The following is a 144,179-nucleotide window of genomic DNA, read 5'->3' as shown; positions in this document are numbered from 1 at the left end:
ATCACGTCTTGTCACTTGTACACAGGTTATGGAGGATCTCGGCAGGAGGTTAATCCAAACATCTTGGAGAACTGAGCCCAGATCTTCTGTGTATGAGGTTTGTGCGGATCCTTCTGTCTCTCGATCCCAGACATATGGGATGATGTGAGATCAGTGTTCCATGGGCCAGATCATCACCTCCAGGACTCCTCACTCTTACTGACCTTGTCTGGATTTTGGGGTCGTTGTCCGGCTGCAGAATAAATTTAGAGTCAATAAAACGCCTCACTGATTGTGTCTTATGATGGGTAAGTATCTGCCTGTATTTCTCAGCATTGAGAACACCAAGAAATGGACAGGACTGAAGACTGATGAAGTAGTAGTTGGCCAAGGAAACATTTGGCAGATGATGAAGGACACGTCATGATACTTTTCTTCTAAATCGGAAGATGTCCAATAGTGCCATCAGCCCAGGAGTGGCAGCAACCACTGGGACCAGCTAGACCATCTACGAGAGGTATGGCTAGAAGTCGTCTTCATCTGGAACTGTGGCCAAAACCAAACCTTCCACATGGAAACAAGGCCAAGAGACTGAACACAAAAGCATAGGAGCTAAGGAGGCCTGATCTCAACAATATGGAGACAATGTGGGATTACAGAAGGATCCGCACAACACTAGAATACCAATGAGTGCTTCAGATGGAAAGTTATAGGAGAAAACCGATATGAGGAGATTGCTGGTAGTGCCACTGTGTCGCCCAGGGGCAGGGGTACTCAGATCCGGGCCAAGGGTCACTTCAGTAAGTATCACGGTGGCGTGACCCGGTCTGTGATCCCAGGCTCCACAGTAAGAAGGGGATTAGGTAAGGGAGATTGTCTGTGACGCCACCCGTGGTGTGCGGTGAAGTAACGGAGCACCGCCGCTGCCGGTTAATGGATCCCGGGGATGGTGGTGGGCAGCAAGGTGGTGATTTCCCTCCACGGGTAGGGTGTTGGTGTCCCGGGACCCCGGTGAGGTGGTGCAGGGAGGAGATGGAGACCGTCTGAGAGCTGTGCGCCCGGTTGGACCGGGGGATGTTGTTACTCACAGTTCGCTTTGCAAGAAAATTCACACAGAGTCAGGAATTAACCAGAAATTGCCGGTGTCCATAGCCTTTGGTACAGAGGGTGTTCGGATCCCACACCCGGTACAGCAGGGCCCTCTCTCTCCCTCCACTACTTTAGGAAGCCTCCTCAACTCCTCGGCTTGACACGGGGAGTCCACTCCCCAGCGATAATCCAGAGCCGACTCCAATGCCGGTGGGCCACTACCCTGCCCCGGCCACCTCGGCTCCTTCCCACCGCTCTACTCCTTCCAGGAATCCTGGAGCTCGCTTCCACCCTTCCAGAGCAGGCGGGAGCTCATACACCCGGTCTGCTCTGTTCACTCTCCTCTCACACACTGCTCCAGCCCCTCACCTGCTGCTCTGTTTAGCTTCTACACTGGGGGGAGGGGCGTGTCTGCAGAACTGTACCAGTAGTGGGATCAGATTACCAAGGAGGATTAACTGTTTCTGTGACTACCTGGCTAGTCCAGGGTGTCACACCTCCATAATGGAGAAGCATGAGGGAGAACATATCAGATTGCCTCACTAGGACACGTCTCAGAGTCATCTCTCCTCCACTCAGCGAGCTTCGGTATGACTCAGAGAGCATCTCCCACCCTGACAACTGCCAGAGGGAATATTGTTCTGTCCCCACTTAAAGGCGATGGAAGGTGCGTAGTTGTGAGAGGTTGTGAGAGAGAGTCTTACCTTCGTTTTTCCTATAGGTGGGGCAGACAGGACCAGAGCACTCCAGAGTGAAAACATGCACAAGCTGAGATGAAACAATGGTGGTTTATTTTCTCCAAAGGTTAGGACATGCAGAGTGCAGTAATCCAAGTACCTGGCATTGAAATCTTCCAGTGATGCTTGCCTCTGTAGCTACTACGTGGTCAGAAGACTTTGCTTCTAGTAGCTCCTATAAGGGATCTTGCTCTCACAAAAGCTCTGGCTGGAATGAACATCCCAGGAAGTGATGCAAGAGGGTCATCAGACACTCCCATGGGCTGGGCAAAAGAAACAGAGGAGCTGAAAAGTCTGACCAGTAGATGGCAGCAGAGACAGGCATGAAAAACATTAAATAACAGTTTTAACTAAGACAAATAGAAACAGCACACTCCCCGTCTGAAATTCACTTTGGGGATTTCACTATTGAGTCCATAATACAACCTGAAAGGAAAGGCATGTTAAATGCAAAAACAAGCTCAATTGAGTCCAAAACAAGAAGGATGGCTCAAAGTTCAGGTCCGGTAGCGTTCATCCTGTAGGGTCGCTCTCTATGGGCAAAAGCAGAACAAGTTCGTGGATTGGCCTTGCAAAGGTCTTCGTCTCACCTTTCCTGATGACCTTTAGCTCCACCTTCCGAACATTGCCGTCCTGACTAGGCAGTATCCTAGTAATTAGTCCCATAGGCCAGTCAGTCCTTTCTGTGGTCTGATCTCTCATGAGGACTAGGTCTCCTTCCTTGAGGTTCGGCTTGGGATGTCGCCACTTCTTTCTCCCTTGAAGAATGGTGAGGTATTCCTTCCTCCATCGGTTCCAAAAGTAGTCAGCCAAGTATTGAACCCGTTTCCAGTGTTTTTGATAAGTGTTCGCGTGGGTGAACTCTCCGCTGGGCATTACCGCGTTGTCAGTTTTTTGGGTAATGAGAATAGTAGGAGTCAATATGGTTGGTGTTTCTGGATCCATGGTCACCGGCACAAGGGGTCTTGAATTGATAATGGCTGAGACTTCAGCTAAAAGAGTGACTAGAGTCTCATGTGTGAGTCTTGAGGAATTGACGTCCATTAGCATGGAGTTCAAAATGTTGCGTGAAATCCCGATCATCCTCTCCCTGGAGCCTCCCATGTGAGAACTGTGAGGGGGATTGAAGATCCAGGTGCAACCTTTCTCTGCCAGCTGATCTTGGATAGGTTTGGTGTCGATGTTCAGTTCTCTACATGCATCGACGAAGTTGCTTCCACGGTCAGACCTCAGCTGTTTCACTGGTCCTCTGATGGCAAGGAACCTTCTCAAGGCGTTGATTAGGCTGGAGGTATCCATGGACTCTAACACCTCAATGTGAACGGCTCGAACACTCATGCAGGTGAATAACACAGCCCACTGCTTACTGTTTGCTTGGCCTCCGCGAGTTCTGCGTGTGGACACCATCCATGGTCCGAAAACGTCTAGGCCCACGTAGGTGAAAGGTGGCTCTGTGGAAAGTCTGTCTGTAGGCAAGTCAGCAATTTGCTGGTACAGTTGTTTTCCTCTCGCTTTACGACAGTGCACACAATCGTGTAGTATTTGTGCTACACGTCTCTTCATTCCAATAATCCAGAGGCCTGCAGACCGTAAAGCACCTTCTGTAATTTGCCTGCCTTGGTGTTCAGTCTTTTCATGGTGGTGTCGGATCAGCAAGACTGTAACATGGTGTTTGTTGGGAATGATGAGAGGATTTTGTTCTGCAACTCCAAGATGAGCCTGATTTAAACGACCACCAACTCTCAGTAAGCCGAAACTGTCGATGACTGGGTTTAAATTGGCGAGAGGACTTCTTAATGGAATCTGCTGTTTGTTGTATAAACACTTCCATTCTATGGCGAATTCACTCTGTTGGAGGTGGCGTATTATGAGGGACTCGCTATGGGAGATGTCCTCAGCAGAAAGGGCTTTGTGGCAGACATGCCAGCGATGACAGTCTTTGGTTTTAAGGTCAGTACGACAGCATCTGGCGATATGCACTAACCTAGCGACAGTCCTGACGAGCCTCATCCAGCTGGAGAAACGTTCAAAACGTTGGCAACCGAGGTTGGAAGTTTTTTCTGCACTGGTGGCCAGGGTATTGACTTCAGCTCGGACATCTGGATCGTTGTCTGGATCTAGGATGCTGAAGGCTTCCTGGACACCTTCTTCTGACTGTCTCAGCAGGAACTCTGGACCCGTAAGCCAAGAAGAGTTAGGCCTTGTGCGCACTGGGAAATGGAATTTTCTTGAGAAAATTCCGCATGCTCTCAAAGATTACCACACCCGCGGTAAAAAACCGCGGGAAACCGCACCCGAAAACCGCATGCGGTTTGCCGCGGTTTGCTGCGGTTTTACGGCGGTATTATTCGCGGTATTGCCGCGGTTTTGCCGCGTGCGGGTTGGGATGTGCTTTATTGCATTCAATGCAATAAAGCACATTGAAAAAAAAAAAAAAAAGTCATTTAATTCTGATAGTAGATAGACAGAAGAATAGATAGAGGGATAGATAGACAGACAGACAGAGGGATAGATAGATAGATGACAGATCGCTGCATTTCCCACAGTCGGCAGTGAGTTCACATTACCGGCCGTGGGAAATGACCGGTAATTACCTCTGCTGTCTGCTGCATTCAGCCTGTGTCTGTGACAGTCGCGGCTGGATGTCAGCAGTGCAGGACGCCGGAGCCGGACCTGTGGATTACGTCGGAGCGGTGGATTACGCCGGAGCTTTGGTGCGGGAGGGGTTAATAAAATGGTGAACGAGGCTTGTTTGTTTTATTTAAAATAAAGGATTTTTGGTGTCTGTGTTTTTTCACTTTACTTACGGGTTGATCATGTCAGCTGTCACATAGACGCTGCCATGATCAAGCCTGGGGTTAATGGCGGTGGTCCCCCATCACCATTAACCCCTTGTATTACCTTGCTGCCACTGCTACACGGTGGCAAGAAGAGCCGAGGACACGCCGGTGCTGCCGCATAATGTATGCGACAGTGCCGGGGCAGCTGCGGCTGATATTCTCGGCTGCCGGAGGGGGAGTGAGGCGGGGGACATTACCCCTGCCCCTCTCCCTCCCCAGCCTGAGAATACCGGGCCGCCGCTGTGTGCTTACCTCGGCTGGACGGTAAATATGCAGCGGAGCCCACGTTCTTTGTTTTCTATATTTCCGTTTTCTTTCTATGTGTGTTCTATGTGTCTGTGTCTATGTGTTCTATGTCTGTGATGTGTCTGTGTCTATGTGTTCTATGTCTGTGATGTGTCTGTGTCTATGTGATCTATGTCTGTGATGTGTTCTATGTCTGTGATGTGTTTGTGTTTACTCTCTGCTCCGCTTCCTCTTCCTGTAATGACATCACTTCCCTGCAAACCGCAGGCAAGTGATGTACATTACCGGAGGTAAACCGCGAAATACCGCAGGGAATAACGCAGGAAAACGCAGTGAACCGCACAGAATTTGCTGCCTGCGTTATTCCCTGCGGGATTTCATGATTAACATTGGAGTCAATGGAGTGAAATCCCGCAGCGACGTGCGGAAAAGAAGTGACATGCACTTGTTTTTGCTGCGGGATTCCCGCAGCAAAACATGCAGCTGTCAAATTCCGCCCAGTGCGCACAGGATTTTTTTTCTCCATAGGATTTGCTGGTGATTCACTGCAGAGATGTTATGAACATTTTCTGCAGCGAAACATGCAGCAAATCCGCGGAAAATCCGCGGCAAAATCCGGTGAGTGCGCAAATCCGCGGATTTGCTGCATGTTTCGCTGCAGAAAATGTTCATAACATCTCTGCAGTGCATCACCAGCAAATCCTATGGAGAAAAAAAATCCTGTGCGCACTGGGCGGAATTTGACAGCTGCATGTTTTGCTGCGGGAATCCCGCAGCAAAAACAAGTGCATGTCACTTCTTTTCCGCACATCGCTGCGGGATTTCACTCCATTGACTCAATGTTAATCATGAAATCCCGCAGGGAATAACGCAGGCAGCAAATTCTGTGCGGTTCACTGCGTTTTCCTGCGTTATTCCCTGCGGTATTTTGCGGTTTACCTCCGGTAATGTGCATCGCTTGTCTGCGGTTTTGCAGGGAAGTGATGTCATTACAGGAAGAGGAAGCGGAGCAGAGAGTAAACACACACATCACACACACACACAGACACATCACAGACATAGAACACATAGACACAGACACATAGAACACACATAGAAAGAAAACGGAAATATAGAAAACAAAGAACGTGGGCTCCGCTGCATATTTACCGTCCAGCCGAGGTAAGCACACAGCGGCGGCCCGGTATTCTCAGGCTGGGGAGGGAGAGGGGCAGGGGTAATGTCCCCCGCCTCACTCCCCCTCCGGCAGCCGAGAATATCAGCCGCAGCTGCCCCGGCACTGTCGCATACATTATGCGGCAGCACCGGCGTGTCCTCGGCTCTTCTTGCCACCGTGTAGCAGTGGCAGCAAGGTAATACAAGGGGTTAATGGTGATGGGGGACCACCGCCATTAACCCCAGGCTTGATCATGGCAGCGTCTATGTGACAGCTGACATGATCAACCCGTAAGTAAAGTGAAAAAACACAGACACCAAAAATCCTTTATTTTAAATAAAACAAACAAGCCTCGTTCACCATTTTATTAACCCCTCCCGCACCAAAGCTCCGGCGTAATCCACCGCTCCGACGTAATCCACAGGTCCGGCTCCGGCGTCCTGCACTGCTGACATCCAGCCGCGACTGTCACAGACACAGGCTGAATGCAGCAGACAGCAGAGGTAATTACCGGTCATTTCCCACGGCCGGTAATGTGAACTCACTGCCGACTGTGGGAAATGCAGCGATCTGTCATCTATCTATCTATCCCTCTGTCTGTCTATCTATCTATCCCTCTATCTATTCTTCTGTCTATCTACTATCAGAATTAAATGACTTTTTTTTTTTTTTTTCAATGTGCTTTATTGCATTGAATGCAATAAAGCACATCCCAACCCGCACGCGGCAAAACCGCGGCAATACCGCGAATAATACCGCGGTAAAACCGCAGCAAACCGCATGCGGTTTTCGGGTGCGGTTTCCCGCGGTTTTTTACCGCGGGTGCGGTAATCTTTGAGAGCATGCGGAATTTTCTCAAGAAAATTCCATTTCCCAGTGCGCACAAGGCCTTAGCAAAAGAACTTATAGACATAGGTCTAGTTGCGTGATCTGCTGGATTCAGTTCAGCTGGTACGGGTTCTGCTAGGTTGTTGCAGACTTCCTTGTCCATAAAGGCGACGCTGTGTTCTCTCATTTCAGGTTTGCTGCTCATAGAACGCTGAAGAGAGTTAAATCTGGTCTGAGCTTGATCTCGGTTGTTTGGGAGTCTTCCCCTGGTAGATCGGAAGGGTAATGGAGAGACCCAATGGTTGGTTTTGTCTTTAGAAAACTCACAGTCCATTATTCTGATGAATTCTCTGTCCTCTACTGACAAGGCTACTTTATCGTCGTCCTTGGTTGTGAGAAAGACTGATCTTCCCAAGTTGTCGATATGCAGAGAAGAAGCGATGTCAGGTAGCTGTATTGTGTCTGGAGACTTCTCTTTCACTCCATAGTGATGAGGACATGGCTTTAAGCAGGTTGTGCGCCCATCTCCATGCACATAAGTCTTGAAGGAATCAATTTCTGATCGATCAACGCACACATTTCCTATGACTACCCATCCCAAGTCCAGTCTCTGGGCGTATGGTGCATAGTCAGGCCCATTACACTGCTGTCGCACCTTGTGTACCCTTAGATTGTCTCTGCCGAGCAGGAGTAGAATCTCTGCGTTATTGTCCAGAGGTGGGATAACACTAGCGAGGTGTCTTAGGTGTGGTTGATGAAATGCAGCTTCTGGGGTAGGAATTTCATTCCTGTGGCTGGGTATTTGGTCACATTCAACGAGTGTTGGTAGAGGTATTTCAGTCTTCCCATTGATAGGAGAAGCAATGAATCCCTGGGCTCTTCTGCCGCTAGTCTCAATGCGACCTGAGCAGGTGTTCAAGGTGTAGGGTTCTGATGGTCCATTAATTCCGAAGGCTTCAAAGAATTTGGTTCCTGCTAGGGACCGGTTGCTTTGGTCGTCTATGATGGCATACACCTTCATTGCCTTTTCTGGATGTCCCTCGGGATAAACCTTGATGAGGCATATTCGGGCACAACATTTCTGTGTTTGGCCCTCTCCACATACCTCTGAGCATGAGCAGGAGACGGCTGTGGTGGTGTCAGTCTGATTCTTGGACTCCCCGCCATGACTTGGAGTGGGAGTGGTGATGACTGCAGCCGGTGTGTCTCTAGCTACCTGGGTTGGGTGCATGGCTGAAACGTGTTTTTCACTATGACACTCCTCACACTTGACAATGGATTTACAGTCCTTGGCCATGTGTTCAAGTGATGCGCAGCATTTGAAACAGATCCCAAGCTCGGTGAGGACTTTCTTGCGCTCCTGTAGGGTTTTGGATCTAAACCCTCTGCACTTGTTCAGTGAGTGCGTTTTTTTATGGATGGGACATTCTTGATTGAAAGACTTATCTCGTGATGAGATGGTGTTCTGTTTATCTGTGCGTGCTGCAGGTGATGGTAGCTCAGTCTTCCTTACAGTGTTCTTACAGTGTTCTTAATGTCTCTGCGTTTGTGTATGGCACCTTCATACCTTGATGATGTTGCAGCTGCCGAAGTGTTGAACTCTAGGAAGTCGAGGCTGGGGTCGTTCCTCATCTGGGCCTGCTCGTCAATGAACTTGCAGAACTGAATAAATAGGGGAAAGGTGACGTCATTCATTCTTTTGTACCTTGAGACTGACGTTGCCCATTTCTCCTGCAGACTGTATGGCAGCTTCACCACGATTGGGTTCACTCCATGGGCTGTATCCAGGTAGCACAGCCCAGACAGACGAGGGTCTCTTTTGGCGAGCTCCAGCTCCATGAGCAGATCACTTAGGTCTTGAAGCTTGTGGACTTCTTTAAGGTTGATCTTTGGGATGTCCTGCAGTCTCTTGAATAGGGCTTTCTCTATTGCTTCTGCGCTGCCAAAGGTGCGTTCCATTCTCTGCCATGCAGCAGCGAGACCTGCTTCTGCTTGTCCCACGTAGACGGTTCTGAGGTTCTTGATACGGTTTGTAGAGCCTGGGCCCAACCACTTGATCAGGAGGTCGAGCTCCTGTTCCGCAGTGAAGTTGAGATTTGCGATGGCTGCCTTGAAAGTTGCTTTCCAGGCCCTGTAGCTCTCTGCACGATCATCGAATTTCGTGAGACTAGTGTTGATTAGCTCTCTGCTCACCATGAACCTGAGAGAGAGGGGAGCCAGCACGATCTGAAATTGGCATGCATCATATAAAAAGTGAAAATTCACAGATTTATTCCAACTGTACTACAATAAAAAAAAAATGAGATTTTTAGCAAATAATTGATCAATTTTTTGAGCCACCCCTGCCAACGTCACGGCAAATCTCAATAGGGGGGTCCTACTCTACATTCTGTATTTCATGTGCCATGCGGCCTCCTAGATAAAGTTAAAAGCAGAACCATACTAGAGCACACATACCTGTAACCTGTATATAACCGCTTCTATGTTGCAAAAAAGGCACTTGTGGATAGAGACCAGCCCAGGTCCCAGCATGTGGAGCAAGCTCTACACATACCAGGACTATATCAGAACTGATCCTCCCAGTGCCAAACAGCAACCATTGATAAAGGCGGACAAGATCCAAGATGGTGCTTAATTAGCATTGCCTGTGGAAAGGGGTGAGGTAACTGAATCTGAACAGCTACCAACAGGAGGAATACATAGCAAACCAAAATCAGGCGTGCATGGCATGGTGGTGACCGGCCACCAGAATTTGTAGCATAACTACGACCAAACAGAGAGAGAGGGGAGCCAGCACGATCTGAAATTGGCATGCATCATATAAAAAGTGAAAATTCACAGATTTATTCCAACTGTACTACAATAAAAAAAAAATGAGATTTTTAGCAAATAATTGATCAGTTCTGATATAGTCCTGGTGTGTGTAGAGCTTGCTCCACATGCTGGGACCTGGGCTGGTCTCTATCCACAAGTGCCTTTTTTGCAACATGGAAGCGGCTATATACAGGTTACAGGTATGTGTGCTCCATTATGGTTCTGCTTTTAACTCTATCTAGGAGGCCGCATGGCACATGAAATACAGAATGTAGAGTAGGACCCCCCTATTGAGATTTGCCGTGACGTTGGCAGGGGTGGCTCAAAAAATTGATCAATTATTTGCTAAAAATCTCATTTTTTTATTATAGTACAGTTGGAATAAATTTGTGAATTTTCACTTTTTATATGATGCATGCCAATTTCAGATCGTGCTGGTTCCCTTTTTTTCACCATGAACCTGACAAACTCAGACATATCTGATTTCTCACCACTTGTTGCCACGACGACTCGTGATGCCCCTGGGGCGTATGGGCTGCCTGGCATGAATGGATGAGATGTTCCCGGGTAAAATGACGTTGCTGCAGGGTTGAGCTGTGGTTTAGCCTCTGTAGATTCTGATGACCGCTGCTTGAGCTGTGGAAGTGGGTCAGGAAACACTTGGTTGCCATCTTGCTGTGGTGGCTGTGTTTGAGAGGGCACCTCTTGGTGACTGTTATTAATTTGCTCGGGTGCTTTAGGTGGCACTGGCACTGGTAGAGGTAAGTTGGAGGTTTCGGTGTTGTCGGCTTGGATGGTACTGCAAACCGGGGTTGCTACAGGTAACTGATTCAGTACATAGTCTCTTGTGCGATCAACTGGATTGTCTGCTTCCAGTGGTGGCGAGTGAGCTGGATCAGGACCTTGGATCAATGCTTGCTCAAGTAGTCTCACTTTAGCTAGCGCAACTTCCTCTTCCATCTGTGACCGAAGAATCTTTATCCGAGCCTCCGCTTCTGCCCTTTTGGCTTCCGCTTTAGCAGCTTCTGCTTTTGCATGGGCTTCTGCTTTAGCGGCTTCTGCTTTTGCAAGGGCTTCTGCTTTAGCAGCTTCTGCTTTTGCAAGGGCTTCTGCTTCTGCCCTTTTGGCTTCTGCTTTAGCAGCTTCTGCTTTTGCAAGGCCTTCTGCTTCTGCCCTTTTGGCTTCTGCTTTAGCGGCTTCTGCTTCTGTCCTTTTGGCTTCTTCCTTTACTTCTCTTTCTGTGAAGGAACGTCTCACCTTGGATTCCTCTGCTCTTATGCGGGCCTCTAGTATCCTGTCGCTCAGGGCTGAGCTTCTTGAGGATGATGACCCGGATGACCGAGAGGAACGTCTAGATGAGGTTGATCGGTGTGATCTGGTTTCTTGCTGGTGAGAGATACGGTGTTCGGCCTTGTCTATGGCATCTTGCACCTTGGCATCTCTTTCATTGTTTACCTCTTCTGCCTTGCTCAGGTCTGAAAGAGCTTCATCAATTTTAGAGTCTTTTAGAAAGGTAATGTACCTTGTTGACAGTCTCTTGTATCTTTCATGAGCTGTGTTCAGCCGTTCCAGAGCGGCTTGTAAGCATGCGGCATCACCTGATGAGGATTCAAGTCTTGACATGTAATAGGTGACTCGTTCCCACTGTTCTTCCAGGTATTCACATAGCTCATCTTTCATAGTGTGATAGTTTTCAGCGGCCTTTATCGTGGGTTTGGAAGAGCGCTTCGGTCGGACAACTTGGTCTGCTGAAAGCATGGGCTCTGCCTCCTGGGCTTCATAATGGACAGTATCAGATTGTATTTGCTCTGTTTCAGCAGTGGGGAACTGTCCAAGGTCTTTTTCAGCCATTTTGATTTAAGGTGTACTGTCTCTTTAAGAAACTTGACTTTTGAATAGGGGTCCAAAAATCGTTGTGCAGCTCCGTAAGGACTCCCTGATGAGATTCCCAAGGTGTCTTCAGTAAAACTTGGGGTTCGCAGTGCAGCGATGTGCAGTAATGAGGTATAATGTACTGCAAGTCTATAGAAGGAGTATAGCAAGAGAGAAACAGCAGGTGCATAAACTGTCCCTTTACAATGCAAGCAGAGGTGACACAGGACGTGGCAGATGGGAGAGCTTCCCCTTAGGCTTGTCCAGGCATGCACTGTGCAGGCAGACTAGTGCACAAGGCTTGTTGCTAGGCAGATTACAGGGGAAGTTACAGGGCTCTTAGGGATCTGTAGCCGGGATATTGAGCTCTTAAGCAGCCTTCTGACTGTTCTGTCCCCACTTAAAGGCGATGGAAGGTGCGTAGTTGTGAGAGGTTGTGAGAGTCTTACCTTCGTTTTTCCTATAGGTGGGGCAGACAAGACCAGAGCGCTCCAGAGTGAAACATGCACATGCTGAGATGAAACAATGGTGGTTTATTTTCTCCAAAGGTTAGGACATGCAGAGTGCAGTAATCCAAGTACTTGGCATTGTAATTCTCCAGTGATGCTTGCCTCTGTAGCTACTACGTGGTCAGAAGACTTTGCTCCTAGTAGCTCCTATAAGGGATCTTGCTCTCACAAAAGCTCTGGCTGCAATGAACATCCCAGGAAGTGATGCAAGAGGGTCATCAGACACTCCCATGGGCTGGGCAAAAGAAACAGAGGAGCTGAAAAGTCTGACCAGTAGATGGCAGCAGAGACAGGCATGAAAAACATTAAATAACAGTTTTAACTAAGACAAATAGAAACAGCACAAATATATATGACTGGCTGACTAGGGATGAGCGAACCCGAGCACCCACGACATCTGTAGCGCCCCTGAGACCCTCAGGGCACTACAGGGAAGTGCATCCTCTTGGGAATGCAGGACCTACCCCTGGGACCTGGAGTATCAGTGCCTTTTCCATCAAAACACAATCTAAATCCTAGTTCTCCTCTCCACACTGGGTATGGAGGGCTAACCATGTAAGGGGATGGTCGCCATGGGAACAAGTCCCTGGGTATAGCCAGCCTGGTGGGAGGGGTCAGTCAGAGTGGAGTCTTGAGTCGAGTAGCACGTAGGAGAGGTGTGCGGACGTGCCTGAGCTGGGTCCGTGTAACGGTGACCCCGGGAGCACAGGAGAGAGGTCGCCAGGTCGGGTACCGGAGATACCGCTGGGACTGGAACACGCACGGGGCACAGGGCCCTAGGTCAAGCACAAGTTTTACACTGTTTGGCAAATACCTGCCCGGTGAGGACACCTCCATGGACTTCACCGAACCAAATAATCCGGGGGCATCAGCAGTAAACTAGGATTGAGGTTTGGACACTTACCTCACCGCAGGGTCCGCACTGCCCGCCGTACGGAGAAGGAGACTGTACTCCACAAGGGACACTCGGGGTCCCCAAACGCTCCACGCTACGGGGACCCAACCAACAGGGAGTGCCGGGGACAGAGCAACCTGGGTCACTACATTGGCACTGGTCCTCCGGGGACCTGAACCAGCAACCCCTGGGTCCACACTGAGTAGAGACTGTTAAAGACAACCTGGTGTGGTCTCCGTTATTGCCCCTCTAAATCTCCCAGGCACTGCCCTGCCTGTGGAGGGCCTACCATCACAGCTGCCACTACCACCAGCCCTGGGAGTACCCACATTGAGCAGCGGTGGTTCTCCATCCCTAACCGCGACGCGCAGGTGGCGTCACGTGACAAAAACTCTTATCTCCCCTGTAACTACCTACCATTAACAAAAGGGTCCCAGAGCACGGGACCGGACAAAGGCCACCAGAGTGACATTCCCATTTGTTACTGCCCGGGACTGAGTATCCCCTTCTCTGGGCGCTACACATCCATTTCACAGCTCACCTCCTCCTCCTGTACAATGACTGATAACATGTCTATATACAGTAGATAACACAGGATCCACCATTTACAATAGGTGATGTCACAGCTCACCTCCATATTTCTAAACATTGATCTCTGCAGAGGTCACAGAGCATGCCCACAACACTCTGTTTTTTTGCAATCCATAGGTGATGGTCACAGCTCACCTTCTCCCTCTCCCTGGTCACAGAGCAATGATCACTCTCTTAAAGCAGTTAATGAATATCTCCATGTGGCTGCTGTAAAGTAGATCTGTAAATGCTGTTAGGGCAAGATGGCCGCCCCCATAATGATGTACAGCACATGGCATACAAAGTTTATTGCACAGTTTATAATTTCCCAGTATTGTGGATCTATAAGGATTGTTGCTGCTTTGGGGTTCAGTCATCATTACATTGACACAACACAAATATTGGGGTCACTCACCGAGGGATCTCTTGATGAGGTTTATCGCGATCTCTAAATCTTCCTCCCAGTAATCAGCTCCTGTCTGTGTGACACAAAGGAGACATGATGGTTATTGTGGGGGTCACAGGGTCCGGAGGGGACACAACAGGGCAACGACTGGTTCAACAAACTGTAAACAGGCCGAAAAACGGCCAATACCGCAGAGGTTACATGTCTAAAGGGGAGCCACGTAATGCAGGAGCCCCAGTGTACTGACCCCAATGCCCTGAGCCCAAACACCCCGAATCACAGTGCCCTGAGCCCCATATCCTGAAGCCTAGTATTCTGAGCCCCAAAGTTCTGAATTGCAGTGCCCTGAGCCCCAATGTCATGTCCCAACTCACAGTGCCCTGAGACCCAATATCCTGAACCCCAGTATCCTGAACCTAAACATCATGAACCCCAGTGGTCTGAGCCCCAAAGCCCTGAGCCGAAGTGCCCTGAGCCCCAACACCCCGAATCACAGGGCCCTGAGCCCGATATCCTGAACCCCAGTATTCTGAGCTCAAAAGTCCTGAGTCACAATGCCCCAAGCCCCAATATCCTGTACCCCAGTGTCCTGAGCCCAAAATATCCTGAGCCTCAATGTCATGTCCCGAATCACAGTGCTCTGAGACCCAATATACTGAACTACAATATCCTGAGCTCCAATATCCTGAACCCCAGTGTTCTGAACCCCAATGTCCCACACCCGAGTGTGCTGAGCCCCATCATCCCAATTCACAGTACCCTGAGCCCCAATATCCTAAACCCCAGTGTGCTGAGCCCCAATGTCCTGACCTCAGTGCCCTAAGCGCCAACGTCCCAAATCCCAATGCCCTGAGCTCAAATGTCCCAAACTCCAGTGCCCTGAGCCCCAACATCCAGAACCCCAGTACCCTGAGCCCCAATGTCCTGTTGTCAGATATTTTGTAACACAGAGCATTGTCTACACTGATACATTGTAATAACCCAGCAGGGGGCGGTGTGTGCAGGGGGCGGTGTGTGCAGGGGGCTGTGTGTGCAGGGGGCTGTGTGTGCAGGGGGCAGTGTGTGCAGGGGCCAGTATCTGCAGAAGGTTGTGCCTGTGTGGCGCACCTGAGGCTTCCGTCGCCACAGAGATATTGCACCTCAGCCAGAGGTGTGATGTCCCATCCTGGGTAAGAATGAGGTCATATGCTGGTCCATAGACTAAAACTTGCACATACCAATTGATAGGCATACACTGGGTCAGGGATAGTGGCAGTTACCCCCATAGATGTATTCATGGGGCCATAAGTCCCATTTCTGGTCCCAATAGTGTGGGTGGGGCCTAGTCAGTGGGTGTGTGGGAGGAGTCAGAAAGTGTGAGTAAATAAGGGAACCAGGAAGTTCAAGTCTAGTCAGTCTGTCAGTAGAAGCAGAGGAGTGAAGTCTAGAGGAGGAGAGGGAGGTAGTTACCTCAGGAGAGTGAAGGAGTAAAAGTCTGAGGAGAAAGTGACAGAAGGAAGTTCCTGGTGGAGATCCTGGGGTCTAGTTAGGCCCAGGTGACACCGAGCAAGAAAGGATCCCAGGGCCACGGAAGGGCATATTGGCTCGTGACCTGTTCCACAGGAAGATCTGGTGGAGGGATCTGGCTGCATTCGGGGACGGTCCCTAGACTGAGGGAAGAAAGACAATTCCTCATAAAGTAACACCGAAGGCCGAGGGTGGTTGCAAGCGCCCGGGGCCACAACCCACCACAGATCCCCGGTGAAGGGAGCAAGATACAACTACGGTTAGCCCCCTTTGTACAGGGCCTGTCGTGGAGGCCGAGACCAGTTCAACTAATAGAGTCAAGGCTAAGAAGTCAGTCAGGAAAGAGACACAGGAAGGGTGCACCGGTATTGACCTCTGAACTTCCCGGGATCGGCAGAGGCACCTGACAGTGGATCCCAGCATACTGTGGGCAACCGGTTTTGCTAGCACCTGGACTCAGAAACAGTGAGTAAAGACCCTAACTGCAAACCCTGTGTCGTCTGCTTTATCCTGCACTGCACCTACAACACCATAGACGTTATCAAGCACCAAAGGTTGCCCCGGGGTACCCGCTCTACCTGTGGAGAGCAAGAAACACCTCAGCTGCCATAACACCAGCCCCAGAGGTCCCTTCCAACAGCTGCGGCTCCATAGCTGCAAATTACCACGGGTGGCGTCACGAATCTTATATAAACTTTAACACTATCATCACCCCCAATACCGCCACATTAACTGACCCCACCAGGGACACGGAAACGGGCCCCGCCATCGCTGACTACACCGGACTAGTCCGGCCCGACACCGAGTCACCTAAGGCCATGGGGTGGGCGAGTCACCTACAGGGGGCTGTGTGAGGAATTGGGTGTCATGTATGTGGCGCCCCTGACCTGGTCAGGCACCACAGAGTATTGCACCCATGCGGGGACAATGCTTCCAGGTAATCTCCAAAGGCCAGGATGAGGTGCACACACAAACATATAGTGACCAGGCCTCCCACATTACCAGAGGGGACCCTTGGGTAGCCATAAGGAGTTAACTTTCAATTCCCAGCTAGGGGTGTGTTCAGGGGCTGGTTGCTAGGAAGCAGGGCAGAGAGAGAGAGGAAGAGGGGAGTCTGGAGGAAGAAGTTGAAGTGTGAGGAAGCAGGGCAGAGGAGCTCTAGAGTGTGAGACAGGTCCTGAGGAGTGCAGTAGCTGAAAGCGGGGGAGAAAGGAGTACCGTGGGTCGGCCTGAAAATCATCCAGAGAGAAGGGTGGCTGAGTACGGAGATCCCGGTATCCGAGCACACAAGGGGAACTAGGTCCCCAGTACAGGCAGCAGATCATCCAGAGCTGCTTAACCTACAGGTGGGGGGGGGTACTTCATGCCCTCACCACGACTACACAGAGCTTGAGCCAAGCAGCAATCACCAGGCCCATAAGGGGACAGGGCCAGAAGCCATCCCACCAAGGCCACGCTGCCGGCAGACGAGCCAGAGAGAGGGGAGCAGGGTGGTAACAGCTTCCCTGGAGGGGTCCTACCACGCTTCAAGCAAAGGATCCTCCTAAAACAGAAAGAGTGCAAGGAAGGCGAGTGGACAGCTACCCTCAGAACGGCCTCCTGGAATTCCTGGTTCAACCTGGTTATCACAGTGTCGCCCGGGCATCTCACCGTGACCTCCAAACAGTGAGTAAACACGTTGAAAGACTTCTTGGACTGTGTTTGAGTCATTCTGCGACCTGTGGTCCCACACACATACACCGGGGCCTGGGGCTTGCCTCACTCTCAGGGGGCTAATATACTGACTGCACCCACCATCAGCCCCAGGCATCCCTTAATCTGCAGTGGCGGTCCCCGCTGACCGCAATACTGAGAGTGGCGTCACGACAATCCTAAAAGAAGGTTCCCTACCTGTGACCAGACTGTTCCATCCACGTGGAGTCCCTGAAGGTACTGCACCGACCCACACTTGCGGGGCTTCACATCTTCTGGCATATTATATATAAGAATAAGGCTGCACATCAAACTTAGATAATGGTATAATGCCTCAAGCATATGGAAAAATATTGGAATATACAATGAAAAATGCTACTTGCTAATTTGAACATGTGAATAATGAATTGCATACCTGCTATGAATATTAGGAAAAAGGAGATATTTAGCAATCGCATTGATCAATGTAACTGAGCCCCAAAACCTCGTCAAGGTATATCTCTATATTGGGGTCCCTAGCTCTGTGACCCTAACTGTGTGTCATCTCATTGCAATTAAAAACTGCTATGGGTGGAGAGGGGTAACTAAGGACTTTCTTATATAGGAGATGGAAAAAACATGGCCGAAAGGGGCGGAGCTGTGTTCACATTCAGAAAAAAAACTACATATAACTGAATAGGATAACTGAAGTGAGCACTAATATATATATATATGAGTGCAAGCCAAAAATACATACTATATATAAGAATAAGGCTGCACATCAAACTTAGATAATGGTATAATGCCTCAAGCATATGGAAAAATATTGGAATATACAATGAAAAATGCTACTTGCTAATTTGAACATGTGAATAATGAATTGCATACCTGCTATGAATATTAGGAAAAAGGAGATATTTAGCAATCGCATTGATCAATGTAACTGAGCCCCAAAACCTCGTCAAGGTATATCTCTATATTGGGGTCCCTAGCTCTGTGACCCTAACTGTGTGTCATCTCATTGCAATTAAAAACTGCTATGGGTGGAGAGGGGTAACTAAGGACTTTCTTATATAGGAGATGGAAAAAACATGGCCGAAAGGGGCGGAGCTGTGTTCACATTCAGAAAAAAAACTACATATAACTGAATAGGATAACTGAAGTGAGCACTAATATATATATATGAGTGCAAGCCAAAAATACATACTATATATAAGAATAAGGCTGCACATCAAACTTAGATAATGGTATAATGCCTCAAGCATATGGAAAAATATTGGAATATACAATGAAAAATGCTACTTGCTAATTTGAACATGTGAATAATGAATTGCATACCTGCTATGAATATTAGGAAAAAGGAGATATTTAGCAATCGCATTGATCAATGTAACTGAGCCCCAAAACCTCGTCAAGGTATATCTCTATATTGGGGTCCCTAGCTCTGTGACCCTAACTGTGTGTCATCTCATTGCAATTAAAAACTGCTATGGGTGGAGAGGGGTAACTAAGGACTTTCTTATATAGGAGATGGAAAAAACATGGCCGAAAGGGGCGGAGCTGTGTTCACATTCAGAAAAAAAACTACATATAACTGAATAGGATAACTGAAGTGAGCACTAATATATATATATGAGTGCAAGCCAAAAATACATACTATATATAAGAATAAGGCTGCACATCAAACTTAGATAATGGTATAATGCCTCAAGCATATGGAAAAATATTGGAATATACAATGAAAAATGCTACTTGCTAATTTGAACATGTGAATAATGAATTGCATACCTGCTATGAATATTAGGAAAAAGGAGATATTTAGCAATCGCATTGATCAATGTAACTGAGCCCCAAAACCTCGTCAAGGTATATCTCTATATTGGGGTCCCTAGCTCTGTGACCCTAACTGTGTGTCATCTCATTGCAATTAAAAACTGCTATGGGTGGAGAGGGGTAACTAAGGACTTTCTTATATAGGAGATGGAAAAAACATGGCCGAAAGGGGCGGAGCTGTGTTCACATTCAGAAAAAAAACTACATATAACTGAATAGGATAACTGAAGTGAGCACTAATATATATATATGAGTGCAAGCCAAAAATACATACTATATATAAGAATAAGGCTGCACATCAAACTTAGATAATGGTATAATGCCTCAAGCATATGGAAAAATATTGGAATATACAATGAAAAATGCTACTTGCTAATTTGAACATGTGAATAATGAATTGCATACCTGCTATGAATATTAGGAAAAAGGAGATATTTAGCAATCGCATTGATCAATGTAACTGAGCCCCAAAACCTCGTCAAGGTATATCTCTATATTGGGGTCCCTAGCTCTGTGACCCTAACTGTGTGTCATCTCATTGCAATTAAAAACTGCTATGGGTGGAGAGGGGTAACTAAGGACTTTCTTATATAGGAGATGGAAAAAACATGGCCGAAAGGGGCGGAGCTGTGTTCACATTCAGAAAAAAAACTACATATAACTGAATAGGATAACTGAAGTGAGCACTAATATATATATATGAGTGCAAGCCAAAAATACATACTATATATAAGAATAAGGCTGCACATCAAACTTAGATAATGGTATAATGCCTCAAGCATATGGAAAAATATTGGAATATACAATGAAAAATGCTACTTGCTAATTTGAACATGTGAATAATGAATTGCATACCTGCTATGAATATTAGGAAAAAGGAGATATTTAGCAATCGCATTGATCAATGTAACTGAGCCCCAAAACCTCGTCAAGGTATATCTCTATATTGGGGTCCCTAGCTCTGTGACCCTAACTGTGTGTCATCTCATTGCAATTAAAAACTGCTATGGGTGGAGAGGGGTAACTAAGGACTTTCTTATATAGGAGATGGAAAAAACATGGCCGAAAGGGGCGGAGCTGTGTTCACATTCAGAAAAAAAACTACATATAACTGAATAGGATAACTGAAGTGAGCACTAATATATATATATGAGTGCAAGCCAAAAATACATACTATATATAAGAATAAGGCTGCACATCAAACTTAGATAATGGTATAATGCCTCAAGCATATGGAAAAATATTGGAATATACAATGAAAAATGCTACTTGCTAATTTGAACATGTGAATAATGAATTGCATACCTGCTATGAATATTAGGAAAAAGGAGATATTTAGCAATCGCATTGATCAATGTAACTGAGCCCCAAAACCTCGTCAAGGTATATCTCTATATTGGGGTCCCTAGCTCTGTGACCCTAACTGTGTGTCATCTCATTGCAATTAAAAACTGCTATGGGTGGAGAGGGGTAACTAAGGACTTTCTTATATAGGAGATGGAAAAAACATGGCCGAAAGGGGCGGAGCTGTGTTCACATTCAGAAAAAAAACTACATATAACTGAATAGGATAACTGAAGTGAGCACTAATATATATATATGAGTGCAAGCCAAAAATACATACTATATATAAGAATAAGGCTGCACATCAAACTTAGATAATGGTATAATGCCTCAAGCATATGGAAAAATATTGGAATATACAATGAAAAATGCTACTTGCTAATTTGAACATGTGAATAATGAATTGCATACCTGCTATGAATATTAGGAAAAAGGAGATATTTAGCAATCGCATTGATCAATGTAACTGAGCCCCAAAACCTCGTCAAGGTATATCTCTATATTGGGGTCCCTAGCTCTGTGACCCTAACTGTGTGTCATCTCATTGCAATTAAAAACTGCTATGGGTGGAGAGGGGTAACTAAGGACTTTCTTATATAGGAGATGGAAAAAACATGGCCGAAAGGGGCGGAGCTGTGTTCACATTCAGAAAAAAAACTACATATAACTGAATAGGATAACTGAAGTGAGCACTAATATATATATATGAGTGCAAGCCAAAAATACATACTATATATAAGAATAAGGCTGCACATCAAACTTAGATAATGGTATAATGCCTCAAGCATATGGAAAAATATTGGAATATACAATGAAAAATGCTACTTGCTAATTTGAACATGTGAATAATGAATTGCATACCTGCTATGAATATTAGGAAAAAGGAGATATTTAGCAATCGCATTGATCAATGTAACTGAGCCCCAAAACCTCGTCAAGGTATATCTCTATATTGGGGTCCCTAGCTCTGTGACCCTAACTGTGTGTCATCTCATTGCAATTAAAAACTGCTATGGGTGGAGAGGGGTAACTAAGGACTTTCTTATATAGGAGATGGAAAAAACATGGCCGAAAGGGGCGGAGCTGTGTTCACATTCAGAAAAAAAACTACATATAACTGAATAGGATAACTGAAGTGAGCACTAATATATATATATGAGTGCAAGCCAAAAATACATACTATATATAAGAATAAGGCTGCACATCAAACTTAGATAATGGTATAATGCCTCAAGCATATGGAAAAATATTGGAATATACAATGAAAAATGCTACTTGCTAATTTGAACATGTGAATAATGAATTGCATACCTGCTATGAATATTAGGAAAAAGGAGATATTTAGCAATCGCATTGATCAATGTAACTGAGCCCCAAAACCTCGTCAAGGTATATCTCTATATTGGGGTCCCTAGCTCTGTGACCCTAACTGTGTGTCATCTCATTGCAATTAAAAACTGCTATGGGTGGAGAGGGGTAACTAAGGACTTTCTTATATAGGAGATGGAAAAAACATGGCCGAAAGGGGCGGAGCTGTGTTCACATTCAGAAAAAAAACTACATATAACTGAATAGGATAACTGAAGTGAGCACTAATATATATATATGAGTGCAAGCCAAAAATACATACTATATATAAGAATAAGGCTGCACATCAAACTTAGATAATGGTATAATGCCTCAAGCATATGGAAAAATATTGGAATATACAATGAAAAATGCTACTTGCTAATTTGAACATGTGAATAATGAATTGCATACCTGCTATGAATATTAGGAAAAAGGAGATATTTAGCAATCGCATTGATCAATGTAACTGAGCCCCAAAACCTCGTCAAGGTATATCTCTATATTGGGGTCCCTAGCTCTGTGACCCTAACTGTGTGTCATCTCATTGCAATTAAAAACTGCTATGGGTGGAGAGGGGTAACTAAGGACTTTCTTATATAGGAGATGGAAAAAACATGGCCGAAAGGGGCGGAGCTGTGTTCACATTCAGAAAAAAAACTACATATAACTGAATAGGATAACTGAAGTGAGCACTAATATATATATATGAGTGCAAGCCAAAAATACATACTATATATAAGAATAAGGCTGCACATCAAACTTAGATAATGGTATAATGCCTCAAGCATATGGAAAAATATTGGAATATACAATGAAAAATGCTACTTGCTAATTTGAACATGTGAATAATGAATTGCATACCTGCTATGAATATTAGGAAAAAGGAGATATTTAGCAATCGCATTGATCAATGTAACTGAGCCCCAAAACCTCGTCAAGGTATATCTCTATATTGGGGTCCCTAGCTCTGTGACCCTAACTGTGTGTCATCTCATTGCAATTAAAAACTGCTATGGGTGGAGAGGGGTAACTAAGGACTGTATAATAAGTATGTATTTTTGGCTTGCACTCATATATATATATTAGTGCTCACTTCAGTTATCCTATTCAGTTATATGTAGTTTTTTTTCTGAATGTGAACACAGCTCCGCCCCTTTCGGCCATGTTTTTTCCATCTCCTATATAAGAAAGTCCTTAGTTACCCCTCTCCACCCATAGCAGTTTTTAATTGCAATGAGATGACACACAGTTAGGGTCACAGAGCTAGGGACCCCAATATAGAGATATACCTTGACGAGGTTTTGGGGCTCAGTTACATTGATCAATGCGATTGCTAAATATCTCCTTTTTCCTAATATTCATAGCAGGTATGCAATTCATTATTCACATGTTCAAATTAGCAAGTAGCATTTTTCATTGTATATTCCAATATTTTTCCATATGCTTGAGGCATTATACCATTATCTAAGTTTGATGTGCAGCCTTATTCTTATATATAGTATGTATTTTTGGCTTGCACTCATATATATATATTAGTGCTCACTTCAGTTATCCTATTCAGTTATATGTAGTTTTTTTTCTGAATGTGAACACAGCTCCGCCCCTTTCGGCCATGTTTTTTCCATCTCCTATATAAGAAAGTCCTTAGTTACCCCTCTCCACCCATAGCAGTTTTTAATTGCAATGAGATGACACACAGTTAGGGTCACAGAGCTAGGGACCCCAATATAGAGATATACCTTGACGAGGTTTTGGGGCTCAGTTACATTGATCAATGCGATTGCTAAATATCTCCTTTTTCCTAATATTCATAGCAGGTATGCAATTCATTATTCACATGTTCAAATTAGCAAGTAGCATTTTTCATTGTATATTCCAATATTTTTCCATATGCTTGAGGCATTATACCATTATCTAAGTTTGATGTGCAGCCTTATTCTTATATATAGTATGTATTTTTGGCTTGCACTCATATATATATATTAGTGCTCACTTCAGTTATCCTATTCAGTTATATGTAGTTTTTTTTCTGAATGTGAACACAGCTCCGCCCCTTTCGGCCATGTTTTTTCCATCTCCTATATAAGAAAGTCCTTAGTTACCCCTCTCCACCCATAGCAGTTTTTAATTGCAATGAGATGACACACAGTTAGGGTCACAGAGCTAGGGACCCCAATATAGAGATATACCTTGACGAGGTTTTGGGGCTCAGTTACATTGATCAATGCGATTGCTAAATATCTCCTTTTTCCTAATATTCATAGCAGGTATGCAATTCATTATTCACATGTTCAAATTAGCAAGTAGCATTTTTCATTGTATATTCCAATATTTTTCCATATGCTTGAGGCATTATACCATTATCTAAGTTTGATGTGCAGCCTTATTCTTATATATAGTATGTATTTTTGGCTTGCACTCATATATATATATTAGTGCTCACTTCAGTTATCCTATTCAGTTATATGTAGTTTTTTTTCTGAATGTGAACACAGCTCCGCCCCTTTCGGCCATGTTTTTTCCATCTCCTATATAAGAAAGTCCTTAGTTACCCCTCTCCACCCATAGCAGTTTTTAATTGCAATGAGATGACACACAGTTAGGGTCACAGAGCTAGGGACCCCAATATAGAGATATACCTTGACGAGGTTTTGGGGCTCAGTTACATTGATCAATGCGATTGCTAAATATCTCCTTTTTCCTAATATTCATAGCAGGTATGCAATTCATTATTCACATGTTCAAATTAGCAAGTAGCATTTTTCATTGTATATTCCAATATTTTTCCATATGCTTGAGGCATTATACCATTATCTAAGTTTGATGTGCAGCCTTATTCTTATATATAGTATGTATTTTTGGCTTGCACTCATATATATATATTAGTGCTCACTTCAGTTATCCTATTCAGTTATATGTAGTTTTTTTTCTGAATGTGAACACAGCTCCGCCCCTTTCGGCCATGTTTTTTCCATCTCCTATATAAGAAAGTCCTTAGTTACCCCTCTCCACCCATAGCAGTTTTTAATTGCAATGAGATGACACACAGTTAGGGTCACAGAGCTAGGGACCCCAATATAGAGATATACCTTGACGAGGTTTTGGGGCTCAGTTACATTGATCAATGCGATTGCTAAATATCTCCTTTTTCCTAATATTCATAGCAGGTATGCAATTCATTATTCACATGTTCAAATTAGCAAGTAGCATTTTTCATTGTATATTCCAATATTTTTCCATATGCTTGAGGCATTATACCATTATCTAAGTTTGATGTGCAGCCTTATTCTTATATATAGTATGTATTTTTGGCTTGCACTCATATATATATATTAGTGCTCACTTCAGTTATCCTATTCAGTTATATGTAGTTTTTTTTTCTGAATGTGAACACAGCTCCGCCCCTTTCGGCCATGTTTTTTCCATCTCCTATATAAGAAAGTCCTTAGTTACCCCTCTCCACCCATAGCAGTTTTTAATTGCAATGAGATGACACACAGTTAGGGTCACAGAGCTAGGGACCCCAATATAGAGATATACCTTGACGAGGTTTTGGGGCTCAGTTACATTGATCAATGCGATTGCTAAATATCTCCTTTTTCCTAATATTCATAGCAGGTATGCAATTCATTATTCACATGTTCAAATTAGCAAGTAGCATTTTTCATTGTATATTCCAATATTTTTCCATATGCTTGAGGCATTATACCATTATCTAAGTTTGATGTGCAGCCTTATTCTTATATATAGTATGTATTTTTGGCTTGCACTCATATATATATATTAGTGCTCACTTCAGTTATCCTATTCAGTTATATGTAGTTTTTTTTCTGAATGTGAACACAGCTCCGCCCCTTTCGGCCATGTTTTTTCCATCTCCTATATAAGAAAGTCCTTAGTTACCCCTCTCCACCCATAGCAGTTTTTAATTGCAATGAGATGACACACAGTTAGGGTCACAGAGCTAGGGACCCCAATATAGAGATATACCTTGACGAGGTTTTGGGGCTCAGTTACATTGATCAATGCGATTGCTAAATATCTCCTTTTTCCTAATATTCATAGCAGGTATGCAATTCATTATTCACATGTTCAAATTAGCAAGTAGCATTTTTCATTGTATATTCCAATATTTTTCCATATGCTTGAGGCATTATACCATTATCTAAGTTTGATGTGCAGCCTTATTCTTATATATAGTATGTATTTTTGGCTTGCACTCATATATATATATTAGTGCTCACTTCAGTTATCCTATTCAGTTATATGTAGTTTTTTTTCTGAATGTGAACACAGCTCCGCCCCTTTCGGCCATGTTTTTTCCATCTCCTATATAAGAAAGTCCTTAGTTACCCCTCTCCACCCATAGCAGTTTTTAATTGCAATGAGATGACACACAGTTAGGGTCACAGAGCTAGGGACCCCAATATAGAGATATACCTTGACGAGGTTTTGGGGCTCAGTTACATTGATCAATGCGATTGCTAAATATCTCCTTTTTCCTAATATTCATAGCAGGTATGCAATTCATTATTCACATGTTCAAATTAGCAAGTAGCATTTTTCATTGTATATTCCAATATTTTTCCATATGCTTGAGGCATTATACCATTATCTAAGTTTGATGTGCAGCCTTATTCTTATATATAGTATGTATTTTTGGCTTGCACTCATATATATATATTAGTGCTCACTTCAGTTATCCTATTCAGTTATATGTAGTTTTTTTTCTGAATGTGAACACAGCTCCGCCCCTTTCGGCCATGTTTTTTCCATCTCCTATATAAGAAAGTCCTTAGTTACCCCTCTCCACCCATAGCAGTTTTTAATTGCAATGAGATGACACACAGTTAGGGTCACAGAGCTAGGGACCCCAATATAGAGATATACCTTGACGAGGTTTTGGGGCTCAGTTACATTGATCAATGCGATTGCTAAATATCTCCTTTTTCCTAATATTCATAGCAGGTATGCAATTCATTATTCACATGTTCAAATTAGCAAGTAGCATTTTTCATTGTATATTCCAATATTTTTCCATATGCTTGAGGCATTATACCATTATCTAAGTTTGATGTGCAGCCTTATTCTTATATATAGTATGTATTTTTGGCTTGCACTCATATATATATATATTAGTGCTCACTTCAGTTATCCTATTCAGTTATATGTAGTTTTTTTTCTGAATGTGAACACAGCTCCGCCCCTTTCGGCCATGTTTTTTCCATCTCCTATATAAGAAAGTCCTTAGTTACCCCTCTCCACCCATAGCAGTTTTTAATTGCAATGAGATGACACACAGTTAGGGTCACAGAGCTAGGGACCCCAATATAGAGATATACCTTGACGAGGTTTTGGGGCTCAGTTACATTGATCAATGCGATTGCTAAATATCTCCTTTTTCCTAATATTCATAGCAGGTATGCAATTCATTATTCACATGTTCAAATTAGCAAGTAGCATTTTTCATTGTATATTCCAATATTTTTCCATATGCTTGAGGCATTATACCATTATCTAAGTTTGATGTGCAGCCTTATTCTTATATATAGTATGTATTTTTGGCTTGCACTCATATATATATATTAGTGCTCACTTCAGTTATCCTATTCAGTTATATGTAGTTTTTTTTCTGAATGTGAACACAGCTCCGCCCCTTTCGGCCATGTTTTTTCCATCTCCTATATAAGAAAGTCCTTAGTTACCCCTCTCCACCCATAGCAGTTTTTAATTGCAATGAGATGACACACAGTTAGGGTCACAGAGCTAGGGACCCCAATATAGAGATATACCTTGACGAGGTTTTGGGGCTCAGTTACATTGATCAATGCGATTGCTAAATATCTCCTTTTTCCTAATATTCATAGCAGGTATGCAATTCATTATTCACATGTTCAAATTAGCAAGTAGCATTTTTCATTGTATATTCCAATATTTTTCCATATGCTTGAGGCATTATACCATTATCTAAGTTTGATGTGCAGCCTTATTCTTATATATAGTATGTATTTTTGGCTTGCACTCATATATATATATTAGTGCTCACTTCAGTTATCCTATTCAGTTATATGTAGTTTTTTTTCTGAATGTGAACACAGCTCCGCCCCTTTCGGCCATGTTTTTTCCATCTCCTATATAAGAAAGTCCTTAGTTACCCCTCTCCACCCATAGCAGTTTTTAATTGCAATGAGATGACACACAGTTAGGGTCACAGAGCTAGGGACCCCAATATAGAGATATACCTTGACGAGGTTTTGGGGCTCAGTTACATTGATCAATGCGATTGCTAAATATCTCCTTTTTCCTAATATTCATAGCAGGTATGCAATTCATTATTCACATGTTCAAATTAGCAAGTAGCATTTTTCATTGTATATTCCAATATTTTTCCATATGCTTGAGGCATTATACCATTATCTAAGTTTGATGTGCAGCCTTATTCTTATATATAGTATGTATTTTTGGCTTGCACTCATATATATATATATTAGTGCTCACTTCAGTTATCCTATTCAGTTATATGTAGTTTTTTTTCTGAATGTGAACACAGCTCCGCCCCTTTCGGCCATGTTTTTTCCATCTCCTATATAAGAAAGTCCTTAGTTACCCCTCTCCACCCATAGCAGTTTTTAATTGCAATGAGATGACACACAGTTAGGGTCACAGAGCTAGGGACCCCAATATAGAGATATACCTTGACGAGGTTTTGGGGCTCAGTTACATTGATCAATGCGATTGCTAAATATCTCCTTTTTCCTAATATTCATAGCAGGTATGCAATTCATTATTCACATGTTCAAATTAGCAAGTAGCATTTTTCATTGTATATTCCAATATTTTTCCATATGCTTGAGGCATTATACCATTATCTAAGTTTGATGTGCAGCCTTATTCTTATATATAGTATGTATTTTTGGCTTGCACTCATATATATATATTAGTGCTCACTTCAGTTATCCTATTCAGTTATATGTAGTTTTTTTTCTGAATGTGAACACAGCTCCGCCCCTTTCGGCCATGTTTTTTCCATCTCCTATATAAGAAAGTCCTTAGTTACCCCTCTCCACCCATAGCAGTTTTTAATTGCAATGAGATGACACACAGTTAGGGTCACAGAGCTAGGGACCCCAATATAGAGATATACCTTGACGAGGTTTTGGGGCTCAGTTACATTGATCAATGCGATTGCTAAATATCTCCTTTTTCCTAATATTCATAGCAGGTATGCAATTCATTATTCACATGTTCAAATTAGCAAGTAGCATTTTTCATTGTATATTCCAATATTTTTCCATATGCTTGAGGCATTATACCATTATCTAAGTTTGATGTGCAGCCTTATTCTTATATATAGTATGTATTTTTGGCTTGCACTCATATATATATATTAGTGCTCACTTCAGTTATCCTATTCAGTTATATGTAGTTTTTTTTCTGAATGTGAACACAGCTCCGCCCCTTTCGGCCATGTTTTTTCCATCTCCTATATAAGAAAGTCCTTAGTTACCCCTCTCCACCCATAGCAGTTTTTAATTGCAATGAGATGACACACAGTTAGGGTCACAGAGCTAGGGACCCCAATATAGAGATATACCTTGACGAGGTTTTGGGGCTCAGTTACATTGATCAATGCGATTGCTAAATATCTCCTTTTTCCTAATATTCATAGCAGGTATGCAATTCATTATTCACATGTTCAAATTAGCAAGTAGCATTTTTCATTGTATATTCCAATATTTTTCCATATGCTTGAGGCATTATACCATTATCTAAGTTTGATGTGCAGCCTTATTCTTATATATAGTATGTATTTTTGGCTTGCACTCATATATATATATTAGTGCTCACTTCAGTTATCCTATTCAGTTATATGTAGTTTTTTTTCTGAATGTGAACACAGCTCCGCCCCTTTCGGCCATGTTTTTTCCATCTCCTATATAAGAAAGTCCTTAGTTACCCCTCTCCACCCATAGCAGTTTTTAATTGCAATGAGATGACACACAGTTAGGGTCACAGAGCTAGGGACCCCAATATAGAGATATACCTTGACGAGGTTTTGGGGCTCAGTTACATTGATCAATGCGATTGCTAAATATCTCCTTTTTCCTAATATTCATAGCAGGTATGCAATTCATTATTCACATGTTCAAATTAGCAAGTAGCATTTTTCATTGTATATTCCAATATTTTTCCATATGCTTGAGGCATTATACCATTATCTAAGTTTGATGTGCAGCCTTATTCTTATATATAGTATGTATTTTTGGCTTGCACTCATATATATATATTAGTGCTCACATCTTCTGGCGTCACGAACAGGATAAGGACTAGACCTGTTCAGACAGGTGACCGTGTGCCTCAGAGGTCCGACCGCAAAAATTGAACCGTCGCCATATTGCCATCTTCAAAAGCGCGCGCTGCAGCCCGCGCGAGGGAGAAGAGCACCGCCCACGAAGAGGTGTGGCCGCCCCAGAATCCCCACAATTCGGAGAGCGTACTGACCCCGGAAGTGGAAAGGGAGCGCGCAGATTTTTGAAGGAAAATGGATGCTGCAGGAGGTAATGCCCCTGGTCAGGGCGACGCAGCCCAAGCGATGCCAGCCCCCGTCGCGCTGGACGCAGCAGCGCCTGGTGCCGGTGCCGCGGTCGCAGCCGCGCCGGCTGAAATCTCCCCCATAATGCCAGTTTCCTTGCTGTATGTCCCAGGAGCGCAATGGCTGCCCCAATACGTCGGTAAAATAGACACGCTGACCGGGTTTAAGAAGAAGATCAGCACCCTGCTAGACATGCACGCGATGACTGGTAAGCAGAGGGCCGCTGTGGTGCTGGGACAATTGACTGAGGCAGCAGAATTGGAAGCTGAGTCCTGGACCAATGATGACCGGAGCGCTGTTGAGACCATCTTTGCCAAACTAGCAGCTGCTTTTGAACACCGCACCGAGGGAGAGCTGAGGACGGACTTCTATAACTGCCGGCAGAAGCCCCAAGATAGCATAAGAGCCTATGCCCTCAGGCTGCAGGCTGCACTGCGGGCTCTCAAGCTGGTGGACCCTGTCAGTGATCAGGAAGGAAACCGGATGATGAAGGAACAATTCTTGCGGGGCCTGCGCTCTCCTGAGGATGGGAAGCAGATGAAGCTGTGGTCCCTGGAACACCCTGACGTGGACTTTGCCATTCTGAAAGACAGGGCAGTGAAGGCACTCCAACCTCCTGTGGACACAGACCCCGTCGCACCAGCATGGCCTGCCAGTTCCACGGCTGCAGGAGCGGAATCCTCCTCGCAGGCCCTGGTAACTGCAAAAGGACTCAACACGCCAGCAGAGACCATAAATACACTATCCTCCCAGGTGCAACAGCTCACTAAGGACGTCGCACAAATCCTGAAAGCAATGCAGTTGCCCTCAGAGACCAAAGTCCCTCATCGGATCCTGCTAGCTGACAACCCAGAGGACGTCCCTTGGATGCGGAGGAGAAGAGGTCCCCCAACCCGAGGCAGGAGCAGTGATCGCTATGACTCATCTGGACAACCCATCTGTCGTCGTTGCCAGGAGGCAGGACACTATGCAAGGGCCTGTCCTTTAAACGAGCCAAACCTGGGGCCGGGGGCCAGTCCTCAGGATTAAGAAGATCAGGCCCAAGTCGCTGCTGTGATCAGTACGTGGGTGGACGTCCTGTCCTGTCCATCGTCCTGGATGGGATCCCTACCCCGGCGTTATTGGACACCGGCTCTCAGGTCACCACGATCCCGTATGTCCTTTATCGGAGGTTTTGGTCGGACGACGATCTCCGACCACCGGACCCCTCCCTCACCATCTATGCTGCCAACGGACAACCTATAGACCAGATCGGGGTCAAAGAGGTAACCATAAAGGTGGGAAGGCAGGAAATGAAGGGACAAGGACTGATTGTTGTGGACACTGATATTAGAGAAAGGAACCCGCAAATGATTTTAGGCACTAATGTCATAGAAAATTGCCTAGGGGAAGTGTTGTTGTTGCTTCACCAGATTGTTGAAGGTGCTGAGGGCGGGTCGCAAAGAGCCTTGCAAAAGGAGATCCGAATCATTCTGAGGAAGCAACAGGTAAAACAGGCTGGCGGTGAGATTGGTAGTGTACGGGTGATGGATGCAAACCCCATTGTGATACCCCCACGGAGTGAAATGATGATGTGGTGTAGAGCAGCGGTAGGTCTCAGAGGACAAGATTACCAGGCTGTACTAGAGCCCACTCATTCAGACCACTGGCCCACGATTCTGACAGCCAGGGGGGTAGTTGATGTACACAAGGGACGAGTGCCTGTACGAGTGTTGAACTGTGGGGAGGAGGAAGCCAGACTACCAAGGTACGCTACCATAGCCAAACTGTTTACATGCTCAGATGACGCCATAACACCTGTAGGTCCCCTGACACAAGCTGACTCAAAAGAGGACGAGACCTCCCAAAAGCAGTTAGAGGACTGGTGGCAGAAACTCCACGTGGGGACTGACTCTACACCCGTCTACCAGAAACATGGGGTTTACAGGGTCGTGCAGGAATACGAGCAGGTCTTTAGTAAGAACCCACTAGACTTTGGTAGGATCAAAGGGGTGCAACATCACATACCCACAGGCAGTCATCCCCCCATTAAGGAAAGACATAGGCCTATTCCACCAGCCCATTACCAGCGCACAAAGGACATGCTGAAGGACATGAAGGAGGCAGGCGTCATAAGGGACAGTTGCAGCCCCTGGGCGGCTCCCCTGGTCCTGGTAAGAAAGAAGGATGGCACGATGAGGATGTGTGTGGATTACAGACGGATAAATCAGATAACACACAAGGATGCCTACCCTTTGCCAAGGATAGAGGAATCCCTCGCTGCCTTGAAAGCCTCTAACTACTTTTCTACCCTAGATCTTACTAGTGGCTACTGGCAAGTATCTGTAGCAGAAGAAGATCGGGAGAAGACGGCCTTCACCACCCCAATGGGCCTCTGTGAGTTCAACAGCATGCCATTTGGACTCTGCAATGCCCCCGGGACCTTCCAGAGGCTTATGGAATGCTGCCTAGGGCACCTCAACTTTGAAACCGTCCTGCTATACCTGGATGATGTCATCGTGTACTCCAAGACCTACGAGGACCACCTGAAACACCTGGCTGAAGTCTTTGAAGCGCTATCCCGATATGGAATGAAGCTGAAACCATCCAAGTGCCATTTACTGAAGCCAAAGGTCCAGTACCTAGGTCACGTGGTCAGTGCAGAAGGAGTAGCACCGGACCCAGAGAAGGTCACAGTCATCCAGGAATGGCCCACACCTACTACCGTCCGGGAGGTACGTCAGTTCCTTGGCTTGGTAGGCTACTACAGAAGGTTCATCAAGGGCTACACGAAAATGGCAGCGCCTTTGCAAGAGCTCCTGGTAGGCCACCCAAAGAAGAGAGGAAAGATCTCCGGCCCGCCATTTCACTGGGGAGAAGCAGAAGAACACTCCTTCAGACAAATGAAAGGGGCCTTGACGGGTGAAGAGATCCTAGCCTACCCTGACTACGGTCTGCCATTCGTACTGTACACAGATGCCAGTAATGTGGGACTGGGAGCAGTGCTTTCACAGGTGCAGGGAGGCAAAGAGCGTGTGATTGCTTATGCCAGCAGGAAGCTCAGGCCTACTGAAAGAAACCCAGAGAATTATAGCTCATTCAAGCTAGAGTTCCTGGCCATGGTATGGGCTATCACAGAGCGGTTCAAGCACTACCTGGCAGCCACCAAATTCACTGTCTTCACGGACAACAACCCCCTGACCCACTTGGATACTGCTAAATTGGGTGCCATGGAGCAGCGTTGGGTAGCCCGACTGGCGAATTATGACTTTACTGTCAAGTATCGAGCTGGCCGCAAGAACGGCAACGCAGATGCTCTGTCCAGGATGCCTCACCTAGCAGACGAGGGTGAAGATGAAGATGATCTTGAAGAGATTGAGCTGCCAGCGTTCCATCGCCATGGAGCAAAACAGTGTCGGCAGTCGCGTGCCAACCGCCAAGAGGTGACCCTGAACCCACTACCTCACTACAACTGGAAGGAGACCCAGGAAAATGATCCAGCGGTAGGCTTGGTAAAGAAACTGATCAGCCAGCCTGGCGCCAGCCTTGACAAAGGAGCCCCACCTGAGGCACAGTACCTATGGAAGGAGAGGGGTCGATTATTCATCTATCAAGACAAACTTTACAGGAGCATCATTGACCCGAGGACGCATGAGAAGGTGTGGCAAGTGATTGTACCACAGAAGGATACGAGGATGGTGCTAGAAGCCTATCACAATGGTGCAGGCCACTTTGGTTGGAAGAAACTGGAGGCCCTACTTAAAGTAAGATTCTACTGGGTGGGTATGAGATCTGCCCTAGAGAAGTGGTGTCGAAACTGCGGGCCCTGCAATCTTAGAAGAAAAGACCAGCACAGCCAGAGAGCACCACTCCAGCCAATCCAAACTAAACGGCCCCTGGAGATCGTGGCCCTGGACCATGTAAAGTTGGCACCCAGCAGACAAGGCTACAACTACGCTCTCACTATGGTTGACCACTACTCCAGATTCCTGGTGGTAGTACCAGTCAAGGACTTGACAGGTCAGACTGCAGCCAAAGCTTTCCAGACACATTTCTGTCGACCACATGGCTATCCAGATCAAGTGCTCACTGACCAAGGACCAGCCTTTGAAGCTGAAGTGTTTAAGGAGTTTTGTAACCTATACGGCTGCCAGAAGATCCGTACTACGCCTTACCATCCTCAGACCAATGGCATGTGTGAGAAGATGAACCACATCATTCTCGATCTTCTGAAGACGCTCCCACTAGAAGAACGAAGTCAGTGGCCGGAAAAACTGCCCGATCTAGTGGACATGTATAACAACATCCCTGTGAGTTCCACGAACTGCACACCGGCATACCTGATGAGGGCCAGACCAGGGAGATTGCCAGTAGATCTGGAAATGGGAGTTGAGACCCCTGAAGACCATCTACAAGGTGCTGATTGGGATTCCAACCGCCAAGCCCAATACAAGAAAGTACAAGAGTGTGTGGAGCGAAGCCTGACTCAGCAGCGTGAGAAACAAGAAAAGGCCTACAATCGAAAAGCACCTGCTGTTCCTTTGATGCCAGGAGATATAGTTCTCAAAAGAAAGAGAAGACGTCATAAACTTGACAATCACTGGGAAGAAGAACCCTATACTGTGTTACCATCGACGCTTAGCAATGAAAAGACATGCCTTATCAGCAAAGATGGAGGAAAAACAACAGCTGTCGTTTCTAGAGATCGCCTAAAGAAATGTCCTGAACAACTAAGAATCCCTGAAGAAATTCCCAACCCTTTGCCAGTTCAAGAACCAAAAGAAAAGATGATCCATACTGTACTTGGAGATTTTCCAGCAAGTTGGCCTCAATACAATGGAGCAGTAGTTATTCCGGTTATTACATTCCCTCAATCTGGAGAAGTAAGAGACCCAGAAGAACCTGTTCAGAACCTGGAAGAGCCAAATGTAGCTGAAGCAGAAGACCATGCACTGGTATCAATACCTAGCACACCTATTATTCACGTTGAGACACATACATCGGGTGGGAGGACACAACCTCAGACAGATGACAGTATAGTACTGCGTAGATCAACCCGCAGCAACTTTGGTCAGCTCCCATTACGCTATAGAGAAAGTACAGTTTAGTTCAAAGTGACTGTATGAAATGTAATGTTTAACCTGTTTACAGTTAAGTAACGTTTAAGCGAAATGTGCCCACAAGGACTATTGTGAGACCTCCTTAAAATGTTAGACCACTGGTTATGAACTGGCTTTAACCACAAACTTTTGCATTGTAAAAAGTTACCTCCTTGGTATCAACCCCAGAGTCTGCCTGTTGAGGAGCATGGCTCTGCACCAACAAGGGGGCACGCCTGTTTATGGGGCCTGCCCTCCAACACTCGGAAGCGGGTACGCCTGTTTATGGGGCCTACCTTACACCACTCTCCTCAGGAGAGGAAGATTGGAGGAAAGGTCTGGGAAATGTGATGGCCCAGCTCTGGTCACCAAAAGGACCGGCGACCTACCTCCTGGAGGTTTTTGGGTGGGTTTCGGACATGTGGGTGGTTGGTGGTGGAATGGTACCTGGTATGTTTAAATGTAAATAATTGCCCCTGTGTGGGAAAAGTTTGTATTTACCTTTTTTTTCTTTCTCTTGTCTTTGCAGCCCGAGGACGTGCTGATGATAACTAAGGGGGAATGTGGCGCCCCTGACCTGGTCAGGCACCACAGAGTATTGCACCCATGCGGGGACAATGCTTCCAGGTAATCTCCAAAGGCCAGGATGAGGTGCACACACAAACATATAGTGACCAGGCCTCCCACATTACCAGAGGGGACCCTTGGGTAGCCATAAGGAGTTAACTTTCAATTCCCAGCTAGGGGTGTGTTCAGGGGCTGGTTGCTAGGAAGCAGGGCAGAGAGAGAGAGGAAGAGGGGAGTCTGGAGGAAGAAGTTGAAGTGTGAGGAAGCAGGGCAGAGGAGCTCTAGAGTGTGAGACAGGTCCTGAGGAGTGCAGTAGCTGAAAGCGGGGGAGAAAGGAGTACCGTGGGTCGGCCTGAAAATCATCCAGAGAGAAGGGTGGCTGAGTACGGAGATCCCGGTATCCGAGCACACAAGGGGAACTAGGTCCCCAGTACAGGCAGCAGATCATCCAGAGCTGCTTAACCTACAGGTGGGGGGGGGTACTTCATGCCCTCACCACGACTACACAGAGCTTGAGCCAAGCAGCAATCACCAGGCCCATAAGGGGACAGGGCCAGAAGCCATCCCACCAAGGCCACGCTGCCGGCAGACGAGCCAGAGAGAGGGGAGCAGGGTGGTAACAGCTTCCCTGGAGGGGTCCTACCACGCTTCAAGCAAAGGATCCTCCTAAAACAGAAAGAGTGCAAGGAAGGCGAGTGGACAGCTACCCTCAGAACGGCCTCCTGGAATTCCTGGTTCAACCTGGTTATCACAGTGTCGCCCGGGCATCTCACCGTGACCTCCAAACAGTGAGTAAACACGTTGAAAGACTTCTTGGACTGTGTTTGAGTCATTCTGCGACCTGTGGTCCCACACACATACACCGGGGCCTGGGGCTTGCCTCACTCTCAGGGGGCTAATATACTGACTGCACCCACCATCAGCCCCAGGCATCCCTTAATCTGCAGTGGCGGTCCCCGCTGACCGCAATACTGAGAGTGGCGTCACGACAATCCTAAAAGAAGGTTCCCTACCTGTGACCAGACTGTTCCATCCACGTGGAGTCCCTGAAGGTACTGCACCGACACATACTAGCGGGGCTTCACATGTACAGATTTGAATTGTACAGTGCTGGCCAAAAGTATTGGCACCCCTGCAATTCTGTCAGATAATATTCAGTTTCTTCCTGAAAATGATTGCAATCACACATTCTTTGGTATTATCTTCATTTAATTTGTCTTTAATGAAAAAAAAAAAAAAATTGTCATAAAGCCAAATTGGATATAATTCCACACCAAACATAAAAAAGGGGGTGGACAAAAGTATTGGCACTGTTTGAATAATCCTGTGCTGCTTCTGTAATTTGTGTAATAACAGCGCCTGTAACTTACCTGTGGCACCTAACAGGTGCTGGCAATAATAAATCACACTTGCAGCCGGTGACATGGATTAGAGTTGCCTCAGCCTCTGTCCTGTGTCCTTGTGTGCACCACATTGAGCACGGAGAAAAGAAAGAAGACCAAAGAACTGTCTGAGGACTTGAGACTCCAAATTGTGAGGAAGCATGAGCAATCTCAAGGCTACAAGTCCATCTCCAAAGACCTGAAAGTTCCTGTGTCTACGGTGCGCAGTGTCATCAAGAAGTGTAAAGCCCATGGCACTGTGGCTAACCTCCCTAGATGTGGAAGGAAAAGGAAAATTGACGAGAGATTTCAACGCAAGATTGTGCGGATGGTGGATAAAGAACCTCGACTAACATCCAAACAAGTTCAAGCTGCCCTGCAGTCCGAGGGTACAACAGCGTCAACCCGCACTATCCGTCGGCATCTGAATGAAAAGGGACTGTATGGTAGGATACCCAGGAAGACCCCACTTCTTACCCCGAGACATAAAAAAGCCAGGCTGGAGTTTGCCAAAACTTACCTGAGAAAGCCTAAAACGTTTTGGAACAATGTTCTCTGGTCAGATGAGACAAAAGTAGAGCTTTTTGAGAAAAACCATCAACATAGAGTTTACAGGAAAAAAAAGAGGCATTCAAAGAAAAGAACACAGTCCCTACAGTCAACATGGCGGAGGTTCCCTGATGTTTTGGGTTGCTTTGCTGCCTCTAGCACTTGACCGTGTGCATGGCATTATGAAGTCTGAAGACTACCAACAAATTTTGCAGCATAATGTAGGGCCCAGTGTGAGAAAGCTGGGTCTTCTCAGAGGTCATGGATCTTCCAGCAGGACAATGACCCAAAACACACTTCAAAAAGCACTAGAAAATGGTTTGAGAGAAAGCACTGGCGACTACTAAAGTGGCCAGCAATGAGTCCAGACCTAAACCCCATAGAAGACCTGTGGAGAGATCTCACAATGGCAGTTTGGAGAAGGCCCCCTTCAAATCTCAGGGACCTGGGCAGTTTGCCAAAGAAGAATGGTCTAAAATTCCAGCAGAGCATTGTAAGAAACTCATTGATGGTTACCGGAAGCGGTTGTTCGCAGTTATTTTGGCTAAAGGTTGTGCAACCAAGTATTAGGCTAATGTGACGCCCTGGACTAGCCAGGTAGTCACAGGTAGACCCCCTGCACAAACACCTGCCTCTAAAAAGGTGTAACCAGCCAACCTACAAACCCTTGTCACCTCTCTCAGTGTTCAATGGTCACACCAGGGGATGGAGCCAGGCGGTTGGCCACGCCCTCCTAGGAGTCCAGAGGGCCTGAGACAGGAAATAAACAGTGAGTCAGTACAGTACAGCAAAGTGGAGTGGAGTTCAAGTTCAAGTGCAGCAGGCCTGTGGCGTCAGGTCTGCAGAGACAACACTGACCGGTGCCGGGGTTGTAGCCCTGGTACCGTGGCAAGGAGGCAGACGGTGGTTGCCGCCTGCAGGAGCCGGGAAGACGGCTGGTGGAACCGTAAGGGACCGGGACAGGGTAGTGGCCCGCCGATACCGAACCGGGGAGCCAACTGGAAACCGGAGCACCAGGACTCAGACCCAGACCGAGGTCCAGAAGCCACTGGACCACGTCGAATTCACTGATTGAGGTCTGGACAGACCCGAAAGATGGCAACAGCCCACCGAGGGGGATAGAAAGCCACCGCACATGCAGAGATATCCCACTGGCCAGCGCCTGCGGGCAAACGGGTTCCCCGACACACATCAAGCAGGGGAGCGGACTACCGTTGCTGAAGCTTAGGCAGTCAAGTTCTACCACAGAGGTGCAGGAGAAAGGCGGGAACCACCAACCTGAGAAGGGGGCACAGCGCAGCCGGCTGCGGGCACCGACCACCATCCTTTTTGGTTTACCAGAGACTCCGGTGTATCTTTCATAGTGAGTACAACAGTGCCCTCGGGCCGCGCACCGCACCACACCATCTTGCCCGCACCTCACAACCACCGGGCCCCGGGACCATCATACCCTGCCCACGGAGGGGTCAACACCAGGCTGTATAACACCGTCCCCGGGAGCCTAGTTAACGGCAGCGGTGGTGTCCACATTCACCACAACCCGTGGGTGGCGTCACAAACTTACACCTTTAAACTCCACGGCCTCGGCCGTGAACCTTCCCCACCGAAATCCCTACACGTAGCACCAACTTCCCTTCAGAGCGACGTGACCCCCCCGGGTCCAGGAGGAGCTCGAGCCACCCACTGACGAGCACGGATCTGAGCGGCTCGGCAGCCGGCCGAGCCCCGGGGCGGTACACTAAGGGTGCCAATACTTTTGTCTGGCCCATTTTTTTGAGTTTTGTGTGAAATGATCAATGATTTGATTTTTGTTTCATTCTCTTTTGTGTTTTTTTCATTGCAAGCAAAATAAATGGAGATAATAATACCAAAGAATTTGTGACTGCAATCATCTTCAGGAAGAAACTGAGTATTATCTGACAGAATTGCAGGGGTGCCAATACTTTTGGCCAGCACTGTAAATGATGGACGATCATAAGCTGCAGCCGTCCACATTACATGATGCTGATTTATAACCTGGTGGTAATGGATTCTCCTACCTCACACCTGGCATGGCGGCCATTGTCCTTCACCAAACACAGATCAATGACATCCAATATACTTGTCACATACAGCTCAAGATGAAAGTGCCTCCACTGTGAGAGCCCCCATCTCAGACCCCACTTGACACCCTATATTATCCATGAATATGGGTGATCTTCTCCACTGCAATCTATGGGAGTTATGGAGGCAGCTGAACTGGTGACCCCCATAGACTTCTCTCACTAGATCATAAAGATGTCATCTTAAAGTTTAGATTGATATGTAGGCGAATAGACTCACAAACAAAACAGGAAATGGTGGAGACCTCTCATGCTGCCCCTGTTCTCTAGATTGCTCTTTCTTATCTGATTGATGCTCAGATTGCTTGTTTTATATATATATATATATATATATATATATATATATATTTCCCAGTAATATCATCTAATCTCAAGCAGTCGCCATTTTGCACAGGGCGGCCTCGATACCTTTTCTGGTTCCAGGAACCCCTGGAGAATACATAGTTTGGGAGCTTTGGATGCTTCACTTGAGGATACTACATTGGCTGCAAATTTTCACTGAGCAAATGGTTGATGATAGGAAGAGTGAGAAGACCTTAAAGTAAAGGCCCCCAACAGATTGGCGAACCCACCAATAGTGGCATTGGCCAACAGTGTATTGTGTATGGGGCCCGTCCGGGATTGGCCAACAGTGTATTGTGTATGGGGCCCGTCCGGGTTTGGCCAACAGTGTATTGTGTATGGGGCCTGTCCAGGATTGGCCAACAGTGTACTGTGTATGGGGCCTTCTGACGAGCAAAATCGGGGGGAGAGAACAATCCACCATGTCTGATCCCAGACTACAGAAAGATGGACCTCAGGAGTGCCAAGCAGAGACGAATGCTCCGGTGTATGGCGGAGTCTGGAGAGATCGGTGTCCACCCAATGACTTTTGGCTGACAGTTATCCATTGTGGACGAGGGGCTTTAGGTAATTGAATCCATCTACTTACATCGTAATCTTCTAGGGAGTCATCGGGTTCTTCAGCCCAGAGATGGGACATCATCATCATCAGTACACATTGTATGACGATCCTTCTCGGCTCCATTCCTCGTTGATGCTCCACCAGTAGATTACTCTGTAGTGAGGATGGACACCTTATAGGAAGAGGCTGGATGCAAATCTTTCTGACCCCTTGGTATAGAGATGTCTTTGGGAGGTCGAGTTACTCGGGGAACGTTCAATTGTAATTCCAGTAAATCATTTGCATTCATTACTCCTCGAACAAAAGGGGATGTGATGGATGGAGGGTCATGCATCAAACTCGCAACTCACCCATCTTGGTAACACACAAGATGGAATTTCCAGTCCAGGTTCTCCTAGAGTCCCTCACAAGGTACCACAGACGAGGCTGGAGGCCAGAAGACGTCCTTGTGGGGACACGGGGGTCAGTGGGTGGTCTCGTTCGCTGGCCTGGTTGTCTTCAGAAAGACCTCACAGACTATGGCTTGTTCCAGTGGACACTCACACTCCTTCCCCGAGGGCAGAACACTAGTCAGACAGGACAGGGTGGAACCGCACATTGGTAAGAATTTATTGGGTCACCAACAGCCAAAAACATATTGTACATTCCCAGCAAGAACACAAGATGTCGGCGACAGTCTCTCCCTTCCACTGACTCCCAAGGAACTAGAATCTTCATGACTTTGGGGCTTCCAGGGCTAAATATCCAAACCAGTAAGATAAAATAGTGGCAAGTGTCATGATTCAGGCCTGTATCAGGTGCTGTGGCTTGATATTTCACCCTGCTCCAGCCTGGTCATGTGAGGGGTTAACTACTTCCTGCCTCGCTCCGGTCCCCAGGACGCTATATCCTGGCGTTGCACCTCCGGTTCAGTGCCAGTAATAGTCTATGCTCTGTAGCCTGTGTTTCTGGCTCTGGTGAGTTACCCGATCTGTCCTACCTACCACATACCCCTTTCTGCCCGTATCCTCCTACGTTTATCTGATTGTTCCCAGTCCTTACCTGCTCGTCCCGACCCGCTTGTCCTGACCCATTTGTCCTACCCTTGTTTGTGACTTGGACTTCTCGGTGCTTGACTCTCTTGCTTGTCCCCGACTTTGGTTCTGTCTCTCCCTCTGGGATTTACGTGACCTCCCAGCTCCTGACTCTTTGCTTCACTTGACACTGAGTTTGATCACTCTCTGTACACTGACGAGACCTCCTGCTGCTGACCTGGCTGACTGACCACTTTGTTGCCATCTAGTGGTGTCCCTCCTCGCTGCACCCTGAAGCTGCGCTGCTTGGTACCTCATACCTTCAGGTCAGCGTGACATTCCAGTCAGCATGACCACAGGCTTAACAAGCTGACGAAACACAGCAAGATTTGTAGCTAGGTGGCCGAGAAGTCCCAACCTAGTTTCTCCAAGCTAATTTCTGGACTCAGCCTTGAGCGGTGAAGTAGTTCTGTGATCCTTCAGCTGGAACCGTGGATCCTAGGCTAAAGTCCTGTAGAATGAATGAATCCGGTGACAGGAGCAAGGCACTTTTTATACCCCTCACTTCTCATTTCAGAGTATTGTGTCTTACAGGATTGGTGGAGATGGCTGTTCCCTCATTAGTTGCTAGTTCAATCTGACTTCATAATTTTTCTCTGAATTATGTCATTAAAAGGGCTTAGGCAATCCACATTTAACAAACAACAGTGCCCCAGATAGTCTGACATAAAACAATGGCTAATGTCTCTTGATTTACTAGGCGAAGTAACAATACGTCATAGTCCTCACCATGGACATGATGAGAAGCTAAAACTAGGATGTTCCTTGTCATCCCCGTCTTATTTTTTAGATGTTTCCGAGCCTTGTCCAAGTCTATTTCAGAGAATATCAGAAAGCTTCTAGATATTTCTATGCCGTATTTGAGCTACTATGAGCTCTTTTTACCTCTCATCAAAAACGGAGATCCTCTAAGCCGCCATTGCTTTGGCTAGCTGGATATAGGTGTAGAGTGTAAAGAAGCTCCTGTTCTTCACCAAAACCTTCTCAAGGAGGTATTATCTTCTACAGCTGGGTTACACAGATACAGTGCAGGGTCAGCATCTATTAGGGTGGGTTTCCTACAAGTTGTGCAAGGTGACACTTTTATAACAGCTGATGTGGTGATATTCCCCTTTAAGTGTGAGAATAAAATGGCTTTGGTGGTAGAGTGTTTCCACACTCAATAATGGTGGAAGGATGGAGTTATACAAAGGTGACCGTTCACCTACATTACTCATAGGGAGGCAATGAGCTTGATGGTTACACAGACTGACATGAGGCAACATGCTTGGTAGATGTGGAATGCGATAACAGGATTGGAAAGTAGTAGATGGTGTGACCACTCAGCATCTGGCCAGTTGTATGGGGGGTGAACTGTTAGTAATTATGCCAGACGTATGGGTCCTGTCATGATTCCTCTGTTCAGAGCATCTTGCACACAGGTGATGGTCTGCGTGCCTTCCTGAACTACAGAGCCGGCAGTGACATTATTCCTCTGTGCAGAGCATCTTGCACACAGCACCTTCCTGAACTACAGAGCCGGCAGTGACATGTTTCCTTTGTGCAGAACATCTTGCATTTTGAGATGCTCTGCGGTGTTTCTTTGAGCACTAGCTGACAGGTTGACTGACAGCACAGGATTCCATGCAGGTTCTGGAAGGTGCTGATTACTCAGGTGTTTCACCTTCCTGGTAATTGCTCTGCTTCATTACTGAGCATGCTCCACCAGAACCTCGCCAGTCGTACTCTCTGGTTCTGCAGTTGTGCTCTTGTCTTCTGTTTGTGCTTGTGTTCTGATCTAAGTTTCTTGAACCTGGACCGTTATTTAACTCCTCTCTGCCTGCTCCCTGTTTCTGTCATTACCTCCTGGCTTCTGACCTTGGACCATTTACCTGTTCTTGTCATTACCTCCTGGCTTCTGAACTCGGCCGTTTACCTGTTCTTGTCGTTACCTCCTGGCTTCTGACCTTGGACCGTTTACCTGTTCTTGTCATGACCTCCTGGCTTCTGACCTCGGACCGTTACTTGACCACGTCTCTGTCTGCTCCCTGAATCTAATACGTACTCTCCTGGAATTCTGACCCTCGGCTTGTGACTTGATTGCATTTCTGCTTACTCCCTGTGTTCTGTCATGTCCTCCTGTTTCTTGACCCCGGCTTGTATGACTACCCTTCCTTATATACTATCTGTAAGTAGTGACTAGCATCTTAGATCTTTTGTTTGTTAAATCAAGGTAAGTTAGACATTGTCTCATATCAAACTGATCGGAGTCCTATTGTCTATTAACACTAGAAGTCCCAGAAATTTCGAGCTCCCCCTGAAGTCCTGAAAGAGGGTCAAATGACCCTTAGTCCAAACTGACAACTTTGATGGCTCCAATTAGCATTCTTTCATTTGTAAATGTGGCCATTGCCTGAGGAATCTGCAGGGGGCAATTGTGTTGATCCACCTCAACAAAGGTCTTGTAAGAGAGTGTAAACAAAAGAATGTCATTCGACCTGTCTCTGGGTTCTAAAGGTAGAAATGCTAAATGACCCCTCTCTGGGACTTCTAGTGTTAAATGTGGATTGTCTGTTAAATGTAAATTGCTTCAGCCCCTTTGACTACATAATTCAGAGAAAAATTATGCAGTTGGACTGAACCAGCAACCAGAGAGCAGCCATCGACAACCAAACCTGGAAGTCCCAATACTCTGAAATTAGAACTATGGAGTATATAAGGGCCTTGCTTCTGTCACCAGGTGAATATTTACATAGTTACATAGGTTGAAAAAAGACCTAGGTCCATCTAGTTCAACCTTCCTCCACCAATTCTACATTTTGTACATGACCTCAGCCTGGGAGCTACGGTTCCAGCCGGAGAACCACAAAACTGCTTCAGGATATTCTACAAGACTTCAGCCTAGGAGCTACGATTCCAGCTGGAGGACCACAGAACTGCTTCAAGATTCATTCTACAGGATTTCAGCCTAGGATCTACGGTTCCAGCTGGAGGACCACAAAACTGCTTCAGGATATTCTACAAGACTTCAGCCTAGGAGCTACGATTCCAGCTGGAGGACCACAGAACTGCTTCAAGATTCATTCTACAGGATTTCAGCCTAGGATCTACGGTTCCAGCTGGAGGACCACAAAACTGCTTCAGGATATTCTACAAGACTTCAGCCTAGGAGCTACGATTCCAGCTGGAGGACCACAGAACTGCTTCAAGATTCATTCTACAGGATTTCAGCCTAGGATCTACGGTTCCAGCTTGAGGACCACAAAACTGCTTCAGGATATTCCACAAGACTTCAGCCTATGATCTACGGTTCCAGCTGGAGGACCACAGAACTTCGTCAAGATTCATTCTACAGGATTTCAGCCTAGGATCTATGGTTCCAGCTGGAGGACCACAAAGCTGCTTCAGGATATTTTACAAGACTTCAGCCTAGGAGCTATGACTTCAGCTGGAGGACCACAAAACTGCTTCAAGATTCATTCTATAGGATTTCAGCCTATGATCTACGGTTCCAGCTGGAGGATCAAAGAACTGCTTCACTGTTCAACCCTGAGCCAACAAATTCACTTGGAGAACCCAGGTTGGAACAATTCGGTCAGCTGGCTACATACCTTGCTGTACTCAGTCAGCTTTCTAAGCCACTATGTCCTCTCAGTGGGTGCCCGCCAAAAGCAGGGTGCTGCTGCGTTGGATAATTCGCCCTAGAAGTCCCAAACTCACCACCATGTGAGACTGTCGTTTGTACCATCTTGTGTCAGTCATTAATAAGCCTCTCTCCTCCGCTCTGCTCTGTCACATCTGTGCTTTTATGATGGCTATACCTTGTGCTTATGGTGGATGCACTCCTCACTCCTTTCTGGTGGCAATCACTGCTTACTCTTCACAGTGGCAGTACTCTATATTGCAGGTGGCCTAGTACTCTCCTCTGGGATAAGCAGTCAGCTCGGGCTGTGCTCTGTATGTCCTTTCTATAGTGAGTATGACTCACCCCTACTTGCTAGCCAGCTATGATGCAGACACTCGCTGCTGTGCTCGGTACAGGGGCCCATTTCTACCTCCAAAGCAGGTGTAATTGTGCATTTTGATGGGTTATTGGACTGGAAAGGGCCCATCCATTGTTTTTGCACAGGGGCCCTTTTCTGTCAGTGCCCACCAGTGGCATTACTCGTTATGGTGGAACACCGCTGCCAATCACGTTATATGTCACAAAGCGTGGCAGACAACACCATACGCACTCATTGTCCACACTCTTAAGGTGGTGTCACACACAGCGACAACGACGTCGCTGCTACGTCACCATTTTCTGTGACGTTGCAGCGATGTCCCGTCGCTCTCGCTGTGTGTGGCATCCAGCAACGACCTGGCCCCTGCTGTGAGGTCGCCGCTCGTTGCTGAATGTCCAGCTTCATTTTTTGGTCGTCGCTCTCCCGCTGTGACGCACACATGGCTGTGTGTGACAGCGAGAGAGCGACGAAATGAAGCGAGCAGGGAGCAGGAGCCAGCGTCTGGCAGCTGCGGTAACCTGTAACCAAGGTAAACATCGGGTAACCAAGGTGGTTACCCGATATTTACCTTCGTTACCAGTGTCCGCTCTCGCTGCCAGTGCCGGCTCCTGCTCCCTGCACATGTAGCTGCAGTACACATCGGGTAATTAACCCGATGTGTACTGTAGCTAGGAAAGCAAGGAGCCAGCGCTAAGCAGTGTGCGCGGCTCCCTGCTCTCTGCACATGTAGCTGCAGTACACATCGGGTAATTAACCCGATGTGTACTGTAGCAAGGAGAGCAAGGAGCCAGCGCTAAGCAGTGTGCGCGGCTCCCTGCTCTCTGCACATGTAGCAGCACAGCGACGCGTGTCGTTATGATCGCTGCTTCGGCTGCTGTGTTTGACAGCTAAACAGCGATCAAAACAGCGACTTACAAGGTCACAGAAAATGGTGACGTAACAGCGACGTCGTTGTCGCTGTTGTTTAGTGTGACCCCAGCTTTACATGCAGATCCAATTCAGGGCAGGCAGATGTGGCAGCGCCAGCAGACACAGGCAGGACAGGGGGTGGGCAGATACAGGCAGGACAGGGGGTGGGCAGATACAGGCAGGACAGGGGGTGGGCAGATACAGGGCAGGACAGGGGGTGGGCAGATACAGGCAGGACAGGGGGTGGGCAGATACAGGCAGGACAGGGGGAGGGCAGATACAGGGCAGGACAGGGGGTGGGCAGATACAGGCAGGACAGGGGGTGGGCAGATACAGGCAGGACAGGGGGTGGGCAGACACAGGCAGGACAGGGGGAGGGCAGATACAGGCAGGACAGGGGGTGGGCAGATACAGGCAGGACAGGGGGTGGGCAGATACAGGCAGGACAGGGGGTGGGCAGATACAGGCAGGACAGGGGGAGGGCAGATACAGGGCAGGACAGGGGGTGGGCAGATACAGGCAGGACAGGGGGTGGGCAGACACAGGCAGGACAGGGGGAGGGCAGATACAGGGCAGGACAGGGGGTGGGCAGACACAGGCAGGACAGGGGGAGGGCAGATACAGGCAGGACAGGGGGTGGGCAGATACAGGCAGGACAGGGGGTGGGCAGATACAGGCAGGACAGGGGGTGGGCAGATACAGGCAGGACAGGGGGTGGGCAGATACAGGCAGGACAGGGGGAGGGCAGATACAGGCAGGACAGGAGGTGGGCAGACACAGGCAGGACAGGAGGTGGGCAGACACAGGCAGGACAGGGGGTGGGCAGACACAGGGCAGGACAGGGGGTGGGCAGACACAGGGCAGGACAGGGGGTGGGCAGATACAGGCAGGACAGGGGGTGGGCAGATACAGGGCAGGACAGGGGGTGGGCAGACACAGGGCAGGACAGGGGGTGGGCAGATACAGGCAGGACAGGGGGTGGGCAGATACAGGCAGGACAGGGGGAGGGCAGATACAGGGCAGGACAGGGGGTGGGCAGATACAGGCAGGACAGGGGGTGGGCAGATACAGGCAGGACAGGGGGTGGGCAGACACAGGCAGGACAGGGGGAGGGCAGATACAGGCAGGACAGGGGGTGGGCAGATACAGGCAGGACAGGGGGTGGGCAGATACAGGCAGGACAGGGGGTGGGCAGATACAGGCAGGACAGGGGGAGGGCAGATACAGGGCAGGACAGGGGGTGGGCAGATACAGGCAGGACAGGGGGTGGGCAGACACAGGCAGGACAGGGGGAGGGCAGATACAGGGCAGGACAGGGGGTGGGCAGACACAGGCAGGACAGGGGGTGGGCAGATACAGGCAGGACAGGGGGTGGGCAGACACAGGCAGGACAGGGGGAGGGCAGATACAGGCAGGACAGGGGGTGGGCAGATACAGGCAGGACAGGGGGTGGGCAGATACAGGCAGGACAGGGGATGGGCAGATACAGGCAGGACAGGGGGTGGGCAGATACAGGCAGGACAGGGGGAGGGCAGATACAGGCAGGACAGGAGGTGGGCAGACACAGGCAGGACAGGAGGTGGGCAGACACAGGCAGGACAGGGGGTGGGCAGACACAGGGCAGGACAGGGGGTGGGCAGACACAGGGCAGGACAGGGGGTGGGCAGACACAGGGCAGGATAGGGGGTGGGCAGATACAGGCAGGACAGGGGGTGGGCAGATACAGGCAGGACAGGGGGTGGGCAGATACAGGGCAGGACAGGGGGTGGGCAGACACAGGGCAGGACAGGGGGTGGGCAGATACAGGCAGGACAGGGGGTGGGCAGATACAGGCAGGACAGGGGGAGGGCAGATACAGGGCAGGACAGGGGGTGGGCAGATACAGGCAGGACAGGGGGTGGGCAGACACAGGCAGGACAGGGGGAGGGCAGATACAGGGCAGGACAGGGGGTGGGCAGACACAGGCAGGACAGGGGGAGGGCAGATACAGGGCAGGACAGGGGGTGGGCAGACACAGGCAGGACAGGGGGTGGGCAGATACAGGCAGGACAGGGGGTGGGCAGACACAGGCAGGACAGGGGGAGGGCAGATACAGGCAGGACAGGGGGTGGGCAGATACAGGCAGGACAGGGGGTGGGCAGATACAGGCAGGACAGGGGGTGGGCAGATACAGGCAGGACAGGGGGTGGGCAGATACAGGCAGGACAGGGGGAGGGCAGATACAGGCAGGACAGGAGGTGGGCAGACACAGGCAGGACAGGAGGTGGGCAGACACAGGCAGGACAGGGGGTGGGCAGACACAGGGCAGGACAGGGGGTGGGCAGACACAGGGCAGGACAGGGGGTGGGCAGACACAGGGCAGGATAGGGGGTGGGCAGATACAGGCAGGACAGGGGGTGGGCAGATACAGGGCAGGACAGGGGGTGGGCAGACACAGGCAGGACAGGGGGTGGGCAGACACAGGCAGGACAGGGGGTGGGCAGACACAGGGCAGGACAGGGGGTGGGCAGACACAGGCAGATACAGGCAGGATACAGTCAGGACTGGCAGGATACTGGCAGCTGTCCAGCACAAACACAACATCACCCTTATAGGGACCGGGAAGCGTCATCCGTGTCGTGTAGTGACCGGTCTCAGGGCAGAGAACCTTAGTGCTGGAGCATCTTCTGGTGAACGTCTCTGTAAACTCCAAGCCACTAACCACTTACTGCGCTCCAGTATAGCACGGAATCATAGGGAATCATGGTGGAGAATTCCATTGACTTTTCTGCCCTTTATTCTGGGGTCCTACAGAAAGAGGCAAACCAGGGAGGATGGTGCTCAGAACACGCTGCTATACAACAAGTCACCACCAGAGGGAGCAGAAGAGAGACATGAGGGCTATACAACAAGTCACCACCAGAGGGAGCAGAAGAGAGAAATGGGGGCTATACAACAAGTCACCACCAGAGGGAGCAGAAGAGAGAAATGGGGGCTATACAACAAGTCACCACCAGAGGGGGCAGAAGAGAGACATGGGGGCTATACAACAAGTCACCACCAGAGGGAGCAGAAGAGAGAAATGGGGGCTATACAACAAGTCACCACCAGAGGGAGCAGAAGAGAGAAATGGGGGCTATACAACAAGTCACCACCAGAGGGGGCAGAAGAGAGACATGAGGGCTATACAACAAGTCACCACCAGAGGGAGCAGAAGAGAGAAATGGGGGCTATACAACAAGTCACTACCAGAGAGGGCAGAAGAGAGACATGGGGGCTATACAACAAGTCACCACCAGAGGGGGCAGAAGAGAGACATGGGGGCTATACAACAAGTCACCACCAGAGGGAGCAGAAGAGAGAAATGGGGGCTATACAACAAGTCCCCACCAGAGGGAGCAGAAGAGAGAAATGGGGGCTATACAACAAGTCACCACCAGAGGGAGCAGAAGAGAGAAATGGGGGCTATACAACAAGTCACTACCAGAGAGGGCAGAAGAGAGACATGGGGGCTATACAACAAGTCACCACCAGAGGGGGCAGAAGAGAGACATGGGGGCTATACAACAAGTCACCACCAGAGGGGGCAGAAGAGAGACATGGGGGCTATACAACAAGTCACCACCAGAGGGGGCAGAAGAGAGACATGGGTGCTATACAACAAGTCATCACCAGAAGGGGCAGAAGAGAGACATGGGGGCTATACAACAAGTCACCACCAGAGGGGGCAGAATAGAGACATGGGGGCTATACAACAAGTCACCACCAGAGGGGGCAGAAGAGACATGGGGGCTATACAAGAAGTCACCACCAGAGGGGGCAGAAGAGAGACATGGGGGCTATACAACAAGTCACCACCAGAGGGGGCAGAAGAGAGACATGGGGGCTATACAACAAGTCACCACCAGAGGGGGCAGAAGAGACATGGGGGCTATACAACAAGTCACCACCAGAGGGGGCAGAAGAGACATGGGGGCTATACAACAAATCACCACCAGAGGGGGCAGAAGAGACATGGGGGGCCTGCAGGAAGATACAAAGCAGGGAGGACGGTGCTCAGAACAGTCTGCTATACAACAAGTCACCACCAGAGGGGGCAGAAGAGACATGGGGGGCTATACAACAAGTCACCACCAGAGGGGGCAGAAGAGACATGGGGGGCCTGCAGGAAGATACAAAGCAGGGAGGACGGTGCTCAGAACAGGCTGCTATACAACAAGTCACCACCAGAGGGGGCACTCCTCAGTATTGTATGGGGGGGGTCACACATTTGAGTGGGGGGTCAGGATAGAATAATGCTAGTGTGAGCAGTTGCTATTATGATGGGGGAAGTATGGATATTGTTGTTATTGTGGGGGCATTGTGGTTATCACCAGGGACATAACGATTGATCGTGGTTGCAGAGGTCACAACCTGGGCCGTGTCTGATGCCACACATTCAGCTGAACTGTGAAGCAGCACAGAAATCTGTCATCTCCCTGTATTTGTGGTGCCCTATGCAGATGCAGGAGCAGCTATACATTGGCAGGTATCAGTCCCTAGGCCACCAGGACTTTCAAGGTCAGTGGCAAACTGAGAGACATCTATTAGCCTTTATATAAGGAGCAGTGAATTTTCCAGGAGCTCAGTGACGTGATTGAGTTTGGAAACTTCTAGAAGACACAGTGAGTTTTCCCTCAGGATTTGAGTCGCCACTCACTGGAAGGGATCAGAGATCCAGAGTTTTCTTGTCTTGAGATTCCCAGGATCCCAGACACCTTCTCCCAGGTCGGGAAGTAGGAACACACGACCACCACACAGCAGAGAAGCCCGACTCTCATTGGGGCAGGTCAGACCGCCATTATTGTGAAGGCTGTACGGAATGTTCCGGACTGTTCTGCAGAGCTTCCCTGTCCTGTCTCTGGCAGATTATACTCTGCTACACCGTCCCTACCTCACCATCCCCAGGAACCAGCCCTAGTTGGGGGGATGAGAGGACAAACCTCCTGCACTGTGCATCACCACCTAACTCCTGGGGACCTCCAGCAGTGCCTATACATGCTACCAGCCAATCAGAGGCCGGCAGCTGACGTTGGCATGTCCATGACTAGGGGTGCATGCCAGGGCATCCGCACGCCGATGTTTACTTCTAGCTCCTGCACCAGCTACAGAGGAAGACAGCGCGTTGATAAATTGTGGCCTTTTGTTTTCTAAGGGCAGATGTAGTACGGGCCCCTGTGCCTTGATGCCTAAGGGGGCAAAAATCACTGGAGGTGACTGCAGTGGTATAATTGGCCCATTATAGGTGGAGGCTCCAGTGCAGTGTTTTGGGGCCCCGATGCAGTGTATTGGGACCCCCCAGTGCATAGTACTGGGGCTCCAGTGCATGGTATTGGGCTCGGTGCAGGGTATTGGAGCCCCGATGCAGGGCGAAGGGGCCCCGATGCAGAGTATTGGGGCCCCGGTGCAGAGTATTGGGACCCCCCAGTGCATAGTACTGGGGCTCCAGTGCATGGTATTGGGCTCGGTGCAGGGTATTGGAGCCCCGATGCAGGGCGAAGGGGCCCCGATGCAGAGTATTGGGGCCCCGGTGCATAATACTGGGGCTCCAGTGCAGGGTATTGGGCTCAGTGCAGAATATTGGGGCCCCCAGTTGAGAGTATTGGGACCCCCTGGTGCTGAGTATTGGGGCCCCATGGCAGGGTATTGGGCTCAGTGTAGGCTATTGGGACCCCCCAGTGCTGAGTATTGAGACCCCACGGTGCTGAGTATTGGGACCCCCCGGTGTTGAGTATTGAGGCCTCAGGGCAGAGTATTGGGACCCCCGGTACTGAGTATTGGGACCCCGGTGTAGAGCATAGGGGCCCTGGAGCGTCACATTCTCCTGTATATAAACCTCATAGTGTCACTTCCCTGTCTCACCACCAGGTGGCAGCGCTCACCGCTCCCTATCACCCTGGTGAACAGCTGGGATTCCCGGATTTTCCGCCTTTCTTCCTCCGGTAATTCAGGATTTGGCCTCAGAGGTTCAGAATCAGGATTTTTTTTAATGTTTCTTCCACAATTTTTACTTCTTCATTGAAAATAAGAAGTACATTGTTTATATCCCCCCTCCCCCACTCTGACATTATTGTGGCTGCCACTAATGACCCTGCAATTCCCCCAGTATAGACGCCCCATACCACCATCACTGGGCACTATCCTATCCCTTTAGGAAAAAATTCTTGCTGTTTTTTCCCCTCCAATTATACCTTGAAAAAAAACTTAATGCTGCCCCAACCTCCCCGACCCGTCCCTTTAAGAAAAACTTCACATATTTTTCCCCTCCAGCCATCCCTTTAAGAATAACATCATACTTTAATTCCCTCCAATCATCCCTTTAAGAAAAACTTAATGCTGCCCCCCCTCCCCAACCCATCCCCTTAAGAAAAACGTCATGCTTTTTCCTCTCCAACCATCCCTTTAAGAAAAACATGCTTTGTTTCCCTCCAATCCTCCCGTTAAGAAAAATTCATTTTGTTCCCCCTCCACCCCTTTAAGAAAACCTTCATGCTTTATTTCCCTCTAATCTAATGTTCCCCCTCTCCATTCCATCCCTCTAAGAAAAAGTTCACGCTTTTCCACCCACAACCATCCCTTTTAGAAAGATTTCATGCTTTTTTCCCTGCAATTTTCCCTTTAAAAAAACTTTATGCTGGCCCCCCCTTCCCAAACCCGTCCCTTTAAGAAAAACGTCACCCTTTCCCCCCTTTTAAGATGACCCATAATGATTAGCCTCCCTCTAGCTCCCTCTGTCCCACTTCCCCGACCTGCTCCGCCCTTCCCACTGCCTTTTAGCCCGCTCGCTCTGGCCCTCTCTCCCCGGCCCACTATTTTCTGCCCGCCCCACCTGGCCCATTCACTCTGTCCCACTCCCTCCAGCCCTCTCCCTCTTGACCTCTCCATCCGGCCCTTTCCCCAGGCCCTCTCCTTCCAGCCCGCTCCCCCCAGCCCTCTCCCTTCAGCCCACTCCTTCCAGCCCTCTCCCTCCAGCCCGCTCGCCCCAGCCCTCTCCCCCCAGCCCTCTCCCTCCAGCCCTCTCCCTCCAGCCCTCTCCCCCTGGCCTTCTCCCCCCGTCCCGCTCCCTCTGGCCCTCTCCCTCCAGCCCGCTCCCTCTTGCCCTCTCCCTCTGTCCCTCTCCCTCTCCCTCTTGCCCTCTCCCTCTGTCCCTCTCCCCCCGGCCCGCTCCCTCTGGCCCTCTCTCTCCAGCCCGCTCCCTCTGGCCCTCTCCCCCCAGCCCGCTCCCTCTTGCCCTCTCCCTCTGTCCCTATCCCCCCGGCCCGCTCCCTCTGGCCCTCTCCCCCTGGCCCGCTCTCTCCAGCCCGCTCCCTCTTGCCCTCTCCCTCTGGCCCTCTTCCCTCAGCCCGCTCCCTCTTCCCCTCTCCCTCTGGCCCTCTCCCCCCAGCCCGCTCCCTCTTGCCCTCTCCCTTTGGACCGCTCCCTCCGGCCTGCTCCCTCTTGCCCTCTCCCTCTGGCCCGCTCCCTCCTGCCCTCTCGCCCTGGCACTCTCCCCCCGGCCCGCTCCCTCTTGCCCTCTCCCCTCTCCCTCCTGCCCTCTCCCCCCGGCCCGCTCCCTCCTGCCCTCTCCCCCTGGCACTCTCCCCCCGTCCCTCTCCCTCCGGTCCTCTCCCTCTTGCCCTCTCCCTCTGGCTCGCTCCCTTCAGTCCGCTCCCTCTGACCCTCTCCCCCCATCCCTCTCCCTCTTGCCCGCTCCCTCCGGTCCGCTCCCTCTGACCCTCTCCCTCTGGCCCTCTCCCTCCAGTCTGCTCCCTCTGGTCCTCTCCCTCTTGCCCGCTCCCTCTGACCCTCTCCCTCTGGTCCTCTCCCTCTTGCCTGCTCCCTCCTGCCCTCTCCCTCTGGTCCTCTCCCTCTTGCCCTCTCCCTCCTGCCCTCTCCCTCTGGTCCTCTCCCTCTTGCCCTCTCCCTCCAGTCTGCTCCCTCTGGTCCTCTCCCTCTTGCCCTCTCCCTCCAGTCTGCTCCCTCTGGTCCTCTCCCTCCTGCCCTCTCCCTCTGGTCCTCTCCCTCTTGCCCTCTCCCTCCAGTCTGCCCCCTCTGGTCCTCTCCCTCTGGTCCTCTCCCTCTTGCCTGCTCCCTCCTGCCCTCTCCCTCTTGCCCTCTCCCTCTTGCCCTCTCCCTCCTGCCCTCTCCCTCTTGCCCTCTCCCTCTTGCCCTCTCCCTCTTGCCCTCTCCTTCTGGCCCTCTCCCCCTGTTAGGCCACATTCACACAGGGCGTTTGCAGCATGACACTTTTCTTGCAGAATGCGCTTTTGTGTTTTTTGGTTTTTTTTTTAACTCTCTCCTTCCCAGGCCGAGGACTGTTCAGGGGGGAACATGTCATTGCACTGATATCCAGAGCCGCTGACCCTGCGCCTGTGCAGCATTAACCCCTCGGTGACTCCTGCAGCACAATGCAGCGCAGCACACAATGGCTCTGCATGCTATGTGCAGACATTCGGCCAGGCAGGAGGACTACCATCCCCAGAATTCCTATGCAGGATGATATCCGCCCCCTGTGGGGCTGAGGTCATCCTCCTCGGGTGGGTTGGTTTTGTGTTATCGGCTGCACAGTGGAGCTATCCTCCTCCTCCTTCCCTCCGCTATTCTCCAGGGCAGCATCATTCCCAGGCTCCTCCCCGGCCCCAGTCCCTGTTTTTCCCTGTCATTCTACCACAGACAGTGGCCGCTCTGCAATGAATGAGGATCCATCGCTGGGAAGACTCTAGGCGTTTCCAGCTGCTCGCCACCCAACAACATCAAAGAGGATCAACCGCTGAATCCGCAAGTGACACCCAGGATCGTCCGCAGCCTGGTCCCAGCCATCCGGCTGCATCCCCTCGCCGTGTCATCTGGTGGGCCACCATGGGCATCACACGTCTTGGTGATGGCAGAGAGATGCTCCTCGGAGATCATTGTGCTCGTTAATTCCGAGGAGAGAAGGTGAAGAAGAGGAGAATCCACCGATGACCGGCGGCAGCGTCTGAGGACATTTCTCCGTCTTCCTTGGAATAAACAATCTGATCATAAGGAGACACAAGAAGGGAGGGGAGACAAGATGTGCAGCAAGACGAAGAGCAGCGAGGCCCTCAAGGTGGTGGTCAGATGCCGCCCCATCAACAGGAAAGAAGAGGGGGCTGGCTATGACCGGATAGTGTCCATGGATGTCAAATTGGGGCAAGTGACCATCCGGAATCCCAGGGTAAATCCCGGGGAGCTGCCAAAGACGTTTACCTTTGATGCCGTGTATGATGCCAGCTCCAAGCAGGCGGACTTGTACGACGAGACCGTGAGGCCACTCATCGATTCCGTCTTGCAGGGGTTCAATGGGACCATATTTGCTTACGGACAGACCGGCACTGGCAAGACCTACACCATGCAAGGTATGTGGGTAGACACGGATAAAAGAGGTGTCATCCCCAACTCATTCGACCATATTTTCACCCACATCTCCCGCTCCCAAAACCAACAGTATTTGGTGAGAGCATCCTACCTGGAGATCTACCAGGAGGAAATCCGGGACTTGTTATGTAAGGACCAGACCAAGAAACTGGAACTGAAGGAGAATCCTGAGAGCGGAGTCTACATCAAGGACCTGTCTTCGTTTGTGACCAAAAATGTTAAGGAAATTGAACACGTCATGAATTTGGGGAACCAGTCGCGGTCAGTGGCCTGCACCAACATGAACGAGTACAGCTCTCGGTCGCACACCATTTTTGTTATCACCATAGAGTGCAGCGAGGTGGGTGTGGACGGCGAGGAACACATACGAGTGGGAAAACTCAACCTGGTGGACTTGGCCGGAAGCGAACGGCAAAATAAATCCGGAGCAAACGGAGAAAGACCCAAGGAGGCGTCAAAAATTAACCTCTCTCTGTCGGCACTGGGGAACGTAATATCGGCCTTGGTGGACGGCAGGAGCACCCACATCCCATACAGAGACTCCAAACTGACCCGCTTATTGCAAGATTCATTGGGGGGCAATGCCAAAACCATCATGGTTGCCACCTTGGGCCCAGCGTCTCATCACTACGACGAGACCTTGTCCACTCTCAGGTTTGCCAACAGGGCTAAGAACATCAAAAATAAACCAAGAATCAACGAGGATCCCAAAGACACCCTACTGAGGGAATTCCAGGAAGAAATCGCCCGGCTGAAGGCCCAACTGGAGAAGAGGGGGATGCTGAGCAAGAAACGGAGGAGGAACAGCCGCCGGAAGAAATCGCTGGATGGGGACAACGTGCCGGAGACGGAGGCTGAGGAGGACAACGACGAGAACCTCATTGAGAAAAACGTAGGGAATTACTTGAAGGAACAAGCGGAAAGGCTGGAGCAGGAGAAGGCCGCCATCCAGGATGACCACAGTCTGCTGGCCGAAGAGAAGCTCAAACTGATTGAAGAGAAGGAGAAGATGATGGAAGATCTGACCAAGGAGCAGAAAGCCACCGAGCTCCTGGCCGTGAAGTTCAAGGTAATTCTCAAAAATTCTGTTTTTAAAGGGCTTGTCCAGGATTAGAAAACATGGCTGATTTCTTCCCAAGAGCACCTCTTCTGTCCGTAGGCCATGTCTGGTATTATGGCTGAGCTTCAAGGTGCAGCTTGGCTTTTGCCAGAAATCAGACATATTTTTCTGACCTGAAATCTAAAAATGAATGATGATGATGACTGGTAGGCGAGGTGGGTGATAACTTATATGGTTCCTTCATGGTCCCGGCAGATATGGTGGTCCGGACGTGAGGACAGCTGAGTGACAACCTCTGTAGGACCCACCTTGTCTCCCACTTTTATAGGCATAGTAGATTTTGGTGACAGCCCAGCTTTGTATTTTGGTGAGACCTCGTGAACTTGCCGTTGACTTGGAGCAATGACGGGTACCTTTAACAATGTGACAGTTAACCCATTGATGTGCCAAATCTAGAATTAACCCTTCCATGTTCTCGCCCTCTGCTTATCCCCCAGCCCCGCTGGTGTCGTGTACAGGTTCCTCCTGGCACCTCTTCCCTCGGGACCTCCTGCTCCATGGCTTATCACAGCCTCATCTTGTGCAGGTGGGCACAGGGGTGCAGGGGGTCCTGCGGTACCGTCATACACAGGCTTTTCCCATGCTCCATCAGATACAGAATAGCGGAGCTACCCTCCGACTTATGGCACCCAATAGGACATGGACTCTGGACCACCTTCAGCCTCCTGCCCAATAGGTGGACAATGCAGACTCCAGGAGAGTGCACAGTGTCAGGAGGCTGTAATAAAGCCCAACTAGAAAAGTAGTAACTGTAGAGAGATTACGGCCAGCAGCTCATCCGCTCTGCAGATGTGTATATGGCGGACGGTATATGGTGTCCGGATAGATGAGGTCAGAATCACAGAGTGATTGAGGATGTGCCAGCTGGAGCCGGTCCGGTCATGGCTCCGGAACAATGATAATCATTGGATGATCTCGTGCTGACATGAACATCTGGAAGCAGTGTAAAGACTCACATATTATGCACATGGGGCTGAGTACAAAGGATACCGTTACATATAGGGTTAATGACGTGTCCCTTGTGGTTATGTTTCACATATGTCCCCCCAACATTTCCAGAATCCAGATAATAATAATTATATTATACTCCAGAGCTGCACTCACTATTCTGCTGGTGCAGTCACTGTGTACATACATTACTGATCCCGAGTTACCTCCTGTATTATACTCCAGAGCTGCACTCACTATTCTGCTGGTGCAGTCACTGTGTACATTACATTACTGATCCTGAGTTACCTCCTGTATTATACTCCAGAGTTGCACTCACTAATCTGCTGGTGCAGTCACTGTGTACATACATTACATTACTGATCCTGAGTTACCTCCTGTATTATACTCCAGAGCTGCACTCACTATTCTGCTGGTGCAGTCACTGTGTACATACATTACATTACTGATCCTGAGTTACATCCTGTATTATACTCCAGAGATGCACTCACTATTCTGCTGGTGCAGTCACTGTGTATATACATTACTGATCCTGAGTTACCTCCTGTATAATACTCCAGAGCTGCACTCTCTATTCTGCTGGTGCAGTCACTGTGTACATGGAGACCTCCTTGTCTGACCTGTTTGGCTGCTTCAGTTATGGAGACCTCCTTGGTTGGCAGTGTTATAGAGACCTCCTTGGTTGGCAGTGTTATAGAGATCTCCTTGGTTGGCAGTGTTATGGAGACCTCCATGGTTGGCAGTGTTATGGAGACCTCCTTGGTTGGCAGTGTTATGGAGACCTCGTTGGTTTGCAGTGTTATGGAGACCTCCTTGGTTGGCAGTGTTATAGAGACCTCCTTGGTTGGCAGTGTTATAGAGATCTCCTTGGTTGGCAGTGTTATGGAGACCTCCTTGGTTGGCAGTGTTATGTAGACCTGCTTGGTTGGCAGTGTTGTGGAGATCTGCTTGGTTGGCAGTGTTATGGAGACCTCTTTGGTTGGCAGTGTTATGGAGACCTCCTTGGTTGGCAGTGTTATGGAGACCTCGTTGGTTTGCAGTGTTATGGAGACCTCCTTGGTTGGCAGTGTTATGGAGACCTCCTTGGTTGGCAGTGTTATGGAGACTTCTTTGGTTAGCAGTGTTATGGAGACCTCCTTGGTTGGCAGTGTTATGGAGACCTCCTTGGTTGGCAGTGTTATGGAGACCTCCTTGGTTGGCAGTGTTATGGAGACCTCCTTGGTTGGCAGTGTTATGGAGACCTCCTTGGTTGGCAGTGTTATGGAGACCTCCTTGGTTGGCAGTGTTGTGGAGATCTCCTTGGTTGGCAGTGTTGTGGAGATCTCCTTGGTTGGCAGTGTTGTGGAGATCTCCTTGGTTGGCAGTGTTGTGGAGATCTCCTTGGTTGGCAGTGTCATGGAGATCTCCTTGGTTGGCAGTGTCATGGAGATCTCCTTGGTTGGCAGTGTTATGGAGACCTCTTTGGTTGGCAGTGTTATGGAGACCTCCTTGGTTGGCAGTGTTATGGAGATCTCCTTGGTTGGCAGTGTTATGGAGACCTCTTTGGTTGGCAGTGTTATGGAGACCTCCTTGGTTGGCAGTGTTATGGAGACCTCCTTGGTTGGCAGTGTTATGGAGACCTCTTTGGTTGGCAGTGTTATGGAGACCTCTTTGGTTGGCAGTGTTATGGAAACCTCCTTGGTTGGCAGTGTTATGGAGACCTCCTTGGTTGGCAGTGTTATGGAGACCTCTTTGGTTGGCAGTGTTATGGAGACCTCTTTGGTTGGCAGTGTTATGGAGACCTCTTTGGTTGGCAGTGTTATGGAGACCTCTTTAGTTGGCAGTGTTATAGAGACCTCTTTGGTTGGCAGTGTTATAGAGACCTCCTTGGTTGGCAGTGTTATGGAGACCTCCTTGGTTGGCAGTGTTATGGAGACCTCCTTGGTGGCAGTGTTATGGAGACCTCTTTGGTTGGCAGTGTTATGGAGACCTCTTTGGTTGGCAGTGTTATGGAGACATCTTTGGTTGGCAGTGTTATGGAGACCTCTTTGGTTGGCAGTGTTATGGAGACCTCTTTGGTTGGCAGTGTTATGGAGACCTCTTTGGTTGGCAGTGTTATGGAGACCTCTTTGGTTGGCAGTGTTATGGAGACCTCTTTAGTTGGCAGTGTTATAGAGACCTCTTTGGTTGGCAGTGTTATGGAGACCTCTTTGGTTGGCAGTGTTATGGAGACCTCTTTGGTTGGCAGTGTTATGGAGACATCTTTGGTTGGCAGTGTTATGGAGACCTCTTTGGTTGGCAGTGTTATGGAGACCTCTTTGGTTGGCAGTGTTATGGAGACATCTTTGGTTGGCAGTGTTATGGAGACCTCTTTGGTTGGCAGTGTTATGGAGACCTCTTTGGTTGGCAGTGTTATGGAGACCTCTTTGGTTGGCAGTGTTATGGAGACCTCTTTGGTTGGCAGTGTTATGGAGACCTCCTTGGTTGGCAGTGTTATGGAGACCTCTTTGGTTGGCAGTGTTATGGAGACCTCTTTGGTTGGCAGTGTTATGGAGACCTCTTTGGTTGGCAGTGTTATGGAGACATCTTTGGTTGGCAGTGTTATGGAGACCTCTTTGGTTGGCAGTGTTATGGAGACCTCTTTGGTTGGCAGTGTTATGGAGATCTCTTTGGTTGGCAGTGTTATGGAGACCTCTTTGGTTGGCAGTGTTATGGAGACCTCTTTGGTTGGCAGTGTTATGGAGACCTCTTTGGTTGGCAGTGTTATGGAGACCTCTTTGGTTGGCAGTGTTATGGAGACCTCCTTGGTTGGCAGTGTTATGGAGACCTCTTTGGTTGGCAGTGTTATGGAGACCTCTTTGGTTGGCAGTGTTATGGAGACCTCTTTGGTTGGCAGTGTTATGGAGACCTCCTTGGTGGTTTTGCAATGTAAAGGATATGTGTTTGTCTTGTAGAGTTATGAAGCGCTCCCTAGTTAGCAGTGATACAGAGACCTCCTTAATTCGCAATGAAATGGAGACCTCATTGGTTGGCAGTGCTATGGAGGTGTCTTTGGTTGGCAGTGATATGTAGACTTCCTTGGTTGGTTGGCAGTGCTTTGGAGGTGTCTTTGGCTGGCAGGGTTATGGGGATGTTCTTGGCTGGCAATGATATGGAAATGTCTTTCACTGGCAAGGCTATGGGGACGCCCTTGGTTGACAGTAATTTGGAGGTGTTTTTGACTGGCAGGGTTATGGAGACACGTTCATGGTTGGCAGTGATATGGGGACATCCTTGGTTGGCAGTGCTCTGGAGGTATCTTTGGCTGGCAGGGTTATGGGGACGTCTTTGGTTAGCACTTGTATGGAGGTGTCTTTGGCTGGCAGGGTTATGGGGACGTTCTTGGTTGGTTGGCAGTGGTATGGAGGTGTTTTTGACTGGCAGGGTTATGGAGACGTTCATGGTTGGCAGTGATATGGGGACATCCTTGGTTGGCAGTGCTCTGGAGGTATCTTTGGTTGGCAGGGTTATGGGGATGTCTTTGGTTAGCACTTGTATGGAGGTGTCTTTGGCTGGCAGGGTTATGGGGACGTTCTTGGTTGGTTGGCAGTGGTATGGAGGGGTCTTTGGCTTGCAGGGTTATGGGGACGTCTTTGTTTAGCAGTGGTATGAAGGTTTTTTTTGGTTGGCAGGGTTATGGGGACGTTCTTGGTTGGTTGGCCGTGGTGTGGAGGTGTCTTTGGCTGGCAGGAGTATGGGGACGTCTTTGGTTAGCAGTGGTATGGGGGTGTCTTTGGCTTGCAGGGTTATGGAGACGTTCTTGGTTGGCAGTGGTATGGGGGTGTCTTTGGCTGGCAGGGTTATGGGGACGTCTTTGGTTAGCACTTGTATGGAGGTGTCTTTGGTTGGCAGGGTTATGGGGACGTTCTTGGTTGGTTGGCAGTGGTATGGAGGTGTCTTTGGCTTGCAGGGTTATGGGGACGTTCTTAGTTGGTTGGCAGTGGTATGGGGGTGTCTTTGGCTGGCAGGGTTATGGGGACGTCTTTGGTTAGCACTTGTATGGAGGTGTCTTTGGTTGGCAGGGTTATGGAGACGTTCTTGGTTGGCAGTGGTATGGAGGTGTCTTTGGCTGGCAGGGTTATGGGGACGTCTTTGGTTAGCACTTGTATGGAGGTGTCTTTGGTTGGCAGGGTTATGGAGACGTTCTTGGTTGGCAGTGGTATGGAGGTGTCTTTGGCTGGCAGGGTTATGGAGACATTCTTGGTTGGCAGTGGTATGGAGGTGTCTTTGGTTGGCAGGGTTATGGGGACGTTCTTGGTTGGTTGGCCGTGGTGTGGAGGTGTCTTTGGCTGGCAGGAGTATGGGGACGTCTTTGGTTAGCAGTGGTATGGGGGTGTCTTTGGCTTGCAGGGTTATGGGGACGTTCTTGGTTGGTTGGCAGTGGTATGGAGGTGTCATTGGCTGGCAGGGTTATGGGGACGTCTTTGGTTAGCACTTGTATGGAGGTGTCTTTGGCTTGCAGGGTTATGGGGACGTTCTTGGTTGGTTGGCACTGGTATGGAGGTGTCTTTGGTTGGCAGGGTTATGGGGACGTCTTTGGTTAGCACTTGTATGGAGGTGTCTTTGGTTGGCAGGGTTATGGAGACGTTCTTGGTTGGCACTGGTATGGAGATGTCTTTGGTTGGCAGGGTTATGGGGATGTCTTTGGTTAGCACTGATATGGAGGTGTCTTTGGTTGGCAGGGTTATGGGGACGTTCTTGGTTGGTTGGCAGTGGTATGGAGGTGTCTTTGGCTTGCAGGGTTATGGGGACGTTCTTGGTTGGTTAACACTGGTATGGAGGTGTCTTTGGTTGGCAGTGTTAGTGTGATGATCAGGTAACACTGTCCTGCCGGGCTTGTGCCCCCTGTATTTCCTCTAAGACTATGTGCCAGGTTGGGATGTAGTCATCTTGGGTAGCAGTGATCTTTTCTGCAGTAGATCCCCGATCTTTGGACAGGGAGACCTCCTCTGTGTTCTTCTTCTCCAGCATTGCTGCTCCTGCCGCTGGCATACTTAGCTATAGGCAGTGCGCCAGTGTTCAGCTTCTGTTCCCGGGCCAAGAGGTTGCCTAAAGTGTGAGAGAAATATGACCGATGTGCCCGGACAAAGAACCGAGTGATGACAACACAAGCCCCCAGTGTCTGCGATCAGGACAGTACATGCCATGCGGCTGATGTCATCCTGCAGATATGAATGGCGATAGATGGGAGCGCAGCGTTATATGACCTATATGTGTCAGTAATGGCATCTAATATACTGTGCAGTGCTGGCCCCGGGGTGTTACAATATACTGTGCAGTGCCGGCCCCGGGGTGTTACCATATACTGTGCAGTGCCGGCCCCGGGGTGTTACCATATACTGTGCGGTGCCGGCCCCGGGGTGTTACCATATACTGTGCAGTGCTGGCCCCGGGGTGTTACCATATACTGTGCAGTGCCGGCCCCGGGGTGTTACCATATACTGTGCAGTGCCGGCCCCGGGGTGTTACCATATACTGTGCAGTGCCGGCCCCGGGGTGTTACCATATACTGTGCAGTGCCGGCCCCGGGGTATTACCATATACTGTGCAGTGCCGGCCCCGGGGTGTTACCATATACTGTGCAGTGCCGGCCCCGGGGTGTTACCATATACTGTGCAGTGCCAGCCCCGGGGTGTTACCATATACTGTGCAGTGCCGGCCTCGGAGTGTTACCATATACTGTGCAGTGCCGGCCCCGGAGTGTTACCATATACTGTGCAGTGCCGGCCCCGGGGTATTACCATATACTGTGCAGTGCCGGCCTCTGGGTGTTACCATATACTGTGCAGTGCCGGACCCTAGGATGTTACCATATACTGTGCAGTGCCAGCCCCTGGGTGTTACCATATACTGTGCAGTGCCGGAGCCTAGGATGTTACCATATACTGTGCAGTGCTCGCCCCGGGGTATTACCATATACTGTGCAGTGCCGGACCCTAGGATGTTACCATATACTGTGCAGTGCCGGCCCCTGGGTGTTACCATATACTGTGCAGTGCCGGACCCTAGGATGTTACCATATACTGTGCAGTGCCGGCCCCGGGGTATTACCAAATACTGTGCAGTGCCGGCCCCTGGGTGTTACCATATAATGTGCAGTGCTGGCCCCGGGGTGTTACCATATACTGTGCAGTGCCAGCCCCGGGGTGTTACCATATACTGTGCAGTGTCGGCCCCGGGGTGTTACCATATACTGTGCAGTGCCGGCCCCGGGGTGTTACCATATACTGTGCAGTGCCAGACCCTAGGATGTTACCATATACTGTGCAGTGCCGGCCCCGGGGTGTTACCATATACTGTGCAGTGCCAGCCCCGGGGTATTACAATATACTTTGCAGTGCCGGCCCCGGGGTGTTACCATATACTGTGCAGTGCCGGCCCCGAGGTATTACCATATACTGTGCAGTGCTGGCCCCGGGGTGTTACCATATACTGTGCAGTGCTGGCCCCGGGGTATTACCATATACTGTGCAGTGCTGGCCCCGGGGTGTTACCATATACTGTGCAGTGCTGGCCCCGGGGTGTTACCATATACTGTGCAGTGCTGGCCCCGGGGTGTTACCATATACTGTGCAGTGCTGGCCCCGGGGTGTTACCATATACTGTGCAGTGCCGGCCCCGGGGTGTTACCATATACTGTGCAGTGCCGGCCCCGGGGTGTTACCATATACTGTGCAGTGCCGGCCCCGGGGTGTTACCATATACTGTGCAGTGCCGGCCCCGGGGTGTTACCATATACTGTGCAGTGCTGGCCCCGGGGTGTTACCATATACTGTGCAGTTCCGGACCCAATCTGATACATTGTGCAGTTTAGAGTTTGAGATATTAACATTGTAAAGTGCAATGTCAGATCGCACATGATGCACTGTGCACTGCAATGCCTGGGATACTATCTAATGCAGTGACTGGGAGATCGTTTAACCCAGTGTCTGTTTTTTCTGGCTAATGCAGTGCACAATGTAGTATAATGCAGTGTCCAGGATATTATGCTGCTGTATGCAATGCAGTGTCTGGTATGTAATACACTCCCTGACAGAAGTTCTGTCGCTTATCCATGTTATGTAAATAACAGCTTATAACCTGACTTTAAATTCATCCATTGGTTTTATAAATTACTCTTTCGAAAGCTGAAACCCTCCCAAATTTGGTTTAGGTTATGAAAATAAAGTTGCTGCAAAGCTGAAATATTCATCATTTAATGAACACAGAGAGGTCAGATTTTGGGAAGACAAAAGTTTTGTCGCCCACAGAAAGTAATGTGAAATTCAAACAAATAATGAACTTCTAATACAAAGATATGTGGCATAACATCGGTGAATGAAGTTGTGGTGCTATTAGAGCCATATTTAATATTTTGTGACTTCCATGAGCTTGAAGGACGGCATCCATGCGGATCAACAATGGTTCATACAATGTATTGGTGAAGTCATCAGGAATAGCAGAGAATGCGTCTTACACGCCTTCCAGAGCTCATCTAGATTCTTTGGTTTTGTCTTCCAAGCTTCCTCTTTCATCCTACCCCAAACATGCTCAATGATGTTCATGTCTGGTGACTGGGCTGGCCAGTCCTTGAGCACCTTGATCTTCTTTGCCAGGAGGAACTTTGTTGTAGAGATGGATGTATGAGATGGAGACCATCCTGCTGCAGAATGTGACCCCTTTTATGATTGGGAATGTAAGAGGTAGCTAATACTTCTTGATGTTTTAGGCTATTGATATTGCCTTCCACCTTGTAAATGTTTCGCACCCCCCCATACTGAATGTAACCCCAGACCATGATCTTTCCACCACCAAACTTAACTGTTTTCTGGATCCATACGGGCTCCAGTAGGTTTCCAGTAGAATTACACCACAGCCGCAAATACTGCAGAAGAGTCATCAGAGAAATCCACCTTCTGCCTCTTTTCCTGCGTCCATCTGTTTAGCAGGTTTTGGGACTTTTAATTGCCTTTTGTTTAGTGCTGGCTTCTGGGCACGGATTCCACCATGGAGGCCATTTCGAGACAGAATCCCACAAACTGTTCTAGTTGACACAGGGACTTGAGGTGACCAGGCCTGTTGGAGCTCTGCTGCAGTGGAAGAGGGGCTGGTTTGGACTTTTTAACCAACAAACATTCCTCCTGAGCAGTTGTCTTGCGGGGTCTGACGGACCTGGGCTTGTCACAAACATCTCCAATCTCTTCAAATCTTTTTTACTTCTTTGTACTTGACGCTGAGACACATGAAAGGTGTCATCCACCTCTGCAATGGATCTGGTCTTCAGCCTCTTGATAATCAAGGCTTTGGTCGCAGGGTGGATTTTTGGCATGTTGTCAGAGGTCAAGTTGCAGTTCAAGTGAAGATCTGAGGTGCTGGGTTTCTTTTTATACACACCCACTAATTAACCGATCATTTAGTGAGCACAGGTGAGGATGTAAACTAGGATTGGGTGCATTATATGATAAGGCGGCAAAACTTTTGTCTTCCCAAAATCTGACCTTTCTGTGTTCATTAAATGATCAATATTTCAGCTTTGCAGCAGCTTTATTATCATAACCTAAACCAAATTTGGGAGGGTTTCAGCTTTCAAAAGAGTAATTTATAAAACCAATGGATGAATTTAAAGTCAGGTTATAAGCTTTTATTTACATAACATGGATAAGCAACAGCACTTCTGTCAGGGACTGTATAATGCACTGCATAATGCAGTGTGCAGTTCTATAAATCAATGCAACATATAAAGCAGTGTCTGGTGTAATCTAATGCAGTGTATGATACAGTGACCGGGATATTCTTTCATGCAGTGCGGAATGCAGAGTACAATATAGTGACTGATATTATCCTTTCCGTGGTGCAGTGCGTGCAGTGTTATGTGTCAGTGTGAATTGCTGTAGATCAGGGATGTCAGCACAGTCGCACTGTACAGCCCCCCATACTGTATAGCCCCCCCATACTATACATCCCCTCACTCTCCGGCAGTTTCCTCCGCGCTTCCTGAGCCTCTGCCCTATATCTGTCTCCTGTCATCAGTGTATGAGTCTGACACATCTCCTGAAGAGTCACCGCAGTGTGCTAATCATCACAGGTCTGATCACTGCAGATCCACTGCACTGCCCCAGGCTGCAATATAATGCACCCCACAGGTCTGATCACTGCAGATCCACTGCACCCCACAGGTCTGATCACTGCAGATCCACTGCACCCCACAGGTCTGATCACTGCAGATCCACTGCACCCCACAGGTCTGATCACTGCAGATCCACTGCACTGCCCCACACTGCAATATACTGCACCCCACAGGTCTGATCACTGCAGATCCACTGCACTGCCCCATGCTGCAATATCCTGCACCCCACAGGTCTGATCACTGCAGATCCACTGCACTGCCCCAGGCTGCAATATACTGCACCCCACAGGTCTGATCACTGCAGATCCACTGCACTGCCCCAGGCTGCAATATACTGCACCCCACAGGTCTGATCACTGCAGATCCACTGCACCCCACAGGTCTGATCACTGCAGATTTACTGCACTGCCCCACACTGCAATATAATGCACCCCACAGGTCTTATCACTGCAGATCCACTGCACTGCCCCAGGCTGCAATATACTGCACCCCACAGGTCTGATCACTGCAGATCCACTGCACTGCCCCAGGCTGCAATATACTGCACCCCACAGGTCTGATCACTACAGATCCACTGCACCCCACAGGTCTGATCACTGCAGATTTACTGCACTGCCCCACACTGCAATATAATGCACCCCACAGGTCTGATCACTGCAGATCCACCGCACCCCACAGGTCTGATCACTGCAGATCTACAGCACCCCACAGATCTGATCACTGCAGATCCACTGCACTGCCCCCGGCTGCAATATACTGCACCCCACAGGTCTGATCACTGCAGATCCACTGCACTGCCCCACACTGCAATATACTGCACCCCACAGGTCTGATCACTGCAGATCCACTGCACTGCCCCAGGCTGCAATATACTGCACCCCACAGGTCTGATCACTGCAGATCCACTGCACTGCCCCATGCTGCAATATCCTGCACCCCACAGTGTCTTCCCTTCTGCATGCATTAGATCCTCTGTGGTGGCCACTCTCGTCCTGCTCACACTGTAGAGGGTTTGTTTCAGTGTCACGTGGCTGAGGATAGTCCTCCTATCTCTGTACCTGCTCCTTGCTGGGGTATTTGGGGTGCCCTCCGGTAGAGATTATACTATAACTGCGCTGTCACTTTAAGAGGCACAGCTGCATCATTACTGAGGATTCCATCCTCTCCAGACAAATGTATCTGCTGTGAGGTTCTCCCATGTGTGCAGCAGCTGTGCACTGAGTATACAGGGGGCAACCAGCAGCTGTGCACTGAGTATACAGGGGGCAACCAGCAGCTGTGCACCAAATATACAGGGGGCAACCGGCAGCTGTGCACTGAGTATACAGGGGGCAACCGGCAGCTGTGCACCGAGTATACAGGGGGCAACCGGCAGCTGTGCACCGAGTATACAGGGGGCAACCGGCAGCTGTGCACCGAGTATACAGGGAGCAACCGGCAGCTGTGCACCGAGTATACAGGGGGCAACCGGCAGCTGTGCACCGAGTATACAGGGGGCAACCGGCAGCTGTGCACCGAGTATACAGGGAGCAACCGGCAGCTGTGCACCGAGTATACAGGGGGCAACCGGCAGCTGTGCACCGAGTATATAGGGGGCAACCGGCAGCTGTGCACCGAGTATACAGGGAGCAACCGGCAGCTGTGCACCGAGTATACAGGGAGCAACCGGCAACTGTGCACCGAGTATACAGGGGGCAACTGGCAGCTGTGCACCGAGTATACAGGGGCAACCGGCAACTGTGCACCGAGTATACAGGGGCAACCGGCAGCTGTGCACCGAGTATACAGGGGGCAACCGGCAGCTGTGCACCGAGTATACAGGGAGCAACCGGCAGCTGTGCACCGAGTATACAGGGAGCAACCGGCAGCTGTGCACCGAGTATACAGGGGCAACCGGCAGCTGTGCACCGAGTATACAGGGAGCAACCGGCAGCTGTGCACCGAGTATACAGGGGGCAACCGGCAGCTGTGCACCAAGTATACAGGGGGCAACCGGCAGCTGTGCACCGAGTATACAGGGGGCAACCGGCAGCTGTGCACCGAGTATACAGGGGGCAACCGGCAGCTGTGCACCGAGTATACAGGGGGCAACCGGCAGCTGTGCACCGAGTATACAGGGAGCAACCGGCAGCTGTGCACCGAGTATACAGGGGCAACCGGCAGCTGTGCACCGAGTATACAGGGGCAACCGGCAGCTGTGCACCGAGTATACAGGGGGCAACCGGCAGCTGTGCACCGAGTATACAGGGGGCAACCGGCAGCTGTGCACCGAGTATACAGGGGGCAACCAGCAGCTGTGCACCAAATATACAGGGGGCAACCAGCAGCTGTGCACCAAATATACAGGGGGCAACCGGCAGCTGTGCACCAAGTATACAGGGGCAACCGGCAGCTGTGCACCGAGTATACAGGGGGCAACCGGTAGCTGTGCACCGAGTATACAGGGAGCAACCGGCAGCTGTGCACCGAGTATACAGGGGCAACCGGCAGCTGTGCACCAAGTATACAGGGGGCAACCGGCAGCTGTGCACTGAGTATACAGGGGGCAACCAGCAGCTGTGCACCGAGTATACAGGGGGCAACCGGCAGCTGTGCACCGAGTATTCAGGGGCAACTGGCAGATGTGCACCGAGTATACAGGGGGCAACCGGCAGCTGTGCACCGAGTATACAGGGGGCAACCGGCAGCTGTGCACCGAGTATACAGGGGGCAACCGGCAGCTGTGCACCGAGTATACAGGGGCAACCGGCAGCTGTGCACCGAGTATAAAGGGGCAATCAGCAGCTGTGCACTGAGTATACAAGGGGCAACTGGCAGCTGTGCACCGAGTATACAGGGGGCAACCGGCAGCTGTTCACCGAGTATACAAGGGGCAACCGGCAGCTGTTCACCGAGTATACAGGGGGCAACCGGCAGCTGTGCACTAAGTATACAAGGGGCAACCGGCAGCTGTGCACCAAGTATACAGGGGGCAACCGGCAGCTGTGCACCGAGTATACAGGGGGCAACCGGCAGCTGTGCACTGAGTATACAGGGGGCAACCGGCAGCTGTGCACCGAGTATACAGGGGGCAACCAGCAGCTGTGCACCGAGTATACAGGGGCAACCGGCAGATGTGCACCGAGTATACAGGGGGCAACTGGCAGCTGTGCACCGAGTATACAGGGGGCAACCGGCAGCTGTGCACCGAGTATACAGGGGGCAACCGGCAGCTATGCACCGAGTATACAGGGGCAACCGGCAGCTGTGCACCGAGTATACAGGGGCAATCAGCAGCTGTGCACTGAGTATACAAGGGGCAACTGGCAGCTGTGCACCGAGTATACAGGGGCAACCGGCAGCTGTTCACCGAGTATACAGGGGCAACCGGCAGCTGTGCACCGAGTATACAGGGAGCAACCGGCAGCTGTTCACCGAGTATACAGGGGCAACCGGCAGCTGTGCACCGAGTATACAGGGGCAACCGGCAGCTGTTCACCGAGTATACAGGGAGCAACCGGCAACTGTGCACCGAGTATACAGGGGCAACCGGCAGCTGTGCACCGAGTATACAGGGGGCAACCGGCAGCTGTGCACTAAGTATACAAGGGGCAACCGGCAGCTGTGCACCGAGTATACAGAGGCAATCAGCAGCTGTGCACTGAGTATACAAGGGGCAACTGGCAGCTGTGCACCTGTGGCGCCCTGGACTAGCCAGGTCGTCACAGGTACTACAGCACAACACCCCCACCCCGAGATAGGCACATCAGTCAGACACAAATCCTTGTTGCCTCCCTCCAGGGGCTGATGTCCACACCAGGGGGTGGAGCCAGACGGTTGGCCCCACCCACTGAGGAGTTCACAGTCCTGGAGGCGGAAAAGGAAGTCAGTTGAGATCTGAGTAGGAGTCAGGAGAGGAGTAAACTGACCGTGTCCGGGTGTGTGGCCCGGGCACTTAGAACAAGGTTGGCAGACGGTGGTGGCCGTCTGCAGGAGAGGCAGATCAACGCGGAACCGTTGGACCGGGGTCGGGCGGTGGCCCGCCGGTACTGAATCGGGGAGCGAAGTTAAGCCAGCACAAACCGGCAAGGCCTGCGGACCCCGACCAGGCTTGGAGTCGCCGTTAAAGGTCAAATCCGTCAGTGACCGGAAACCCAGGGGTTTCCAAACAGCCAAGACCCGATAGAAGGCAACCGTCCGACCAGTAGAAGGAAATACAGCTACTGCCACAGCTAGAGTTCCCAGGGCCAGAGCCTGCGGGCAAAAGGGCTCCTCCGGCACATATACACGCTGGGGAGCGGGTTACCGGTGGGAAGCCATCGGGACCGAAGATACACAAAAGGTTCAGGGAAAGGCAGCCACCACCAACCGTCCGGGAGAAACCACAGCAGCCGGCTGCGGGACCCGTCCATCCAGCCGTTTGTTTTACCAGAGACTGTGCATCCATTTGTGGCTGAGTGAGTACACCCGTGCCATCCGGCACCGCGCTGCGCAGCTCAAGCGACCCTGCGCCTTGCCAGCCCTGCTTCCCCGTCACCTCAACCGGGCCCCGGGACCACCAACCCCTACCCACGGAGGGGGAAAACATCTCAGCTGCTCCTTACCATCGCTCCCGGGATCCCCGTCACCAGCAGCGGTGGTGCCCACCTTCACCACAACCCGTGGGTGGCGTCATGGACCAAATCCCCCAAACCAACCACCCCTTTCACTCACGGGCGAGGAGCGCCACTCGAGTCCCCGGATCCGGCCCACCGCTCGAGCCACCGAGCAGCAGCAGCAGCGCCGGTCCCAAGAGTGGTGAGCGCAGTGCCCCGCCGCCCGTGACACACCGAGTATACAGAGGCAATCGGCAGCTGTGCACCGAGTATATAGGGGGCAACCGGCAGCTGTGCACTGAGTATACAGGGGGCAACTGGCAGCCGTGCACCGAGTATACAGGGGGCAAACGGCAGCTGTGCACCGAGTATACAGGGGGCAAACGGCAGCCGTGCACCGAGTATACAGGGGCAACTGGCAGATGTGCACTGAGTATACAGGGGGCAACCGGCAGCCGTGCACCGAGTATACAGGGGGCAACCGGCAGCCGTGCACCGAGTATACAGGGGCAACTGGCAGATGTGCACCGAGTATACAGGGGCAAATGGCAGATGTGCACTGAGTATACAGGGGGCAACCGGCAGCTGTGCACCGAGTATACAGGGGGCACACGGCAGCTGTGCACCGAGTATACAGGGGGCAAACGGCAGCCGTGCACCGAGTATACAGGGGGCAACCGGCAGCTGTGCACCGGGTATACAGGGGTGTAACGGGGTATGCGACAGAGCAGTGAGGGACGCCAGACCAAGGAACAATCAAAAGGACTTTATTGGAACCAGAAAGATAAAGCACCAACATAAATATAAATCCTGAAAGTCTGCAAGGAGTCCACAACAAAACAAAAGATCCGGGGGCGCCTCCCGGTATTCCGAAGCCAGGGAAAATAGGGCAATGGTCCTTATATGAGTTCCTTGAGTCCAACAGGGGGAACAATAAAGCAAAATCCCACGTGGCCACTGATCTCCAGCCTGTAACAGTCCATACACAGGCTCTAGGATCCAGATCCTAGATCTTCTCCAGCCGAGATCCAACTAACCTAACATGGGTCTCATTGTTCTTCTCTCCCGGGATCAGCCCCTTAGGTGGGCAGAAGAGTCCAACTCCCCCTAGACATCTGATACATGAATGGACTTTAGACTCCTGGCTCTGTTCTGTTTACCAAGTTGTGGATTGGAGAAGTCCCGAAGAACAAACAATCCCCCACCAGTAGTACATACAAGACACTCAAGGAGGGACAGACTATTACACCATGAGCACAGGCGGGGGAGGGACACACTGTTTACAGGACAGGAGACGCGCTCCGAGCTCTTCAGTGGGATGTATGTTGAGCGCTCTGCAGTGTGATGTGTGCGGAGCGCTCTGCAGTGTGATGTGTGCGGAGCGCTCTGCAGTGTGATGTGTGCGGAGCGCTCTGCAGTGTGATGTGTGCGGAGCGCTCTGCAGTGTGATGTGTGCGGAGCGCTCTGTGCTGCGGAGGGCGCAGGTCATATACACGGTACATTGTGTGAGAAGTCAGATGTAACATCTTGTATATTCAAAGCACATATCACCCAGTCGCATTCCTTCCATATACTGTATAAAGATGTATACACCTCACAGCCCGGACAGAAACCAGAGGAATGAAGCTGCTGAACTGTGTATCTAATACTCTCCTGTGTGATACTGTCTGCTGATCCGTGTATCTAATCCTCTCCTGTGTGATACTGTCTGCTGAGCTGTATCTAATCCTCTCCTGTGTGATACTGTCTGCTGAGCTGTGTATCTAATCCTCTCCTGTGTGATACTGTCTGCTGATCCGTGTATCTAATCCTCTCCTGTGTGATACTGTCTGCTGAGCTGTATCTAATCCTCTCCTGTGTGATACTGTCTGCTGAACTGTGTATCTAATCCTCTCCTGTGTGATACTGTCTGCTGAACTGTGTATCTAATCCTCTCCTGTGTGATACTGTCTGCTGAGCTGTGTATCTAATCCTCGCCTGTGTGATACTGTCTGCCGAGCTGTGTATCTAATCCTCTCCTGTGTGATACTGTCTGCTAAGCTGTGTATCTAATCCTCTCCTGTGTGATACTGTCTGCTGAGCTGTGTATCTAACCCTCTCCTGTGTCATACTGTCTGCTATGGTGTGTATCTAATCCTTTCCTGTGTGATACTGTATGCTGAGCCGTGTATCTAATACTATCCTGTGTGATACTGTGTGCTGAGCTGTGTATCTAATCATCTCCTGTGTGATACTGTCTGCTGAGCTGTGTATCTAATCCTATCCTGTGTGATACTGTCTGCTGAGCTGTGTATCTAATCCTCTCCTGTGTGATATGGTCTGCTGAGCTGTGTATCTAATCCTATTCCTGTGTGATACTATCTGCTGAGCTGTGTATATAATCCTGTCCTGTGTGATACTGTCTGCTGAGCTGTGTATCTAATCCTCTCCTGTGTGATACTGTCTGCTGAGCCATGTATCTAATCCTGTCCTGTGTGATACTGTCTGCTGAGCTGTGTATCTAATCCTCTCCTGTGTGATACTGTCTGCTGAGCTGTGTATCTAATCCTATCCTGTGTGATACTGTCTGCTGAGATGTGTATCTAATCCTCTCCTGTGTGATACTGTCTGCTGAGCTGTGTATCTAATCCTCTCCTGTGTGATACTGTCTGCTGAGCTGTGTATACAATCCTCTCCTGTGTGATACTGTCTGCTGAGCTGTGTATCTAATCCTCTCCTGTGTGATACTGTCTGCCGAGCTGTGTATCTAATCCTCTCCTGTGTGATACTGTCTGCTGAGCTGTGTATCTAATCCTATCCTGTGTGATACTGTCTGCTGAGCTGTGCATCTAATCCTCTCCTGTGTGATACTGTCTGCTGAGCCGTGTATCTAATACTATCCTGTGTGATACCGTCTGCTGAGCTGTGTATCTAATCCTATGCTGTGTGATACTGTCTGCTGAGCTGTGTATCTAATCCTCTCCTGTGTGATACTGTCTGCTGATCCGTGTATCTAATCCTCTCCTGTGTGATACTGTCTGCTGAGCTGTGTATCTAATGCTCTCCTTTGTGATACTGTCTGCTGAGCCGTGTATCTAATACTATCCTGTGTGATACTATCTGCTGAGCTGTGTATCTAATCCTGTCCTGTGTGATACTGTCTGCTGAGCCATGTATCTAATCCTCTCCTGTGTGATACTGTCTGTTGAGCTGTATACCTAATCCTGTCCTGTGTGATACTGTCTGCTGAGCTGTGTATCTAATCCTCTCCTGTGTGATACTGTCTGTTGAGCTATGTATCTAATCCTATTCCTACAGTGCACAGTACCACTCCTCCTGTCCTGTATACTGGGTGTAATCCTCAGTATATGTATTATTATGTATACATACACTGCACAGTACCACTTCTCCTGTCCTGTATACTGGGTGTAATCCTCAGTACCTGTATTATTCTGTATATATACACTGCACAGTATCACTTCTCCTGCCCTGTATACTGGGTGTAATCTTCAGTATCTGTATTATTCTGTATATATACACTGTACAGTACCACTTCTCCTGTCCTGTATACTGGGTGTAATTCTCAGTATCTGTATTATTCTGTATATATACACTGCACAGTACCACTTCTCCTGTCCTGTATACTGGGTGTAATCTTCAGTACCTGTATTATTCTGTATATATACACTGCACAGTATCACTTCTCCTGCCCTGTATACTGGGTGTAATCTTCAGTACCTGTATTATTCTGTATATATACACTGTACAGTACCACTTCTCCTGTCCTGTATACTGGGTGTAATCCTCAGTATCTGTATTATTCTGTATATATACACTGCACAGTACCACTTCTCCTGTCCTGTATACTGGGTGTAATCCTCAGTATCTGTATTATTCTGTATATATACACTGCACAGTACCACTTCTCCTGTCCTGTATACTGGGTGTAATCCTCAGTATCTGTATTATTCTGTATATATACACTGCACAGTACCACTTCTCCTGTCCTGTATACTGGGTGTAATCCTCAGTATCTGTATTATTCTGTATATATACACTGCACAGTACCACTTCTCCTGTCCTGTATACTGGGTGTAATCCTCAGTATCTGTATTATTCTGTATATATACACTGCACAGTACCACTTCTCCTGTCCTGTATACTGGGTGTAATCCTCATTGTCTGTATTATTCTGTGTATATACACTGCACAGTACCACCTCTCCTGTCCTGTATACTGGGTGTAATCCTCATTGTCTGTATTATTCTGTATATATACACTGCACAGTACCACTTCTCCTGTCCTGTATACTGGGTGTAATCCTCATTGTCTGTATTATTCTGTATATATACACTGCACAGTACCACTCCTCCTGTCCTGTATACTGGGTGTAATCCTCAGTATCTGTATTATTCTGTATATATACACTGCACAGTACCACTTCTCCTGTCCTGTATACTGGATGTAATCCTCAGTATATGTATTATTCTGTATATATACACTGCACAGTACCACTCCTCCTGTCCTGTATACTGGGTGTAATCCTCAGTATATGTATTATTCTGTATATATACACTGCACAGTACCACTTCTCCTGTCCTGTATACTGGGTGTAATCTTCAGTATCTGTATTATTCTGTATATATATACACTGCACAGTACCACTTCTCCTGTCCTGTATACTGGGTGTAATCCTCAGTATCTGTATTATTCTGTATATATACACTGCACAGTACCACTTCTCTTGTCCTGTATACTGGGTGTAATCTTCAGTATCTGTATTATTCTGTATATATACACTGCACAGTACCACTTCTCCTGTCCTGTATACTGGGTGTAATCCTCAGTATCTGTATTATTCTGTATATATACACTGCACAGTACCACTTCTCCTGTCCTGTATACTGGATGTAATCCTCAGTATCTGTATTATTCTGTATATATACACTGCACAGTACCACTTCTCCTGTCCTGTATACTGGGCGTAATCCTCAGTATCTGTATTATTCTGTATATATACACTGCACAGTACCACTTCTCCTCTCCTGTATACTGGGTGTAATCCTCAGTACCTGTATTATTCTGTGTATATATACACTGCACAGTACCACTTCTCCTGTCCTGTATACTGGGTGTAATCCTCAGTACCTGTATTATTCTGTATATATACACTGCACAGTACCACTTCTCCTGTCCTGTATACTGGGTGTAATCCTCAGTGTCTGTATTATTCTGTATATATACACTGCACAGTACCACTTCTCCTGTCCTGTATACTGGGTGTAATCCTCAGTATCTGTATTATTCTGTATATATACACTGCACAGTACCACTTCTCCTGTCCTGTATACTGGGTGTAATCTTCAGTATCTGTATTATTCTGTATATATACACTGCACAGTACCACTCCTCCTGTCCTGTATACTGGGTGTAATCCTCAGTATATGTATTATTCTGTATATATACACTGCACAGTACCACTTCTCCTGTCCTGTATACTGGGTGTAATCCTCAGTATCTGTATTATTCTGTATATATACACTGCACAGTACCACTTCTCCTGTCCTGTATACTGGATGTAATCCTCAGTATCTGTATTATTCTTTATATATACACTGCACAGTACCACTTCTCCTGTTCTGTATACTGGGTGTAATCCTCAGTATCTGTATTATTCTGTATATATACACTGCACAGTACCACTTCTCCTGTCCTGTATACTGGGTGTAATCCTCAGTATCTGTATTATTCTGTATATATACACTGCACAGTACCACTTCTCCTGTTCTGTATACTGGGTGTAATCCTCAGTATCTGTATTATTCTGTATATATACACTGCACAGTACCACTTCTCCTGTCCTGTATACTGGGTGTAATCCTCAGTATCTGTATTATTCTGTATATATACACTGCACAGTACCACTTCTCCTGTTCTGTATACTGGGTGTAATCCTCAGTATCTGTATTATTCTGTATATATACACTGCACAGTACCACTTCTCCTGTCCTGTATACTGGATGTAATCCTCAGTATCTGTATTATTCTGTATATATACACTGCACAGTACCACTTCTCCTGTCCTGTATACTGGGTGTAATCCTCATTGTCTGTATTATTCTGTATATATACACTGCACAGTACCACTCCTCCTGTCCTGTATACTGGGTGTAATCCTCAGTATCTGTATTATTCTGTATATATACACTGCACAGTACCACTTCTCCTGTCCTGTATACTGGATGTAATCCTCAGTATATGTATTATTCTGTATATATACACTGCACAGTACCACTCCTCCTGTCCTGTATACTGGGTGTAATCCTCAGTATATGTATTATTCTGTATATATACACTGCACAGTACCACTTCTCCTGTCCTGTATACTGGGTGTAATCCTCAGTATCTGTATTATTCTGTATATATACACTGCACAGTACCACTTCTCCTGTCCTGTATACTGGATGTAATCCTCAGTATCTGTATTATTCTTTATATATACACTGCACAGTACCACTTCTCCTGTTCTGTATACTGGGTGTAATCCTCAGTATCTGTATTATTCTGTATATATACACTGCACAGTACCACTTCTCCTGTCCTGTATACTGGGTGTAATCCTCAGTATCTGTATTATTCTGTATATATACACTGCACAGTGCCACTTCTCCTGTCCTGTATACTGGGTGTAATCCTCAGTATCTGTATTATTCTGTATATATACACTGCACAGTACCACTTCTCCTGTCCTGTATACTGGGTGTAATCCTCAGTATCTGTATTATTCTGTATATATACACTGCACAGTACCACTTCTCCTGTTCTGTATACTGGGTGTAATCCTCAGTATCTGTATTATTCTGTATATATACACTGCACAGTACCACTTCTCCTGTCCTGTATACTGGATGTAATCCTCAGTATCTGTATTATTCTGTATATATACACTGCACAGTACCACTTCTCCTGTCCTGTATACTGGATGTAATCCTCAGTATCTGTATTATTCTGTATATATACACTGCACAGTACCACTCCTCCTGTCCTGTATACTGGGTGTAATCCTCAGTATCTGTATTGTTCTGTATATATACACTGCACAGTACCACTTCTCCTGTCCTGTATACTGGGTGTAATCCTCAGTGTCTGTATTATTCTGTATATATACACTGCACAGTACCACTTCTCCTGTCCTGTATACTGGGTGTAATCCTCATTGTCTGTATTATTCTGTGTATATACACTGCACAGTACCACCTCTCCTGTCCTGTATACTGGGTGTAATCCTCAGACTGTGGAGACCCGTATGTTTGAAGCGGTGCCCTCCCCTCTTCCCCCCAGTCCCCAAATGAAAACACGGGCAGGCCTAGATGGGGTGAAACAGGTCGGTCACAGTTTATTAAGTTCATAGGTAGAGAAGGGGCCTTCCATGTCATTACGAGCTCGTCGCCGCAACCTTGTCTGCGACCGACCGGCGTGCAGCCAACGAGCGGTTCCGACCTTGGCCCCCTCTCCGCCATTTTCCGCTGTGACGTAATTTCAAATACTAGGGTTGCATCTATATTCAGTTAACACACAATTATTCTGGTAAGAAAACAATAACTAATAAGAGGGTGCTGAGACTATAAGGGAGGGAGGGTGGGACAAAAGCTTCTAGAGGGGCAGCCAGAGGGAAAGAGGAAATCGCTGACCCCGGGCACTGAATTTAACCCCTGTAGGTGTGGCTGGACCCCCCTTTCCCTTGTGATCCTGTTGGTCAGCTGGGCATCCCAATTAGTGGCTCACCTAGGGAATGGTGGAAAGAGGGGATATGGGCACGACCCTTGCTTCCTTTAGGATTGGTCAGGGGGGCTCCACAGTCAGAGACACGTTCCTTAAGCAGTATCGTGCCTGCCAGACTGTGGAGACCCGTATGTTTGAAGCGGTGCCCTCCCCTCTTCCCCCCAGTCCCCAAATGAAAACACGGGCAGGCCTAGATGGGGTGAAAACAGGTCGGTCACAGTTTATTAAGTTCATAGGTAGAGAAGGGGCCTTCCATGTCATTACGAGCTCGTCGCCGCAACCTTGTCTGCGACCGACCGGCGTGCAGCCAACGAGCTGTTACGACCTTGGCCCCCTCTCCTCCATTTTCCGCCACGGAGGATCATGTGTACCGCCTACACAGGACTCCGACCCCACCCATCACCTTCAGGGCCTGATCCACTCCGTCCTGTATCCCGGACAACAAAATGTCTTGACCAATGTCCGTAAGGTGCACTCCGTCTGCCCTCAGCAGTGCAGAGTTATCGCCTTCCAGCTGGTGGTGACGCACCACGATTCCACATCTTTCTCTCATGAATTTTGCCATTCTCGCATTGATCTTTCTCCTTGACCGCTCTATGCCATTTGCATTTTTTGCTCCGTGCCATACCGCTCGTGGTACTATCTCTGACCACACCCATACTGTATCCGGGAAGAGGTAGGCCAAACGTTCGATGTCCGTCTTCATCACTGTTAGTAGTTCGACCGTACTGCGTTTCACCAAATCATTGCCACCAGCATGAATCACCATTACCAACGGCCCCGTGGCCGACCTGGAGATGTCCACCATCTCCGGGAAAATTTGTTGCCATCTTAGCCCTCTGATGCCTCTCCAATTGACCTCAACGTTTCTGAAGCCCAGGTTCTTTCCTCCTGGTCGAATCATGGCTCTTTTTTCTGCCCAGTAAATATAAGAGTGACCAACTACCCAGACTGCCGGTCTGCAGTCGCCTGTAATAGATAAACGTGTTATTTCAGCAAATCCGGTCTTATATATCTGGCAAAGCAAGCGGACTTCCATCGACCCATTCTCTGCACTTCAGCCTCCGTTACTCCTGCCCTCGCTGCCTCAGTGGCTGCCCCGATTCGGAAGGAATGGGTCCCGTATTCCTTCGGATTCTCCCCAGCTTTCGCTAAGCACTGTTTAAACATTGCTTGGAATTGATACTTGGTAAGCGGGGACCCGTCCGTATGGGAAAGAAAAAATCTGCTTGCGTGTCTGATCAGCGCGTACTGTTTGACTATTTTTAGTGGGCATACTGGGCCGTCTGCTGAGTTAACCAGGACCCACGTGCCCCTCCCGGTGGGGTCGCATTTGGATTTACGCACGCGAATGCGCAGAGCGTTGCTGCATATGACTAAATCCTCGTTGAGTAACCCGCCTTCAGTTGCTGTTTTTGAGCGTGGTAACAATTCACCAATGCGCAGCGCGCCGAAAAAAACGATAGCGAAGGATGCTGATATGAGGGACGCCTCGTATGGAGACTTGCATATTGAGGGGGATATTGCAATCATGTCGTGTAGTAATTTCAATGACATGGGGCGACGACATTCCTGACTAGGTTGAAGCCTTTTCCAGCCTTTCATGGCTTGCTTAATGACAAAGAACTTCGTCACATCCACCCACCCTGCTAATTGAAAAAAGAAGGCTATCCCTGATAAATGCCGTTGTGCCGATGTGCCCGACGCCCCTTGTTCTTTGAGCCGAAGCAAAAATTCCGTCGTCACTTCGCTTCTTGCGCGGTCGCAGTTATGAACGGGCCTACCCTGGATTAGTGAACACCACTCCTCCCAAGCCTTACCATAGACCTGCTAGGTAGCCGGTGTAACGGAGGCACGGATTAGAGGCATTAGTGATTGGCTACGGTGTCCCATAGCGATGGAGGACACGGGATACCCTCTGGATGCGCCATTGGGAGATGGTCTGTGAAGGCCTGCCAATCGGAACATAAAAGAGAGTTAACAAGGTTATCGTCTATGTCTGCCGTTATTTGAGCTCGGCACCAGATGTTGTGTCTCAGGCATAGAAGGGCGAGCCTGCGTAGCAGAGCCAGTAAGGGCAGCGACGCAGACGACATGTGATTTAAGCTCTTCGCCGTTATCAGATTTTTTGTTGGAAATCGAATGTTTGAGTTTTCCAGCTGATGACCCCATAACTCCATGGATAATACTATTGTGAATATTTCTAGCAGGGCTGGGTCACTCCCCCAGCTTGATGTGGCCCACAGATCCGGCAAGCTGCCGGTACACCACTGGTTCTTGTAGATTGCCGCAAAGCTCTTTTTATTACGTCCTCCTACAGTGAGCCCTAGGTCTGTGCTTGACGTCTCTTTAGCCATGACGCAGGTATGGCCATTGAAGGATTGAAGGAAAGTCTTCCAGACTAGTAAGTCTGCCTTCAGCGAGCGAGTGAGCCTGATTCTATGGCCTGGTTGGGAGATGCCCTTTGTTGCTAGTGATAATCTCCGAGAGAAGGCCCTGCCAACCGGCATTACGCGGCTGGCGAATGTCAGCAGACCCAGCAAGGACTGCATCTGTTGGAGGGTGACCTTTTTCGCCTCGCAGAAACCCTCCAGCATATGCAGTGTTTTCTGAATTTTTTCTGCTGGCAGGCGAAAAACCATTGCGTTAGTGTCTATCTCGATGCCGAGGAAAGGCAAGACGTTACAGGGGCCGACTGTTTTTTCGGGTGATAGCGGGACGCCGAACCGCTGAGCTATAAATTTAAATTTTGTGAGGAGGAGGGAGCAGAGTTTAGAGTTTACGGGGCCGACGAATAAAAAGTCGTCGAGGTAATGGATCAGGGAATTGCTGCCTGTTTCGTAACGGACTACCCAGTCCAGGAACGAACTGAACAACTCAAAGTAGTGACATGAGATGGAACATCCCATTGGCAGACACATATCGTAATAATAGTGTTCGTTCACCTTGCAGCCTAGCAGGTGGAAGCAGTCGGGATGCACGGGTAATAGGCGGAACGCCGCCTCTATGTCAGATTTAGCTAGCAGGGCACCGGGCCCCGCTGCGCGGACTAATTCTACTGCTTTGTCAAAGGACGCGTATGTTACCGATGCTTCTTCTGGGGGGATTCCGTCGTTAACCGATGCGCCTTTTGGGTGGGACAGATGATGGATTAGACGATACTTCCCGGGTTCCTTTTTTGGGATAATGCCTAGCGGGGATATCCTGATATTTTGGAAAGGGATTGATTCAAAGGGGCCCGCCATTCGGCCTAGGTTTACTTCATTTTGAATTTTTTGTTTCAAGATGTCGGGGAATTCGCGAGCGGATTTTAGGTTATGCGCCAGGGTTGGTGTTCTATTAGGTTTGAAGGGGATAATAAAACCGTGTGTAAAGCCGGAGTGCAATTGCCTTGCAGCTTCTTTATTAGGGTAGAGGTTTAACCAGGGGGCCATTGCGGTTACGCTCACCGGGGTTCTGCCTTGTAGGCACCCTGATAGCTGGACGGGTACACCTTGCTGCTGGGTGTCCTCCTCCACAAGCAGAGCAGTCGTGTCTGTATCTGCACGACGTGAGGAAACGGCAATTTCCTTCATTAAATAGCCAGCAGGGCCCGTTTTTTCGCACGACCACTGAGTGTTGGGCTGCGGGGTAGCTAGTGGTCGTAGATGAAAAGGGGGGCTGCTTCTGTGACAGCATCAGTCGTAACCATACGTCTGTCGCTTTAACTCCCCAGCCTAGGCTGGGTTGCAGGGCCAGCCGCCTGCGGAACTCCTCGTCATACCGCCGCCAGGCTGACCCGCCATGGGCCTTGTATGAGTTATATATCAGATCCTGATATATATAGAGCTCGGAGCAGCGTTCCGGATGCTTCTGGCCCATAATACAGCCTAAGACTGCGAACGCCTGTAGCCAATTATTCATCGTTTGCGCTATTTTCGGTCTATTTCTGTCGTATGAACGGTCGTTTGTCCTCCTTTCTTTATCTATAGTCAGTTGGTCGGGGGATAATAAGGACCATATGTCAATATAGTCATTATTCCAGATTTTGTCTCTTGTCTCCTGATCTATGTGCGCCCCTAGGGGGCTAATACCGCAGAGGAACGCGTCCTTGTGAAGGCTCGCTAGCTGCGGTGTAGCTTTATCTTCTGGTGTAGCGCTAGAGCGCGTCAGCTGATGAATTAATGCCTTAATGGTTGACGCTAGCTCGTTCCCCACTGCGTTATGCCCGATATTATGTACGGTGTCGTGTGCATTGGCCTCGGAGAACTCACCGCTGTGTGATGCAGGAAGAGCGACTCCATGTGATGGAGGGACCCCGGCTCCCACTCGATTGACGGACGGAGGAGCGACTCCATGTGATGGAGGGACCCCGGCTCCCGCTGGGATGATGGCTAGAGGAGCGACTCCAGGTGATGGAGGGACTCCGGCTACCGCTGGGATGATGGCTGGGGGAGCGACTCCGGGTGCTGGAGGGACTCCGGCTCCCGCTGGGATGATGGCTAGAGGAGCGACTCCAGGTGATGGAGGGACTCCGGCTACCGCTGGGATGATGGCTGGGGGAGCGACTCCGGGTGCTGGAGGGACTCCGGCTCCCGCTGGGATGATGGCTGGTGGAGCGACTCCGGGTGCTGGAGGGACTCCGGCTCCCGCTGGGATGATGGCTGGGGGAGCGACTCCGGGTGCTGGAGGGACTCCGGCTCCCGCTGGGATGATGGCTGGTGGAGCGACTCCGGGTGCTGGAGGGACTCCTGCTTGGATGATGGTCTGGTTAATTTCGCCGGGCGCCCTGGGAGATGACCGGTCTCCCTGGCTGACAGCCATGGATGCGGCTCGTGACCGCTGGCGTCGGTCGAGAGGCCGGGCTAGTCTGTTGGGACTCTCGGATTTGTCGGACCATTGTGAAGATGATGATGGGGTACGCCATCTGGAGGACCGCGATCTGTGGCGGCTCCTATGGGAGCTGCGTCTCCGGTGGTAATGTGGGGATCGCCTTTTAGAGGGATGTGGGGAATGGCGTCGGGACTCGTCGGAGGAGGTTGGGGAGGACCTGCCGCGCCTATGCCTACGCCTGCTGTGGCTATGGGTGCGCTGGGGGGCGACCGAGGGGACATTATAACTTGTGCTAATTGTTTCGCAGGGCGGGTTATGTGCAGTAACTAAGTGGTTTTCGCTGGTTAATATTGGGGTGTGCACTGAATGTGGTGAGTTAGTGGGGATTACGTGGTTAGTGGTGTGCTGAGCATTGCTGGGGGGCAGGAGTGGGAGTATAGGGGGCATTGTATGTCTGGTGAGGGCTGTGTGAGGGGGGGCTGTTAGTGGGGCTGTGGTGTGTGTGTCAGTGGTGATTGCTGGTGTGCTGAGCATTGCTGGGGGGCAGGAGTATAGGGGGCATTGTATGTCTGGTGAGGGCTGTGTGAGGGGGGGCTGTTAGTGGGGATGTGGTGTGTGTGTCAGTGGTGATTGCTGGTGTGCTGAGCATTGCTGGGGGGCAGGAGTATAGGGGGCATTGTATGTCTGGTAAGGGCTGTGTGAGGGGGGGCTGTTAGTGGGGCTGTGGTGTGTGTGTCAGTGGTGATTGCTGGTGTGCTGAGCATTGCTGGGGGGCAGGAGGGGGAGTATAGGGGGCATTGTATGTCTGGTAAGGGCTGTGTGAGGGGGGGCTGTTAGTGGGGCTGTGGTGTGTGTGTCAGTGGTGATTGCTGGTGTGCTGAGCATTGCTGGGGGGCAGGAGTGGGAGTATAGGGGGCATTGTATGTCTGGTAAGGGCTGTGTGAGGGGGGGCTGTTAGTGGGGCTGTGGTGTGTGTGTCAGTGGTGATTGCTGGTGTGCTGAGCATTGCTGGGGGGCAGGAGTATAGGGGGCATTGTATGTCTGGTGAGGGCTGTGTGAGGGGGGGCTGTTAGTGGGGATGTGGTGTGTGTGTCAGTGGTGATTGCTGGTGTGCTGAGCATTGCTGGGGGGCAGGAGTGGGAGTATAGGGGGCATTGTATGTCTGGTAGGGGCTGTGTGAGGGGGGGCTGTTAGTGGGGCTGTGGTGTGTGTGTCAGTGGTGATTGCTGGTGTGCTGAGCATTGCTGGGGGGCAGGAGGGGGAGTATAGGGGGCATTGTATGTCTGGTAAGGGCTGTGTGAGGGGGGGCTGTTAGTGGGGCTGTGGTGTGTGTGTCTGTGGTGCTTGGTGCACTGTGTGTAACGTTATAGCCCTGCTGCAGGGAGCGCTGATCGGTCAGGAGAGACCGAGCAGAGGAACCCGCAGCTGTGGACATTACACTGGTGATCTCCGCCTCCTGTGTAAGCATCACGCTGGAGCCTGCTGGAGGGGCGGAGCCTGTAGGAGGGGAGGTGCTCGCCTGCTGGCATTGCAACAGGGGAGTGGGCGGTGCCCGGGAATGACGCTGCGTGGTGGGCGGAGCCAGGACGCTCGGCCTGGAAGAGGAGGAGGTGATTTGTCTCCTGGATCTCTGGAGGGGGCGGGGCGCTTGCACGTGGGGCACAGCTTGTCCTGGCCGGCGCCGGTGATGCAGGGGTTCCCGGTGACCCGGAGGCGCTGTGGGGGGCGAGAGCAGCGCTGGGAGCGTCGGTCTCCCTGGGTCGGCAGCTCCCTGGGCTTGGCTTGGGCTGAGAGCTGCGTGTGCAGGGGGCTAGTGACCGGCTGGATCCCGGGGGAGCTAGTGCTGGAGTGTGGGGCTGCGGGGGAGGCTAGCGAGCACTCGGGCTGATCTATGGGGAAGTCCGGAGGGGCTGTGATGGGGGCTTGTGAGGAAGAGGCCTGGGCATACAGATCTATGGGGAGGTCCGGAGGGGCTGCGGTGGGGGCCAGTGAGGCTGAGGCCTGGGCATACTGATCTATGGGGAGGTCCGGAGGGGCTGCGGTGGGGGCCAGTGAGGCTGAGGCCTGGGCATACTGATCTATGGGGAGGTCCGGAGGGGCTGCGGTGGGGGCCAGTGAGGCTGAGGCCTGGGCATACTGATCTATGGGGAGGTCCGGAGGGGCTGTGGTGGACGGAGTCCCAGGGATGGATAGTATTCCCTGAGAAGCCGGAGAGGGCGCAGGGAGGGGAGCGCTGAGGCCAGAAATAAGGGCTTGTAGCCAGTGCTCACCTTCCTGTGCCGCTCTCTGCCGCAGGGCCTCCATCAGGGGGTCAGCCATGACGATCGTCTCCATGGGGTCCTCAGGAACAAAAGCTTCTAGAGGGGCAGCCAGAGGGAAAGAGGAAATCGCTGACCCCGGGCACTGAATTTAACCCCTGTAGGTGTGGCTGGACCCCCCTTTCCCTTGCGATCCTGTTGGTCAGCTGGGCATCCCAATTAGTGGCTCACCTAGGGAATGGTGGAAAGAGGGGATATGGGCACGACCCTTGCTTCCTTTAGGATTGGTCAGGGGGGGGCTCCACAGTCAGAGACACGTTCCTTAAGCAGTATCGTGCCTGCCATTGTCTGTATTATTCTGTATATATACACTGCACAGTACCACTTCTCCTGTCCTGTATAGTGGGTGTAATCCTCAGTGTCTGTATTATTCTGTATATATACACTGCACAGTACCACTTCTCCTGTCCTGTATACTGGGTGTAATCCTCAGTATCTGTATTATTCTGTATATATACACTGCACAGTACCACTTCTCCTGTCCTGTATACTGGATGTAATCCTCAGTATCTGTATTATTCTGTATATATACACTGCACAGTACCACTTCTCCTGTCCTGTATACTGGGTGTAATCCTCAGTATCTGTATTATTCTGTATATATACACTGCACAGTACCACTTCTCCTGTCCTGTATACTGGGTGTAATCCTCAGTATGTGTATTATTCTGTATATATACACTGCACAGTACCACTTCTCCTGTCCTGTATACTGGGTGTAATCCTCAGTATATGTATTATTCTGTATATATACACTGCACAGTACCACTTCTCCTGTCCTGTATACTGGATGTAATCCTCAGTATCTGTATTATTCTGTATATATACACTGCACAGTACCACTTCTCCTGTCCTGTATACTGGGTGTAATCCTCAGTATCTGTATTATTCTGTATATATACACTGCACAGTACCACTTCTCCTGTCCTGTATACTGGGTGTAATCCTCAGTATCTGTATTATTCTGTATATATACACTGCACAGTACCACTCCTCCTGTCCTGTATACTGGGTGTAATCCTCAGTATCTGTATTATTCTGTATATATACACTGCACAGTACCACTTCTCCTGTCCTGTATACTGGGTGTAATCCTCAGTATCTGTATTATTCTGTATATATACACTGCACAGTACCACTTCTCCTGTCCTGTATACTGGGTGTAATCCTCAGTATCTGTATTTTTCTGTTTATATACTGTGAGACTGTGACCGGGGTTATCTATGACGGCCGGTATGTCTCGCCCCGGTTGTGCTCACTCCATGATAGAAAGTAAATCCACTATAGGGTTAATGCTGTTTCCCTACAGGCTGAAGGAAGGGTTAAATAGAATCAGGAACAAGGGCAGGTGTGCCGCGTGTGGGGGAAGTGACCAGAACTTCCTGAGCCCTCTGCTGGAGAGGCACATGTATTTTGTTATGGACTTTTTGTTTGGACATTAAAACCGTGTGCTGTGAACCTTGGTGCCTGGATCCCGTGTCTTCTGCTGCGCAGCCGACCGCGCTACCTCACATATGGTGGAGAATCGGCGGGCATGACAGCCGGTGAGGTGTAGCATCCATCCCTGGTGACCCAGCTGCGCATGTCCTGGATTCGAGCGGCTATACTACAGCCCAAACCCGGCGACGCCATGGAGGACATACTAAAGCATTTGGCTCAGGCTAATGCACAGCAGCAACAGGCTAATGCACAGCAGCAACAGACCAATGCACACCTGCTCCAATCCTTGCAAGTGCAGGAAAAAAAATTCCAAGAACAGATGGATCAGGCCAATGCACGTCAGCAGCAATCCTTGCAAGTGCAGGACAAAAGGCACCAAGAACAGATGGAGCAGGCCAATGCACGTCAGCAGCAAGCCTTGCAATTGCAGGAAAAAAGGCACCAAGAACAGATGGTTCTCCTGGCCAAGTCGATCCGTGCCGGACCGGCAGCAACAACCCCGGGACCGGGTGACGACGGCAGCGTCCGGAAAGCGGTGAGACAAGCGTTGCAAAAGATGACCCCGGGTGATGATGTGGAAGCGTTCCTGGCGGTGTTTGAGCGGGTGGCCGAGCGGGAAAAGCTGCCGACCCCGCAGTGGGCTGAGGTATTGTCGCCCTATCTGACGGGGGAACCCCAAAAAGCGTACCTGGACCTCTGTGCCGAGGACGCCATTGACTATGTGACCCTGAAAGCCGAAATACTGGCTCGGTTGGGGGTGAATACCTATGTACGGGCTCAGCGGGTAAATCAGTGGTTCTATGAGGAAGCCAAACCCGTACGCTCCCAGGCCTATGACTTGTTGCATCTTGTAAAAAAGTGGTTGCAGCCTGACACTCTGAGCCCGGCGCAAATGGTGGAAAGGGTAGTAGTGGATCGTTTTGTGCGCACTTTACCCGTCACCGTTCAACGGTGGGTCGGACAGGGTGACCCGAGTACCCTGGACCAATTAGTGTCCCTGGTAGAGCGGCATGTGGCTACGCAGGACTTGATACGGGACACTGAGACTTTGCGTACCGCCCGTCGGTCCGGCCCCTCCAAGCCTAGGGCCAAGGACCCACCGCTGACAACGGTACAGGAGTCCCCTACCGTCCCGTCTGAGGCCGCGGCCGCCATTCCTGAGGTCCGGAAGGTTCTGTACCCTAAACAACAACCCGTCAAGGGGGTTTCCGTCCCCATTAGATGTTGGCGGTGCCAGCGGGTGGGACATATGGAAGCCCAGTGTCCACTCACCACGGAGCCCATGGATTGTGGGGTTACCCGGCGGGGTTCAATGTATGCTCAGGTGGTGTGTACCGCTGACCTGGTCTCCCCAGAGACGGAGCCCCACTTGTGCCAAATACAGGTGAATGGATGTCCGGTTACAGGATTGTTGGATTCCGGAAGCTTAGTGACCCTTGTGCGATCCACCTTGAGAGCTAAAGTAAAGGCCACAGGACGCACCGTGGGGGTGGTTTGCATACATGGGGACCGCCGCGACTATCCCACGGGGATTGTCACCATCACAGCACCTTGCGGTCAGGTGCAACATGAGGTGGGACTTCTTAACACTCTTCCTTATGACGTGATCCTAGGAAGGGATCTGCCCTATTTTTGGACTTTATGGAGGGGACCCCCTAAGTCCCCTCAGATATTGGTCGGTCCGGGACCTGAGCCCTACAATCCTGAATCCGGGACACCTGCCGTAGGGGTCACCATGATAGGGACAGAGTGTGAACCCGATAGGTCGCCCCTAGAGGTATTGGCAGGAGAGGCTGAGACGGTCGAGCCCATCCCGGAGTTGGAGGCGTCCCCGGATACGTTTGGGACAGCCCAACTCCAGGACCCTACGTTAATACATGCCCGGAGTCGGGTGACAGTAGTCGACGGGGTGGCACAGCTGCCCGGTGCCCAGGTAAGGTACCCCCATTTCGCTCTTAAGCAGGATTTACTCTACCGGGTAGATGAAATACGGGGCGTAGGGGTAGAACAGTTGGTGGTGCCCCAGCCGCATCGCCGGCGGGTCCTCGACTTGGCTCATAAACACCTGATGAGTGGCCACCTAGGGGTCAAGAAAACGCAGGAGCGAATATTGCAAAGCTTCTATTGGCCCGGGGTCTTTGGGGAGGTAAAACGGTTCTGCGAAACCTGCCCGGAGTGTCAGCTTACTGCACCCCTGACCCATTTTCGCAGTCCGTTGGTACCGTTACCCATTATAGAAGTCCCTTTTGAACGGATAGGGATGGATCTGGTGGGGCCCCTCGTAAAGTCCGCTCGAGGGCACCAACACATCCTAGTGATCGTTGACTATGCCACCCGGTATCCAGAGGCGATACCTCTCAGACATACTGCAGCAAAGCTTATAGCTCGGGAGTTGTTTGCTGTGTTCTGCCGGGTGGGATTGCCCAAGGAGATCCTTACGGATCAGGGGACCCCATTCATGTCTAAAGTGACCAAAGAGCTATGCCGGCTACTCCAGATCAAGCAGTTGCGTACGTCTGTGTATCATCCTCAAACGGACGGTTTAGTCGAGCGTTTCAATAAAACCCTGAAAACCATGCTAAGAAGGGTGATTTCAAAAGACGGGAAGGACTGGGATATGATGCTTCCCTATCTGATGTTTGCCATACGAGAGGTGCCACAGGCATCCACGGGGTTTTCGCCTTTTGAATTGTTATACGGGCGACATCCCCGGGGATTGTTGGACCTGGCAAAGGAAACATGGGAGCAAGAGCCCACCCCCCATAAAAGTGTGATTGAACACATTTTGGGTATGCAGAACCGCATAAGCGCGGTCATGCCAATTGTGAAGGAGCATTTACAGGAGGCTCAGGCCGTGCAAAGCGGCCGCTACAATAGACAAGCCACCGTGCGGACCTTTAAACCCGGGGATCGGGTGTTGGTATTGATCCCCACGGCGGAGAGTAAATTCCTGGCTCAGTGGCAAGGCCCCTACGAGATAAAGGAAAGAGTCGGGGTGGTTAACTATAAAGTATTGCAGCCCGGTAGGCGGAAACCTGAACAAATATACCATGTCAACCTATTAAAACCTTGGCAGGAACGGGAAAGCCTGATGGCTGTTTTTTCCCCACCTCCCTCCTCTTCGGGTCGTTCACATCCGGCTCCAGCGACCTCCGGAGAGGACGAACCGGAAGTAAGGATTGGAGAAGCCCTCACCAAGCAACAGAGGCGAGAGGCCAGACGGTTGGTTCAGCAGAACCCCGATGTCTTCTCCGAGCTGCCCGGTAGGACCAGTCTGATACGACATGATATTGTCACCGAGCCCCACCTGAAGGTACGCCTGAAGTCATACCGGGTACCGGAGGCTCGACGACAAGCCATATCGGAGGAAGTAAAGACAATGTTACGCCTGGGGGTCATCGAAAAATCCCGGAGTGAATGGGCTAGTCCGATTGTCCTAATACCAAAACCCGATGGCTCCTTAAGGTTCTGCAATGACTTTAGGAGATTGAACGAAATATCCAAGTTCGATCTCTACCCCATGCCCCGGGTGGATGAGCTGATTGATAGGCTGGGACAGGCGCGATATTTTACCACGCTCGACCTGACCAAAGGGTACTGGCAGGTGCCACTAACGGAGTCCGCCAAGGAGAAAACCGCTTTTGTTACGCCTGAGGGTCTCTTCCACTATGTTGTCTTGCCTTTTGGGTTACATGGCGCTCCGGCCACGTTCCAGAGGTTGATGGACTTAGTGCTGGAACCCCACCAGGCGTATGCATCAGCGTACCTGGATGACATCATTATTTACAGCTCCGATTGGCAGACCCACTTGGAACAGGTACAAGCGGTGGTGGACGCGCTTCGAACAGCCGGATTGACAGCCAATCCCAAGAAATGTGCATTGGGACTCACGGAAGCCCGCTACTTGGGCTACGTGATAGGCCAAGGAGTGATTAAGCCCCAAATTAACAAGGTTGAGGCGATCCAGAAGTGGCCTAGACCCCTGACCACGAAGCAGGTTAGGGCCTTCCTGGGTATCGTGGGGTACTACAGGAGGTTTGTAAAGGATTTTGCGGGACTATCAGCCCCCTTGACGGACCTTCTCAAAGGCAAGAAGTCCGTCATGGTGCGCTGGACTCCGCAGGCCGAGGACTCCTTCCGGGCCCTGAAGGAGGTCCTGTGCGGACAGCCCGTTCTGGTCAACCCTGATTTCCGGAAGGAGTTCATAGTACAGACTGACGCCTCGGAGATCGGCCTGGGGGCAGTGCTGTCTCAGGTGGTTCAGGGGGAGGAACACCCCGTCACCTTCTTAAGTAGGAAGCTCACCCCTCCCGAGCGGAATTATAGCGTGGTGGAGAAGGAGTGCCTGGCGATCAAGTGGGCCTTGGAGTCCCTACGCTATTACCTGCTGGGACGGCAGTTTCGCTTGGTGACGGATCACTCTCCACTGGTCTGGATGAGGTCCGCCAAGGAACGGAATGCCCGGGTTACCCGGTGGTTCCTTTCTCTGCAAAACTTCCGGTTTACGGTTGAACACCGGGCCGGTAGGTTGCAGGGCAACGCCGATGCCTTGTCCCGCGGCCCGTGTTTGATGGCGGGAGTTCAACCCCGCACGCTTGAACTGAGGGGGGGGGTATGTGAGACTGTGACCGGGGTTATCTATGACGGCCGGTATGTCTCGCCCCGGTTGTGCTCACTCCATGATAGAAAGTAAATCCACTATAGGGTTAATGCTGTTTCCCTACAGGCTGAAGGAAGGGTTAAATAGAATCAGGAACAAGGGCAGGTGTGCCGGGTGTGGGGGAAGTGACCAGAACTTCCTGAGCCCTCTGCTGGAGAGGCACATGTATTTTGTTATGGACTTTTTGTTTGGACATTAAAACCGTGTGCTGTGAACCTTGATGCCTGGATCCCGTGTCTTCTGCTGCGCAGCCGACGACGCTACCTCACAATACACTGCACAGTGCCACTTCTCCTGTCCTGTATACTGGGTGTAATCCTCAGTGTCTGTATTATTCTGTGTATATATACACTGCACAGTACCACTTCTCCTGTCCTGTATACTGGGTGTAATCCTCAGTACCTGTATTATTCTGTGTATATACACTGCACAGTACTACTCCTCCTGTCCTGTATACTGGGTGTAATCCTCAGTGTCTGTATTATTCTGTATATATACACTGCACAGTACCACTTCTCCTGTCCTGTATACTGGGTGTAATCCTCAGTACCTGTATTATTCTGTATACATACACTGCACAGTACCACTTCTCCTGTCCTGTATACTGGGTGTGATCCTCAGTATCTGTATTATTCTGTATATATACACTGCACAGTACCACTTCTCCTGTCCTGTATACTGGGTGTAATTCTCAGTATCTGTATTATTCTGTATATATACACTGCACAGTACCACTTCTCCTGTCCTGTATACTGGGTGTAATCCTCAGTATGTGTATTATTCTGTGTATATACACTGCACAGTACCACTTCTCCTGTCCTGTATACTGGGTGTAATCCTCAGTATCTGTATTATTCTTTATATATACACTGCACAGTACCATTTCTCCTGTCCTGTATACTGGGTGTAATCCTCAGTATCTGTATTATTCTGTATATATACACTGCACAGTACCACTTCTCCTGTCCTGTATACTGGGTGTAATCCTCAGTATCTGTATTAGTCTGTATATATACACTGCACAGTACCACTGCTCCTGTCCTGTATACTGGGTGTAATCCTCAGTATCTGTATTATTCTGTATATATACACTGCACAGTACCACTTCTCCTGTCCTGTATACTGGGTGTAATCCTCAGTATCTGTATTATTCTGTATATATACACTGCACAGTACCACTTCTCCTGTCCTGTATACTGGATGTAATCCTCAGTATCTGTATTATTCTGTATATATACACTGCACAGTACCACTCCTCCTGTCCTGTATACTGGGTGTAATCCTCAGTATCTGTATTATTCTGTATATATACACTGCACAGTACCACTTCTCCTGTCCTGTATACTGGGTGTAATCCTCAGTATCTGTATTATTCTGTATATATACACTGCACAGTACCACTTCTCCTGTCCTGTATACTGGGTGTAATCCTCAGTATCTGTATTATTCTGTATATATACACTGCACAGTACCACTTCTCTTGTGCTGTATACTGGGTGTAATCCTCAGTATCTGTATTATTCTGTGTATATATACACTGCACAGTACCACTTCTCCTGTCCTGTATACTGGGTGTAATCCTCAGTATCTGTATTATTCTGTGTATATATACACTGCACAGTACCACTTCTCTTGTGCTGTATACTGGGTGTAATCCTCAGTATCTGTATTATTCTGTATATATACACTGCACAGTACCACTTCTCCTGTCCTGTATACTGGGTGTAATCCTCAGAATCTGTATTATTCTGTATATATACACTGCACAGTACCACTCCTCCTGTCCTGTATACTGGGTGTAATCCTCAGTACCTGTATTATTCTGTATATATACACTGCACAGTACCACTTCTCCTGTCCTGTATACTGGGTGTAATCCTCAGTACCTGTATTACTCTGTATATATACACTGCACAGTACCACTTCTCCTGTCCTGTATACTGGGTGTAATCCTCAGTATTATGTATTATTCTGTATATATATACACGGCACAGTACCACTTCTCCTGTCCTGTATACGGGGTGTAATCCTCAGTATCTGTATTATTCTGTATATATACACTGCACAGTACCACTTCTCCTGTCCTGTATACTGGGTGTAATCCTCAGTACCTGTATTATTCTGTATATATACACTGCACAGTACCACTTCTCCAGTCCTGTATAGTGGGTGTAATCCTCAGTATCTGTATTATTCTGTATATATACACTGCACAGTACCACTTCTCCTGTCCTGTATACTGGGTGTAATCCTCATTGTCTGTATTATTCTGAATATATAGACCGCACAGTACCACTTCTTTCTTCCTGTATACTGGGTGTAATCCTCAGTGTCTGTATTATTCTGTATATACACTGCACAGTACCACTTCTCCTGTCCTGTATACTGGGTGTAATCCTCATTGGCTGTATTATTCTGAATATATACACTGCACAGTACCACTTCTTTCTTCCTGTATACTGGGTGTAATCCTCAGTGTCTGTATTATTCTGTATATATACACTGCACAGTACCACTTCTCCTGTCCTGTATAGTGGGTGTAATCCTCAGTATCTGTATTATTCTGTATATATACACTGCACAGTACCACTGCTCCTGTCCTGTATGCTGGGTGTGATCCTCAGTATCTGTATTATTCTGTATATATACACTGCACAGTACCACTTCTCCTGTCCTGTATACTGGGTGTAATCCTCAGTATCTGTATTATTCTGTATATATACACTGCACAGTACCACTTCTCCTGTCCTGTATACTGGGTGTAATCCTCAGTATCTGTATTATTCTGTATATATACACTGCACAGTACCACTTCTCCTGTCCTGTATACTGGGTGTAATCCTCAGTATCTGTATTATACTGTATATATACACTGCACAGTACCACTTCTCCTGTCCTGTATACTGGGTGTAATCCTCAGTATCTGTATTATTCTGTATATATACACTGCACAGTACCACTTCTTTCTTCCTGTATACTGGGTGTAATCCTCATTGTCTGTATTATTCTGTATATATACACTGCACAGTACCACTTCTCCTGTCCTGTATACTGGGTGTAATCCTCAGTGTCTGTATTATTCTGTATATATTCACTGCACAGTACCACTTCTTTCTTCCTGTATACTGGGTGTAATCCTCATTGTCTGTATTATTCTGTATATATACAGTGTACAGTACCACTTCTCCTGTGCTGTATACTGGGTGTAATCCTCAGTATGTGTATTATTCTGTATATATACACTGCACAGTACCACTTCTCCTGTCCTGTATACTGGGTGTAATCCTCAGTATCTGTATTATTCTGTATATGTACACTGCACAGTACCACTTCTCCTGTCCTGTATACTGGGTGTAATCCTCATTGTCTGTATTATTCTGAATATATACACTGCACAGTACCACTTCTCCTGTCCTGTATACTGGGTGTAATCCTCAGTATCTGTGATATTCTGTATATGTACACTGCACAGTACCACTTCTCCTGTCCTGTATACTGGGTGTAATCCTCAGTATCTGTATTATTCTGTATATATACACTGCACAGTACCATTTCTCCTGTCCTGTATACTGGGTGTAATCCTCATTGTCTGTATTATTCTGAATATATACACTGCACAGTACCACTTCTCCTGTCCTGTATACTGGGTGTAATCCTCATTGTCTGTATTACTCTGTATATATACACTGCACAGTACCACTTCTCCTGTCCTGTATATTGGGTGTACTCCTCAGTGTCTGTATTATTCTGTATATATACACTGCACAGTACCACTTCTCCTGTCCTGTATACTGGGTGTAATCCTCAGTATCTGTATTATTCTGTATACATACACTGCACAGTACCACTTCTCCTGTCCTGTATACTGGGTGTAATCCTCAGTATCTGTATTATTCTGTATATATACACTGCACAGTACCACTTCTCCTGTCCTGTATACTGGGTGTAATCCTCAGTACCTGTATTATTCTGTATATATACACTGCACAGTACCACTTCTCCTGTCCTGTATACTGTGTGTAATCCTCAGTACCTGTATTATTCTGTATATATACACTGCACAGTACCACTTCTCCTGTCCTGTATACTGGGTGTAATCCTCAGTATGTGTATTATTCTGTATATATACACACTGCACAGTACCACTTCTCCTGTCCTGTATACTGGGTGTAATAATCAGTATCTGTATTATTCTGTATATATACACTGCACAGTACCACTTCTCCTGTCCTGTATACTGGGTGTAATCCTCAGTATCTGTATTATTCTGTATATATACACTGCACAGTACCACTTCTCCTGTCCTGTATACTGGGTGTAATCCTCAGTATGTGTATTATTATGTATATATACACTGCACAGTACCACTTCTCCTGTCCTATATACTGGGTGTAATCCTCAGTATCTGTATTATTCTGTATATATACACTGCACAGTACCACTTCTCCTGTCCTGTATACTGGGTGTAATCCTCAGTACCTGTATTATTCTGTATATACCCTGCACAGTACCACTTCTCTTGTCCTGTATACTGGGTGTAATCCTCAGTATCTGTATTATTCTGTATATACACTGCACAGTGCCACTTCTCCTGTCCTGTATACTGGGTGTAATCCTCATTGTCTTTATTATTCTGAATATATACACTGCACAGTACCACTTCTCCTGTCCTGTATACTGGGTGTAATCCTCATTGTCTTTATTATTCTGAATATATACACTGCACAGTACCACTTCTCCTGTCCTGTATACTGGGTGTAATCCTCATTGTCTGTATTATTCTGAATATATAGTCTTCATCCACTATGCACAGTATCACTTTTCTTTTTTTGTGTTCGGTGCTCTTCTCAGTCTGCATCCTCTATATGCTGTACAATTTCGTTATCTTTAGTGTGATTCTCTGCCTCTGTCCTCTATATGCAGTACCACTTCTCTTCTTTATGTTCTGTGTGATTCTCAGGTTCCGTCCTCTATACACAGTATAACTTGTACAACTCTATATGCAGTAACATTTCTTTTTGCTTGGTGCTATTCTCCTGCTTTGTCATATATATGCAGTATCACTTCTCTTCTTTATGTTCAGTGTGATTTTCAGGCTCCGTCCTCTATACATAGTACCATTTCTTTTACCTTGGTTCTATTCTCCGGCTCCGTCCTCTATATGCAGTACCATTTATTTTTGCTTGGTGATATTCTCCGGCTCTGTCCGCTATATGCAGTACCATTTCTTTTTGCTTGGTGCTATTCTCCAGCTCCATCCTCTATACACAGTACCATTCCTTTTTGCTTGGTTCTATTCTCCGGCTCCGTCCTCTATGCGCAGTACTATTTCTTTTTGTTTGGTGCTATTCTTAGGCTCTGTCCCCTGTATGCAGTGCCATTTCTTTATGTTTGGTGCTAATCTCAAGCTCCGTCCTCTATATGCAGTACCATTTCTTTTTGCTTGGTGCTATTCTCCGGCTGCATCCTCTATACGCAGTACCATTTATTTTTGCTTGGTGGCATTCTCTGCCTCTGTCCTCTATACACAGTACCACTTCTCTTCTTTATGTTTGGTGTTATTCTCAGGCTCCGTCCACTTCCTTAAGTACCATTTCTTTATATTTGGTGCAATTCTCAGGCTCTGTTTCTTTTTGGTTGGTGCTATTCTTAGGCTCTGCCCTCTATACGCAGTACCGTTTCTTTTTGCTTGGTGCTATTCCCCGGCTTCATCTTCTATATGCAGTACCATTTCTTTATGCTTGGTGCTATTCTTCGGCTCTGTCCTCTATACGCAGTACCATTTCTTTATGTTTGGTGCTATTCTCAAGCTCCGTCCTCTATATGCAGTACCATTCTTTTTGCTTGGTGCTATTTTCTGACACCGCCTTCTATATGCAGTACAATTTCTTTATGTTTGGTGCTATTCTCAGGCTCCGACCTCTATACGCAGCACCATTTCTTTTTACTTGGTGCTATACTCTGGCTCCATCCTCTATACGCAGTACCATTTCTTTTTGGTCGGTGCTATTCTCCGGCTTTGTCCTCTATGCGCGGTACCATTTCTCGCGGTTCTGGTATATGTGCTCATTATGTGGCTGTGTGAGTAATTACTGAGTCATTGATCTGTTTTGCTTCCTTGTTTTGATACTTTCCTATTGTCTATAATTTTCCGTTTCGCCACAATCCCATTTTTACGAATCCTCTCCTGGTTAATGGTGTAATCATTGCTGCAGGGGCTGATTTACAGGAACATCCTCCCGCTGCTCCAGATGCAGATATTCTCTTCTAGCCGTAAACTGTTCACAGCTGAGGGTTTGGTACAAAGTCTCCAGAATCCTGCAGTCTGAGCTGTCCTCAGGGTTCAAGTCGTAGACATTTCCTCTGCGCTGATACATTGTAACAAAGTACGGTGCAGCTTGTGAGGCCCAAGTCACTCTCCTTTCTTGAACGTTTGTTACAATGTATCAGTGCAGGTGAAATATCTCACACCTGAATCCAGATCTCACAAAGGTCAGCGCAGACTGGATACAATTGTAACAAACCCTCAGCTGTGACAAGTATCACGTCTGCGCATGTTTCCAGCCTGGATTTGTTCTGCTCCTTCCTTGTGACCTCCTCCTCACATCTTCATCAATCTCTCATCTTCCTTCTCTGATGTGTGATCCAGAACGGCCCAGAACCGCTCCAGGAATGGCCGGAACTGTGCGATCCCGAGACACTGAGCAGACGAGATCCGGAATGTGGCCTCCAGAGAAGCCCCATTCCCCGAGCTGCGGAGCACTACAGGAGTGAACACCCCACCACTCACTGGTATCACTGCCCATATACTAATACATAGAGGCAGTATTATAGCAGTTATATTCCTGTACATAGGGGCAGTATTATAGCAGTTATATTCTTGAATATAGGGGCAGTATTATAGCAGTTATATGCTTGTACATAGGGGCAGTATTATAGTAGTTATATATTCTTGTACATAGGGCAGTATTATAGTAGTTATATTCTTGTACATAGGGGCAGTATTATAGTAGTTATATTTTTGTACATAGCGGGCAGTATTATAGTAGTTATATTCTTGTACATAGGGCAGTATTATAGTAGTTATATATTCTTGTATATAGGGGCAGTATTATAGTAGTTATATTCTTGTACATAGGGCAGTATTATAGTATTTATATATTCTTGTATATAGGGGCAGTATTATAGTAGTTATATTCTTGTATATATGGGCAGTATTATAGTAGATATATTCTTGTACATAGGAGCAGTATTATAGTAGTTATATTCTTGTACATAGGGGCAGTATTATAGTAGTTATATTCTTGTACATAGGGGGCAGTATTATTGTAGTTATATTCTTGTACATAGGGGCAGTATTATAGTAGATATATTCTTGTACATAGGGGCAATATTATAGTAGTTATATTCTTGTACATAGGGGGCAGTATTATAGTAGTTATATTCTTGTACATAGGAGCAGTATTATAGTAGTTATATTCTTGTACATAGGAGCAGTATTATAGTAGTTATATTCTTGTATATAGGGGCAGTATTATAGTAGTTATATTCTTGTTTATAGGGGCAGTATTATAATAGTTATATTCTTGTACATAGGAGCAGTATTATAGTAGTTATATTCCTGTACATAGGGGGCAGTATTATAGTAGTTATATTCTTGTACATAGGGGCAGTATTATAGTAGTTATATTCTTGTACATAGGGGGCAGTATTATAGTAGTTATATTCTTGTACATAGGAGCAGTATTATAGTAGTTATATTCTTGTACATAGGAGCAGTATTATAGTAGTTATATTCTTGTATATAGGGGCAGTATTATAGTAGTTATATTCTTGTATATAGGGGCAGTATTATAATAGTTATATTCTTGTACATAGGGGCAGTATTATAGTAGTTATATTCCTGTACATAGGGGGCAGTATTATAGTAGTTATATTCCTGTACATAGGGGGCAGTATTATAGTAGTTATATTCCTGTACATAGGGGGCAGTATTATAGTAGTTATATTCTTGTACATAGGGGCAGTATTATAGTAGTTATATTCTTGTACATAGGGGGCAGTATTATAGTAGTTATATTCTTGTACATAGGGGCAGTATTATAGTAGATATATTCTTGTACATAGGGGCAGTATTATAGTAGTTATATTCTTGTACATAGGGGGCAGTATTATAGTAGTTATATTCTTGTACATAGGGGCAGTATTATAGTAGTTATATTCTTGAATATAGGGGCAGTATTATAGTAGTTATATATTCTTGTATATAGGGGCAGTATTATAGTAGTTATATTCTTGTATATATGGGCAGTATTATAGTAGATATATTCTTGTACATAGGAGCAGTATTATAGTAGTTATATTCTTGTACATAGGGGCAGTATTATAGTAGTTATATTCTTGTACATAGGGGGCAGTATTATTGTAGTTATATTCTTGTACATAGGGGCAGTATTATAGTAGATATATTCTTGTACATAGGGGCAATATTATAGTAGTTATATTCTTGTACATAGGGGGCAGTATTATAGTAGTTATATTCTTGTACATAGGAGCAGTATTATAGTAGTTATATTCTTGTACATAGGAGCAGTATTATAGTAGTTATATTCTTGTATATAGGGGCAGTATTATAGTAGTTATATTCTTGTTTATAGGGGCAGTATTATAATAGTTATATTCTTGTACATAGGAGCAGTATTATAGTAGTTATATTCCTGTACATAGGGGGCAGTATTATAGTAGTTATATTCTTGTACATAGGGGCAGTATTATAGTAGTTATATTCTTGTACATAGGGGGCAGTATTATAGTAGTTATATTCTTGTACATAGGAGCAGTATTATAGTAGTTATATTCTTGTACATAGGAGCAGTATTATAGTAGTTATATTCTTGTATATAGGGGCAGTATTATAGTAGTTATATTCTTGTATATAGGGGCAGTATTATAATAGTTATATTCTTGTACATAGGGGCAGTATTATAGTAGTTATATTCCTGTACATAGGGGGCAGTATTATAGTAGTTATATTCCTGCACATAGGGGGCAGTATTATAGTAGTTATATTCTTGTACATAGGGGCAGTATTATAGTAGTTATATTCTTGTACATAGGGGGCAGTATTATAGTAGTTATATTCTTGTACATAGGGGCAGTATTATAGTAGATATATTCTTGTACATAGGGGCAGTATTATAGTAGTTATATTCTTGTACATAGGGGGCAGTATTATAGTAGTTATATTCTTGTACATAGGGGCAGTATTATAGTAGTTATATTCTTGTATATAGGGGCAGTATTATAATAGTTATATTCTTGTACATAGGAGCAGTATTATAGTAGTTATATTCTTGTACATAGGAGCAGTATTATAGTAGTTATATTCTTGTACATAGGGGCAGTATTATAGTAGTTATATTCTTGTATATAGGGACAGTATTATAGTAGTTATATTCTTGTACATAGGAGCAGTATTATAGTAGTTATATTCTTGTACATAGGAGCAGTATTATAATAGTTATATTCTTGTACATAGGGGCAGTTTTATAGTAGTTATATTCTTGTACATAGGGTCAGTATTATAGTGGTTATATTCTTGTACATAGGGGCAGTATTATAGTAGTTATATTCTTGTACATAGGGGGCAGTATTATAGTAGTTATATTCTTGTACATAGGGGCAGTTTTATAATAGTTATATTCTTGTACATAGGAGCAGTATTATTGTGGTTATATTCTTGTACATAGGGACAGTATTATAGTAGTTATATTCTTATACATAGGGGCAGTATTATAATAGTTATATTCTTGTACATAGGGGCAGTTTTATAGTAGTTATATTCTTGTACATAGGAACAGTATTATAGTAGTTATATTCCTGTACATATGGGCAGTATTATAGTAGTTATATTCTTGTTCATAGGGGGCAGTATTATAGTAGTTATATTCTTGTACATAGGGGGCAGTATTATAGTAGTTATATTCTTGTACATAGGGGGCAGTATTATAGTAGTTATATTCTTGTATATAGGGAGCAGTATTATAGTAGTTATATTCCTGTACATAGGGGCAGTATTATAGTAGTTATATTCTTGTATATAGGGGGCAGTATTATAGTAGTTATATTCTTGTATATATGGGCAGTATTATAGTAGATATATTCTTGTACATAGGAGCAGTATTATAGTAGTTATATTCTTGTATATAGGTGGCAGTATTATAGTAGTTATATTCTTGTATATAGGGGGCAGTATTATAGTAGTTATATTCTTGTACATAGGGGGCAGTATTATAGTAGTTATATTCTTGTACATAGGGGGCAGTATTATAATAGTTATATTCTTGTACATAGGGGGCAGTATTATAGTAGTTATATTCTTGTACATAGGGGGCAGTATTATAGTAGTTATATTCTTGTTCATAGGGGGCAGTATTATAGTAGTTATATTCTTGTTCATAGGGGGCAGTATTATAGTAGTTATATTCTTGTACATAGGGGGCAGTATTATAGTAGTTATATTCTTGTACATAGGGGGCAGTATTATAGTAGTTATATTCTTGTACATAGGGGGCAGTATTATAGTAGTTATATTCTTGTACATAGGGGGCAGTATTATAGTAGTTATATTCTTGTTCATAGGGGGCAGTATTATAGTAGTTATATTCTTGTTCATAGGGGGCAGTATTATAGTAGTTATATTCTTGTACATAGGGGGCAGTATTATAGTAGTTATATTCTTGTACATAGGGGGCAGTATTATAGTAGTTATATTCTTGTATATAGGGGGCAGTATTATAGTAGTTATATTCTTGTATATAGGGGGCAGTATTATAGTAGTTATATTCTTGTATATATGGGCAGTATTATAGTAGATATATTCTTGTACATAGGAGCAGTATTATAGTAGTTATATTCTTGTATATAGGTGGCGGTATTATAGTAGTTATATTCTTGTATATAGGGGGCGGTATTATAGTAGTTATATTCTTGTATATAGGGGGCAGTATTATAGTAGTTATATTCTTGTATATAGGTGGCAGTATTATAGTAGTTATATTCTTGTATATAGGGGGCAGTATTATAGTAGTTATATTCTTGTATATAGGGGGCAGTATTATAGTAGTTATATTCTTGTATATAGGGGGCAGTATTATAGTAGTTATATTCTTGTACATAGGGGCAGTATTATAGTAGTTATATTCTTGTATATAGGAGCAGTATTATAGTAGTTATATTTTTGTACATAGGAGCAGTATTATAGTAGTTATATTCTTGTACATAGGAGCAGTATTATAGTAGTTATATTCTTGTACATAGGAGCAGTATTATAGTAGTTATATTCTTGTACATAGGAGCAGTATTATAGTAGTTATATTGTTGTACATAGGGGCAGTATTATAGTAGTTATATTCTTGTACATAGGGGCAGTATTATAGTAGTTATATTCTTGTATATAGGGGGCAGTATTATAGTAGTTATATTCTTGTACATAGGGGCAGTATTATAGTAGTTATATTCTTGTACATAGGGGCAGTATTATAGTAGATATATTCTTGTACATAGGGGCAGTATTATAGTAGTTATATTCTTGTATATAGGGGGCAGTATTATAGTAGTTATATTCTTGTACATAGGGGGCAGTATTATAGTAGTTATATTCTTGTACATAGGGGCAGTATTATAGTAGATATATTCTTGTACATAGGGGCAGTATTATAGTAGTTATATTCTTGTACATAGGGGGCAGTATTATAGTAGTTATATTCTTGTACATAGGGGCAGTATTATAGTATTTATATTCTTGTATATAGGAGCAGTATTATAGTAGTTATATTCTTGTACATAGGGGGCAGTATTATAGTAGTTATATTCTTGTACATAGGGGCAGTATTATAGTAGTTATATTCTTGTACATAGGTGCCAGTATTATAGTAGTTATATTCTTGTACATAGGAGCAGTATTATAGTAGTTATATTCTTGTACATAGGAGCAGTATTATAGTAGTTATATTGTTGTATATAGGGGCAGTATTATAGTAGTTATATTCTTGTATATAGGGGCAGTATTATAGTAGTTATATTCTTGTACATAGGGGGCAGTATTATAGTAGTTATATTCTTGTACATAGGGGCAGTATTATAGTAGTTATATTCTTGTACATAGGGGCAGTATTATAGTAGTTATATTCTTGTATATAGGAGCAGTATTATAGCAGTTATATTCTTGTACATAGGGGCAGTATTATAGTAGTTATATTCTTGTACATAGGGGCAGTATTATAGTAGTTATATTCTTGTATATAGGAGCAGTATTAGCAGTTATATTCTTGTACATAGGGGCAGTATTATAGTAGTTATATTCTTGTACATAGGGGGCAGTATTATAGTAGTTATATTCTTGTACACAGAAGCAGTATTATAGTAGTTATATTCTTGTACATAGGGACAGTATTATAGTAGTTATATTCCTGTACATAGGGGCAGTATTATAATAGTTATATTCTTGTATATAGGAGCAGTATTATAGTAGTTATGTTCTTGTACATAGGGGCAGTATTATAGTAGTTATATTCTTGTACATAGGGGCAGTATTATAGTAGTTATATTCTTGTACATAGGGGGCAGTATTATAGTAGTTATATTCTTGTACATAGAAGCAGTATTATAGTAGTTATATTCTTGTACATAGGGACAGTATTATAGTAGTTATATTCCTGTACATAGGGGCAGTATTATAATAGTTATATTCTTGTATATAGGAGCAGTATTATAGTAGTTATATTCCTGTACATAGGGGCAGTATTATAGTAGTTATATTCCTGTATATAGGAGCAGTATTATAGTAGATATATGGTGTGAGCAGTATATTATCAGTATAACCTGTGGATGGTTCCTGCTCCTATACTGATATTCCTCCTATGATTTGGGTGGATATTGCAGGCGTATGATGGCGGTGATATTGGGGGATAATTATGAGCTGTGTGGTGCGGTTGGGCTGAGCGCTGTGACCTCAGTATCGGCCTCTCGCCCATTAGCGGTTGGATCGGTTCCAGTCGCCTCTTCCTCCCTTTTTTCTGGAGATGATATACAGCCGCTCGGATGTCGGCCATCATTCGTCCCTCTGCTGCCCCCGGATAGTTTTCCATCTTCTCCATAAGTGATCATTACGTTATCAGCTAATCCCATGAGCTGCGGCCATTGTGGAGGGGACGCGGCATTAGGGCTGTTACGGGAGGTTAGATATGAGGAGGGTATACTGTCTGTGTATATGGAGGTGGCTTGTAATATGCCTATAATACACGAACGCCGCTTGTCTTCCAGAAGTGATAAGTATTTTGGGAGTCTGTTAAAACGGATCCGATGGCAAAAATGTTCTAGAAACACAACTTTCTTGTGCGTTAAATATCTGATTTCTGACGGATCCATTTCTTTAACATTGTGACATTTCTCTTACATGAGGTACTATTACTAACAAAATAAAATGGGATGGTTTTTTCGAGTTAGTGTTCTTTTATAGTCTCCGTCTGCTGCACACCTGAGTTTACATGTCCTGTAATCATCCTATAGAATGGATCCTGTAGAGATCCGTTGACAAAATGATTTCGGCCAGATCCATTTTTTTAACATGAGGGTCTATGAAGGACAGATCTGTTTATGGATCGCTATTTAGTCATCCGTTATTCTTCCATTGTGAAGGATCTGATTTTTTTCTTACCAGATCCAAGATAAATAGTGACCCGTTAACAGAACCGTCCTCCTTAGACCCCCATGTTAAAGAAATGGATCTGGCAGAAATCATTTTGTCAACAGATCTCTACAGGATCCGTTCTATAGGATGATTACAGGACGTGTGAGCTCAGATGTGCCGCAGACGGGGACTATAAAAGAGCATTATTTAACACAAGAAAACCTTCCCATTTAATTTTGTTAGCAATAGCACCACATGTAAGAGAAATGTCACAAGACCTAAGAAAGACAATAATGTATTTACACAAGAAAGGTGAAGGATACAAGATCAGTCAGATACTGGAGAAAAAATGATATAAAATGTAACAAGGATTCAAGTGAAGCATCTTGGAGATGTTTAGGTGACAACGGAACTCACGACCGAAACAGGAGCGTCTGCTGAAGAGAAGCGGAGACAGTGCACATGGAAGTTCACAAAGCTGCACCGGGGTGACACAATATGGTGTACACAGCAGAGGAAGGGCATGTACGGGGGTCATCCATGGGGGGGACAGCTCCTATAGCGCAGGCACAACCCCCCCCCCATGCATAGTGTCCAGCACCCCCCTATGCCCCGTACACATTGCCGCATCATCTGTTCTCCATCAGCACAGGATGAATTATAGATGATGTTGCTCTGCTTTTATTGCCGGTCTCCCCCCGGGATCTGGTGACTGAGGTGGGAGATTATGGAGGATCTATCTGTGACGCTGCAGCTATACCGGAGGGGTGGAGGTTCTGCAGCAGCTGAGCCCAGTGCATCCATATCACCTCTTAAAGGCACAGCACATGCTGTTTTGTTTGTTTTTTTTGCCCCCACAGATATTGTGGTCACTCTGGGCCGGGGGGTGACGTCTTCTGTGGTCTTTGTGCCCCCTTATATTTTAGGGTCCCGGTGAGACCCCTGCATTCTCCCACTTTACTCCGATCCATTGGTATCAGGCGTGAGCCGGAGGTTGAGCGACCCCTCTACACAGTATATATATATATATATATATATATATATATATATATATATATATATATATATATATATATATATATATATATATATATATATAATATATATATATATATATATACATCAGATTATATCACAAGGGCCACAACTGTCTAATGAATATATTCTTCATCTCTTCAGTCAGGAAATCTTTATGCCTTAGACAGCTGAGGATTCAGCACAATGTATCAGTGCAGACAATGCTCCCTCCCTCCCCCGGAAAGCCGGGATCATCAGGCAGAGGAGCATTGAGCCCCCAGAACATGCCTCCCCCCTTGTATTATTGTATGGTGTCCCCCCCCCCCCCCCCCCGTGTCACTGTCTCCTGATTGACGCTCCTTCATTCTCGTTGAGACACAGGCGATGGAGAGTAAACTCCTGATCGGTGGAAAGACCATAATAGACCACACCAACGAGCAGCAGAAGATGCTGGAGATCAAGAGACAGGAGATCGCCGAACAGGTGAGACGCGGATCACTGGCGTGGTGAGGCCGACCTCCGCGGGTGAGGCCGACCTCCGAGGGTGAGGCCGACCTCCACACGTGACACCATGTGTATAAAGCTTGTTCACATGTACATACAGGGATGATATCGGGAGAGGAGGACACAAACTAGACTAGACATTAATTTGTATCTAGTTCCTAAGCTCCCCTAAAGTCCTTGTATGAGTCCTTCTCCTCATTGCCATCACGTGCCTAGTCCCTTACTGTCCCTCCACTCACCCTGTATAGTGACAAGGCCGACATCAGATAACAGACAGGGGGACATAGACAAATGGATCTACCAACAAACTTCACGGCTACAGCCAGACACCAAGGCTGCAGACTACACGGCTCCAAAGAGTAGCATCGCGAAAGCTACAGCAGCGGATCACCAGCAGCTTCTAGACAACGTTCTCCCTCTAAGGTGGTCAGGAACAGAATGAATTCTATTACCGGCATTGGGTGATGGATCATGTGACTATTTAAAGGAGATGGGAGTGATCACACACCAGCTGCACCTGAGGAGAACTAACCAGCTGCTGCCAGCAATGAAAATTACATTAACCCTCACTGCACCAAAAGAAAACAAATCACATTAAATATCCAGAGTCTCACCAGGCAATGTGAGGTTCAGGTCCCAAACCTGTCACAAGTCTTATGATGGGAGACACTCATGACATAATGCTCCCTATCCTAATGCCCTCCCCCATCCTTAGTCCCTTTCAATTATGATGTATCCATCCTTGGCCCCTTCCAGTAATATTGCCCCCCAAATCCGGGATCCCATTCAGTAATAATGCCCTCTCATCCTGGGCCCCATCCTATAATAATGTTCCCCATTATGTGCCACTTTCTGGTATAATGACCTCCATCTTGGGCCTCTTCCTGACATAATAACCCCATTCTGGGGCTGGGCCCCTTCCTTATAATGTCCCCCATCCTGGACCCCTCCCTATAATAATGACCCCCATTTTGGGTCCCATCCTGACATAATGCCCTCTTTCTGAGCCCCTTCCTGGTATAATGTCGCCCATCCTGTGCCCCTTCTTGTAATAATGCCCCCATTTTGTGCCCCTTCCTGGCATAATGCCCACATTCTAGGCCCCTTCCTGACATAAAGCCCCCATTCTGGGCTTCTTTCTGAAATTGTCTCCTATCTTGTGCCCCTCCTTGTAATAATGCTCCCATCTGGGGCACCTTCCTGGCATAATAACCCCATTCTGGTCCCCTTTCTCGTATAATGACGCCATTATGGTCCCCTTCCTGGTATAATATCCACCATCCTGTGCCCCTCCTTGTAATAATGCCCCCATTCTAATTCCCTTCCTGGCATAATGCCCTTATTCGAATTCCCTTCCTGGTATAATGTCTCCCATCCTGTGCCCCTCCTTGTAACAATACCCCATCTTGGGCCCCTTCCTGGCATAATTTCCCCCATTTTGGCCTCCTTCTTGGTATAATGTCCTTCATCTTAGGCCCCCTCCTGGTATAATGTCACCCATCATGTGCCCCTCCTTGTAATAATGCCCCCATCTTGGGCCCCTTCTTGGCATAATGCCCTCATTCTGATCCCCTTCCTGGTATAATGTCCCCCATTCTGTGTCCCTCTTTGTAAAAATGCCCCCATCTTGGACCCCTTCCTGGCATAATGCTACCATTCTGATCCCCTTTCTGGTATAATGTCCCTCATCTTAGGCCCCTTCCTGGTATAATATCGCCCATCATGTGCCCCTCCTTGTAATAATACCCCATCGTGGACCCCTTCCTGGCATAATACCAACCCCTTTTCTGATTCCCTTCCTGGTATAATATCCCCCATCCTGTGCCCCTACTTCTAATAATGCCCCATCTTAGGCCCCTTCCTGGCATAATGTCCCCCATTCTGTGTCCTTTCTTGGTATAATGTCCCCCATTCTGATCCCCTTTCTGGTATAATGTCCCTCATCTTAGGCCCCTTCCTTTAATAATGTCCCCCATTCTGGGCCCCTTCTTGATATAATGTCCCTCATCTTGGCCCCATCCTGGCATAATGTTTCCCATCCTGTGCCCCACCTTGTACTAATGCCCCCATCTTGGGCTTCTTCCTGACATAATGTCCCCTATTCTAGGCTCCTTCCTAGTGCAATCTCCCTCATTTTAGGCCCCTTCCTGTATCAACCTCCTTCATTTTCATATTTAATAAACTGGTTCTACTCCCTTTCCCCACTCCCATGACGTGCAGCGTCCTCCTCTATAGCAGTGCAGAAGCTGACTGGCATCATGGCACGTGCAGCGCATGATATCACTAACATGCGCCCCCAGTAATGGGCTCCTCTGATTGGCCGGCAGCGTGCATTGCAGTGCAGGGAGCCAGCGGGTCTCTGCACCGCAACACCATTCACTTGAATGTGCGTTCAAGCTGACACTGGGCGCTGACGTCAAAACCTTGAGATGTGAACAAGCCCTAAAGCAAAATGGTCATTTCAATCTACAAATTAACCCCTTCATTCATTAAATTTGCAGAAACGGCGAGAACGGGAGATTCAGCAACAGGTGCTGCTGAGAGACGAGGAGACGGTGGAGCTGAGGGGGACGTACACGTCTCTGCAACAGGAGGTCGAGATGAAGACCAAGAAGCTGAAAAAGGTGACACTTTATATTCGCAGCTATGATAAACAAGTCTGGCCGAGATGTAGAGCCAGTCCCCTGTATAGCACCTCGATTGGTGTGACTCATCACAAGGACTATGTTCTTCTCTCAGCTCTATGCCAAATTACAGGCAGTGAAGGGCGAGATCCAGGACCAGCACGACGAGTACGTCCGGGTGAGGCAGGACCTGGAGCAAGCGCAGAACGAGCAGACACGGGAGCTCAAGTACAAGTGAGTCTGCTCCTCTGTGATACATGTCTCCCCAAGGTCAGGAGTCTCTGTGATACATGTCTCCCCAAGGTCAGGAGTCTCTGTGATACATGTCTCCCCAAGGTCAGGAGTCTCTGTGATACATGTCTCCCCAAGGTCAGGAGTCTCTGTGATACATGTCTCCCCAAGGTCAGGAGTCTCTGTGATACATGTCTCCCCAAGGTCAGGAGTCTCTGTGATACATGTCTCCCCAAGGTCAGGAGTCTCTGTGATACATGTCTCCCCAAGGTCAGGAGTCTCTGTGATACATGTCTCCCCAAGGTCAGGAGTCTCTGTGATACATGTCTCCCCAAGGTCAGGAGTCTCTGTGATACATGTCTCCTCAAGGTCAGGAGTCTCTGTGATACATGTCTCCCCAAAGTCAGGAGTCTCTGTAATTCATGTCTCCTCAAGGTCAGGAGTCTCTGTGATACATGTCTCCCCAAGGTCAGGAGTCTCTGTGATACATATCTCCCTAAAGTCAGGAGTCTCTGTGATACATGTCTTTCTAAAGTCAGGAGTCTCTGTGATACATGTCATGGGTGCTCTCGTCCACTAAAACCCACCACCTTTAGAAAGACAGCGTGGCTCAGGGCTCATCCCAACTGAACGCCGGGCTCCTTAACCGTGGGTGTAACACTACTCAGGGTGAGGGAAGCACAATAATTAGACTTTATTGGATCCCCAAACAATTAACGGCACATAACACATAACCAGCAAAACACACAAATGTAACAGGCAACAGAGTCTCCCCCTTCCGCGGGCTCACCAGGGATTAGAATGTCCATGCCTCAGAGGTTCCAGGGCTACTTACTCCAATCCAGCAGCACCCCGCTTTTGGCGGGCACCCACCGAGAAAGGAATAGCGCCAGATTTAGGAAGCTGTGTGAGGTCTGCAAAGTCTGTAACAGGTGACTGAACTGTCCCAACCTGAGTGTCCTCCTTAGGTAGTTCTGGTATGATGTTACAATCCTGGCAGCCAAAGTCGAAATCCCTAGGCTGTGGATATGGTCTCCAACCGGAACCGGAGTCCCTAGATTGAAGCCATAAGATAGCCTGATCTTCTAGTCACTTTCAAAGAGCTTAGACTGGATCCATCAGCATCCATCAACCACCTGGTGGCTTAAAGAAGTCCCTTTTATAGCCACAGCTTTCCAGTTAGATACACTGCATCCTCATCGATTGGTTGGACAAGATCGCCTCTCCCATTGGATGAATCTCAAGCTGCATGGACAATGTTCATCCAAATGATGTCTACAGAAAGACTGAAGATATCTACATGGAGTCTGCAAGTCACAGACTCGACAATGGCTACTAAGGTAATTACATTAGCAATACACAACTACATTACAATGATTACTGAAAAAGTCTGGAGAACAATACGTCTAGCTTTCAGTGGCCAACACAATTACATTGAGTCAACAAGAGTCTTGTAAAAACAATGAGGGACTTATCCCCCGTCTATAAACAATCTATCATCCTGTCTGGCTGAATGTTAAGAAACTTTAACCCATGAGAGTCCATGTTGTCACATTCCTCCCCCTTCTTAATATTAGCCAGACATGATAGGCTTCCGATCATCCTTCTCCTCTTGACGGCATTGTCCTTTTTAATGGTGAGGTCAGCAACAGAGGCTCGCATCTATACACCTCCCCCTGATTACCTCCCCCAAGTTGAGCAGCCATATTGTGGACAAGCACTAAGGTGGGGTCCATGAGTTGGGCCTGCACAAATCTCCCACTATCAATCCTCCCCCAGTCAATAGCCACAGTGTGGTTAGGCTTACTCACGGTTCTTGGCTCAGAAGTGGACGATGGATACCGGGAATGCAAACCATCCCTGGAAAAGATGTTAGAAAGATCCACATCAGGGTCCTGCTTGACTTGGAGGTGGGTGATGGCTGCTTCAAACTGACTGGATAGTCCTTGTCCTAGGTCATTCTCCAAAATGACTGGTGTGATCAGGTAATTCACAAGCCCACTTTCACTTCCCTTTGAGTGGTATCCGAAACAACAGGCTTGGTGGGGCCATCCATGAACCCCACTTCAACTTCCTCCTGGCTAGTCCCCGAAACAACAGGTGTGGGGAGGCTGTCCATAAACTCCATATGGACCTCTTCCTGGTCAGACCCCAAAGTAACTGGTGTGGGGACGGTGTCCATAAGCTCCACATCAGCCTTGCTCTGGTCAGTCTCCACAATGTCAGGTATGGGGAGGCTGTTCACAATCCCCACATCGATCACTTCCTTGTTGGTCCCCAAAATACCAGGTGTGGGGAGGCTGTCCACAAGCTCCACCTCGACCTCTCCCTGGTCCGTCCTTAAGTCCAACTGCACACATGCCAGAGGGACGTCTGAGCGCTGGCCCTCAGCCAGGGAGATGGATAATTGGGAATCTGGTAAAGGGTCTTCTGGGGAAACAATAACTGGGCTTACCAGAGTGATGGAAGATCCAGTGTCTCGAAGTCCCTGAGCCTGTATATCACCGACCTTGACCGTCTGGATGTGGGGATGGAGGTTGGCTGGTGTACGGTGTCCGGCCTGCCGTAGGGTGTGGACTGGATAAACCACTTCCTCAGCTATTGGTGTTTCTTGGGAGTAGCATTCCTCAGGTCTGGTTGGTTCATCTCGGCATATGTTGACTGGTTGGAGTGGCAGACGGGCTCCAAGCATGCGGCCTCGGTTTTGGAGACAATCTTTATCTATATGTCCATGGCGCCCACATGTATAACAGCGCCATAGATTGGGCGAGTCACAGGCCCTGTTTGTAGTGCTTTGTTTTGGCGCAGCTTCTGCTGGGTAGCGGGACCATCCTTCTCGACCGGCTGGTGTTAGCAGTACGGCAGCTGGAATCCCATAATCATATTCCAGAACATAAGCCCTCTCTTCTCTTGAGGATCTAGGCCCCAATGCATCCAACAACGCTGTGGCTTGGGCCATTTTTGGACAAAGTTGATTCCCGATTGTCACTAGATCCATGATGTGGCACATAGATTAAATCCTCTGGGTCAATATCGGCGGGATCCTCATCGTCCTCTGCATCATTCTGGGCATCCCAACGGACTAATTTCTGGATCAAGTCTGACCGAGTCTCAGCGTTCCAGTAGATAATATTTCGCCTCTGGCACAGATCCTGTAGCATCCATTTACTGCAGCGGTCGTAACTCCTCTCTTGTCCTTGTCCCATGGCCAATTGTGGAGACACGGGGCTCAGTGGGTGCTCTCGTCCACTAAAACCCGCCGCCTTTAGAAAGACAGCGTGGCTTAGGGCTCATCCCAACTGAACGCCGGCCTCCTTAACCGTGGGCGTAACACTACTCAGACAACACAGGGTGAGGGAACCACAATAATCAGACTTTATTGGATCCCCAAACAATTAATGGCACATAACACATAACCAGCAAAACACACAAATGTAACAGGCAACAGAGTCTCACCCTTCCGCTGGCTCACCAGGGATTAGAATGTCCTTGCCTCAGAGGTTCCAGGGCTATTTACTCCAATCCAGCAGCACCCCGCTTTTGGCGGGCACCCACCGAGAAAGGAATAGCGCCAGATTTAGGAAGCTGTGTGAGGTCTGCAAAGTCTGTAACAGGTGACTGAACTGTCCCAACCTGAGTGTCCTCCTTAGGTAGTCCTGTATGCTGTTACAATCCTGGCAGCCGGAGTCGAAATGCCTAGGCTGTGGATATGGTCTCCAACCGGAACCGGAGTCCCTAGATTGAAGCCATAAGATATCCTGATCCTCTAGTCAGCTCCAAAGAGCTTAGACTGGATCCATCAGCATCCATCAACCACCTGGTGGCTTAAAGAAGTCCCTTTTATAGCCACAGCCTTCCACTTAGATACACTGCGTCCTCATCGATTGGTTGGACAAGAGCGCCTCTCCCATTGGATGAATCTCAAGCTGCATGGACAATGTTCATCCAAATGATGTCTACAGAAAGACTGAGGGTATACATGTAGTCTGGGAGTCACCGACTAGACAATGGCTACTAAGGTAATCACATTAGCAATACACAACTACAATACAATGATTACTGGAAAAGTCTAGAGAACAATACATCTGGCTTTCAGTGGCCAACACAATTACATGAGTCCAAAAGAGTCTTGTAAAAACAATGAGGGACTTTTCCCCCGTCTATAGACAATCTATCTTCCTGTCTGGCTGAATGTTAAGAAACTTTAACCCATGAGAGTCCATGTCGTCACACATGTCTCCCCAAAGTCAGGAGTCTTTGTGATATATGTCTCCCCAAAGTCAGGAGTCTCTGTGATACATATCTCCCTAATGTCAGGAGTCTCTGTGATACATGTCTCCCCAAAGTCAAGAGCGGGGAACCGCCAAGGACTCAACTTTTTGGTCTTTTTATTTTTTACTTTCAGGTATCTGATCATTGAAAATTTCATACCTCCGGAAGAAAAGAACAAGATCATGAACCGCCTGTACTACGATGCCGAGGAGGACCAGTGGAAGTTTCAGCCTCTCGTTCCTCCGGGAAAGTAAGTAACTTCATCATAAGCCTTAATAAACCCCAGGAGGACATCATGGTGCTCGGTGCTTCACGGAGCCGATCACTGGTCTACAAGTTCTTCTTGCATCAACATGAATCACTCAACGAATAAATACAATGCTCAGCACTGCTGAAAATGTCCTCCCTGCTCCTGCTTCCTAATAAGTGCTGGATTCACAACTACACTGCTCAGTACTGCTGTGTAATGTCCTCCATGCTGCTGCTTTCTAGTGTTTTATCTCACCCCAGAGCTTAATTCACAGCTACACTGCTCAGTACTGCTGTGTAATGTCCTCCATGCTGCTGCTTTCTAGTATTTTATCTCATCCCAGAGCTGGATTCACAGTTACACTGCTCAGTACTGCTGTGTAATGTCCTCCATGCTGTTGCTTTCTAGTGTTTATCTCACCCGAGCTGGATTCACAGCTACACTGCTCAGTACTACTGTGTAATGTCCCCCATGCTGTTGCTTTCTAGTGTTTTATCTCACCCGAGCTGTATTCACAGCTACACTGCTCAGTACTGCTGTGTAATGTCCTCCATGCTGTTGCTTTCTAGTATTTTATCTCACCCCAGAGCTGGATTCACAGCTACACTGCTCAGTACTGCTGTGTAATGTCTTCCATGCTGTTGCTTTGTAGTATTTTATCTCACCCCAGAGCTGGATTCACAGCTACACTGCTCAGTACTGCTGTGTAATGTCCTCCATGCTATTGCTTTCTAGTATTTTATCTCACCCAGGGGTGGATTCACAGTTACACTGCTCAGTACTGCTGTGTAATGTCCTCCATGCTGTTGCTTTCTAGTATTTTATCTCACCCCTAGAGCTGGATTCACAGCTACACTGCTCAGTACTGCTGTGTAATGTCCTCCATGCTGCTGATTTCTAGTATTTTATCTCACCCCAGAGCTGGATTCACAGCTACACTGCTCAGTACTGCTGTGTAATGTCCTCCATGCTGCTGATTTCTAGTATTTTATCTCACCCCCAGAGCTGGATTCACAGCTACACTGCTCAGTACTGCTGTGTAATGTCCTCCATGCTGTTGCTTTCTAGTTTTTTATTTCACCCCAGAGCTGGATTCACAGCTACACTGCTCAGTACTGCTGTGTAATGTCCTCCATGCTGCTGATTTCTAGTATTTTAGGGTTAGATGTGGTGATTGTGCCGCTGTCAGTGCTAACGGTGTCGGTGTTCCACAGTGGAAATGGAGGAGGAAGCACAATGAAGAGGCGGCCGTCATCAGCCGTAGGATACAAGCGGCCAATCAGCCAGTATGCCAGGGTGGCGATGGTGATGGGCTACCATCCGAGGTACCGGGTAAGTCACCTCAGATAATGGGCATCATTATTATCATCCGAAAGCAATGCGGACATGTAGACGTCGCCAGAGCCGGGGCGGAGATCGGTTGGGTAAGAAGTTCTGACATTTCATTATAGTAATGGCCGTGTGGTGCTTCATTACCAGGCGGAGAACATCATGTTCCTGGAGTTGGACCTCACTTCTCCCACCGTGTTTGAGATGGACTTTTCTAAGGAACGGGCAGAACAGGACCCGCGAGCGCTTCACCTCGAGAGACTGACTCGTCTCGACAGTCTTCTGGAGCGTCCAGCAGCCGCACGGGTCCGAAAGTCCAGGTCTTGGTGAGTCAACGTCTCCAAACCAAAGTCTCCAACCGGTGACTCAATCATTAGGCTCGGCGGCTGCTGATTGTGGACTTACTATACTCCCTATCGTACAATACCATATTTTTCGGATTATAAGACGCACTTTTCCTACCAAATATTTGAGGGATGCATCTTATAATCCGAATGTAGCTTACCAAGGGGAGTGATGGAGAGGGGTGCAGGAGGCAGGGGCAATGCTGCGGGTGCTGCGGGCTGTGCGCTGCGCTGTTTGGGTTGTACGGCGAGAGGCACTGCTCTGTGTTGCGGGAGATGAGGCAGGGGCCATACTGAAGACGCCGGCAGTGTGGGCTTCAAATAATGGCACCCAGAGTCAGCGCATGCGCAGATGACGCTCTCGGCTCAAGATCTCATCTGCGCATGCGCTGACTCTGGCATATTGATGTCCCAGCAGCAGATGTAAGGAAACTGGTGCCTGGAGGTGGAGCGTGCGCAGATCCAGTTTCTGGATGTATTCTCTGCCTCACTGCGCCGCTGAGCATCTGGGACACCTGCCGCGCCGCCCTGCTCCATGACCACCCCTGCCTCCTGTGACCCCCGCTCCACCACCACCGCTGCACCGCCCTGCTCCATGACCACCCCTGCCTACTGTGACCTTCGCTCCACCACCAGTACTGCCCCTCCCTGCTTCACGACCGCCCCTGCCTCCTGTGACCCTCGCTCCACCACCGCTGCCACGCTGCTCCACAACCACCCCTGCCTCCTGTGACCCCTGCTGCACAGCCCTGCTCCACGACCGCCCCCACCTCCTGTGACCTTCACTCCAGCACCAGTACTGCCCCTCCCTGCTTCACGACCGCCCCTGCCTCCTGTGACCTTCGCTCCACCACCACTGCCGTGCTGCTCCACAACCGCCCCTGCCTCCTGTGACCCCTGCTCCACTACTGCTGCTGCACCGCCCTGCTCCACAACCACCACTGCCTCCTGTGACCCCCTGCTCCACCATCGCCGCTGCACCGTCCTGCTCCACGATCACCCCTGCCTCTTGTGACTCCCGCTCCACCATCGCCGCCGCACCATCCTGCTCCACGACCACCCCTACCTGCTGTGAGCCTCGTTCCACCACCATTGCTGCACCTCCCTGCTCCACAACTGCCCCTGCCTCCTGTGACACCCACTCCACCACCGCTGCCGCACCATCCTGCTCCACGACGCCCCAGCCTCCTGTGACCCCGCGCTCCACCACTGCTGCCGCACCGCCCTGCACCATGACCGCCCCTACCTCCTGTGACCCCCGCTCCACTACCGCTGCCACCTCGTCCTGCTCCATGACCACCCCTGCCTCCTGTGACCCCCGCTCCACCATTGCTGCCGCACCGTCCTGCTCCCCGACCGCCCCTGCCTCCTGTGGCCCTCACTCCACCACCGCTGCCACCTCGTCCTGCTCCACGACCGCCCCTGCCTCCGGTGACCCTCGCACCACCACCGCTGCAGCACTGCCCTGCTCCACGACCGCCCCTGCCTCCTGTGACCCCCCCCGCTCCACCACCGCTGCCACCTCATCCTGCTCAATGACCGCCCCTACCTCCTGTGACCACTGCTGCCACCTCACCCTGCTCCACGACCGCCCCTGCCTCCTGTGACCACCGCTGCCACCTCATCCTGCTCCACGACCGCCCCTGCCTCCTGTGACCACTGCTGCCACCTCATCCTGCTCCACGACCGCCCCTGCCTCCTGTGACCACCGCTGCCACCTTGTCCTGCTCCACGACCGCCCCTGCCTCCTGTGACCACCGCTGCCACCTCATCCTGCTCCACGACCGCCCCTGCCTCCTGTGACCACCGCTGCCACCTCATCCTGCTCCATGACTGCCCCTACCTCCTGTGACCACCGCTGCCACCTCATCCTGCTCCACGACCACCCCTGCCTCCTGTGACCACCACTGCCACCTCATCCTGCTCCATGACTGCCCCTACCTCCTGTGACCACCGCTGCCACCTCATCCTGCTCCACGACCGCCCCTGCCTCCTGTGACCACCACTGCCACCTCATCCTGCTCCACGACCGCCCCTGCCTCCTGTGACCACCACTGCCACCTCATCCTGCTCCACGACTGCCCCTGCCTCCTGTGACCACCGCTGCCACCTCATCCTGCTCCACGACTGCCCCTACCTCCTGTGACCACCGCTGCCACCTCATCCTGCTCCACGACCGCCCCTGCCTCCTGTGACCACCACTGCCACCTCATCCTGCTCCACGACTGCCCCTGCCTCCTGTGACCACCGCTGCCACCTCATCCTGCTCCACGACCGCCCCTGCCTCCTGTGACCACCGCTGCCACCTCATCCTGCTCCACGACTGCCCCTGCCTCCTGTGACCACCGCTGCCACCTCATCCTGCTCCACGACTGCCCCTGCCTCCTGTGACCACCGCTGCCACCTCATCCTGCTCCACGACTGCCCCTGCCTCCTGTGACCACCGCTGCCACCCCATCCTGCTCCATGACTGCCCCTGCCTCCTGTGACCACCGCTGCCACCTCATCCTGCTCCATGACTGCCCCTGCCTCCTGTGACCACCGTTGCCACCTTGTCCTGCTCCATGACCACTATATATATATATGTACGCACACGCACACGCGGCTAGAATTGTTGGATGGATGATGAGACTAATAGACAACTTCCCTGAACTAAAACTAAACTTCTAATTCCAGGTGTCAACAGCCGAAGCCTCTTCCATCCTCCACCACCCACATCTCCTTGTCATCGAGCAGCCAACGGCGCCCACTGTCTCCCACCCACGAGTGATGCCCACCACTTTTCCTAAAAGCTCTCCCCACGCACATTACCCTATATGCCAGGCTTTGCTTCCAACACAACAAGGAGAGGATGGTGGGTTTTAACCCCTCGTCAATCCTTTGCTTGGAGAATAGACCTCAGTTGTGGAAGACGTGACGACTTTTTTTTTTTTATTATTAATATTATTTAAGGAATTAACATATTTATTTAATTTATTAATCTGCGGATGGTCCACACTGCTGGTTCCCGGCACGTTCACCTTACAACTGGCACTTGGAATTTCGATAAAGCTTGTAGACCGTAAGAAACTCCTGACTGCCTCCCGAGAGTTGGGTGTTCTTCTGAAATACCATGGACTTGTGGTCGTGTTTCCTGATGGACGATTGACTCTGCACTCACCTTGCAAATCCAGCAGCTGCTCCTTTTCTACTGATCAAGGTCGATTTTTGACACCAGGACTGGACGGTTCTTCTCCTTCCTCCGTTTGTGTATCAAAGCACACAAGGCGCCTCTCCTGCCTTGAAATCTTTGCAAACTCTGCAGCTTACACAACAAAACGCCAGTGCCTTATCTCAAAGGCTTTTTTTTCCCCTTCACCTCTTAGGGCATTGGCCTTCACATATGAGGATTCAGAGTTGAGGTTCTTCAGGACAGCGGTCCTCATGGGCGGGTCTATCTTCAGCACCACAGAAGTTATTATCGGGATGTCATAAGTCACGCTCGGTCTTTGACCAAATGGAATGTTGCCGATGCCGGTTTTTGCTATGTTGCTTCTTTTTTGTGGCTCAACACCTTAGTTTTTGGGAGGTCAGTAGGACATTGAGGTTTGAAGCTGAAAAGCACTCATCTCTCGTAAGGAAAAGGACAAGACTGAGTTGGTGCATGATGACATCATTCGGTGTAAAATGCTGTATTTCTTGAGGAACCTGGGGTGGCATCTCCCAGCAGATGTTCAGTGTAAATCTATAGTGGTCTAGTGCACAGCATGGAGTAAGCGAGCTGTATGCAGATGTAAGGCAGACGTGTTGAAACAACTTTATCCTTTTTTATTACTTGAAGTTTGATGTTTTTATGCAATTAGCAAGGTGTAACCACTACAAACAGTTCCTATGAGATGATGGGTGGGTAGGTTCCCTTGTCCCATTTCTTCACAGACGTATTGCCAGGATATACACTCAAAAGTCTTTAGGTGGAAATTCTACAATGATCCGGAACTTCGTGTACAATATTGTGCAATAATATTTTTTCTATGCAGTCACTAAAATCTCCAGTATTTACTAACTTGGAGGTGTACAGCATGCCTGGTCATCATTCTGAATATCTGCACGGGGGTTGTCACTGCACTGCAGTCATAGACAATTTATAGGGGTTGATGAGGACCCCATGGCGGTTCACAATTAATTGTATGAACAGGTCAACATATGTCTATGAGATTCATCATGACTGCTCCTCACACCATCACTTTGATTTTGAACTTGGTCTCAAGTGTCTCCTCCATATCTCTTGTTCAGCAAAGTGGCTGCATTGTATACTTTGCCAGCAGAGTGCAGATGTATGTATTTATAGCATCCTTATCATCCATAGCTGCATGCTCCTCATTGCCATCTCCGGCCAAAAAATGGACAAAACCTGATGAGTTTTCTCTATACCAATCTGTTTAAAAGTCAGTTGTGTGGATAAATACTCCGGTGGCGAACTGAGAACCATTTCCAAGCACAAATGATAGACTCCCCAAGAATCTACGGACCAAAGTTATCATGACGTAACGCAGCTTAAAAGGGTAGCTTACAATTCAATGAAAACCTGCCCCATTGGGAATTGCTTTCTGATATGCATCCTGCCCTGAGATGATCACAAGGGGATTTTGATGAGCTTCAGGGGTCCAAATCCCGTAATCACTTCTAGAGATTGCTAACCCATGGCGGGACCTAGTAGAGGACCAGGATCTGCTGTCCTGGATCTGCACCAATTGTCGTTGAGTGTTATTCATAACGGTCCGACCTCATATGGTCCTCCCGGAGAGAATTTTACACTGGATTCCCCATCCTAAATGTACATATAATATTAAGTTACTTTGTTTTATTTTGTACTGAACTTCGTGTGCTCCAGTCTCCACACATCCAGAGCTGCATTCACAATTCAGATACCTACCACATGCCTACCACCAAAAGGGCTTTCTCGGTAGAGGAAATAAGCTCATAAGTGAAATGTAAAATTCCAAGCCAGCTGAACTATGAATGCAGCACTGGATTGAAGAGGAGAATAAAACAATTGGTTACTGAACAAGATGTGAAATCCTGAGATCCTTTTTTTTCTGCTTCACTTATACACCAAGAGGACAATGACGAGCTGGGTCGGAGAGATGTCCGTAGAGAAGGGTCAGAATATGCCGAGATGACTCCAGCTTTGATTATGCTGCACTTTACAGAGGGGTCATAAATATTTGAACAGTGTTTGAGAGGGAATGCAATATTTATTATGTCATTTTGTAGTCCTGGTCATCAGCTCATTAGGGTGTTGCGCAGTTTGACAGCTGAAGGGTCCATAGAGACTGCACTTTCATACCTCACTGATAGGCTGTCTGCTCCATTGATGATGTTTATTTGTTAGTTAACACTTCTTACAATTTATAGGAATACTAATATTTACTCCTATTCCTATTGTACTCATAGGAAGAACAGCTACAATTTAGAGAGGTAGGTGAAGACCCCATAGCGGTTCCTATTTTTGTGTATGAGCAGGTCAACCTTGTTCTATGACATTTGTATGTATGTATATTTATAGAGTGATGGCGTGAGGCTGAGTTATCACAAATGTCATAAAACAAGGTTGACCTGCTCATACACAAAAATTGGAACCGCAATGGGGTCTTCACCTACCTCTCTAAATTGTAGCTGTTCTTCCTATGACTACAATAGTAATAGGAGTAAATATTAGTATTCCTATAAATTGTAAGAAGTGTTAACTAACAAATAAACAACATCAATGGAGCAGACAGCCTATTTGTTAGTTAACACTTCTTACAATTTATAGGAATACTAATATTTACTCCTATTCCTATTGTAGTCATAGGAAGAACAGCTACAATATAGAGAGGTAGGTGAAGACCCCATTGCGGTTCCTATTTTTGTGTATGAGCAGTTCAACCTTGTCTTATGACATTTGTGATAACTCAGCCTCACGCCATCACTTTATAAATATACATACATACAAATGTCATAGAACAAGGTTGACATGCTCATACACAAAAATAGGAACCGCTATGGGGTCTGCACCTACCTCTCTAAATTGTAAATGCTCTTTCTGTAACTTTGACTACTCCAATAGGAATAGTCTACATATAATCTACACTTCTCAACAATGAAATTGCAACAAAAACAAGAAAAAGTAATGAGATTGTGGAAAGCACAGAGTCCATAGACATATGATAAATATGCAAACAATCAAAAAAAATTGGAAGCAATTTTTTTTTTAGTAGGACAATACCAGGTTGAATGTTACTCATGCTGCTATGAGCTGCCTGTGGGGGCTAAACCTGCTACGACAACCAGCGTCTCCGGACTTGTCTCCCTTCGAGCACATCTGGGACGTCATTGGTTGGTGATTACTCAGGAGCTTCCAACAGCGGATCTTGATCCTCAGAGTGGAGAACATTTCTCAGAACATGTGTGGATAGCAGCCAAGGCTGTAAGTGACGGGATTTCTGCACATGGCCCTCATACATGTCTCAGGATCCTGTGCTTTACAGTTTTTCATGAATTTTCCTTCTTGGTGTTGCCACTTCAATATTGAGGAGTATGTTCAGAAATATGTCCTTTCCATCATTGTGATCATCCACGTCCATCCCACAAGTGGGGGGTGACCGGCGCCTTCCCGCATCATTGATGATGTTTGATGCTACATTGGTTGACAGTTTTCACTCTTTACCGTAGTCTTAATATCTAGCACAATTCCAATATTCCATGATTTCATACCCAACACCCCCCATAATTCACTCAGACAAACCCATACGCATCTCAACTGTCCATAAACATTAGTCTCTAACCTTCTGGAATGGATGACGTTGACCATGTCCAAGAAGTGCTTCAATGTACCGGAGGTCAAAACTAGACAATTTGAGGAAGGAACGGATTGGCCTCACTGAAATTTTTGAGATGTTTTTTTGAGGCAGAAGTCGGTGGAGCTTACAGCCAATGTTTTTTGGGCCAACTAGCCGAAAATAGGGTGAAGAACTTTTTATGACCAAGGCTCCTTCATCCATGAGCAAGAAGACTTTCCTCCAAGGTCTATGTCCATCTTACCATTTCTGGTTGTATATATGTAACCCCCCCCTGCCACTGTATATGTTGCCTCCACCATTGGGTTTGTTTTTAGTGTTGACCTAGATAAGTGCAATATGTGAGTGTTTACCGGGCTGTGCGGACACCAGTAACATTTCGTTAAGTGTTTTGGCACCCCCCCTCCCCCCATTATCAATTCCCTGATTGTTGTTTCTAGATAGACTGGAAAAGTTACCGGACATGTATGATGGTATACAGCAACGTCACTATATATATGATTACTGTATACAAGGCATATACATATATAGATATATATTATATATACATACTGTGTGAAGGGGGGACCTCCCAGCTTTTGATTGACAGCTGTCATATTTGCTTGACCTACCACGGAGGAGTGCCGGACCAGGCAGCCTTCACACGATCAATAAATAAATGATAAACGTTGTACTCTGCAGTCCCGTGTGTTTTTTGTGATATATGTATCATGTGCATTATTAGACGCGTTTTGGACTATACAGTTTTTACCTACATATACAGATCTCCTAAGTGCATTTAGCCTCCAGGTCTCTCTAATTTTCAGATCTCTCTACAGCTGTCAATGGGATTTAGATCCGGACTCATTGCTGCCACTTCAGAACTCTCCAGCGCTTTGTTTCCATCCATTTCAGGGGGCTTCTTGAAGTGTTTGGGGTCATTGTCCTGCTGGAACACCCCTGTCATAGGACCATAACCAGCTTTCTGACACTGGGCTCTACATTGCCACCCAGAATCTTTTGGTATCTTCAGATTTCATGCTGACATACACTCAAGTGTGCACCCCCAGTGCCAAAGGTAGGAAAACATCTCTGACCTCCACCATGATTGACTGTAGGTGCTGTGTTCATTTCTTTGTAGGCCTCATTCAGTTTTCAGTAAACAGTAGAATTATGTGCTTTACCAAAAAGCTTTATATTGGTCTCATCTGTCCCAAGACACTTTCCCAGAAGGATTTTGGTTAGGCATATACACTTTGGCTTTTTTCTGTCTCTGTGTTAGCAGTAGGGTCTCCTCCATAGCATTTCATGTCATTCAGAAGTGGAAAGATAGTTCTCACTGACACTGATGCCCCGTGAGCTGCAGAGTGGCTTGAATTTCTTTGGACCTTGATTGGGGCTTTTCCACCATCCAGACTATCTTGCGTCACAACCTTTTGTCAATTTTTCTCTGCCGTCCTCGTCCAGGGAGATTAGCTACAGTGCCATGGGGTGTAAACTTCTTGATTATGTTGTGCACCGTGGACAAGGGAACATCAAGATCTCTGGAGATGGACTTGTATCCTTGAGATTCTAGTCGATGATTGCCTGTCCCCTCCATCCTCAGTATTCGGTGACCACCCGTCGCCTCTGTCCTCAGTATTCGGTGACCGACCGTCTACTCCGTCCTCAGTATTGAATGACCGCCCGTAGCCTCCATCCTCAGTATTCGGTGACCGCCTGTCGCCTCCATCCTCAGTATTCGGTGACCGCCCGTAGCCTCCATCCTCAGTATTCGGTGACTGCCCATAGCCTCCGTCCTCAGTATTCGGTGACCGTCTGTAGACTCCATGCTCCGTATTCTGTGACCACCCGTAGCCTCCATCCTCAGTATTCGGTGACTGCCCGTAGCCTCCGTCCTCAGTATTAGGTGACCGTCAGTCGCCTCCGTCCTCAGTATTCGGTGACCGTGTGTATCCTCCATCCTCAGTATTCTGTGACCACCCGTAGCCTCCGTCCTCAGTATTCGGTGACCGCCTGTCGCCTCCATCCTCAGTATTCGGTGACCGCCCGTAGCCTCCATCCTCAGTATTCGGTGACTGCCCGTAGCCTCCGTCCTCAGTATTTGGTGACCTTCTGTTGACTCCATGCTCCATATTCTGTGACCACCCGTAGCCTCCATCCTCAGTATTCGGTGATCACTTGGCGTATAATTTGGAGGAGGAGAGTCCTCAACCCCATTCTGCAGCTTTCAGATGAACTGAAGCGGTGATGGAGACTCCCTCACATCAGTGTCGGTCTCCTGTCCGTCCACCGCATGTGAAATACCTTCTTCACACAGGACATGAAAGCTGCAACGGAGGTCGCAGCAGATGTCACAGCGGCGGTGCTAGTGGAGGTCGCATTGGAGGTCACAGCAGAGGCCACAGCGGTGGTCATAGCAGAGGTCACAGCAGCGATACTAGTGGAGGTCCCAGCAGAGGTCGCATTGGAAGTCACAGAGGAGGTCGCAGAGGAGGTCGCAGCGGAGGTCGCATTGGAGGTCACAGAGGAGGTCACAGCGGAGGTCGCATTGGAGGTCACAGAGGAGGTCGCAGCAGAGGCCACTGGGCAGAATATCCAGAGTCTGATATTTGGTTGCCATAGGTGATGGCTAATGAGCGACTTTGTTGTCAGAATTAACCCTCTCCTTCCCCCACCGAGAATCATTAATGATGATTATGACAAGTGACTTTCCAGGGATGCGGTCGCCATGGTAACGGTATCTAAGGTCGACGTGTCTCCTGTACACGGGGGAGTCGCGGCTCAGCTGCTCCTGAGATCTGCTCCTGTGCTTCTACATGAGGAGGATAACTGCAGGGCGAGACCGGCCGTGACCGAGGGGCCGCCAGACACCAAGGGGTTAATCAGTCACCCTATCAGGGGCCACAACAATCAGCGCACAGTCACAGCCTCCTGCACACATAGGGTTAATCCATACACTAAATGGAGGCTCAAGGACCGCGAGGCCTCATATACAGTGTATGGAGAGAATCATATATGTATCAGTGTAACCCCTGGCCCCCCACCCCGGTGTATAACCCCCGGCCCCCCCCACTCCAGTGTAAAACCCCCGGCCCCCCACTCCAGTGTATAACCCCTGTCCCCCCACCCCAGTCTATAACCACCGGCCCCCCACCCCAGTGTATAACCACCGGCCCCCCACCCCAGTGTATAACCCCCGGCCCCCCCACTCCAGTGTATAACCCCCGGCCCCCCCACTCCAGTGTATAACCACCGGCCCCCCACCCCTGTGTATAACCTCCGGCCCCCAACCCCAGTGTATAACCACAGGCCCACCCCGGCATATGACCTCTGGCCCCCCACCCCGGTGTATAACCTCCGCCCCCCCAACCTGGTGTATAGCAACCAGCCCCCTACCCTGGTGTATAACCACCGGCTCTCTACCCCAGTGTATAACCACTGGCCCCCCATCCTGGTGTATAACCCCCTGCCCTCCAACCCGGTATATAACCACCAGCCCTCTACCCCAGTGTTTAACCACCGGTCTCCCACCCCGGTGTATAACCACAGGCCCCTCACCTTGGTGTATAACCTCCGTTCCCCCGGCCCAGTGTATAAACCTCCGCCCCCCACCCCCGGTGTATAAGCACCGGTCCCCCACCCTGGTGTATAACCACAGGCCCCCCACCCTGGTGTATAACCTCCGGTCCCCCACCCTGGTTTATAACCCCCGGCCCCCCACCCCGGTATATAACCACCAGCCCTCTACCCCGGTATATAACCCCCGGCCACCCACCCCGGTATATAACCACCAGCCCTCTACCCCGGTGTATAACCCCCGGCCACCCACCCCGGTATATAACCACCAGCCCTCAACCCTGATGTATAACCCCCGGCCCCCCACCCCGGTATATAACCACCAGCCCTCTACCCCAGTGTATAACCACCGGTCTCCCACCCCGGTGTATAACCACAGGCCCCTCACCTTGGTGTATAACCTCCGGTCCCCCGGCCCAGTGTATAAACCTCCGCCCCCCACCCCCGGTGTATAAGCACCGGTCCCCCACCCTGGTGTATAACCACAGGCCCCCCAACCCGGTGTATAACCTCCGGTCCCCCACCCTGGTGTATAACCACAGGCCCCCCCCCCCCGGTGTATAACCTCCGGTCCCCCACCCTGGTGTATAACCACAGGCCCCCCACCCCGGTGTATAACCGCTGGTCCCTCACCCTGGTGTATAACCACAGGCCCCCCACCCTGGTGTATAACCTCCGGTCCCCCACCCTGGTGTATAACCACAGGCCCCCCACCCTGGTGTATAACCTCCGGTCCCCCACCCTGGTGTATAACCTCCGGTCCCCCACCCTGGTTTATAACACAGGCCCCCCACCCCGGTGTATAACCTCTGGTCCCTCACCCTGGTGTATAACCACAGGCCCCCCACCCAGGTGTATAACCTCTGGTCCCCCACCCTGGTGTATAACCTCAGGCCCCTTCACCCCGGTGTATAACCCCTGGTCCCCCACCCTGGTGTATAACCACAGGCCCCCCACCCTGGTGTATAACCACAGGCCCCCCACCCCGGTGTATAACCTCTGGTCCCCCACCCTGGTGTATAACCTCCGGTCCCCCACCCTGGTGTATAACCTCCGGTCCCCCACCCCGGTGTATAACCTCTGGTCCCCCCACCTCCAGTGTGTAACCTCCGGCCAACGCCCCCAGTTTGTAACCTCCGGCCTGCGCCTCCAGTGTGTAACTCATGGTTCCCTGACTTCAGTGTATAACCCTTGGCCCCACCCCGGTGTATAAGCCCCGGGCCCCCCACCCCAGTGTATAAACACCGGCCCCCAGTGTATAACCTCTAGCCCCTTGCCCCAGAGTATCACCCCCGGCCCCTCACCCCAGTGTATAATCTCCGGTCCCCCAGCTTCCAGTGTGTAACCTCCGGCCCACGCCTCCAGTGTATAGACGCTGGCCCCCAGTGTGTAACCTCCGGCCCACGCCTCCAGTGTATAGACGCTGCCCCCAGTGTGTAACCTCCGGCCCACGCCTCCAGTGTATAGACGCTGGCCCCCAGTGTGTAACCTCTGGCCCACGCCTCCAGTGTATAGACGCTGCCCCCAGTGTGTAACCTCCGGCCCACGCCTCCAGTGTATAGACGCTGCCCCCAGTGTGTAACCTCCGGCCCACGCCTCCAGTGTATAGACGCTGCCCCCAGTGTGTAACCTCCGGCCCACGCCTCCAGTGTATAGACGCTGCCCCCAGTGTGTAACCTCCGGCCCACGCCTCCAGTGTATAGACGCTGCCCCCAGTGTGTAACCTCCGGCCCACACCTCCAGTGTATAGACGCTGGCCCCCAGTGTGTAACCTCCGGCCCACGCCTCCAGTGTATAGACGCTGCCCCCAGTGTGTAACCTCCGGCCCACGCCTCCAGTGTATAGACGCTGCCCCCAGTGTGTAACCTCCGGCCCACGCCTCCAGTGTATAGACGCTGCCCCCAGTGTGTAACCTCCGGCCCACGCCTCCAGTGTATAGACGCTGGCCCCCAGTGTGTAACCTCCGGCCCACGCCTCCAGTGTATAGACGCTGCCCCCAGTGTGTAACCTCCGGCCCACGCCTCCAGTGTATAGACGCTGCCCCCAGTGTGTAACCTCCAGCCCACGCCTCCAGTGTATAGACGCTGGCCCCCCAGTGTGTAACCTCCGGCCCACGCCTCCAGTGTATAGACGCTGCCCCCAGTGTGTAACCTCCGGCCCACGCCTCCAGTGTATAGACGCTGCCCCCAGTGTGTAACCTCCGGCCCACACCTCCAGTGTATAGACGCTGGCCCCCAGTGTGTAACCTCCGGCCCACGCCTCCAGTGTATAGACGCTGCCCCCAGTGTGTAACCTCCGGCCCACGCCTCCAGTGTATAGACGCTGCCCCCAGTGTGTAACCTCCGGCCCACGCCTCCAGTGTATAGACGCTGCCCCCAGTGTGTAACCTCCGGCCCACGCCTCCAGTGTATAGACGCTGGCCCCCAGTGTGTAACCTCCGGCCCACGCCTCCAGTGTATAGACGCTGCCCCCAGTGTGTAACCTCCGGCCCACGCCTCCAGTGTATAGACGCTGCCCCCAGTGTGTAACCTCCGGCCCACGCCTCCAGTGTATAGACGCTGCCCCCAGTGTGTAACCTCCGGCCCACGCCTCCAGTGTATAGACGCTGCCCCCAGTGTGTAACCTCCGGCCCACGCCTCCAGTGTATAGACGCTGCCCCCAGTGTGTAACCTCCGGCCCACGCCTCCAGTGTATTGACGCTGGCCCCCAGTGTGTAACCTCCGGCCCACGCCTCCAGTGTATAGACGCTGCCCCCAGTGTGTAACCTCCGGCCCACGCCTCCAGTGTATAGACGCTGCCCCCAGTGTGTAACCTCCGGCCCACGCCTCCAGTGTATAGACGCTGCCCCCAGTGTGTAACCTCCGGCCCACGCCTCCAGTGTATAGACGCTGCCCCCAGTGTGTAACCTCCGGCCCACGCCTCCAGTGTATAGACGCTGGCCCCCAGTGTGTAACCTCCGGCCCACGCCTCCAGTGTATAGACGCTGCCCCCAGTGTGTAACCTCCGGCCCACGCCTCCAGTGTATAGACGCTGCCCCCAGTGTGTAACCTCCGGCCCACGCCTCCAGTGTATAGACGCTGCCCCCAGTGTGTAACCTCCGGCCCACGCCTCCAGTGTATAGACGCTGGCCCCCCAGTGTGTAACCTCCGGCCCACGCCTCCAGTGTATAGACGCTGGCCCCCAGTGTGTAACCTCCGGCCCACGCCTCCAGTGTATAGACGCTGCCCCCAGTGTATAACCTCCAGCCCACGCCTCCAGTGTATAGACGCTGGCCCCAGTGTATAACTTCCGGCCCACGCCTCCAGTGTATAGACGCTGGCCCCAGTGTATAACCTCCGGCCCACGCCTCCAGTGTATAGACGCTGCCCCCAGTGTGTAACCTCCGGCCCACGCCTCCAGTGTATAGACGCTGGCCCCCCAGTGTGTAACCTCCGGCCCACGCCTCCAGTGTATAGACGCTGGCCCCCAGTGTGTAACCTCCGGCCCACGCCTCCAGTGTATAGACGCTGCCCCCAGTGTATAACCTCCAGCCCACGCCTCCAGTGTATAGACGCTGGCCCCAGTGTATAACTTCCGGCCCACGCCTCCAGTGTATAGACGCTGGCCCCAGTGTATAACCTCCGGCCCACGCCTCCAGTGTATAGACGCTGCCCCCAGTGTGTAACCTCCGGCCCACGCCTCCAGTGTATAGACGCTGCCCCCAGTGTGTAACCTCCTGCCCACGCCTCCAGTGTATAGACGCTGCCCCCAGTGTGTAACCTCCGGCCCACGCCTCCAGTGTATAGACGCTGCCCCCAGTGTGTAACTTCCGGCCCACGCCTCCAGTGTATAGACGCTGCCCCCAGTGTGTAACCTCCGGCCCACGCCTCCAGTGTATAGACGCTGCCCCCAGTGTGTAACCTCCGGCCCACGCCTCCAGTGTATAGACGCTGCCCCCAGTGTGTAACCTCCGGCCCACGCCTCCAGTGTATAGACGCTGCCCCCAGTGTGTAACCTCCGGCCCACGCCTCCAGTGTATAGACGCTGCCCCCAGTGTGTAACCTCCGGCCCACGCCTCCAGTGTATAGACGCTGCCCCCAGTGTGTAACCTCCGGCCCACGCCTCCAGTGTATAGACGCTGCCCCCAGTGTGTAACCTCCGGCCCACGCCTCCAGTGTATAGACGCTGCCCCCAGTGTGTAACCTCCGGCCCACGCCTCCAGTGTATAGACGCTGCCCCCAGTGTATAACCTCCGGCCCACGCCTCCAGTGTATAGACGCTGCCCCCAGTGTGTAACCTCCGGCCCACGCCTCCAGTGTATAGACGCTGCCCCCAGTGTGTAACCTCCGGCCCACGCCTCCAGTGTATAGACGCTGCCCCCAGTGTGTAACCTCCGGCCCACGCCTCCAGTGTATAGACGCTGGCCCCCAGTGTGTAACCTCCGGCCCACGCCTCCAGTGTATAGACGCTGCCCCCAGTGTGTAACCTCCGGCCCACGCCTCCAGTGTATAGACGCTGCCCCCAGTGTGTAACCTCCGGCCCACGCCTCCAGTGTATAGACGCTGCCCCCAGTGTGTAACCTCCAGCCCACGCCTCCAGTGTATAGACGCTGCCCCCAGTGTGTAACCTCCAGCCCACGCCTCCAGTGTATAGACGCTGCCCCCAGTGTGTAACCTCCGGCCCACGCCTCCAGTGTATAGACGCTGCCCCCAGTGTGTAACCTCCGGCCCACGCCTCCAGTGTATAGACGCTGCCCCCAGTGTGTAACCTCCGGCCCACGCCTCCAGTGTATAGACGCTGCCCCCAGTGTGTAACCTCCGGCCCACGCCTCCAGTGTATAGACGCTGCCCCCAGTGTGTAACCCCCGGCCCACGCCTCCAGTGTATAGACGCTGCCCCCAGTGTGTAACCTCCGGCCCACGCCTCCAGTGTATAGACGCTGGCCCCCAGTGTGTAACCTCCGGCCCACGCCTCCAGTGTATAGACGCTGGCCCCCCAGTGTGTAACCTCCGGCCCACGCCTCCAGTGTATAGACGCTGGCCCCCAGTGTGTAACCTCCGGCCCACGCCTCCAGTGTATAGACGCTGCCCCCAGTGTGTAACCTCCGGCCCACGCCTCCAGTGTATAGACGCTGGCCCCCCAGTGTGTAACCTCCAGCCCACGCCTCCAGTGTATAGACGCTGGCCCCCAGTGTGTAATCTCCGGCCCACGCCTCCAGTGTATAGACGCTGCCCCCAGTGTGTAACCTCCGGCCCACGCCTCCAGTGTATAGACGCTGGCCCCCAGTGTGTAACCTCCGGCCCACGCCTCCAGTGTATAGACGCTGGCCCCCAGTGTGTAACCTCCGGCCCACGCCTCCAGTGTATAGACGCTGCCCCCAGTGTGTAACCTCCGGCCCACGCCTCCAGTGTATAGACGCTGGCCCCCAGTGTGTAACCTCCGGCCCACGCCTCCAGTGTATAGACGCTGCCCCCAGTGTGTAACCTCCGGCCCACGCCTCCAGTGTATAGACGCTGGCCCCCAGTGTGTAACCTCCGGCCCACGCCTCCAGTGTATAGACGCTGCCCCCAGTGTGTAACCTCCGGCCCACGCCTCCAGTGTATAGACGCTGGCCCCCAGTGTGTAACCTCCGGCCCACGCCTCCAGTGTATAGACGCTGGCCCCAGTGTGTAACCTCCGGCCCACGCCTCCAGTGTATAGACGCTGCCCCCAGTGTGTAACCCCCGGCCCACGCCTCCAGTGTATAGACGCTGCCCCCAGTGTGTAACCTCCGGCCCACGCCTCCAGTGTATAGACGCTGCCCCCAGTGTGTAACCTCCGGCCCACGCCTCCAGTGTATAGACGCTGCCCCCAGTGTGTAACCTCCGGCCCACGCCTCCAGTGTATAGACGCTGGCCCCAGTGTGTAACCCCCGGCCCACGCCTCCAGTGTATAGACGCTGCCCCCAGTGTGTAACCTCCGGCCCACGCCTCCAGTGTATAGACGCTGCCCCCAGTGTGTAACCTCCGGCCCACGCCTCCAGTGTATAGACGCTGCCCCCAGTGTGTAACCTCCGGCCCACGCCTCCAGTGTATAGACGCTGCCCCCAGTGTGTAACCTCCGGCCCACGCCTCCAGTGTATAGACGCTGCCCCCAGTGTGTAACCTCCGGCCCACGCCTCCAGTGTATAGACGCTGCCCCCAGTGTGTAACCTCCGGCCCACGCCTCCAGTGTATAGACGCTGCCCCCAGTGTGTAACCTCCGGCCCACGCCTCCAGTGTATAGACGCTGGCCCCCAGTGTGTAACCTCCGGCCCACGCCTCCAGTGTATAGACGCTGCCCCCAGTGTGTAACCTCCGGCCCACGCCTCCAGTGTATAGACGCTGCCCCCAGTGTGTAACCTCCGGCCCACGCCTCCAGTGTATAGACGCTGCCCCCAGTGTGTAACCTCCGGCCCACGCCTCCAGTGTATAGACGCTGCCCCCAGTGTGTAACCTCCGGCCCACGCCTCCAGTGTATAGACGCTGCCCCCAGTGTGTAACCCCCGGCCCACGCCTCCAGTGTATAGACGCTGCCCCCAGTGTGTAACCACCGGCCCACGCCTCCAGTGTATAGACGCTGCCCCCAGTGTGTAACCTCCGGCCCACGCCTCCAGTGTATAGACGCTGCCCCCAGTGTGTAACCTCCGGCCCACGCCTCCAGTGTATAGACGCTGCCCCCAGTGTGTAACCCCCGGCCCACGCCTCCAGTGTATAGACGCTGCCCCCAGTGTGTAACCTCCGGCCCACGCCTCCAGTGTATAGACGCTGGCCCCCAGTGTGTAACCTCCGGCCCACGCCTCCAGTGTATAGACGCTGGCCCCCAGTGTGTAACCCCCGGCCCACGCCTCCAGTGTATAGACGCTGCCCCCAGTGTGTAACCTCCGGCCCACGCCTCCAGTGTATAGACGCTGCCCCCAGTGTGTAACCTCCGGCCCACGCCTCCAGTGTATAGACGCTGCCCCCAGTGTGTAACCTCCGGCCCACGCCTCCAGTGTATAGACGCTGCCCCCAGTGTGTAACCTCCGGCCCACGCCTCCAGTGTATAGACGCTGCCCCCAGTGTGTAACCTCCGGCCCACACCTCCAGTGTATAGACGCTGCCCCCAGTGTGTAACCTCCGGCCCACGCCTCCAGTGTATAGACGCTGCCCCCAGTGTGTAACCTCCGGCCCACGCCTCCAGTGTATAGACGCTGCCCCCAGTGTGTAACCTCCGGCCCACGCCTCCAGTGTATAGACGCTGGCCCCAGTGTGTAACCTCCGACCCACGCCTCCAGTGTATAGACGCTGCCCCCAGTGTGTAACCACCGGCCCACGCCTCCAGTGTATAGACGCTGCCCCCAGTGTGTAACCTCCGGCCCACGCCTCCAGTGTATAGACGCTGCCCCCAGTGTGTAACCTCCGGCCCACGCCTCCAGTGTATAGACGCTGCCCCCAGTGTGTAACCTCCGGCCCACGCCTCCAGTGTATAGACGCTGCCCCCAGTGTGTAACCTCCGGCCCACGCCTCCAGTGTATAGACGCTGCCCCCAGTGTGTAACCTCCGGCCCACGCCTCCAGTGTATAGACGCTGCCCCCAGTGTGTAACCTCCGGCCCACGCCTCCAGTGTATAGACGCTGCCCCCAGTGTGTAACCTCCGGCCCACGCCTCCAGTGTATAGACGCTGCCCCCAGTGTGTAACCTCCGGCCCACGCCTCCAGTGTATAGACGCTGCCCCCAGTGTGTAACCTCCGGCCCACGCCTCCAGTGTATAGACGCTGCCCCCAGTGTGTAACCTCCGGCCCACGCCTCCAGTGTATAGACGCTGCCCCCAGTGTGTAACCTCCGGCCCACGCCTCCAGTGTATAGACGCTGGCCCCCCAGTGTGTAACCTCCGGCCCACGCCTCCAGTGTATAGACGCTGCCCCCAGTGTGTAACCTCCGGCCCACGCCTCCAGTGTATAGACGCTGCCCCCAGTGTGTAACCTCCGGCCCACGCCTCCAGTGTATAGACGCTGCCCCCAGTGTGTAACCTCCGGCCCACGCCTCCAGTGTATAGACGCTGGCCCCAGTGTGTAACCCCCGGCCCACGCCTCCAGTGTATAGACGCTGCCCCCAGTGTGTAACCTCCGGCCCACGCCTCCAGTGTATAGACGCTGCCCCCAGTGTATAACCTCCGGCCCACGCCTCCAGTATATAGCCCCCGCTCCCAGTGTATATCCTCCGTCCCCACAGTATATAGCCCCCGCCCCAGTGTATAACCTCCGTCCCCCCACCCTGGTGTATAACATCTGGCCCCAGTATATAGCCCCCGTCCTAGTGTATAACCTCCGTCCCCCCACCCTGGTGTATAACATCTGGCCCCAGTATATAACCCCCGGCCCCGATCCCAGTATATAGCCCCCGATCCCAGTGTATAACCCCCGGCCCTAGTATATAGGCCCCGCTCCAGTGTATAACCTCCGTCCCCCTACCCTGGTATATAACATCTGGCCCCTCGCCCCACTGTGTAATCTCCAGGCCTCCCCCTCTGTTGTATACCCCCAGCCGTGCTGTCTGTCCTTACTGCCATGTGACTGCGGCCGGGGGTGCGGAGCTCACTGATACCAGCGCGTCCTGTAATAGGAGCCTCCGGGGTAACAAGTCCTGTCCTGACATTTCTGCCCCATCACCTGTGATGAGTGATGTGATGATGAGGGCCTGCGCCATGATACCTGACAGCTCAGAGATCACAGGGAGGACACTGCCCCCTGCTGGACACAGAGCTGCACCATAATGTACATCAACAAGGGGGGGAGATTGAGGCGTCCACAATCCCCCCACACTGTCAGGAGCGGAGACTGGGGCAAAAATACTAAATACACCCCCCTGCGGGACACTACAGCTCCCAACCCCTTCACTATCAATCCTCACTGTCAGGGAATGGAAGTATTATCATATACATATTGAAAATAGTGACAGGTAACATTAAAGGTGATGTCACAGCTCACCTCCTCCTCCTCCTGTACAGTGACTGATAACACCTCTAAACACCACCAAAAAGTACCTCTAAAACAATATTTTATTAGTAATACTTAAAAAAGACCCTTCCAGTTCCTCTCATACAGCATAAATACATGCACATATCACACACATATACTGTAGTGTAGTGTCCTGAGCACTATACCGTACTAGCGTATATAGTGTATACTGTATAGTGTAGCACAATCAGCACACCTGGTTTCTGGTGGTGGTTACCCCTACTAGAGAGGAAAAGGGGCAGAGAGGGCCAGTCATCTGGAGGGGGAAGGGGGGTGGGGGGGGTCAAAAGAACAGAGGCACCCATCGTTGGTAGGAAGGGGAACCTAGGATGCATGTAGGTGGGCCCCATTCCATCTGTGCTAGGTGAATCCCCCCCCACCACATCACCCCCTAGTACGGAATAGTGCTCATGACACTACACTATATGTGTGTGATATGTGCATGTATTTATGCTGTATGAGAGGATACTGGAGGGTCTTTTTTTTTCCAAAACGTTTTTTATTGATTTTTCAAATTTGTAAAAACATGACAAGTATCATTGCAAAAGAAGAACATTCGTCTGACAAAATGTGACATAGAGGTGGGTGATACCCCAATTTGGAGTTCCATGTTGCTGTTCGATTTAAGATAGTATACAGTAACATTAAACCAAAACATAGGTAATGAAATATAATATAACATATGCAATACAATTCGTTAAATCTCTGTGTCGTCCCTGAATGATTTCAATTTTGCTAGCGTGTCTTGGTATTCCCAACCGTCTCGTCTCCCCCTCCCGCCAGAGCCCCCTCCTAGGTGATTCTCAGTTTACCCAGGCTGTCCTGGATATCGCTCAGGATATACCACTCCGAGTGAACAAAAGGTGCCATCAGGTTAATTATTTCTCCCTGTGTGAATTGGCTTTCAATAAAATGTCTCCATCTCACAAAAAACTTGGCTGTCAACCCATCTTTATCCCTCTCCGCTTCTAGTTTTTCCCACTTCAGAAGGTTGTGTAGTTCGCCCACAACCTCCTTTATGGATGGGCCCTCCCTTTGAATCCAGTGTTTTAAGATGCAACGCTTAGCTATCATGGCTATGTCATGCATTATTGCGTATTTCCTCTTTTCCTGCGTGCTCGGTCCTCCTCCTACTCCTCCCTCAAAGGAGTGGAAAATCCACACCATTAAGTCTAGTTTGCTGAAAATTCCCCATGTTGACTGGGCAAATAGTCTGACTTGGTTCCAGAACCTAGCGATTGTCTCACATTCCCATAGCCCATGCAGCATATCCGTTTTTTCTTTTTGACACTTAGGACACCACCTATCCCTACCTGGTATGTTGAAACCTATAATGGCCCTATGTAGAATTCTGAATTGAGTGTCTCTCCATCTCTCATTGGTAATGTGTTTCCGCACTTGTACCCATCCTCTCAGTATATCATCCACCACTTCTTCCCTTCCCAATTGTTTCCCCCACGCTTTTAAAGTCCGACTATCCTCCCGAGAGATAAGCACCCCCCTTAGCGATCGATAAATTTTAGAGACATTTATACTTGTTACATCACATTCCAGTAACTCATCAATCGAACTTCTGTTCAGCTCTCTTCCAACCACACCCAGGTCTCCTATTATTCCATGTTTCAATTGTTCATACTGGATGACATGTGAGCTATTAAGGTTGTACTTATCCAACACTTCCCGACCTGTCATCCACCTCCTGTCCTCCACATTCATAACATCTATCATTCTCCTGACTCCCCTCTCTTTCCATCTAGTAAATAGCTTGTTTTCTCGTCCCAGGGGAAAATTTGGGAATGCCCAGGGGTTCAAGTACTTGGACACTTTCCATGAGAGCCCCAGTTTTTTCCTTACCGACTTCCATGTTAGCATGGTGTCTCGGAATATAATTGAGTTCCTTATGTGCCCTTCAACCCTGGATAGTGGGGAGTGCAGAATGGACGTCAGATCCCACGGTGACGCATATTTAGTTTCCATCGCATGATCTGAGTGCCTACTCGTTCCTCTCACCCAATCAATTACATGCCTCATGATACATACAAGATTATACCCTTGGACATCTGGAAAGTTTAGACCTCCCTCCTCTGCTGACTTCATCAGCGTACGCAGCTTTATTCTGGGTTTCCTTCCCCTCCACAGAAATTCTGTATACGCGGAGTTGAGCTTATTCACATCCTTTAGTTTTAGCAATAGCGGGATTGTCTGGAAGGGATACAGCAGCCTAGGAAAGCTCATCATTTTTATCAGGTGACATCTTGCCAGTAATGGAAGTGGCAGACCTTTCCATCCCTTTAATTGAACTATAATTTTCCTGATTAGCGGTCCATAATTCAAGTTATAGATTGTTTCCACCGATCTTCCTATATGCACTCCCAGGTATTTAATTGAAGATTGTGCTATAGGAATTCCACATAGACAGCCATCCCTTATTTGTCCCCCCATTGTCCCATGATGCCCCTTTAGGAACATGATCTCGCATTTTTTTTTGTTCAGTTTTGAAACCGGAGAATGAGCCAAATTTTTCAATCAAGGCAAGAGTCTGTGGCAAATCCGCACCGGGGTCCCCCCATATAAAGTATGATGTCATCAGCAAAAAGCGCTGTCTTTACTTCTGAACCCCTTATCTTGATTCCTTTAAAGCTATTTTGTCCCTGTAGTATTCTTGACAACGGCTCGATTGCCAGGTTGAATAAAAGAGGAGATAATGGGCAGCCCTGTCTTGTTCCCTTCATCAAAGGGAACACGTCTGATAGAAAGCCCGGAGTGTGTACCCTAGCTCCCGAGTTGGCATAAAGGTTTCTAATGTAAAGTCTCATCTTGCCTACAATCCCTATGGCCTCCATTACCCTGTCTAACCACCCCCAATTTACATTATCAAACGCTTTTTCTGCGTCAAGTGTAACTAGGGCAGGTCTAGCCCCTCCCTCAGTGAGACCCAGTCTAACCGCGTCTACCACTAGAATTGTCTTTCGGATATTGGTAACGGCATTTCTCCCCTTAATAAACCCCACCTGGTGATTCGTAATGATCCTAGGTAAGATCTCGGCCAGTCTATTAGCCATGATCTTGGACATAATTTTTAAATCCTGATTTATGAGCGATATAGGTCTATAACTAGAGGGATCATCCAGGTCCTTGGTTCCCTTGGGGAGTAATTTAATATATGCTATGTTGGAATTTTTGGGTATTTCCGCCCCTCCCAGGAAAGCATTAAAGACTGAGGTTAGATCCGGCGAGATCAGATCCTTCAGAGCCTTATAGAATTCACTATTGAAACCGTCAGGTCCCGGTGCCTTGTTGGTGTTAAGCTCCCAATTGTTCTCGTCACCTCCTCTACTGTGATATCTGCGTTTAAGGCACTCAAATCTTCCTCCGTCAAGCTAGGCATTTGGGCTTGTCTTAGCCACTCTGCCTCATCAGTCATGTCGTTATTCCCTGACCCATATAGTTTTCTATAGTAATCTCCCAACAGTTTATTAATGTCCTTAGGATCCGTAGTCACCTCTCCCCCCTTTGTTTTCAGTTTAGAGATCACTGTCATCTTTCTGCTGCCCCTTGCCAGATTGGCCAACATCCTTCCCGCCTTGTTGCCAAACCTATGCAAGTCAACCTCCTTGTGCGACCCAGAATAGTTGTTCCTTTTTTTTGGCCCATTCGTCAAATCCCTCTTTTGCCTCCAACCATCTGCCTTTTGTCATGGGAGATCTATTTGTCACATAATTTGTATATGCTACCCGTACTGCTTCACTATGGAAATTATAATTCTCATTGGTTTTCCGTTTGATCATGGCTGCGTACCCACCAGACGGCCCCTTAGGACCGCTTTTGCCGTTTCCCAAAATATCACTGGGGACTCTCTATGTTCCTTATTGTCCTCTGCGAATTCTCCCCACCACTCCTGTAGCACCTTATGGAAATTATCTTGCCTGAGAAGGAACGATGGAATCTCCATATGATATCTGTACCTCTCCTGAATTTCTCTCTAATGCCCAATCTCACCGGACTATGATCAGAGATCACCATATTCTCTATCACACAATCTTGCGTTCCACTCAGTAAATCTTGCGAGATCCAGAACTGATCAATACGTGACCAGCTATCATGAGGGTGAGAGAAGTGTGTATACTCTCTGTCATGTGGGTGAGTTAGTCTCCAGATGTCTTTCAGTCCTACGTCTTCTAATGTTACATCCCTATTGTCTAAACTCCTGCCCACATTAGCTGTCCCCTCCTCGCCCCTCCTCCTATCTTCAGCTGAGTCTGGGACGGTGTTAAAATCGCCTCCCACTATAATGTTAGCCTCCCCATCTGCTAATATGGTGGCCTTTATGTCATCATGGAATGTGATTTGTTGTGAATTTGGGCCATAGACATTATAAATACTGAGTTTACCCGCTGGACTAACGATTGTTAAGTGCTGCCACCTTCCATGGTCGTCTGCCTCATGTGCCACTACCTCATGACTGAATTGTTTATTTATTAGAATCATAGTGCCCGCTTTTCTACCTTGTGCCGCTGCCCCGTAAACGGTGCCCACCCAATGTTTCTTCATGCGGAAAAAGTCCTCCCCCCCCAAGTGGGTTTCCTGTAATAAGGCAATGTCTGTCTTTAGTCTTTTCAGATGTCTCAATATCATTGCTGTTTGTTAGGTGATCTCAGCCCTTTAACATTCACGTAGTTATCTGTATCATGTTAACCTGTGTATTCTGCTTTTACTACTCCCTCCCCTATGGGCCCCTGCATCAAGGAAGACGAGATGTTCGACACTAGAATCACAGTTGGTACCACAAAATCGACACTCCCTTTCCCCACCTTGCAAATATAACAAATACAACAAAAAGCATGTAACTGTAAAACATATTTTCCCTTCCGAGAAATCCACGGCGCTTCCGCCACGTTGGTGAGCTCCCCTATTCCTAGCCAAAATATGTAGCTCCCTAATCACCCCCCAAAAAATATATGTTCTATCCCCGGACTAACTTGAATAAGCCTTTGAAAATTATGCAAAAATTAGCACAGTATGTCAAAACCTCAGCAAGATTCTCCAGTCCTACTTATCTCTGACTCCAGGTAGCCATCAGTCCGCCCAGAACAGGCCCACTTCATTTGAATTTGGATGATGTTCCTGGACAAAGGAGAAAAAGAAAAAAAGAAAAAAAAAGACCAAGGGGAGAGAAGATGGAGAAAGAAAGAGAAGAACAAAAAAAAAAAAAAAAAAAGAGGGGGGGAAGAGGACCCAGACTTTGGGATGTTTTCCTCTCTTTTCTCCCTTCCCCCTCCTCCTCTCACCTCCCCAACCCTCTCTCCGTAATGCATCCTCCTCAACGCCTCTCCCTGTTTGGGAAGAGAGAAAAAAAAAAAAAAAAAAAAAAAAAAACAGGCAAAAAAAGGAAAAACAATGAGCGAGTTCCAGTTCAGGTATCATGGTTTCTCTCCAAGGGTTGGTTCCTGTGTTCCAGGCGAGAATTATGCTGTCGACCCGGGCTTGGCCTCCTTTCCTCCCTGGTCTCGACTTGCTTTTGTCCCCCAAGACGTCCCACATCTCTTCCTGAGCTTGTGGGGGATCCTCTTCTATTATTCCCTTCTCCACTAGCTCCTTTTTCTTGCCTTTCTGACCTAGTCTTGTTGAGCTCTGCCATGAGAATGTTTTCTGCTTCTTTGTAGTCCTTGTAGTATACAAACGAGCCATTGGGGTTTCTAACTTTCAGTGTAGCAGGGTATAATAGCTGGCACTTTACTTTTTTGTTGTACAGAAATGAGCAAATTTTGGTAAATTCTTTTCTCCTTCTGGATACTTCCGCTGAATAATCCCCAAAAATTAGCAGTCTGTTGCCTTGATATTGTAGTGGACGCTTTCGTTCTCTAAAGGCCCTCAATATTTCCTCCTTATGCTTATAATCAAGGTACTTGACAATCACCTGCCTGGCTCTTATCGGGGTATTCTTGTTTGAGTTTTGGCCCTCTCCCTTATTCGCCTCCTGGTGTCTCAGTGGACCCACTCTGTGGGCTCTTTCAACTCTGAATTTCGCCTTTATGCCCAGGGCCTGCGGTAGCTCCAACTCGCATATATTATCCAACCGTCCAATCGACACAGACTCTGGCAACCCGACTATACGTAAGTTGTTTCGTCTCGATCTGTTTTCCAAATCGTCCGCTTTATCCTTCAAGTATTCATTAGATTTTGCTAGAGCTGCTATTTGTGCCTGCATAGCCAGTATTGTCTCCTCGGAGTCAGATATTCTCTGCTCTGATTCTGCCAGTCTAGAGGCATGGGCATTTATCTGTTTTTGCATATTAGCTAATGATGTTTGTATGGCTGCCTCAATAGCCACTTTAATCTCTTTTGACAAGTGTGATGTCACTTCTTCAGCCAGTTTTTTATAGTCCACATTAAGCTTTTGTGTGTACTTGTCTTGGCCTGCAGGTGGTGCTGTTTTCTTAGTTCTCTTTGTCTGGACTGGGCCACCACCTCCATCCCCCAATAGCTTGCAGGCTTGTGATGTTGGTGTAGTAGGCTGCTTTTTGTTTCCTTTGAAGGGGTACTATGAATTCTTGCATTTGACTTCCTGTGAGTCTGAGTGGGATTAATCTCCCTGTGCTGTTTGTCAGTTTCATCCTCCAACACTGCTGTGTCTCTGAGCTGCCCTGCTTTGTCTGCACCTTCTCTCCCCTCTGCCTCCATATCTCCTTCATCCTCCCATTGCGATCCACCATCATCAGTCCCCTGCATCCACCTCTCTCCTGCTGTGTCCTCCTGTGACTCCTCGCTCATATCTTCCTTATCTCCTGTCTCCTGGCTCATATCTCCCTTATCTCTCCCCTTCCAGCTCTGTGTTTGCTTTTCTGTGTCTCTCACCATGCGTTCAGGCTCCTCCCCCATCAGGCTCGGTGCCATTATCTTATCTTCGGATCCAAAAGAGCGCAGTCCTGCACCACCCGTAAAAGCCTGCCACAGCTGGGATCACTGGAGGATGAGGGATATAGCACTAGGCGTCCTTGTTGGAAACCGGATCAGCGTGCTGGTCCAAACAGCGAAAGTCAATTCCATTAATCCATATAGAAGAAGAATAGACCGCACCAATGCTGAAATCTTTTTCCGGATCTTTATTCCATAACCAAGGTTAAAAGGTGCAAATCGATCAGCGGGTGGAGGAGACCTGGATGCGGCCCCTCACTATGGACGACGGCCGTTTCGCCTGTAATTAGGCTTCCACGGGTCCACATGTGGGGTAAGATCAGCCCTCCCTAAATAGGATCATGCATCCAGGTGACCTTCCCACACATAAAACAAGTGAATGAAGTGTATGATACAATAAAAGGTACTATGTATACATATTTCACGTACCAAAGAATAAAAACACACATTGTGAGCAATACAAAATCGGACACTATTACAGAGGAATGAATTATTGTCATATTCACAAAAAACAAAAACATTATCATTAATGGTTTTTACATCTGCAATAAAAATTACAACTCATTTTTTCTTTATCACGGATATTTTGTTAACAATCCCCCCAATTCTCAATTATTTTACCATGCTCAGTTTTTGTGAACAAAAATCCATTACAAAAAGACTGAAAGATCATTGCGGTCATTCATTCCCAAAGCGCC

The 144,179-nt window shown here is 48.9% G+C and overlaps 1 protein-coding gene across 2 annotated transcripts; it reads left to right on the top strand.

Moving 5' to 3' along the window:
* The first annotated feature begins 55,307 nt into the window (after positions 1 to 55,307).
* On the top strand, positions 55,308 to 122,784 carry KIF3C (kinesin family member 3C). Of its 2 annotated transcripts, none has more exons than XM_075341326.1 (8): positions 55,308 to 57,247; positions 108,018 to 108,125; positions 110,648 to 110,770; positions 110,886 to 111,004; positions 115,407 to 115,523; positions 116,738 to 116,855; positions 117,003 to 117,178; positions 119,873 to 122,784. In XM_075341326.1, exons 1-8 carry the CDS (start codon positions 55,835 to 55,837, stop codon positions 119,964 to 119,966), a joined length of 2,268 nt encoding a protein of 755 aa, XP_075197441.1. In that variant the 5' UTR covers positions 55,308 to 55,834; the 3' UTR covers positions 119,967 to 122,784. The 2 variants fall into 2 exon arrangements, with proteins under 2 accessions (XP_075197441.1, XP_075197442.1); XM_075341327.1 differs by having other exon boundaries at positions 55,314 to 57,247; positions 108,024 to 108,125; positions 119,873 to 122,783.
* Positions 122,785 to 144,179: the final 21,395 nt, after the last annotated feature.

This window comes from Anomaloglossus baeobatrachus, chromosome 3, assembly GCF_048569485.1.
Source record: "Anomaloglossus baeobatrachus isolate aAnoBae1 chromosome 3, aAnoBae1.hap1, whole genome shotgun sequence".
NCBI lineage: Eukaryota > Metazoa > Chordata > Amphibia > Anura > Aromobatidae > Anomaloglossus > Anomaloglossus baeobatrachus.
Note: the sequence above shows the minus strand (reverse complement) of the source record. Positions and strands in the feature narration are given on the sequence as shown.

Coding starts and splice junctions, on each gene's coding strand:
- KIF3C (XM_075341326.1), top strand. CDS start 55,835: ATGTGCAGCAAGACGAAGAGCAGCGAGGCCCTCAAGGTGGTGGTCAGA. Junction 57,248..108,017: donor TCCTGGCCGTGAAGTTCAAG/GTAATTCTCAAA, acceptor ATTCTCGTTGAG/ACACAGGCGATGGAGAGTAA. Junction 116,856..117,002: donor GCTACCATCCGAGGTACCGG/GTAAGTCACCTC, acceptor CTTCATTACCAG/GCGGAGAACATCATGTTCCT.